The 144,179-nt window shown below is 35.7% G+C and overlaps 8 protein-coding genes and 1 long non-coding RNA gene across 11 annotated transcripts; 5 read left to right on the plus strand and 4 right to left on the minus strand.

Annotated features, from left to right (window-relative positions):
• The first annotated feature begins 24,605 nt into the window (after nucleotides 1-24,605).
• On the plus strand, nucleotides 24,606-30,182 carry LOC137390627 (uncharacterized). The gene is made up of 8 exons (XM_068076956.1): nucleotides 24,606-24,747; nucleotides 25,763-25,903; nucleotides 26,665-26,934; nucleotides 27,428-27,555; nucleotides 27,818-27,916; nucleotides 28,270-28,913; nucleotides 28,978-29,077; nucleotides 30,120-30,182. The coding sequence occupies exons 1-8, from the start codon at nucleotides 24,606-24,608 to the stop codon at nucleotides 30,180-30,182; spliced, it is 1,587 nt and encodes a 528-aa protein (XP_067933057.1).
• On the minus strand, nucleotides 29,720-37,834 carry LOC137410459 (carbohydrate sulfotransferase 9-like). Its single transcript, XM_068095875.1, has 3 exons — nucleotides 37,809-37,834; nucleotides 30,824-31,559; nucleotides 29,720-30,530 (listed from the first exon to the last, which is right to left on the minus strand). The coding sequence occupies exons 2-3, from the start codon at nucleotides 31,524-31,526 to the stop codon at nucleotides 30,307-30,309; spliced, it is 927 nt and encodes a 308-aa protein (XP_067951976.1). The 5' UTR covers nucleotides 31,527-31,559; nucleotides 37,809-37,834; the 3' UTR covers nucleotides 29,720-30,306.
• A 2,682-nt stretch (nucleotides 37,835-40,516) lies between these two features.
• LOC137402667 (regulator of nonsense transcripts 2-like) lies at nucleotides 40,517-65,056 on the minus strand. Of its 3 annotated transcripts, none has more exons than XM_068089189.1 (27): nucleotides 64,947-65,056; nucleotides 63,861-64,042; nucleotides 63,283-63,381; nucleotides 62,965-63,049; nucleotides 62,483-62,559; nucleotides 62,084-62,164; nucleotides 61,818-61,967; nucleotides 60,649-60,866; nucleotides 60,072-60,204; nucleotides 59,238-59,372; nucleotides 58,945-58,984; nucleotides 57,806-58,018; nucleotides 57,313-57,456; nucleotides 56,418-56,604; nucleotides 54,952-55,118; nucleotides 54,224-54,396; nucleotides 52,406-52,591; nucleotides 52,111-52,254; nucleotides 51,361-51,580; nucleotides 51,105-51,223; nucleotides 49,978-50,161; nucleotides 49,578-49,765; nucleotides 49,157-49,339; nucleotides 45,756-45,885; nucleotides 44,585-44,746; nucleotides 41,372-41,480; nucleotides 40,517-41,080 (listed from the first exon to the last, which is right to left on the minus strand). In XM_068089189.1, exons 2-27 carry the CDS (start codon nucleotides 63,978-63,980, stop codon nucleotides 41,065-41,067), a joined length of 3,663 nt encoding a protein of 1,220 aa, XP_067945290.1. In that variant the 5' UTR covers nucleotides 63,981-64,042; nucleotides 64,947-65,056; the 3' UTR covers nucleotides 40,517-41,064. The 3 variants fall into 3 exon arrangements, with proteins under 3 accessions (XP_067945290.1, XP_067945275.1, XP_067945283.1); XM_068089174.1 differs by having other exon boundaries at nucleotides 63,283-63,384; XM_068089182.1 differs by having other exon boundaries at nucleotides 63,283-63,384; nucleotides 63,861-64,039; nucleotides 64,947-64,993.
• A 264-nt stretch (nucleotides 65,057-65,320) lies between these two features.
• Nucleotides 65,321-79,880, plus strand: LOC137402710 (autophagy-related protein 101-like). The gene is made up of 8 exons (XM_068089219.1): nucleotides 65,321-65,576; nucleotides 69,797-69,833; nucleotides 70,093-70,133; nucleotides 70,267-70,350; nucleotides 71,174-71,290; nucleotides 72,281-72,395; nucleotides 75,334-75,503; nucleotides 79,427-79,880. The coding sequence occupies exons 1-8, from the start codon at nucleotides 65,544-65,546 to the stop codon at nucleotides 79,511-79,513; spliced, it is 684 nt and encodes a 227-aa protein (XP_067945320.1). The 5' UTR covers nucleotides 65,321-65,543; the 3' UTR covers nucleotides 79,514-79,880.
• Nucleotides 79,881-80,304: 424 nt separating this feature from the next.
• On the plus strand, nucleotides 80,305-84,258 carry LOC137402699 (radial spoke head 14 homolog). Its single transcript, XM_068089208.1, has 7 exons — nucleotides 80,305-80,374; nucleotides 80,536-80,635; nucleotides 81,002-81,194; nucleotides 81,509-81,869; nucleotides 82,906-83,022; nucleotides 83,699-83,876; nucleotides 84,125-84,258. Exons 2-7 carry the CDS (start codon nucleotides 80,540-80,542, stop codon nucleotides 84,206-84,208), a joined length of 1,029 nt encoding a protein of 342 aa, XP_067945309.1. The 5' UTR covers nucleotides 80,305-80,374; nucleotides 80,536-80,539; the 3' UTR covers nucleotides 84,209-84,258.
• Nucleotides 84,259-84,450: 192 nt separating this feature from the next.
• On the minus strand, nucleotides 84,451-97,130 carry LOC137390637 (katanin p60 ATPase-containing subunit A-like 2). Its single transcript, XM_068076965.1, has 15 exons — nucleotides 97,071-97,130; nucleotides 96,827-96,897; nucleotides 96,310-96,476; nucleotides 95,117-95,313; nucleotides 94,815-94,923; nucleotides 93,238-93,245; nucleotides 93,093-93,143; nucleotides 92,335-92,484; nucleotides 91,848-91,946; nucleotides 89,797-89,979; nucleotides 88,977-89,071; nucleotides 87,632-87,739; nucleotides 87,305-87,473; nucleotides 86,764-86,866; nucleotides 84,451-85,146 (listed from the first exon to the last, which is right to left on the minus strand). Exons 1-15 carry the CDS (start codon nucleotides 97,122-97,124, stop codon nucleotides 85,013-85,015), a joined length of 1,698 nt encoding a protein of 565 aa, XP_067933066.1. The 5' UTR covers nucleotides 97,125-97,130; the 3' UTR covers nucleotides 84,451-85,012.
• Nucleotides 97,131-97,452: 322 nt separating this feature from the next.
• Nucleotides 97,453-114,293, plus strand: LOC137402722 (active regulator of SIRT1-like). The gene is made up of 4 exons (XM_068089229.1): nucleotides 97,453-97,568; nucleotides 109,847-109,990; nucleotides 110,162-110,265; nucleotides 114,153-114,293. Exons 1-4 carry the CDS (start codon nucleotides 97,490-97,492, stop codon nucleotides 114,291-114,293), a joined length of 468 nt encoding a protein of 155 aa, XP_067945330.1. The 5' UTR covers nucleotides 97,453-97,489.
• Nucleotides 114,294-114,322: 29 nt separating this feature from the next.
• LOC137402688 (E3 ubiquitin-protein ligase TM129-like) lies at nucleotides 114,323-118,579 on the minus strand. Its single transcript, XM_068089197.1, has 5 exons — nucleotides 118,262-118,579; nucleotides 117,352-117,641; nucleotides 116,267-116,457; nucleotides 115,715-115,883; nucleotides 114,323-114,821 (listed from the first exon to the last, which is right to left on the minus strand). Exons 1-5 carry the CDS (start codon nucleotides 118,479-118,481, stop codon nucleotides 114,567-114,569), a joined length of 1,125 nt encoding a protein of 374 aa, XP_067945298.1. The 5' UTR covers nucleotides 118,482-118,579; the 3' UTR covers nucleotides 114,323-114,566.
• A 7,556-nt stretch (nucleotides 118,580-126,135) lies between these two features.
• On the plus strand, nucleotides 126,136-138,358 carry LOC137385293 (uncharacterized). Its single transcript, XR_010977754.1, has 3 exons — nucleotides 126,136-126,247; nucleotides 137,816-137,859; nucleotides 138,246-138,358. It is a non-coding gene; the product is annotated as an uncharacterized lncRNA (long non-coding RNA).
• Nucleotides 138,359-144,179: the final 5,821 nt, after the last annotated feature.

Genomic DNA, 144,179 nt, shown 5'->3' on the forward strand with positions numbered 1-144,179 from the left:
GAGAATCTCCTTCGCCGAACATATTGTACTGCCTCACACAGCTCTCTTCTGCCACTAGAACATACCGATCATCCTTGATATGTAAAGACACTATATGTGTGTATGTGGAATCCGTTCCTCCAGTTCCATAGCCTGAGGTACTGCTGCCTCCTATTACTGCAAGACAAAAGTAAGCGGATCACAAAGCAGACTACATGACTCAGACAGCTGCTGTGCTTCTATAGGTCACTACTATGTCAGCATTAAATACATGTGTATCACTTCTGTTAACCTGTAGCAAACCATTGTAAAAATTTTAAATCATAAAAACAATTTATATAATATACAAATATATAATATATATATATATATATCATATAATGTGAAACCAAAAAGTAATTTGATATATTGCAGTATAGTTGAATATATTGAGAACAAATATTAACATGGCTTAATAAAGAGAATCACAGTTTTCTAAAAATAAATCATAAGTTACCCATAGACAATACAATAAAAAGTTATTTTAAATTAACAACATACATGTGAATGCAGAGGCACCACTTGTTTCATTCCTCAATACTGACAGCGTGTAGGAGTAGAAGATGGCCCCATCTGATGTATCAGTAGCGAGGAGACCACTACTATGGCGGGGCACATAGAGTGATGCCGTTGTATATTCCTCTGAAGAGGGGTAATTAAGGTAGAGCTCACTCATGAAGTCCACGTAGAGCAAACCTTCCCTGTGAGATGGAAAAATTGAAAAGTTATGGTGCATGTATAGCAGTTAGAATAATATAGCTAAAATATTCAAATAAAAGATTCTTGAACTTTCAATTAGCTGTGCCTCCCAGAGTTGCCCGGGTGTTAAAAATCATCTTATAAACTAAGTTAGCAAGTAAGTTTACTAATTCTAAGCTAGTAAGCTAGTAATTCTAGTAAGCTAGGCGCTAAGCTTCTAATGGTGGTAGGCCATGATGTTGCGTCAGCATTTTCGTACAGCTACAGCTATTCTAATAATAGCTATAGTCGGAATGACAGACAGACGACAGACATACTTTGAGAAATATATATAGATTGGTTCTAACATTGATTTACTTACAATATCTTAGGTAGTTTTAGAGTTTTTTAATAAATTTTTTATTGTTATTTTATAATTTCACAAATCATACGCCTAATTACATGTATCTATCATTGACTCAGCCGTAAGTCTGAGCAGCTTGTTACTGCGCACTTTGATTTGCACATTTTATTAGTCACATCTTCATCGTATAAAAAGCATTTTCAACACTGCAATATACCTTTAATCGATTTCTGTTTACTCTAAGTTATCTACAGCCTAGATAGGTGGAACAGACTCACAATATGTACAACCGCTTAGAAGTGACTAGACTGTAACAACAAATAACCTTAATTTTATCGCCGCCATATTCCATGACTAGCAGACAAAATATGTAAGACTTATCTGATCTTACAGGTACTCTAAGTGGTATAAGCAACAGGTTACCATCTGCAGTGTACTTACCCCTCAGTATTTGTTGTAGTTGCAAGTTCTGTAGTTCTACTTCTAGAGACAGTAGTTGTTGTGGTAGCAGGTGTAAAGGTGGTTGTTGTGGCAGGAGTAGTTGAAATGGTAGATGAAGAGGTACTTACATACTCTACAACATAGATTTCATAGATGTCATAAATTGCATAGATTACATAGATTACATAGATTAGATAGATTAGATAGATTACATAGATTAGATATAGATTACATAGATTACATAGATTACATAGATTACATAGATTACATAGATTACATAGATTACATAGATTACATAGATTACATAGATTACATAGATTACATAGATTGCGTAGATTGCACAGATTACATAGATTACATATGATTACATAGATTACATAGATTACATAGATTGCATAGATTACATAGATTGCATAGATTGCATAGATTACATAGATTATATAGATTATATAGATTTCATAGATTTCATAGACTACATAGATTTCATAGATTACATAGATAAGATAGATTACGTAGATCACGTAGATCACGTAGATAACGTAGATAACGTAGATAACGTAGATCACGTAGATCACGTTGATCACGTAGATCACGTAGATCACGTAGATCACGTAGATCACGTAGATCACGTAGATCACGTAGATCACGTAGATCACGTAGATCTTGTAGATCACGTAGATCACGTAGATCACGTAGATTACGTAGATTATATAGATTATATAGATTACGTAGATTATATAGATTATATAGATTATATAGATTACGTAGATTATATAGGTAATATAGATTACGTAGATTATATAGATTATATAGATTCCTAAACTAATACTCTACAACATAGATTTTATAGGTTGCATGTTAATACGAAAGATTATCTTATTTATTCAAAACTTCTGTAGAAAGGGTTTCTTGTAGCTAGTGATGGACTCTCTTTTTCTTTCTAGACCGCCTTCTATTTCTCTATATCTACCTTTTTCTACATTTCTCACTCTCTTTTTTGTCTCTTGCCCTCTCTCTCTCTCCCTCTCTTTACCTCTCTCTCCCTCCCTTTCCCTCTCTCTCCCTCTCTCTCCCTCCCTCTCTCCCTCTCTCCCTCTCTCCCTCTCTCTCTCCCTCCCTCTCCCTTTTTCTCTCAGGTATTTATATGGCTCTTAAAGTTAATCCTAGATTACTCTTACTAATAGTTTTTCCTAAACAATGATTTGGAGCTAAAAAAGGAAAATTAACAACTAATGGCTGTAAGGGAGTATTGATGAAGCATTGGTTCTTCTACAGCTAGTCAAGTACTCTGATAATTTCCTACTAACCAGATATGTGATATGTGTAAGAGGAGGCTCCTCCAGAATGTTGAATCATCATCATTAAATTTCCATCATCATCCAAGTCCATCACAGGTCTCTTGTAGTCAGCCTTTACCACGCAATCCTTTGAATCACCTTTGTGAGAGTCATTACCACCACCGCAAAGCGTTGAGTGTGCTGATGGAAGAATTCCGCCTTCTAGTAAATATTACAAGCATTTTACTTACAGGTACCCCCTAATAATCAGGTACCCCCTAATAATCAGGTACCCCCTAATAATCAGGTACCCCCTAATAATCAGGCACCCCCTAATAATCAGGTACCCCCCTAATAATCAGGTACCCTCTAATAGTCAGGTACCCCCTAATCAATAACACCTTGTAAACATGTACAAGCGAAAGTATTTCCTTATCAACATTTGAATTGATTTCATGATTGAATATAAACGTACTTCTAGTCATGGAGGTAGATGTTGGCTGGCTTTCTTCGAAGTGAAAGGCAGTTATAAAATACATGTTCTGTATCAATGAAATATTGAAAGTCAGATTTAACATATAGTTGAGTCATTATCGCTTGATATGACAGCTTATGAATGACATGCTAATAGAAAAGAAATATTGGTTTTTTGAAACTCTTTCATGGCTGCTGAACAAGATAGAGCAGTTGCTATTTGACAACAATAGTTTCATGAACCTCTATCAAAGCTTCTTACAGGAAGGTAAGACTATTTACTACGAACTTAGAATAAGTTCCTGCGTTTGAAAAACCATTTTGCATAATAACCTTACGCTATGATATAGCACAAACCAATAGTAAGGCCTATAAAAAATAGCAAACCTTGTGCTGTGGAATTGCCCTTTGGCATCGCGCAGTGGCATCGCGCCGCGGCTTCGCTCCATGGCATTGCACTATGACTATATATTATATGCAGAGTCAGGGGTGATTTAATTTTAGGCTGATGTTAGCTGCGCTTTGATTGCGACTTTTTTGTAAAAGGTCTGTTGTGCAGTTCAATAACACACAACTTGGAATCCTTTCTTTTCTTCTCCACTCTCCATTTATTATCATTTCCTTGTTTGTTACCATCCCAACAATGATGCTAGTGTATTGACCTTACTGTACATACCGTAGAGGGTAGATGAAACTGATGTTAATATTAATTTTACCATTTTCTTAGATTACCCTGCTATAGCAGATGGTGTTGCTGTTAATACCTTGCTATAACTGATGATACATCTGGTGATACCAAAACACCACGCTATGGCTGATGATATTCAGAGAAACTACTAGTATTTATAGCCTTTTAACAATATGGTTTTGGCAAATATAAATACTATCTTGACAATTTACTCTTTGGCGCAGCAAGTATGTTTAGTATATGTTTAGTACAAGTATGTTTAGTACATGTTTAGAACAAGTATGTTTAGTATATGTTTAGTATAAGTATGTTTTTCTATGTTTAGTACAAGTATGTTTAGTATATGTTTAGTACAAGTATGTTTAGTATATGTTTAGTACAAGTATGTTTAGTATATGTTTAGTACAAGTATGTTTAGTATATGTTTAGTATATGTTTAGTATATGTTTAGTATATGTTTAGTATATGTTTAGTACAAGTATGTTTAGTATATGTTTAGTACAAGTATGTTTAGTATATGTTTAGTATATGTTTAGTATATGTTTAGTATATGTTTAGTATATGTTTAGTATATGTTTAGTATATGTTTAGTACAAGTATGTTTAGTATATGTTTAGTACATGTTTAGTATATGTTTAGTATATGTTTAGTATATGTTTAGTATATGTTTAGTATATGTTTAGTATATGTTTAGTATATGTTTAGTATATGTTTAGTATATGTTTAGTATATGTTTAGTATATGTTTAGTATATGTTTAGTATATGTTTAGTATATGTTTAGTATATGTTTAGTATATGTTTAGTATATGTTTAGTATATGTTTAGTATATGTTTAGTATATGTTTAGTACAAGTATGTTTAGTACATGTTTAGTACAAGTATGTTTAGTACAAGTATGTTTAGTACAAGTATGTTTAGTACAAGTATGTTTAGTACAAGTATGGTTAGCATATGTTTAGTATAAATATGTTTGGTACAAGTATAAAAAGGTCTTCTATGCTGATTTCAAGAAATATTTTTTGTTTCAGTTATTCCATTTTACCTGTTAAGTTTGGCAAGCTGAGGACATCGATAGATATGAGTGTGTTTTGCAGGTCATTGTCGTTGCCATAGTTCTGAACCAGAAGATACTTGTTGTCTGCTGTCAAAATTATTGCAGCATTGTCTTGTATTAGTCGGTTGTGAGTGTAGTTGGCAGCAGGATCTCCATCTACAGAGCTGATGCGATAGAGAGGTGACAACATTCCTGTACTCGGTATATTTTTCATGTTGTATACCACAATTCCTCCTAAAATTTATTTAATATAGTTGTGATTATGAAGTGTTTTATGCACCATTATCTAGAATTACCACTTTTCACAGAGTATTGTTATAAAGCCAAGCTGAAATAGACATGCAAATCGCCTAAAATGTCATTCATATGCAGCTTATAATAAAACATCAAACTCATAACTTGTTAGTGTAATTTAAATTTACTTGTAACTTATAGGTCACTTGTTGCCATGCATGAAATAGAAACTATCACATGCATATAATACAGAATATCCACATGACAAATTAATAGTAATTAAATAGATAATTAAAACCTTTTTAGTGCATACACCAATCATCTTGGTATGTTTCGTCATATGTTAACCTTACCATTATTAACTAGAATATACAGGATATCATCATTGCTGTCTAGGGCCATATCTTTAACATCTGCCACTGCTTGTGAGAATGAAGAGCTCAATGCTATACTATCATGTTGAGCCAGAATCCTTGCTGAATGTCCGTTATCTATCTCCACTTGCATGAGACCTCCCTAGAAATGCACCTGATACAACTAACTGTTGTGACTCCTCTTAATAATTATCATTGTTATTGTTGTATTTATTGCATGGTAAGTTGATGATCAGGTGATCAAAGCATTTAGATGCTGATAACATCAGATTATTTCCACATAAACCTTATAATCGGAATTCTGCCAATATTAGCTTTCCAAAGATTAAGATGACCCAAATTTGTGCTGACTAAATCGTTTCAATTATTGATAAAACCAGCTGTAGACATAGTCCCTAAGAATCTATTTTAACTAATGAACTGGTGGCCTACTTTGTGTACTGATATTTTAATTTTTGCACATTGACCTAATTGATAGTTCATTGGTTGCCTAGCATTGTTTGTTTTTAGTCATAATCAGCTTTCAGCTCCAGTGACTTACTGACTAATGCATCTATTGGGGTACACCGGTTAAGCAAGCAATAGCGATTTGTAAATTTCATTCAAGCGAATTCACATTTACAGATCTTTAATGAATTGTGCTTACAGTAATACTGGTGGTCGAAACAGCTTGTAGAGAAAATGATAAGCATTCAAATTTGCATTTGTTTGTAACTATACAAGCTATGTATGGTACGAAATGTAACATACAGTGGTCATGGAGACAGTATATCTGTAGTCATATAATTCTTATTATTTAAGTCCAAATTCTTATTTTACCGCACTATTTTTGTCTGATTTGCTTACAGAAGGACACGGCCAACTATTAGCTGGCAGAAATATTAGGCATAGCACTAGCGATGACATAAAACAACAACTACAGCAATATCCTTTATTGTAAAGTCAAATTAACCAATAACTTGCAAATATTCATGACTTCAAAAAACCTTCAGTATGAAAAGGCAGGGCATTGAACCAGTTAGTTCCTTTATATAATCTTTCAAAGTAAGATATCTTAGATCGAAAAACTAATTTATGATTCCTATGGCATGTTTGGATTTTTTGAAACTTGGTAATATTAAAAGATAATAAAAATGTTTTTTTTAAATTTTCTCTCAAAGATAAGTAAAGCAAATACTCACGGGACCCGGGCCGCCTTTTCCACAGAGGATATAAAGCACATTCTCAGCTGTCAGTTCTATGCTTTGAATGTCCTGCAGCAGAAGTGGGTTTGTTTGGAATCCTCCTGTCGTACAATTACCTACAGGTATAATTATTGCGTGTTATTTATACAATTGATAGATATCTAGCTAAAAGGAGGTTGCAAGTACCATTTTTTACAGAAAAAGGTTATATTCCTTATTCAGCTGACAGATTTCTGTAACTTTAAACCAGTACACAATAAAGCTTCAAATGCAAATTTTTTTGGCTTTGAGGTGGAAGTTTCTGTGAAAGTGAAATCATTACTTTAATAGATAGAACAAAAAACCAAGCTTATAGAAATATTGTATTTACCAAAATAAATGCTACAATTTATAAAAAGTTTATCATAAAAAAAGAACATGAGGAGTTACAAAAGTTCCCTAGTGATGAGCACGAAAATAAGTTTTAATTCTGCCTATGTGTACATATAACTTATAAATCACTCACCAATTCTAGTAGAGAGAGAATCTCCTGCGCCGAACATATCGTACTGCCTCACACATCTCTCTTCTGCCACTAGAACATACCTATCATCCCTAATACGTAAAGACACTATATGTGTGTATGTGGAATCCGTTCCTCCAGTTCTATAGCCTGAGGTACTGCTGCCTCCCATTACTGCAATACAAAAGTAAGCGGATCACAAAGCAGACTGCATGACTCAGACAGCTGTGATTCTATAAGATACGATTATGTCAGCATCAAATACATGTGTATCACTTTTGTCAATCTGTAGCTAATAATAGTAGTTTTATCATGAACAAGAAATATACATTATAAATATACACTATATTTATATGTAATGTATTTTATAATTGTAAATTAATATATATGTAATATATATTAATATATAATATATTGATATGGTAAAATTAAATATAATACATATAAACAAATAATAATATATAACATAGAACAACATACGTTGCAAATATATGTTGCCATATTTCAGTGAAGTTGAACGGTTTGAACAATCAATTTTTAAGATTGTTCTTTTTAGGAGTATCTCACACATACTTTTTTACTAGTAAATCATGAGTTACTCATAAACAATACAATAAAAATTCATTTTAAATTAGCAACATACATGAGAATGTAGAGGCATCACTTGTTTCATTCCTCAGTACTGACAGCGTGTAGACGTAGAACATGGCCCCATCTGATGTATCAGTAGCGAGGAGACCACTACTATGGCGGGGCACATAGAGTGATGCCGTTGCATATTCCTCTGAAGAGGGATAATTAAGGTAGAGCTCACTCATGGAGTTCACGTGGAGCAAACCTTTGCTATGAGATGGAAAAATTGAAAAGTTATTGTACATGTATAGCAGTTAGAATAATATAGCTAAAATATTTAATTAAAAGATTCTCGCACTTTTAACTATATATACACTAGCTGTGCTTCCGGGCAACGCTCGGGTGTTAAAACCCAGCTTATAAACTAAGTAAGCAAGTAAGTTTACTAATTCTAGGCTAGCAAGCTAGTAATTCCAGTAAGCTAGTTAATAGGCGCTAAGCTTCTAATGGTGGTAGGCCATGACGTTGCGTCAGCATTGTTGTCCAGCTACAGCCGTTCTAATAATAGCTATATTCGGAATGACAGACAGACAACAGATATACTTTGATAAATATATATATAGACTAGCTGTGCCACCCGGCGTTGCCCATGTAATAGAAGAGTCACGGGGAGCAAACCTTCCCTGTGAGATGTTGTGTTTTGATATCTTAACACAGTTGAAAAATAATAAAGGAACTAGGACAATACTTTTAGTAGAAATTTTAAACGACTCTGATAGCCTTGACATTGTTGCAACAGTGAATAAAATTGGAAATACTTCCAGGCTATTATAGAGTAAGACAGCGTCTGACCCTCAATTCAGTAAAGAAACAATGTGGCTATTTAATAACACCTAATGTAATAACCTTTTTCACTTTGGCTTCCTTCTCTAGTCGTTATAAATTGAGTACTCCTCGCAGATGTTCACTAGTTTAACTTGTTATATCAATTAAACAGCGTGCAACAGTACATCAACCTAGTCATCAAACTCACGTATGTAGGCATAGTGAAACTTTTCTACATACGTATTCTTCCCAAAAATTTAAACTAAAGTCAAGCATGAAAGCAGCTATTATCTTTATTGCAAACTCTGTAAAAATAGGTGACATTTGATTTAAATTGTAACACCTCTACAAAGCTGGTTTACAGGAGCCATGCGGCTAAATCTGTTTTCAGGTTAAAAAATATACATGTATGTAGACTACATTATTATGTGTTACTCGATGATGAGTGACGAGGTTTGATAAGATAAACTGATTGCGAAGGTTTACTTACCCTAATTCTGTAGAGGAGATAGTAGAAGTAAGTGGAATAGTAGTAGAAGTGGTTGAAGTAGTAGAAGTTGTAGTAACATACTCTAAAAGTAGAGTTTAGAGAATTATATTTTAAAAAAAATACAATTGTATATATCATCTGAAGAAGTTAGTAGTGATCGCGCCCCGTGGCTTTGTTTCCTGGTTTGTAGGAAATATAAGATCACTATTGTTATAGCCTTAGGGTTTGCTAACCAAAATATATAATTTAGTAATTTTATGATTTAAAGAGGTTTGATTGGACATCATTTTTTGTAGCCAGTCAACTACAATAATTTCCTACTAACCAGAGATATGATATGTGTAAGATGAGGCTCCTCCAGAATGTTGAATCATCATCATTAAATTTCCATCATTATCCAAGTCCATCACAGGTCTCCTGTAGTCAGCCTTCACCACACAATCCTCTGAATCACCTTTCTGAGGATTGGTGCCACCAGCACATAGTATTGAATATGCTCCGTTAGGTATCTCACTATCTGAAAAAGTATGTCAATACAATTTAACTTCATTTAGCTGAACAACTGGTTATTGTAGCAAAGATAACAATACTGGACTGTTGATATAGCTATATTAAATTCGCTCTGAAATATAAGCTTTTTTATTTCAAAAAATGGTAAGTTTACAGACAGGTTTTTTTTCAAATATTCAACATACTTTTGAACTGATCTTTTTGGTTTAAGTAGATTCAACGCACGTGTGTGCTATCAATTTGTTTTAAAAACACTCATTAGAATGTTAGGTAGCTCTTCATAAGTGTAGAAAGCCTTATTATACGCAAAAGACAAAACAAAGTGCATTTTCACTTCTCTTACTACACATATATATTACTTATATTATTACTTATATTATTATAAGTTAATATATTAATATATTTAACAAATTACTTAATATATGAAGTTTATATAACTTTAAATTAATAAATATTATAAATAAACATAAATAAATAATAAAATGAAATGAATAATGAAATATATATGAATAAATAATATTAAATAAATAAATATTACTTTAATATATTACTTTAATATATACTTAATATATTACTTATAGTATTATATAACTATCCTCATCATTGTTATCATCTTGCTATAGCAAGATACTTAGCTTAGAACTCTTGGCTTTGGTAAAGTCATTGACAGCAAAACAATACCAACTTGAGTTTTCTGATGCTCCCAAGTGTATACACTTGGGAGCATCAGAAAACTCAAGTTGGTATTGTTTTGCTGTCAATGACTTTACCAAAGCCAAGAGTTCTAAGCTACGATTGTGGCAGTTCATGCTTAAAGATAGAATAAAATGCTTATCACTTTTTTTCTAGCTTGTCTTTCGCCTCCCATTTTGAATTGCAACTGAGTTCTACTAGACTAGAGGCCAGAAGGATTTTCTTACCCATTAGAGTAGACAAGCTGAAGACATCAATGGCTATGAGTGTATTTTGCAGGTCATTGTCGTTGCCATAGTTCTGCACCAGAAGATACTTGCTGTCTACTGTCAGAATGATTGTAGCATTGTCTTGTATTAGTCGGTTGTGTGTGTAGTCGGCAGCAGGATCTCCATCTACAGAGCTGATGCAATAGAGAGGTGACAGCATTCCTGTACTCGGTATATTTGTCATATTGTATACCACAATTCCTCCTGAAAATATGCTTTAGATTAAGGTTGATAAAAATCTACATGTGTGCGCGCAAGCACGCATTTACGCACGCACACACATTTTACAGCATGTTTTACGCACACACATCTACAGCACGCACACATGCATGCATACATATGTGTGTGCGTGTATGTGCATGCGCGCATACATGCATGTGTGCATTTGTGTCACGAATGCACACACAAGCAAACAGACACTCACTTCTGTGTGTTTGTCTGTGTGTTTGTGGTGCGCTGTGTAAAGTTAAAAAATGACATAATGGTGTGCATGTTCATGTTTTCTGTATGTCTGAAAGCTCATAACCTTATGGTTTTTATAATGATATATGGTGCGATAGGATTACAAGTCTGATTGAAGATGTAAGCATACTGGTGATCCCATTAGGTAACTAATGAGATCATGATTAGTGCATTAGAAAACATAATTTTTGATCACAGATGTAGTTGTAGTTACAAAGCCTATTAAGAGTTCACAATTAGTTGCAGATTCAATAGAGTACTGACGTTGGAAAATGTCTTATTACTTCCATTCTGATCATATTTATGGTGAAAATAATGTATTTGTGTAACGAATGACCCGTGTGAACTATTGATTATGAATTCAACAGTTATTTTTTAGTTTTGCACATATACATCCTCAAGCTGTTTTGCTGTGATTGAAAACTTTATGAGATTTTACTCTGCATGCACTTGACACACAATGGAATTAATCCCTAATTGGCTAGGAGCAGTTAGGTTTTCCTGATTGGCTAGGAGCAGTTAGGAGATATTCCGGATTGGCTAGGAGCAGTTAGGAGTTATTCCTGATTGGCTAGGATCAGTTAGGAGATAGTCCAAATTGGGTAAGAGCAGTTAAGAGGTATTCCTGATAGCTAGATAGAAGCAGTTAGGACGTGTTCCTGATTGAATAAGAGCAGTTAAGAGGTATTCCTGATTGGATAAGAACAGTTAGAAGGTATTCCTGATTGGCTAAGAGCAGTAAGGAGGTATTCCTGATTGGCTAGAAGCAGTAAGGAGGTATTTTTAATTGGTTAGGAACAATTGGGAGGTCAGTTAACTTTGTAGTAAAGGTCAGACAATATCTCTAATACTACTATAACTGGGGATTGAAGTCAGGCATTCTCTCTAAAATATATTAACTACACCTTCTAGACCTGGTTAATCATATATGTAGGCTACATTTGTGTTTTTAGAATAGGCTGTTTTACCAGAATTTGTTTATCAGAAGTTGTTTTTATTACATACCATTATTTACTAGGATATACAGAGTGTTATCAATGCTGTCTAGAGCCATATCTTTAACATCTGGTACTCCTTGTAAAAATGAAGAGCTCAAGGCTATGCTATCATGTTGAGCCAGAATTCTAGCCGAGTTTCCATTATCCAAGTCCACCTGCATGAGCCCTCCCTGAAAGTATAGCCATTAATGTCTAGTGTGTGTAGTAGCCTGGTCTATGATAGCTTTATGTAGAGGGGATAATTCCCAAAGTAATTGGCAGCCTGTATATTTTGTCATAATGTATAAGTGTTTGACTGAAAGCCAAAAGCAGCCTTAAAATCAATAGCTGTTGACTACTCATTCCGGTTGGTCGTTTAAAGATATCTTTTAATGAAAATTTATTTTGTAACACAAAATAAATTTTTATTAAAACAATTTATTTTGTGTTACAAAATAAATTTGGTTACCGTTACTTAGTTACGTTCAATAGAAAAGTACGAGACAGATTTTATTGACAGCTAGTAAGATGTCATGTTGGAACTAGTTTGTGTAACAGTAGTTGCTCTGAGGTGCTAGGCATCAACTTATAATAAATTTGTATTAAAAAATATATTTAAAATATCAACCGAAATGAGTGATCTGCTGTTAGACAAACTCGTAACCGCGTGACATCTTACTAGCGCTCCATAAAATCTGTCTCACATTTTTCTAATGATGGACAAGCCACTATGAGTCTTTACTCTTCTTTTGCTCTCAAGACCCAGGCAAAGATGAAGAAGGAGCTGAGTAGTGCTGCCAGATGTGCTTCTTTCAAACCTTTGCGTTTGTAAAGGAAGCATTGTTTGTTTGTACTAATAGAAAGCTTTGAGCTTCAGTGACTAACTGACTGATGCATCTATTGGGTCAGCCCATTTGAGCAAACAAAAATATTCTACCAATTCTCCTTTGGATTTTGTAAGCTAATTAAATTATAAACATTGGTTGAGCTTCTTCATGCGACGCTGCACCTTCACATGTGTAATACGATGGTGCATTGTTGGAGTGATCGCATGAATTCTCACACAATTTTATCGCTAAATATTTTCAGCGGGCAGCATAACACATGTTCTGCCTGACTATGATGGGCAACAAAGAGAGAGTAACCAAATCTGTAAGTATTTATATATACACATTGGCATCATGTAGCTTAGTAACACTTCCAGTCAAGGTCACTTAATTTTCATAGGTAAGAACGCAGCAAATGCTTAGCGTTTACTGAGTAGTCAACGCTAAACATTTTTGTTATCATAAGTTACAGAAGTGAGAGAAAGTTTTAGCACAGGCTTTTTGTTATAATTCCTGTCACCAGAATGTAAATGGCAACCTTCCATATTCCCAAACCTGATATAATTAAACACAGCGGAGTAATGAAGTTTTTCTAGGCTCTGTTAAATTTTATTCAAACTTCTTTGCCGGTATAGTTATATAAACTTGTACACGCTATTTAAATACAATAATATTTTTAATGAAAAAATTCTTCACTAGTTTTCTTCAGCATTATTAAGCTTCTCACCATCACTTTTAAAAATTCAAACTCAAATTCTTTATGCGCACAACTTATAGTACTCTAGCTGCTGGTGGGCTATGAATTTATTATGATACTTAACTAAATTAGCACTTTAACTAAATGATATTAAAAAATCAGTGCACATGCATGTACAAACAGCAAAATGTAACGCGGACCATGAAAAGGAGTAAGGAGGTCAAAGATATTGACACCTAAATACATAACAAGCCCTAGAACTGTGAACATTCATAAGTTCGGGTTGGAGAGACCATCACATACTATGGGTTTAACTCATTAACTCAGGCTAAGTTATGCCCCCACCCCACCCCCCCCCCCCCCCCCCCCCCCCCCCGTAGCTATCACGCAATTATATCAGACCATTGTTGAAGACAAACACAACTTATAGAGTAAAACTAGGCAAGCAAACATACAGTGCCAGGGCCGTCATATCCACAGAGAATATACAGAACATCGTCAGCTGACATCGCTGTACTCCGTATATCTTGCAGCAGGATCGGGTTGGTTTGGAATCCTCCTGTTGTACAGTTTCCTTAATAAAACAGTCAGTATTTTAGTTTAGTCAAAATTTCTAATATAATGTTGCTTCAAAATAACAAAAAACTATTTTTTATGTATTACAATATTAGCTTTTGAAGATCTGCCGGAAGTTGCCAGATCTGCCAATTGGTCATGAAGAATAAGTAGTACCATTGAAAGATCAGTGCTTTCTATTGCCAAAATTTATAACAGCAGTATGTACTCATCTGACACTGGCGTGAGAAGCAAGCAATTATGATTAGCTATATCTCCATGGAAACGGTCACTAGATAGTAACTACTGCAAAATGCTAGTTCGTATATTTTTCAAGTAAAGCGTCTTTTGGTGAGCCACGATATCAAAACTGTAACCTGGCTGGCTGCTTAAACCTGCTGTCAGCTATTCTCCTTTACTGGAGCAGAGTTTTTAGGCAAATATTTGTCAATCTGAATCCCTGAAAATGCTTCTCAATTTACTTGATACATTATTAACAAGCAGGCCATGAGTAACTTTACAAACAAGAAATATCCAAATTATATTCAATGTATTGGCTAGCAAAAATTACTGCAGCTGAATCTCAGGCTTTTACTACAGCTGGTCCTCCTTTAATGACAATATTTCATACCATAAAAACCATTAATAAACTAATTTGCTGTAAAATATAGCTTAGATCATTTCATCCTCTACTATCTTTGGTATCTTGTAATTTTTTCTTTTTTCATACATTAAAGCCTTATTTGCTCTTATGGTAGTGTGTTAAAGTCTTATGTAGTATTTTAGACATAAATAACAAGATTTTAAAAACCTATGCTAAACTAGAATATTGAAAGTCAATGAGCCATTTCATCATCATTTGAGTACATTATATTACATTACATCATCATTACATACGGTAATGTACAACAGTATGCATGTACAGTATCTTTTACTTCTTATTATTTCTCCGTTTATTATAGTAGATTATAACACCTAGATTTTTTTTATTCTCGGCCAATGATTGTTGAGGAGTAGTATCTTTATTTTTTCTTCAACATTTAGAATGGATATAAAAGTGCTGAACTTGAAATGATATAAAAAGCATATGAATAACGCGGAAAGATACTGACTGAGTGAGAGATGGGAAGAGGGTGCCTGTGTTGCCAGTTGCCTTAGTTTTAATCAAGCTATCATTTGTATGTGGCAGCATACAGCTACACTCACTACTGCGCTGCCTCTGCAACTCCTTGCTCTGAGTTGTCGTTAAATAAATACGCCATTAAGCAAAGACTCCCTGTAATTACCATTGGGTAAACTAAAACTTGTTACTAAATGCTGCCAACAGCTTCTAGCTCCTATATTTGTTTTACCATAGAAAAAAACACTAGCTTTTTAACAGCTCCGTACTCACCAATTCTCGTGGTAATGGATTCTCCATGACCGTGCATATTGTACTGCCTTACGCATCTCTCTTCTGCCACAAAAATATACTGCCCATCCTTGAGTTGTAAAGACACGATATGCGTGTATGTGGAACTTTGGCCTCCATCTCCATAGCCTGAGGTGCTACTGCCTCCTAACCCTATAACATAACCTAAGCCCCAGTTCACATGGGTCAACTCACATCATGACGGTAGGTATATAAATGCATACCATCCGAGAGTGAATTTTAAAATATTTTCATCATAACGATGACCACCCACAGTAATCTTACACCCTTATGTAAGGAAATCTAGTACGGTTAATTCAAAAAGGTTTAAAACATACAGAGTTGACCGCTAACAAAAGTTAAATTGAAACAATGGGTTACTGCAAACAAATAAACTTTGAACAGCTACAGGAACTGCAGCTGGGACAGATCAGCTATTCAAATGTTGACCCAGTCAGATATGTTTCTGCCTTTCAATAACTCCCACCTGCAACCAATTACTATTGAGCAGGTACAATCACATCTGCAATAGCTTTCATTTTTCAACACGCCGTGTGATTACAAAATATTTTAACTCCTAATTGTTCAAATTAATAAATCGAGAAAATGTAATATGCGGTGCTTTGAAGTCCGCAAACAAGAGAAGAACAGTTTTCATTTGGGCTGATCTACTCGGCGATTCTCATTCATTGGTTAACTTGATGCAATCGATAAAGTTCTTTGTGAATTATGAAGCAGATGCTCTGCTACGCCTGAGAGTATGTAGCCAATGGAGTTGGCCATTTTATTCCTACTCTGTAAAAATATATAAGTTGTATCACATGGCGTACTAAAAGTACAGAGTATTTGTATTTTATTTATTGTAGTATCCTAGGTAACAAATTAAAATTACATGAATTACTAAAACTTACCAAAAGCTTAATCCAACACACTAAAAGAGAGACCAGAGCTTCATGGCACATTTTACTTGTTACATGAGATACTATAGTATTCTATAGCATACGCAAGTGTAAATATGGATGCATCACTATAGTATTCTATAGCATGCATAAGTGTAAATATGGAGGCATCACTATAGTATTCTATAGCATACGCAAGTGTAAATATGGATGCATCACTATAGTATTCTATAGCATACGTACATGTAAATATGGATGCATCACTATAGTATTCTATATCATACGTAAGTGTAAATATGGAGGCATCACTATAGTATTCTATAGCATGCGTAAGTGTAAATATGGAGGCATCACTATAGTATTCTATAGCATACATACGTGTAAATATGGAGGCATCACTGGTATCGTCTCTTAAAGCCGTCAGTGAGTAGAAATAAAAGATGGCACCATCTGATGTATCAGTAGCAAAGAGACCCTGTTTAAAGCTGACTACAAAGTGTGATGCTGTCGTATATTCCTCTGAAGATGGATAGTTAACGTACAGTTCAGTCATGGAGTCTACATGGAGTCGTCCTTCCCTGTGAGACATTGTCATATGGTTCAAGTTTCAACTAATAGATGATACTGTCAACACTGGAAACTAAAGAGTTGTATGAAGACTTGGGTAACTCAGGCTGAATATAAACGTTGAGCTGTTCTTTAGCATAGGCAACCGGAACTTTAATGTAAAATAGTAATTATTTAAATGCATTGTTCACAAGGATTCCATATACTATATGTTATTATTTTTCATTCTCATTCGCTTTTTTAAAATGACTTTTAAAAATATTATATTCTGAAAATTTGTTTCAGAAAATGTCTAACATCACAGAGTATGTTATCACTGAGATGTCATACAACATAGCTAAATTTTATTAAAAAAAGAGCAAAATTTGTTCTTGCTTTAATTGATTAATTAATAGAAGCCTAGTTCATAATGATAAATAGAAACCTCTAAAATCTTGTGTAGTATCATGCTAAATCTCATAGATACAACAGAGCTCAAGATATTACAAGAGAGCTCAGCCTATTACCACAAAGCTCAGGCTATTACAACAAAGTTCAGGCTATTACAACCGATCTCATGCTTTTACAACACAGCTCAGGTTATTACATTAGATCCAAGGCTATCACAACATATCTCAGGCTATAACAGCACAGCTCAGGCTATTACAACAGAGCTCAGTCTATTACAACAGAGCTCAGGCTATCACATCAGAACTCGGGCTGTTACAACGAGTTCAGGCTATTACTTCAGATCTCAGGCTATCACAACATGTCTCAGGCTATTACAGTGAAGCTGAGGCTGTTACAGCAGAGCACAGACTATCACAGCAGAGCTCAGTCTATTACAACAAATCTCAGGCTATTACAACAGAGCTCAGGCTATTACAACAAATCTCAGGCTATTACAGCAGGGCTCAGACTATCACAGCAGAGCTCAGGCCATTACAACAGAGCTCAGGCTATCACAACAGAGTTCAGGCTATTACAACAAAGCCCGGCTAGTGCAACAGAGCTCAGGCTATTACAACAGAGCTCAGGCTATTCCAACAGAGCTCAGGCTATTACAAGAGAGCTCAGGCTATTACAACAGAACTCAGGCTATTACAACATAGCCCAGGCTATTACAAAGTTCTTCAGATGAACAAGTTATTACAGTAACACCACTGTGACAGCATTTACGCTGACTCAAGACAGAGGTGGGCTCTTTGGCATGCAAAGTTGTTTAAAGTAATTCCTGTCTTTCATCATGCTCAAGCAATATGAAACATGGCGGCAGGCATTTAGCCGGTTTAACCAGACCACAAAGACAGCAGAGACGCTGTTCAGATTAGTATTAACAGAAGTGCATGCTTTTCTGTCACATATACCTAAAATAACTTGACACAAAAGGAAACAAATTAAAGAGCACTTGTCAAATAAGCAATTACTGATGCATTATCAAGCACCTGCTGATGTGCATAAACAAGTCATTGTCTATGTATATCAGCTGTATTTCAAAAAATACAAACTCATTCCTTCTCGTGCCTTAGCACTTGATGAGCATTTTTAATCACGGATAAAACTGGAACTTGCTGCAAATAAGATCTACGTTAATCCATGGCTATATCGAATCAGCACATTGATCAATACTATAGTGAGTCTCGCTGCATAGTAAATCCTTCTTCTCAGAACTTTCCTATTTATTTGGATAGTGGAAACTTTATTTATGTAATCAAGTCACAAGCTTGCTGAGGTTTATTCAGATAATAGGTAACCCGATAAATTTTTATCCGACTCACCAAGTGCAAATAAATCGATAAATCGACTCTATACTTGGTAAGGGAACAACAAGTGCTACTTGATAAGAAGCAATAAGGCAAAGTATCTACAAAGAATTAGATGCTTATTGGCATATTATTAAGTCGACTTACGTTTTGGTACACATATGACGCCCTGAGAGACCTCATACATCCATGAATACTAGTTTTTCATATAAAGATAGACAACTCCGATTTCATTATTATTTAGATAAAACATTTAATCAACAACTATTTAAAATTGAATTTCTGACTTGGCAATCAGCTTATAGCTCAGCCCAAAAGAACCAGCATAGTAGTAGCTATGTCCACCCATGCTAGCTATACTAGCTAGCTAGCTATACCATGCTAGCTAGCTATGTCCACCTATGCTAGCTTATACATTTATCAACAAAGACTTACGCAGGGAGCATGCAGAGTGCAAAGAGAAAGACGCTGCATAGCATTTTGTCCATTTCACTCCTAAACTCTCCTGAGACTTGCAGTAGGATCCTCTTACAAACCTTAAATGAACTTTTCAAAGAATTCAAGCCAAGCTTGCAACATTTTCATAATATTTTAACTCAGCATTCTTAACATTAACTCTACGCTATTGTTCGAAAGCAAGATATCGTAGCTACTTTATTGCTATATTATTAATATATTTACTGACGTTGCCCGTTTGTTAAACTTGCTATTGTTTCCGCTGGTCTTTATGACCATAATCCTTATATTCTCTAAACTGATGTTTCAGCTTTGCTTTCTTTGAGTTGAGTTAACGAATCAAAGTTTGCGTAATTGTATTACGAGTAAACCTCTCTGATCTTTAGAGACAAGCATCGGTGTCCATCGCATGACTGCCTCCCTTGTTCCGCCTTGCTAGCTTTTTGTATAAATATTTCTAAAAGACTTTGTTTTCAAGTTCTTTACTGTTGCACCTGTGCCCTGAGGCGATACTTTCTTTTTCACTGTTGCTGCCTGTACATCGGGCTTCTCGGCGTGCAGTCCCTCTTAGATGAGGCCGTAGCACAAGAATGCTGCCTGTAGGAGAAGTACAGCAGTTAGGAGTAGCCCTGCGGCTCTCTAACTCTCTGTATAATAGCTATTCAACTCCGTATCTCACAAGGTTGAATGCTGTTATAAGGTTGAATGCTGAATAAGTACTTGCCTATTATTTTGTTACAAAGATTGACAGTGTTTGAGGACGATGAAATATCACTTTAGCATCACGCAACTATTCTATGAATAAAGTAGAACACAATAGCTTTGAAATGTGTGGTCATCTGCCTGTGATTTCTTGCTAATACCTTGAATGTTAATGAACTATTAAATATTGTTTAACTATTGCAAGCTCGTCTTTAGGTGAAGAAAAAATTGTGACAGACAATGGGAGCGTATGACAGCATATCAGAACAGCAATTGCAGTATGATAATCAGATGATGTGATGGCATGATGACGCAACAACATGACAGTGCTGTGGGGTGTCATGACAAAGTGCTGGTGTTAGGGAGATGATTGTGGTGACGTTGCGTCATAACGGCATGATACACTGACGACATTAGGGCGTGAGGATGTGAAAGCATGGAATCATAGCAATGTGATGACATGGCGCCATAGCATGACTAAATAGATATACTCTATGTGACAGAGTGTCATACTGTCATACAGGGTTTGACAATGTAACAGAATGACAGTGTGATATGACTGTTACCTATAAGTTATTTGCTTCTAGAGTATAATATACCTCAAACTGGTGACTGGAGAAATCGCAATACAGTGTACATTATTGTGTTTTTACTAAATAGCCCAGACTAAACACACTCTTGTGTGTTTAATCTTCTTCAGTATAGAATACAAAGAATATTTAAAACATCAGAATGCTAATATACTATCATTGATATCGCAACAGAAAAATCCAGAATATATCTTGTTCCTGATGCTAATACAACTGGGCGTGCTTCTATAGCAGATGTTTATTATGGTAAAATTATGAGGATTAGAATATGTCAATATATGAATAAATAAAGGTAAATATACCGGTATGTCCTTTATTGTTCAGCTCACGGTGTATAAGTTGCTCTTCATTTGTGCATATACATATGCAAAAAGACCTTTATATACCATGTTAATTCATTCGCTGTACAACATGTCTTATGTTAAAAAAATATTTCTGTAATAATATAATGCATTTTATTTAATTTGCTCAAGCCTACTTGTAATGACATATACTTCAGTTCCTTACATGTAGCTTGACATTAAATGCATTAAATAAAACTACATAAAGCATAGATTATTAAAATAATATAGATCAATAAAAGAGGTAATTTGCCTGTGCTTCTGTACTATTGTATTTTCACATTGTGTATAGCTCTCTGCACTATTGTATTTTTGCATTGAGTGTGGTCCTCTGTACTATTGTATTTTTACATTGTGTGTGGTCTTCTGTACTATTGTATTTCCACATTGTGTATGGTCTTCTGTACTATTGTATTTTCACATTGTGTATGGTTCTCTGTACTATTGTATTTTCACATTGTGTATGGTCCTCTGTACTATTGTATTTTCCCATTGTGTATGGTCATCTGTACGATTGTATTTTCACATTGTGTATGGTTCTCTGTACTATTGTATTTTCACATTGTGTATGGTCCTCTGTACTATTGTATTTTCACATTGTGTATGGTCCTTTGTATTATTTTATTTTCACATTGTGTATAGTCCTTTGTATCGTTGTATTTTCACATTGTGTATAGTTCTCTGTACTATTGTATTTTCACATTGTGTATGGTTCTCTGTACTATTATATTTTCACATTGTGTATGGTCCTCTGTACTTCTGTATTTTCACATTGTGTATAGTCCTTTGTATTATTCTATTTTCACATTGTGTATAGTCCTTTGTATTATTGTATTTTCACATTGTGTACGGTCCTTTATATCCTAATATTAAAATACTGAAATCTTAGCTGCAGCTACCACTACTCTCGTCTGCCCCACCATTCACAAGAACGTTCAGATGCTCACCATGGGTAACGTGTGTATTACTCACCGCTCATGAGAGTCAAAAGGAACCTTGACAGTTTTGATCAATTGTTACCTTCCTGTTATTTAGCATCTCCTTAAAATATTGCGAGTGGCTCACACAGTGTCTATTCAGGGTTTAAACTATTCCCGATACAGATAAAATTTTAATCAATACGAGTTGTTGATGCTTATTTCCAGCATGTTACTTTCTTATTTAGTAGTGGTTATCTCATGTAAAAACGTTGTGTAGAAAGTTTATAGCTACACATTTTGGGTAGCATTTTGTCTGAACATTCAAGTTTCTTTTTGTATTTATGTTTTGGTCAGTAATTTTTTATTGGCTAAACCTTTTAAAATGCATTTTTCCACTTTCTTTCTATAGTATTATTTGTCCCTGGTTTCCCGTATATACGCTCCTAGAATTTGGCATTTCTTGCTAGGTAACACTTTCCCTAAATAATCTGTTAAGCCAGTGCACTCAGGAAAACTCACGAATAATATTAGCGTGACACACTGGTCACCAAATAGCCATGAATATTGTATTTGGCTAATGAGACTTATAAAGCCACCTACCCGAGCTACTATTGTACAAATCTCTCTAGCCGCATTAAAGGGTAAGTCTTGCGATGCAGCTGTATTGAAGTACTTTCCTGTTTTTGTTATTTTAAGTCAAACTAGTGTATGGGTAGGCTCGAATCTACGTCAACAACATTTTTTGGCTCTCACTGGCTTTTAGTTTCTCTAATTGAAAATTAAAAAGTTTATAAAGTAAAGCATAACTGTTACAACTCTTTGTAGTTGACTTGGGATGCTGCCAGCAACATCATTCCTCTCTGCTGCCGTGTATGTCTTAGGAGTTAAGCAGTTTTCAACAGAATTTATAGCCCAAGAGCTTAAGTTTATTTGTCATCTGACCGAGTAAAACTTGGGCAGGCGAGAGCTTTGTCTCTCTTGTTATGATAATAATTAAATTTCAACTTTAAAGAGAACATAGAGATTAGATGCCATGTATAAAATATGTATATATTATCAACAATCTGTTACCTTTTACTATATCTGTGACTATCTGTGACTGAATTATTTCCTATAGAGAAGAGTATGTTCATAAAGAGAAGACAACTACTAACAGTTTTGCCCTTGTGCTTGAACTTCTTCTTGGTCAAGCCATATGTCAGGACAACTCTTACAGAGGTATGCTGATTGGTGTATTAGTTGAATATATAAGAAAGAACATGAGTATTAACCCTTGATAAGAGGACCTCTATTTTCATTTGCTTTGTAGAACATTGTAATAGTTACAATATGTACTTATTGGAATTATTCAAGAACAATATGCTTTCCCAATTGTTGCTGCCATGAAACAACTAAAATATTCCTGAAAAAAATAAAATTCCCTAATAAATATTGAGTTTACTCTTACTATAAATTGAGCGGACTGGAAAAAGCTTATTTTATTAGTAAACAATACAGTGGCTCTGCCAGCAAATACTAACAAGCGTGGAAGTTGGCACTTTGAGAAGAGGGCTAATCTTTTTCATGCATTGCTTTGCTTCCTACTGAGCTATACATTTTTAAAAAAAAACTGATTCTTGTTTAAAGTAAAAATTTTACGTAGTTTTTCACAAATTTTTTTTGTAATATTGCAGCTCGTGTAGGTAAGCAATTGTGTAGGTGCTTTTATTCTATGGCCAATGTAAGCTTAAAAACCAATGTGGTTCAAAACATTCATTAGCATAAAAAATGCGAACTGCTTCATTCAGTTTTTCAAGTGGTAGCTTAGAGATTTGCACTTTTATTACATGTGCATACTTTTTGTTGAACAACCTACCGGCACAACTATAAAATAACCTTTATGTGTCTATTTTTTCTCCAAGTCTAAGCTAAGCCATGTAAATTTTGTTAAAGTTTTACTGCAAATAGTTTAGTTAAGTCAGTATTTAGGTGTTAACACTTAACAATTTGTAAACATAAAATAATATGCATTGAACTTAAAGTTTATTAAGTTTGCTGATGTTTTAATCTAAGTTAACTTGTTGGCAGCTTGTTACATCTGACAGCTGTTACCTTTTCTCTCAGTACATGATAATCTTTTTATAGACAAGTGCATATACTAGTCATTGCAATGGCAAGACTAGCTGTAGTTATTGCAGCCTTTACTATAATAAAAGCTGTGTCCATTTGTCCATGTGTCTATCTTTCCCAATCCACGGTTGCAAGTTGCAAAAAAAGATTGTGTCATTCAGGATTTGCACCACGAATTTCTGCTTCATGAATTCTTCTACTTTTCAGCATATTAGAATAGATGTGCGCATTCATACCCTCTTTGCTTTCGTGGTGCATCAGACACTTTCTTACAGCACACTGCACTGCCAGGGTACTAGTGACAATTTTTACTATAATAAAAGCCGCATCTGTCTGTTCGTTCGTCCATCCGTCTGATCGTCTGTCCGTCTGACCGAAGCCGCGCTAAGAGCTTTAGGAAAAAAGGATTGCACTGGCATTGAACCTGGACATTTGATATCCAATCAAAGCCAAGCATGCTACCACTGCACCACTCGAGCACTTTGCAACATCCAAGAATATTTGTACTCATACTTATTACACATGACGATCTCTCTTGGCGCACGGGACTGCCAGCGTACTAGTAACAATAGAAATAGCAATTCTTAATTGGCAAAGATTAAGTGAGTTTTTGTCGGATCTCTAAAATTGCCTTTTCAATAAGATTCTTTATGAATTTAAACTATAGAGATCATGTGAGATCAATTTAAAATGTTGTTGTTATGCAGGAAAACAGAGCAAGAGAAATATGCAAGGGTCTGTTGAGAACGGAAGACTATGCACCAGGATTTATAAGGCTAGCCTTCCATGACTGTATAGGAGGGTGTAATGGCTGCATAGACCTACTTAACCCTTCCAATAAAGGTAACCCTCAACCATAATCTACTTTCTATTCCCTAGCAGCTCAATACTTTCTAAAATCATGGCTAGACAACTCCTATTTCTATATTTGGTGTATCTTTTCTAGCTCGGTAGATAGGTGTTCCAATATCGCTGTTTGTTGAACACTCACATGCTGTAAAACAAGAGCAAACTTCTCTTTACCTATTTTTTATATCTGTCATCTGGTTATCTGAGTTTTTGCTGTTACCAATCCACACATACATCGGTCCACTTGCCGATTCTTTCACTTTTCTATTGCTATCTCTTTTATATCTTTCATCATAGTAATATTTCTACTTGTCTAGAGAGTTCACCATAGCACTAATGCTAGGGTAATGTTAGGGAGCTTTTATTAGTACATCTTGCGTTTGACAGAGTCATAGAGCAATCATTTCGCGTGTGATTGTTAGCTTCACCCTTACTACGAAAATTATAGAATTATCGATTTTGGTAAAAAGAGCTCCAGCCCTGATACACATAAAAATCTTGCAGTATGATGTGAGCTTATTCTATGAACCTGGCTATTTGTGAGCTCTGTTATCATCATATACCTATAAGCCTAGTTTGTTTGTTTGTTTATTTTCATCTATAATATGACCACAAAAAATAATATGAAGAGTGTTTCTCACAGTATAAAAGGACAAGAGAAATAGAAAAAAATGTCACTCCAGGGAAGGTGATGATGAGGTCCCTGTGCGCAATAGCAAGGCTAATCAAGGCGCGGAACCTGAAAGTAGAGTCAGCAGATGTCTGACTAGTTAGTTTCGTCTAGTCTGGTTGTCTGGGGTAGCGCTTCAGTTCATTTTTGAAAGAATTAGCATTTACAATTTTACGCCGTGCAACCGGTAGTAGATTCCATAGCAATGACTCTTGATAATCCAAACAACATTGACCAGCTTTTGATTTAAACAATGGCATAAGAGTTTCCCTTTCTATCTGTTACATTTTTAGCTTCCCTCTTTTCTCTTCGGTAATTTCTCGCTTGTGTACTACTCAGGTCTGGATACTTATATGAAGCCCCTGAACCAGGCATGGAATATGAGAAGGGTTAGAGAATATATGAGCAGAGCAGACTTTTGGATTCTGTGCGCGAGAGAAGCTGTGTTGACTTCCTTTGCAGTCGCTCAGGAAGAGAGTGGTAAGCAAAAATTTGAGAAACTAGCTGTTTCTTACTACCAGTTTTATATCAAAGTAACAATGAGAAGAATGGACTCGTATCAACACATAGAATCAGGGCTATATCTACTGATCACATGTTTTGATAGGGATTATTGATTTATTGGTTTATCATTGACTGAAAGGGTGAGCTACTGACTATTCTGCTCCTATCAACACATATAGAATCAGGGCTATATCTACTGATCACTTGTTTTGATAGGATTATTGATTTATTGGTTAATTATTGACTAGCAGTAAGTCTGGCTATGCTCGGATCTCTTTCATTTTAACCAGATCACCCAGAGTGCGTGTTAAAGAGGCTGGTTCTCAGAAACCCGACAGAATTTTGAAATCAAATATCTTTGGCAATCTGGGGGAAAGCATGGAGTATCCGCCTGTGAGATTTGGATGAAATTAGTCAAAATATGTAGAACCTTTATGCAGACTAACAGACAGACACACATAATGACAAAGTGCAATTTATTAATATACATTATTAATAATTAAAGTAAATGAAGGCATCAAAAAGTTTGATGCATCAAATTCATCAAAAGATGCAAATGAATGCATTAAAAGTCGAAGGTTTTTAAAAAACTTGAGCAATTCTGTGCAGCCATTAGCAAAACGTTTACAAGTTTTTTTATAGTGAGAAGCTCAAATGGAACAAGTAATAACAAGGTTGTCATTGGTTGATATTATTTTTACTTCTATCTCGAGCTCACTTTTGTGTTCTCCTTTCAGAGCGTCTGAGACTTGAGGAAGCAAGGGAACAAGAGAGAAATGCCAGACTAACTCATGGTCTTCAACCACTTGAAGAAGCTGCCTACCCAAATACAAAAAGCCCTGTTCCTACTATACATATGAAGTTTGGGAGGGTTGACTGTCACCCTACTATTTCCAACCAGTCTTCTAGAAACCCCTTTCCTGATGCCAAGCATGGCCTTCAAGAGACTTTAACTTTTTTTCGAGACAACTTCGGTTTCACTACAAGGGAGAGTGTAGCATTGCTCGGTACGATCTTATTATGTACATCTCTGTAGACGTACTCTCGACTTTATCGTGTTTTTGCTTTTAAAACTCAGCATTAAGTCAGAGTTATGGTTGTCATAAACTTTAGAGACAACATTCAACATTACAATGTAACATTGTAATGTTACATACAAAAATAATATAATTTTAGAATAATGCTTATTCTTTACATAGCACGCAGTTATCCCAAAATAAAAAATGTTGTTGTGTACAGCTGCAAGCAAGGTATGTTACTTAAACAGTGCATGACTAAAGTAGAAACTTGCTGAACTTTTTAATTGTATAATTTTAAATAATTATACTGGTAAGCGCTTAGAACAAGTACATGAAATAATTGGAAATCGAATAAAGGCTTAACACTTAAGTAAACATAAAGAACATGTGTAGAATTAGAAATTTGGATCTCTAGAAAACAAGTTAGTAAACAAGTTAGTAAACAAGTTAGTAATATCTGAAAAACCAAAACTATTTACAGGTGCTCACACTCTTGGTGATGCAAAGGCCGAGTCATCAGGATTTGAAGGAACTTTCACTGATCATCAAGAGTGGCTAGACAATGAGTACTACAGAGATCTGATTGTAAAAGCTCAGGATTGGAAGCAGGTAGAGTGTGATCATGTTTAGTAACCAGCTCAATTGCTGCATTTCCCTTTCAGCCAAGCAAGAACTCCTCTATCAAAGATTGCAAGGCCTCCCAAAGCCTGCATTCAATTAGATGGGCAGAGTTTTGTAATACCATGAGAATTACAAAAAATCTTAAGCTCAAAAAAAATCTTAAATCGCGGGTTTTCTCATCTACATGTAGTTAAATATTGGGTTATCTAATATAGTAGATGTAACAAGTAGAAGTCAATTGTTATTGTAGGTTAACGCAAGACAGCTGAGCCCCTGGGAAGAACCAAGATGGCAGTGGACTAGACCAGCCCGAAATGGTAAACTGGACTTTGTGATGTTGAACTCTGATGTATGCCTCGTAAAGAATATGGATGTTGATGGTCAAGGAAGGTAACACTTTAATACCACTATTAATAACACAGCTGTGACGAATTTATGTGTCGGTTGAAGACTAGATTAGACTCCAACTTTTTGATTCATTGCTTTAGAGCACATGGGTGGGAGTTTTAGTGCTTTTGATCATGATGTATAGTGTCCATGGCTAAATCCAGAACCTGCTAAAAGTGAAATCCATTCACAGTATAAATAGTTACCAAATGCAGCTCTAAATATGAACTAGAGATGTATTTAGTCTCAACAACATATCTGTCAATAGTTATGAAGTAGTTCGTCCACAACAAGCTAGAAACTTGTTGTGACTAGTCAGTCGTACTAGCCAACTCTACAGTCGTACTAGCCAACTCTACAGTCATACTAGCCAACTCTACAGTAAAACTAGCCAACTCTACAGAAGAACTAGCCAACTCTACAGTCATACTAGCCAACTCTACAGTCGTACTAGCCAACTCTACAATAGAACTAGCCAACTCTACAGAAGAACTAGCTAACTCTTCAGTAGAATTAGCCAACTCTACAATAGAACTAGCTAACTCTACAGTCGTACTAGTCAACTCTACAGTCATACTAGCCAACTCTACAATAGAACTAGCCAACTCTACAGTAGAACTTGCTAACTATACAGTCGTACTAGCCAACTCTACAGTCGTACTAGGCAACTCTACAGTCATACTAGCCAACTCTACAGTAGAACTAGCCAACTCTGCAGTCATACTAGCCAACTCTACAGTAGAACTAGCCAACTCTACAGAAGAACTAGCCAACTTTACAGTAGAACTAGCCAACTCTACAATAGAACTAGCTAACTCTACAGTCATACTAGGCAACTCTACAGTCGTACTAGCCAACTCTACAGTAGAACTAGCCAACTTTACAGTAGAACTAGCCAACTCTACAGTCAGACTGACCGACTCTACAGTTAGACTGGCCGGCTCTATAATCAAACTAGTGTAGCTAACTCTACAATCTGACTATCCAAATTTAAAGAGCTTGTTATGACATCCATTTTTGTAGGGTCAATGCTACTTATCAGGAGATGAAGCCAGCCTATACTTATCCAATAGTGGAGGAGTTTGCTAGAGACAACTCCTTGTGGATTAGAGAGTTTTCAAGGGTAAAGTATATAGAATGTCTTCTTATTCAAAAGTACTCATGTGCAGTACAAGGATTTCTCTTGCATAAGGGATGTATGGAGTATGCATATAGAGTACAGGATGATATCAAAATTCTAACTGCGCACCCTTGACAATTGTAACAAAACTACAGTCACTGTCACATCTGTAGAGCAAGCCAAAACTGTTAAGTAGGCCTGGCCCATATGTTATGCAGATGAGCCTTTCCATTTCATATAATCAAGAATATACTTGTTTTCATTCAAAATTTTGCCCCGCAATACTTAAAGATTACCTTTGTGTAGGTTGTGTATGTATGGAGGATGCATATATTGTATAGTATGACAGTAAAATCTTAACTACGCACCCTTAATAATCATAATGAAACCGCATTTATTATTGGAATGAATAGAATGCAAGTCACAATTGTAAAATAAAACAAAGTGTTGAACAAGACACACCTGGTATGCAAGTCACATGCATACTATGAGTCACACCTGATATAAAGGTATTATAGCTCTTTTCCATTTCATATAATATAGAATACATTTATTTTTAGGCTATGTTCTAGTTATCAAGCATTTTTCTATCCATTATAGTAGCCTATTTGCTTTTTTTTAATTGCACCAGAATACAATGCTCATTTGACTAAACACGGACATTTTATACATTGTATTTATTTTATTTGTTTATTATTTACATGTACCCAACAATATATCTTATTCAACTTCAAATTTAATAAAATAATTCATAGAGAATAAAACACCTGGCACATATATACATAAACATATAAACAGGAAGTGTAAATCGCAATATGTGAAAATAAATGAATTCATTTTCTGTGAATAGCCGCATGTGATATTAGCATAAGGCTTGTATGATTAGCTACTTAAAGCCTTATCAATCAGTCAGACAAAAGGTTTAGTGATCTAATCAAGTGAAATATTTTATGTCTCTAGAATCTATGCAATAGAACTATGCAAAATGTATGCCATGCTTAAAAAGCTAGTTCTTCAATTATTCTTCCAATCTATAATGTTGTAGGTATTCAACAAAATGATAGACACACTCTGGCAAGGAGTTGTTCTGCATCGACCAAGAAGATGATAACTCCCTCTCATTCATGGTTGTTCCGAGTACAAAATATAACCAAGCCACATTCAAATATATAAAATATCATCAGCTTTAGCACGTTTCACTATTCCACTATTGATAGTAACACCTTTTACCTTTATCTCAAAGCATACCCGAACAGCTTAAAATCAAGAGCATACAATTGCTGTATTCCTAAGATAACTCGTCTGTTTACAGAATTCACATAGGCTTTGGTGAGATCCATTGGAAAACCTTTGGGCATGGCTGTGTTAAAATAGATCTTTAGAAATTGGTCTTTAGCCTCAGATCTCATGCTAGCTATATAATCATAAAGGTCGGCTCCTAGGCTCTCATATTTCACTGAAAATATAACATCATGGTAGGTTTATGATAATGCAGCCGTAAACATATTTATACACATTTGGGAGAACTTATGCTACTGATAGAAGCCAATGAAAATCTTTTGAAAGCAAGTGTAACAAGAAAAGTATAATTGCTATATTTTAATGCATTTCTCATCTAAGGCTAGCAACTCTTTGTGAAATAAGTACAGAATTGGTGCAAGGAAAAGTTACATTTACTTATCTAGTAACTAAGTAGAAATCGTTTGACCTGATGGGTGTGAGCATATCTGATGAATTGTGATGACTTACGTATGACCATATAAGGCACTGTGCACACTGAACATATAGTATTTATTGGAGATAGTTTCACATCCAGCTTGTGTAGACTGTGACTTCCGTTTGCATAGTGAAGGAGGCAACGCAGGAACCCCTCAAACTTTAGTTCCCCTGATAAAGTTTCTCTAAACTTTGCGCACTGAGTTCTGTATCCACGTCGTTGGACTATACTGTCATTATAAGCAGCGATTAGCCTTTGCCAGGGGTCCCGAACTATGATAATAGTGCTCTGAGGAGCGCTTGCAAGACGGTCCGGTCTCATAAGTGCGGAGCGTTTAAGGTTTAAAGCCAGCGCTCCAGAATGGACTGCCTGAAGGGTGGAGATGTTGTACATAGCCTTCAATTTTAGTGGTATTGATTCTATTTGCAACATTGAATGCTTGAACCACGTGCTAAAAACATAAGGTACTGGGCAATAGATTGTCTGTATGGCTTTGGAGTAGAGTAAAGTTTTGGGAGCTGCTATTGACGTCTTGTCCACGGCTCTGCAGTGGTTGCTTTTGAGTTGAAGACGATTCTCGAAGCGGTTTACATTTAGGCCAGAGTATCTCATGTGAGAGATGTCATATTTTTGGTGACTTTCTTGAGAAAAAAATACACTTGACAGTAAAATCATAAAAGTTATCACCACCAAGAACAATGTAATGATGCACTTGCAAAATTTGATGCACCTCATTCTAGAAGTTATTGTCTCGGTCTTGGAACAACCCTACAAGGATAAAAGTAGTATACTATCATCAAGTAGACATCAAGTTTAAAATTATGTAGCAACTCATTAAGCAGTACTTATCGGTGGTTCAACAAATAAGCAAAAGCATTCTCAGCGCTGCCGACCAGCTTTATCAAAAGCAGAGAAAACTGAATTGTAGGCAGCCCTTGAAATGAAACCAGATATTAAACATAAATTGGTTTATATACCAATAACAACAACAATACCAATAAAACCAGAGTTGTTTTTATTACAGTGCTAGTGAGAAACAGTTGGCTGTTATGCTCCTTGTAATGTTCTCATCGATTATTAGCTTGATACTTCTATGAATTTTTTATGATCAGTTAACCCTGTCTGTCGACAACGCCTGATGATGTTTGAAATACCTCTGACTCTTTTATTCGCAATTCTCTTGAGCAATGATAAATCGACTTTTCTTGCTTTCATAAACAAAGGTTAGGGCTCCTAAGCATAAGGTTCATTTAGCTTTTCAGCACTTATTATAAAAAGCAATGTTTAAATATTACAAAACGGTATTGATTGTAAACAATGTTCGCTTTAATTTTAAACTGCAGATTCAGTCACGGTTAATGTTAGTGGCGGGTTGTTATGAAATGTAATGGCTGCTGATTGACAAGCAGTGCTTTATGCATGGGACCATATATGGAGGAGGTGGGGATAGCAGACCACACAAAGCTAACCATCAAAAAGCCATTCTCACTTGCTTTAAATGGTATTTCAACTTTGCTCTCACCCACTCCAATTGAGCAGTTCTCTCAGCCAGTAGTTGCGGGTGATGAAGTGGGCCAGAGCTTGCATATTTTAAAAGTACGCCTCAAAGTGATAGCCGTGTTTACAAACGGCTAATTAATATCAGTTTAGGCAACTACTCCTTCTTTAGCAATTGAATTTTATTAGCAAGTTCAAGGTTAACAGCTTGGTGCTATCCTATTACCTACACTGATTGCTTTTGTAAAACGGTTTTAGTCTGAATCTGAAAATGGCTGCTATTCAATTTTGAGAGGGAGTTGAGAATTCAATTTCGCCAGGTTGTAATGTTATAAGCCATCGGTAAATGTTTACATAAATCGTTTTATGTATGCAGCTATGAGAGGCATCAAGTGGCACTCACTAACTAAATAGAAATTGTTCCATTATACAAGTTGGTTATGCGCCATCATGGGCAGCCTTCTTGAGAACTTTGGCGAGTGAAGTGCCAACTATGTATGAAATACTTTAGATGCACAGATTAATGGGAACACAATTGTGTGAGTTTCTCTGTGTTGGCCATGGCCTTGCTGATAATAGTACAACCTTTTACAAGTGAATACGGTAGTTCTAGTTAAATAATGCATTTCTAAAAACGGCTTACGAGTATATAGAATATTACACGTTGGTCCATTTGGCTTTACCTTTCACATTTGTCAGTGTATTCTTATTCAGATTGTAACTTACAATAAGTTTGCTAAAACTTGACTGTTCATCATTATGTAAATGTTGCTATTTGAAATCCGACCTTCGTTTACCTAAGTAGTCCGTAAATGTATCGAATTACGTTTTCTTTTGTACCATCAACGTTACTCCTAATGACAAACTCTCATTAATAATCCGTCTCCATACTTATTTCTTAGTCTTTCCTAACAATTTAGATATACATGTACACGTATTTTATTTTTTTGGTTATTTGCTACAGTTCTAATTGTATTGTAAAATTTTAATTATCATTTTAAAATTTAAACTACAACAGCTTAGCAGCATTTGATTTGAGTTCCCAATCTTGATGTTCCATGATTGATTATAACTTTGCATTATAAAAGTACATGTACCAGCGTTTCATGATTTTAAGCTTAGCCTAGCATTTGTGGTAATTCCGAAAGAAGCAAAGTTCGTAAACTCTATAAATATACCTTTCACATATACATATCAATGTATTATGTATATAAATCTATTTATATGTACACATGTACATATAAATATATTTTATTTATGTATATATATAAATATAATACGTATATAGTATACTATACATTTACGTCTGTATATATGTATATATAAATTATATGTATCTGGGCTTATACATATAATGTATAAGCTCATATATATTATTATTGTATAATTAAAATCCATAAATTAGCAATTTTTTAGCTAAATAAAGTTTTCTAATATTTGGTGAATACTTTTGAAAGTTTTCCATATATTGTTGTATGGCCTAATTTGAAAAAAAGACATTTCTATTTTTGAAATGAAATTATTGCCAATTATTGCCAATACTATATAGGCCTATATATATATATATACATATATATGTATATATATATACATATATATGTATATATATATATATATATATATATATATATATATATATATATATATATATATATATATATATATATGTATATATATATATGTATATATATATATATACATATATATATATATATATATATATATAGAAACCCTAAATGGCAAAAATATAGTAGCATTATTGTACATGAATAGTTTTGTTGGGTCTATTCACCATTGAACTTCAAGGTTCTGTGAAACTATATAGGCCTATATATATATATATATATATACATATATATGTATATATATATACATATATATGTATATATGTATATATATATATATATATATATATATATATATATGTATATATATATATGTATATATATATATATGTATATATATATACATATATATATATATATATATATATATATATATATATATATATATATATATATATATACATATATATATAGAAACCCTAAATGGCAAAAATATAGTAGCATTATTGTACATGAATAGTTTTGTTGGGTCTATTCACCATTGAACTTCAAGGTTCTGTGAATCATCAATTAATTATAAATTTTTAATTTGTTTAATGTATTGTAACAGGAAAGTAAGATGTTAAAACAATTCTTTCTCTAGTGAACATCACTCAGACATTGTTTCTAAGTGAATATATAAAATAACACTATGATATCTGTATTTTAAAGTGTAGGGAAAGCATTATGAAAGGCGAAGTGGTGCAAGTTGATGTTAGTGACAACTACCAAAAATTTCATCAGGATGAAACACAAGCTGCTCACTGGGCATACAACCAGGTTACATTGTTTACCTGTTGCACACGGACTGTAAATGAAATATATAGCGTTTGTTTTGTCAGTGACTACCTAAATCATGATAAGTATTCAGTTTATGTGTACATTGACAAGCTGATATCAATGATAAAATCTGAAAATGAACGCATAACTTCAATCTGCATGTTTTCAGATGGCTTGGCGGCACAGTTCAAAAACCGTTTTATGTTTGCTGATCTTCACTGGTTTAAAGTGGCCTAATGGCCTTAAGGTAGTATAATGTACAATATAAAGAGTAAATACCTGTTGGTAATTGGTAGTTGGTAACCTGTCTGTTCAAAACAGATCTGTCATGATTACCAACAGCTAATTACTCTCCATATTATACATAATGCTATACACTGTGCTATATATATACATATATATATATATTATACACATATATATATATATATATATATATATATATATATATATAGTAAAATGGTCTTTGGTCAGAAAATTGACTTGTATTTAACATTTAATAACATTTGCCATTCTAACTTTCAAACTACATATCATGAGAAAAGTTTCCAAACTTTGTCAAACAACTTTTAAACTCATATTTCCTCATACCGTATTATGAGGAAAATGTTTTGTGCAGGTCAAATAAATTAAAAAATAAAACGACTTTAAAAAGATTTAGATGTAAATGTGAAATAATTAGCAAGTAACAGCTAAATTAAGTTGGTTTTGCTACGGTAATGATAAAACTAATACGAGCTGAAAAAAACAAAATATAAATCCTGAATATGTAGAATTAATAATAACAATTCTTGCATAGAATTGTGTGTGCATAAAAAAGGTTATTGTTCCAACAGAGCCTATCCATCAAAACTTTGAATATGGAGACACTCCTACTTTACGGAGACTCTTCCCACGGAGGCAATGTAATTTTCCTTTGTAGATGTTCTTCTGTACATAGTAACTAAAGGTCATACAGATGCTCCTCTGTTCATAGTAACTAAAGTTCATACAGATACTCCTCTGTACATAGTAACTAAAGGTCATACAGATACTCCTCAGTACATAGTAACTAAAGGTCATACAGATGCTCCTCTGTACATAGTAACTAAAGGTCATACAGATGCTCCTCTGTACATAGTAACTAGAAGTCATACAGATACTCCTCTGTACATAGTAACTAAAGGTCATACAGATACTCCTCTGTACATAGTAACTAAAGGTCATACAGATGCTCCTCTGTTCATAGTAACTAAAGTTTATACAGATACTCCTCTGTACATAGTAACTAAAGGTCATAAAGATGCTCCTCTGTACATAGTAACTAAAGTTCATACAGATACTCCTCTGTACATAGTAACTAAAGGTCATACAGATGCTCCTCTGTACATAGTAACTAAAGGTCATACAGATACTCCTCTGTACATAGTAACTAAAGGTCATACAGATGCTCCTCTGTTCATAGTAACTAAAGTTCATACAGATACTCCTCTGTACATAGTAACTAAAGGTCATAAAGATGCTCCTCTGTACATAGTAACTAAAGTTCATACAGATACTCCTCTGTACATAGTAACTAAAGGTCATACAGATGCTCCTCTGTACATAGTAACTAAAGGTCATACAGATACTCCTCTGTACATAGTAACTAAAGGTCATACAGATACTCCTCAGTACATAGTAACTAAAGGTCATACATATGCTCCTCTGTACATAGTAACTAAAGGTCATACAGATGCTCCTCTGTACATAGTAACTAAAGTTCATACAGGTACTCCTCTGTACATAGTAACTAAAGGTCATACAGATGCTCCTCTGTACATAGTAACTAAAGGTCATACAGATGCTCCTCTGTACATAGTAACTAAAGGTCATACAGATGCTCCTCTGTACATAGTAACTAAAGTTCATACAGGTACTCCTCTGTACATAGTAACTAAAGGTCATACAGATGCTCCTCTGTACATAGTAACTAAAGGTCATACAGATGCTCCTCTGTACATAGTAACTAAAGTTCATACAGGTACTCCTCTGTACATAGTAACTAAAGGTCATACAGATGCTCCTCTGTACATAGTAACTAAAGGTCATACAGATGCTCCTCTGTACATAGTAACTAAAGTTCATACAGGTACTCCTCTGTACATAGTAACTAAAGGTCATACAGATGCTCCTCTGTACATAGTAACTAAAGGTCATACAGATGCTCCTCTGTACATAGTAACTAAAGGTCATACAGATGCTCCTCTGTACATAGTAACTAAAGTTCATACAGGTACTCCTCTGTACATAGTAACTAAAGGTCATACAGATGCTCCTCTGTACATAGTAACTAAAGTTCATACAGGTACTCCTCTGTACATAGTAACTAAAGGTCATACAGATGATCCATTGTACCTGGTAATGTAACTATTAACCAGATCTTCTGCGCAATCAATAGCTTTACTCTTAATATGAAGAAAAACGATTTAAAATCGCCGTGCACTTGTAGCTGTATTAGTTATCAATCTTTAGTACGAGGGACTTGAAAACACATAATCTGTCTTCTGATTATCCCTATCTTAGAATCATTGTTAGAGCAGTTTGCAATAGTTCAATCCTCGTTTAAATTTTAATGTTATCTTTTACGCAACAGATTATTCAGGTTTAATGCCCTACATTTGTTGTAAGGTTCATGATTGTCATGTCGTAGGTAATTTATTGCAAACTTTATACAGAAATATCAGAAACTTTGGTGCATGCACATATACTATGCATAGTACAATAGATGAGCAAACTATGCAAACATAATTCGGCAATGAGCTAACAGTGAATAATACCATGGCAGCCACTCAACAGTATTGACAGATATTAGCTGACAGAATTGCTACATCAGATTCTAATAAAATTTATTGTATTTCATTGTATCAAGCTTCAAATTTAGGTAAAGCTCTACCTAAATTAATGTATGATAGCCTCTTACCATTCTTCAACTTTTACACAGTTATCTTAGCTTTTAATTTAAGGTATCCAAATCTATGAAACTATGATATTTTGACTCAGTTTCAACTTTTGTGCCTGATCTAGAGAAAGGTACCTGCAGATCAGCTGCTTTGTAGTTGCAATAGTCACGAGATGATGAGTAGCATTTCACAAGAAAGAGACATGATTTACCTACCAGCAGAATAGAGCGAATGCATTCACTTATGCGTTATGTCACCAAATTGCAAAGCAAATCAAGTGGCATACAAATAATGGTCGCGTCTTGCAGCGATAGTAAATAATGAGATCGGAAAACAATATCTGTGCAAATATTGTTTCGTTGCATTTATTCAAATTAAGTGCAGTTCAGCAGCAGCTGAAAGAAAGTTGTAGAAATAGAATCTGATGAGCAAGAAACTAGGGCAAAATATAAAAACTTTTTTTAAAAAAAATTAACTAACATTTAAAAGGTTAAACTAGGCATAAAAATAAAATGTTGCTGAAAATAGGTTTTTTTTAAAAGCAACAATATGCTAATGGTTTTCTTTCAGTAGTAGTCATAATCTCAGGCCAATTGTATTGCTTATGGGTTATTAGTCAGTTTATCTTACTGGTTATTAGTCAGCCTTTGATTGGTCTTACGAGTCATAGTAGAATGAAATCAAATATCCGGTACTCTATAATTAGCATATTTAAGTTTGAGTTAGTCCTATACGCAGTAGTTAGGCTAATATTTCTCTCACAACCTGATAGACATAGTATTCAGTATAAGTATGCCAACATACTCTGTCTTAACCATTGTGTTGCTAAAAGCATGCAACTTGATAAAAAATAAAAAGCTTAAAAATGGAAAAAAATGCTGAGCAAACACTTTATGGTCAAATTTTCACCACTCGCTTGAGTAGCTACCAGAAAGCTCACGTACTACAGCTTCAAACTTCGAATCGCTGTGAGAAAGGAACTTCAACGATACCAACGTAGCACGAGTAATATTATTCTGTAAAGTTATGTGAAGATCAGAATCTGAAAAAATGTCTCAAACATTTTGCCCTAAAACATTACTATTATGTTCAGCAAATCCTTCAGAAACATTTTTGTATTAACTTGTTCTCTGTCTCCTGTCGTTTAAAACAAATCAAGCCCCATATATTTTGCATAATCTTCCAACAGCTTTTGTTGGCTCCATTGAGTGCAAGTTCTGAGTTTTTTAACCTACCCTAGAAAGAATAAAAGAATACAGTACCTGTTCAAGCCATGTCAGTGCTCACTTACTACTTGTGAGAATCAGAGGTACTGTCTGCATCAATATCTTAAACACTGATGTTGTGGGCATTCAGTAATGACAGCCGTGATGGTGCCTATTCATGGAGCCGTTAGAGCTATTAACCTCTATAGAATTATGCAAGATACTCAATGTCAAAGTTTACTTCTAATATAACAATGGTATGCTACACATGTCTTCTTAGCCTTTCAGGTGAGCTGTCAATTTTACCTGCAAGGTTGGGAGTCTGCTATTCTGACTGGCTGCTCTACTTGTGAAGAATAACCATGTTTAATATGGGTGACTTCTTTGAAAATTTACCTCACAAGATTTAAAGATCATACCACTTTTGTTATTTCCTTACAAAACTATGCTTAATTAGTTGTACCTTCATACTACGAGTACACTAAAGGCATGTCTGCCTAGTTTATGGCATACGTTGATCTCCTTGACCCACAGATAAGGTGACACAGCCCTTGCAATACATAGGATTGTCATATGTACATACTCATGAGAGTGACAATGGTGAAATAGTTCGTTGAAATAGAAAAAGATAAAACACACTTATCATTTGCAAGTTAGTCAATTCTAACTCTAACATTTTTTAGAACTCCCAAAACTGTAAATCTATAAAATGATGAGGGAGACAACTTCTTATTTGCCTTGTTAGTGACTCGTAAACCCAATCTAAGATGAGCACTTCAAATTTTTCATGAACCTTAAAGCAAATAAAACACTATTGTTTACGCCACAATCGAAGTGTTTGTTTTTCTACTCTTATTCAAGCAACTGTTAGAGATTATATTCCATCATTTGACTTTGGTTAGCGCCCTTGTCTGTTGATTTACTAGTCCTAGATTTTACCCAACTCCTACTGCTTTTCGGTGGTCAGATGACATACGTAGCTTGAGAAACTAACGAAACAGCTTGACCAACGACAGCAGTTGTATGTAGCATAGCAATGTATCAAGGGATGCGGTTGCATTGTGGCAAGTGGCTAATGATCTTTGCATTTACATCTTTAAACTGAATTATCCAATAATTTAATTACAGTTACATGCATGTAGAATGTCTCTGCTTGGGAAGCTGATTTGATTGTTGCAGATACATTCTTAGAGCCCTCTAAAGTACTGCTGGTACCCTGACAGTCTAGTGAGCTGTGAGAGATGATCGCCAGGTGCACTAACTAACAGCACACCTATTCCTATTTATGGTAAGGCGGTAGCGGAGTGTCAGTTTAGTGAGCTGACTGCTGAGAGTTCGAGTCCCAATGAATAAAATCCTTTTTCTTTACTTCTAAACGTGGCTTCAGACGAACAGACACCATTCCTATTTCAGTGAAGATCAACAAATGTTGACTACTCTATCAATCTTACTGATTGATAGTCTGAAATGCTTACCGAAGTGAAATCTTACTGAAGCAGCCAACAGGCATTCTAAGGCGCAGGTGACCATAGATAAGCAGAGCTTGCCTGCTTATTGCAGGGAATCAGATAAATTCATATTGCAAGCCAAGCTGATGTGAGTTTGGCAATCATTAATTTCTAGAACTAAAGCTAGATAAAGTCGGTGAAGAGGGTGAATGCAATAGTCAAGATATGATGCTAAAGAAGCTTTCGCCTCTTAGACATAAAATGGATGTGTTGAAGCGTATTGCAAATATATTAGTAATAAAATCGGCACAAAATGCATCAACTGTGTATTTGAGTTACCGTGGTGATAGACTGTGCTTTCAAGCCTATAATCCTTGGAATCAACGCAAGACATTTAAACAGATTAGGGAATAATGCTGTTAATGTATAAAAATTACATCCGTGTTACTCTAGCATATTTCAATGACACACGAAGGTGAAAGGTCAAAAATGTGTTTTGGACAGCAATGTTACAATCTAACCAGAAACATGGGGTGAACAAAGTTGAATGTACAATAACTACATTTCATATATGAAACAATAACGTTCATAGTCAATGTATAATACAGAGGCCATGCGTAGCAGCAGTAATGCATACATGGTCAACCGCAAAACATGCAATTAAATCAGCAAGAACGAGACCCCAAGTTAATCATAGAATGCATTGTAGATGAGCTTTGAAGAAATAGAAATGCATGCACTAGGATCAGGAGTTGGCTCCAGGCTATCTTCTGCACTATTATCAGGCAAAGATACAAAGGCTCAGAGGGTGGCACGGGCTACCGTTTGGTAAAACTACAACACAAAAACATGAAAGCAATAAGGATGTGAGTGGAAGAGAGCAAGTTAACCCTATCAATTGGTCAAGAGAATCAGAAGACCAAACTGAAACTAGCAGTTACTTTTTAGCACATCAGTTGTTGGTGGCCAGTAGCTGAACTAGCGAAGGAAGAATAGTTTCCCATAGATCTATCTAAAGGAATGTAAGCTATGTTAGTCAGACACCAAAGACCATCAGGTATGAGGATAAATCTCAAAAGGTTACACTCTGCCTATGGGTATCGGAACACTAAATAGCATATATACTTTTTTGGTCCGCTGCCGAATATAAGGTCGGCATCAGGAGCTCCTTTTTGGTGCTGGTATTTTATCTTTTTTTCCCTGTTAGTGTTGGGCACGAGCGACTTGCCTGCTTCTGCAATGATCAGATAAAGTTGAGTCTATTTGGATTTCAAGTCAGCCATACTTATATAGAAGCTCTTGAGTTATGGGTTAGCAATATATTATCAATATTTTTGTCTGCTGTGAAATGGCATCTACAAAATACAGTAGATGCCCCTATAGCGTAAACCTCCTTTTACGCAAATATCGCTTAACATAAAGAATTTATATAAAGTTTTTGCATCGTATTATGTAAGAAACTTATATAACTTAAAGCATCCATTTGGTGCAAGTTCTCAAATTCTATTCAAATAAAGAGAGTCCCATAGTTAGCCTTAAAAATATCAATTTCTTTCCTTCTGCACTTGGGAAAACAAAGTATGAGGGTAGCTCTATTATATAGGGTAGCTCTATTATATATACTAGTACCCTGGTAGTCTAGTGTGTCATGAGTGATCTCTATTATATATACTAATACCCTGGTAGTCTAGCGTGTCATGAGCGATCTCTATTATATATACTAGTACCCTGGTAGTCTAGTGTGTCATGAGCGATCTCTATTATATATACTAATACCCTGGTAGTCTAGTGTGTCATGAGCGATCTCTATTATATATACTAGTACCCTGGTAGTCTAGTGTGTCATGAGCGATCTCTATAATATATACTAATACCCTGGTAGTCTAGTGTGTCGTGAGAGATCTCTATTATATATACTAATACCCTGGTAGTCTAGTGTGTCATGAGAGAGTAGGGCGCGGGAGATAAAGCGTGGATAACAGGTAACTATACAATTATTCAAGAATACCCAAGGCGATTGATAGGTGTAGGTGTTAGAGCGTTGGTCTACCAATACAAACTGAATGTCACGAGTCGAGTTGGAGTCTCGTTAAAAGCAATCTTTAACCCTAACCTTTAACCTAATCGCCGGACGGACAGATGGACATTACTCTTATTATTCTAAAGATATCATTTTCTTTCATTTTATTTTACATGTTTACAATATTTTTTCGATTTCTTTTTGCAGCATAGACCTTGCCGTGCAGATAAATAAGCTCGAAAAATTGATTTAATGATTCAAATTGACATTAAACCATAACTGCCACGAACAACTTTTATCATATTTACTAGGTAAATCAGACATGCTGATTCCGATTTTGTAATCAAAATAAAGATTAGGCCACTAACTTTCAGAGTAATGAAGAACTTTTTATAGCGTTTTAATATCGGTCTCAAAAACAACACGATCGGCATAACAAGCTCCGCCCATAAATACTTGACGTAACCTAGCTTTTTAGGAACAGAAGTTACGTAGGGATGTTTAGACCGATTTAGAATAATAGAGATGGGTGTTTTAAAATCTATTAATATCTAAATTCAGCCTTAAAAATAATAGTCTTTTCTGAAAGGTAGATAAGCTATTTAGCATTGCATATTTAAAAAGCGCAATAACAACGCTAGCTCGTGATAAAACCGTGCTTTTTGAGCTCATTTTTCTCGGCGTCCAGCCCATTTAAACGTCATGTAACAAGCTGCGAGCAATTTTAAATAGTTTATATCCCTTTCATAAAAAACTGAAACTATTTTACAGGCTGGATTTAGATAATAATGGATTTTAAGACACCCATCTCTGTTATTCTAAATCGGACTAAACATTCCCAACTTCCGTTTCTGAAAAAGCTAGGTTTCGTCACATATTTATGGGCGGAGCTTGTAATGCCGATTGTGTTGTTTTTGAAACGGATATTGAAACGCTTTAAAAAAGCCTAAATGACTTTGACGGTTAGTGGACTAATCTTTATTTTGAGTACAAAATCGGAATCAGCGTGTCTGATTTACCTAGGAAATACGATAAAAGTTGTTCGTGACAGTTATGGTTTAAAGGCATATCATCCCCTTAATTTAATGTGAAATTACCGTAATCACTCGATAACACCTCCAATGTAAGACCTCCAATAAGATAGAAGTGTTACAAAAATTAAAATAGAAAGGTTCTCTTTTCACCAATTTCCTGTTATCACTCTTTTCACCAATTTCCTGTTATCACCTCTAATATTACTATTATTACACAAGTATTATTATATTATTATTATTTCACAAGTGCAGCTATAGGCTATTAATACAGCTGCTGTTACCAAATTGAAACTGGTTGGTAAGATGAATTATTCAAATTAAAAAAGATATAGAACAAATGAAAGCACAGTTAAAGGCGTAACAGCAAAACCGATCACGAGCAGACAACTTCATTTACTGTAATGATATTAGCTCAGTTTGAGCAGAGAATGAGCTCACTAACAGATCTGCTGTTGTTAATACTTGATGGTAAGTAAATTACAAACTACTATCACTGACTCAGCTGATTATAGTGAGTGAAGTGACACACGAGACACTAAATTTAATGACTACTATAAATGACAAGTTAAGGGAGACAACCATACATCTCAGCAGACTGCAGATTTCACTCCTATTCTCAAGCTAGCGTAACCATGGCACTGTGGAGCCACAATGTATCGCAAGATTCTATTAGATACGAGTTCTATGAGATACTATTCTATTAGAAACTATGTGTATTCATGACAAACCAATTTTTAATGCAAACTAGTACCCTGGCAGTCTAGTGAGCCGTGAGAGATCGTAAAGTCTGCTGAAAAACCACAGATAATAAGTAGCTGCCCAATTATTTCTAGATATCTAAAAGTGGTAGATTGGTGCAATTGTAAGAGCAATCGCCTGTTATGCATAGATCGTGAGTTCAAATCCTGCATGCTATAACCTTTTTTACCCGACACCCGTGAATGGCTTTGGACAGATAGACACACGTGTATATTAAAGTAAAAGCATTAAGTACATTATCGTAAAGATTGCGTTGATAACATCCAGCATTCGCTACGGACGGATGGAAAAACGGACAGACACACACACAGAACCTATTATAGTAAAGACTGTGTTGATAACATTCAACAGTCGCTATGGACAGATGGACAAATGGACAAACACACACAGAACCTATTATAGTAAAGACTGTATTGATAACGCCCAACAGTTGCTATGGACAGATGGACGAACCAACAGACACACACAGAACCTATTATAGTAAAGACTGTGTTGATAACATTGTGTATAAAACAGCTAGCATACCGAGCAGCGCGATTTCTTCCTCTTCCTGTCGAACATTCATCTCAAGAACAAGCTCCTTCAGTCTTTGCTTCTCAGCCTTCTCCTCCATTTCTCTTTCTCGATATCGTACAACAAACTGTTGGCTCACATTGAGGTCAAGGGTGGCGAACTGAGGCTTGTTACCTAATTAAAGGGCAGCAGGTGCAATCAAGAGTAACATTACATGTTCTACTGAATGCTGCTCCTTTTGTATTCGGACAGGAAACAAGATATAGTACTAGCTGCTGTCATCTCCCCATACTTTATGTTGAAATGAAAAAGACCACGATATGTCCTGTATCTGGAGTCAGCACAAGTTTACCGTATGTATTTGTGCAGTGCACAGCTGATCTGGTCAGATGTGTGAGGATTCAGTCACTTTGCCAAGCGCCGTGACTAGCTGCAGTGCTACTGCGAATGTGGACCTCATACCTTAATATGCAGGAATTGGGCTTTTATCATTTTTTGTTTAATCTATATTGTAACTATATTTATTTTCGCTTAATGTTATATTTTTACCAACTGATGAAATAAAGCACACACACACTTGTTGCATATCGCATTATTAATTACAGAAAAATTGTAAAACCTTTTGAAAACTCTTTGATAGATGTTCTAGTGAAGATGTCTGGTGAAATGAAAACCATCTTAACTGACTAACAAATAACACTGCTAATTCAGTCACATATTTTTATATATTGGTTTCAGCATTAACCAGCCTCTAAGTTTCTGTAACCTGACAGGTTGGGTTCAAGATGCAGCATTATGGCTCTAAGGCTACTCTGTACTCTACTAAAAACAGAGAGTGGCCAGAAAAATGGATTCAGAACCTCCTTTATGGGTGTTTGTCCACTACTGCCCTAATGTTACCTTTACTGCACTATTTTCGATCACAATTTACCACCTTGGACCATCCTAACTTGAAGCTACCCAGTGTCAGTCTAAACTCCTGTAAATGATAAGGCATCACAAAATCTGGTTAGCTGAAAAGATCCACAAAGAGAGCACACCAAAGGCGCCCTCCAATTATCTCACTGATCCAACAAAAAAACTACCCTACAAACAATTCATAACAACAAAAATTATATCCAAAGTAACTGAAGGTGAGAGAGATAATGGTCAAAGCATTGAAAAAATAACTCCTATTACAAACCTTTTTTGGTCATTAGAGCAAACTTTGGAGGGGGACTGGTGGGTGATTCTTCCTCTACCATAGAACCTTTCGCCGTCACAAATGGTTTCTTGGACTGAAATTTGAAGTTAACAGGAACGGTGATGTCTGCCTGCAATTTATAGGTACTGCTTGTTGTACGTATCATCATGTATGAATACATCTAATTATATGCCTAAGTACGTATGTTGTAGAAATATGTATACATATGTAACTTACAAACATTACCTACATGTAAATACTATGTGCAAACAGTAAGAAAAACAAAACTATGCATCACTAGGTACATTACAAAAGTATTGCATCCTTTATGTAGCACGCACGCACACACACGCGCATATATATATATACACATATGTATACCTAAAACGACAAGTCTATTATATATATCTACTAGCTGTGCTAACCGACGTTGCCCGGGTAATAAAAAAGTCTTTTGTCAGAAAATTGATTTGTATTTAATATACAACAAAATTTGCCATTCTAACTTTCTAACTACATATCATGAGAGAAGTGTGTAGTGTAGTTGAAACAAGTTGAAAAGTGTTTTGTGTAATTGAAATAAATTAAGAGAGAAAATAAAAACAACTGTAAAGGTTTTCAAACTCTGTCAAACAACTTTTAAACTTCATATCATGAGGAAAATGCTTCGTGCTGGTCAAATAGAAAAAAATAAAATGACTAAAAAAAAGGTTCGGATATAAATGTGAAATAATTAGCAAATAATAGCTAAATTAAGACAATTTTGCTACGATTACAATAAAAAAGGATTCAGTAATGATACAATTAATACGAACTGAGAAAACAAAATTAAAATCCAGAATATGTTAAATTAACAACAATTCTTGCATAGAAGTGTGTGTGTATAAAAAGCCTACTGCTCCACTAGAAGCTATCCATCAAAACTTTGAATACGATGATACCTCTCGATACTCTTATAAATGTAAAGCTGAGATATCGTCTTAGTCTGACCGAACGGAGAGAAAATGTTGAGGCTTTTCCCACAGAGACGATATAATTGTCCACATGAGAAGAATTGGCCTTGACCCCAAATATAGTAATTGAACCTCACGAAAAACATTTCTTAATAGGGGCATCGGTTACGCATGGCCGCATTGGTAAAATTATCGGCGTGCGTTATAGCTTTATCTATATCTGGACGCACCTACACACCAACACTGAGAAATATATATATAGATATATATCTCAGTGTTTGTTTGTAGTTCGTCTGTCCAGTTATAACGATATAGTTGTAGCAATGAAAAAACACCTTCATACTGAATTTGAACTAGTGACGTTCAAATCACGAATATACTAACAAACGCGTGTAACTACAAGGCTAAGCAGTTTATTAATACATTGCGCTATCGGGTTACAATACCCTTGTTATAAGACTTTGCTTTGGCTTACTATATGGAATACGTTTTTTGTTTTCGTCTTTGCCATACGAAGACGATTTTCTTTTCGACTTTTTTCGTCATACGATATCAACAAACAATTCAGCCAGAATTAAAATTTGGCAGTCGGTGTACTGATAATGATGAAATAATGAAAATTTCGATATAATAGTCAAAATCCCTCCAACTTCTGAAAGAGACACAATGCTCGCTATCGCGGTTCAGCGTTATTCGTTATAAGTTATTGGAAAAGCAAAACCGAAAATAAAAAAGTAATACAATTTTAGCCTATGACAAAGCTACAGTTTAGTTTAGTAAAATACATGCTAAAACTTAGCTTTAAGTATGTGTTTAGTAAGCTGAATTCAACGTTTATGTTTTTTGTCTGTCTCGAAGATAAGAACTCCCCAGTGTATGTACTGCACATAGTACATTGTAATGTTACTTTTTCTTGCAGATCATAACCACTAAATACACTAAAGCTAAAGTCTTGGGTAACTATAGTTACTAAGGTTAACATATTGTTTTGTTACTAATTTTTTATATGTACAGTAAGTACATGTATATAAAACTTTAATGATGTTTACCAGAGGAGGTTTGCATTAGATAAGTGCTATGGGTTTCTATACCACTCTATGAAGCTTTCGCCTTACGATACCAACACAGAAACGAGTTAAAGTCATATAGTTGTACACCAAATAACTTTTTATTGTAATCATAGCAAAACAGACGTTATTTAGCCATTAGATGCTAATTATTTCACATTTAAATTTAAACACCTTTACAGGTGTTTTATTTTTTCTCTTTATTTATTTAAACTGCACAAAACACTTTTCTCGTCATATGAAGTTTACAAGTTAGAATGTTAACTGTTGTTAAATAAAAACAAATTTTCTATGCAAAGACCTTTTTATTACCTAGGCAACGCCGGGCATTCACTTAATACCTGTATAAAACAGACCTGTCGTGACACCATAGAGAAACATCTGCCTGGAAAAAGGTAAGTAACTTTAACCTATTGCAACACTCTAGTTATTTATAACACTCCGCACTTTCAGATCGTAGAGTGCTGTTAGCAGTAGGCCTGACTACTTATCTATTAAAACATATATTATTATATATATATATTATATATACTTAGTATTTGCCTTAATTAGTAATTTCGCCTTACGATACCAACACAGAAACGAGTTAAAGTTATATAATTGTATACCAAATACCTTTCACTGTAATCATAGCAAAACAGACTATATTTAGCCATTACCTGCTAATTATTTCACATTTACTAAGTATTTGCTCCCTGACTTCGGTTTGGTTGAGCACTCTGTGGGAGGTGCGACACTATTAGCCTTAGTGCAAAGCTCATCATATTTGTGATTTGAGCACTCTTGTGTCAGCACATTGGCGTTCTTAAAGTCTTCGAAGCAACTTAGTTGTCTCATGGCAAGAAGTCAACTCTCATTGGCAATGGGGTTTGTCTCCCTTGCTGGCTTTGAGCTGCACTGATGAGGCTTCAATAGCCGAAACAGTACTGTCTGTAGCATGAGTATATATTATATATATACAGTATACATGTATATATATACATAATGTGTATATATATAATTATATATACATTACATATACATGATATATACATTATTACATTATATACATGTATAATGGACAAGTAGTCAGACCTACTTTTTATAATACTCTCCAATCTGAAAGTACGAGTGTTATAAATAACTAGTGGATAGAAAGTTATAAATATACTGAATACATGTTTTATAAAATATGTTACACCTACTTAATGGTACTAACTATAGTTAAACAAACAATGCTAGATCAGAAAACTTCAAATATATTAGTGATTCACCAGAATATATATATTTTTAATATATTTAACAAGTGATTCTATAGATTATTAATACATTAATGTATATTAATCATTTAGAATTGATAGCCTTCGAACCTACAAAGATATAGGAGTCAGCCTAGGCCCACCTGCATAACTTTAACGGCTTCCTGAGACCTTTGCTGGATATTATCAACAAGCATCTTGTCAAAGGCGGCCAAGAAGTCATCGTCTTCCTGACAGGCGAGTAGCTTTGGTCCCTTCTGCTTCATCTCAAACTCAAGCTCTTGCTCTGGTGATGCTGTCAAATTATCTACATCACTAATAGATGCCTAAAATATAAACTTAACTAGTTACCAGTTACTAGTTACCTTTCCTTCTAAACAGAGATGGACTTACTAGTTTCTGCTGCAGCTGCACACTCTGTCTCACTATCACTCTCTGTTATCTATAGCGTAGGGAGAGGTAGCCCAAGGAACAGTAATGAAAAGCTGAAGTTGGTGAGTGCCGATATAAGACACATCATCAGCAGCTAACAATGTAAAATGTTCTGGCTCGATGCCGACTCACTGTTAGATTATCTGGTTCTTGAGATTGCGATCTGGAATAAGAACGACGTAGTTCAGGTTGAGAAGGACTCGCTTCCTCTTCTTCACTGCACCTAACCTGACTTCCCGACAGGTTTTCATCTACTTCCTGTATCATAGCTAGTTCTCCCTCATCATCCTGCTCTGGGTCAACAAATGGTAGGAACCCAGCTACAACAGAGGCAGCACAGACGCTCAGCTAATTCTAACTGAAAAACAGACATTGAATGCATTACATTACTTCCATCATTAGCAATTCGATAAACAATGAACTAATGAAAAGCAAGATAGAGCTGATTGTTCTCTGCTGCAGCATCTGCCAACTCCTAGAGTCAGCACCCATATTGGATAAACATCCACATCTACTAGACCTCAAATCTTACATAACTTCTCTTTAAACTCCTCATTAAGTTTCTCTACATTCTGATTGGCTTCCAGGTAGGATTGAGCAAAAACTTCTTTTGGTCTGACAGCCTCAAGAGAGTCCTTTACCACCATATCAACATTCATCGGAAACGGACATTCCATGTCCCAGTGAGGTGAGGCCTTTTTGTACCAAAGGTATTTCTATAATGTACAGCCGTACATATACAGATCTAGCAAGTTTTTACTAAAAGCAAAAGATTGCCAGGTGGCACGGCAGAACAAAACTAAAAAAAAAGGAAACTAGCTACAAAATTATTATATTATAGATGAAACTTGTGTCCGTCTGTTTGTATCCTTTACAGGTTTCGGAGAGCCACATCGCTTACAGTAGATACTTTGGAAGTGCTTGTAACAAATTTAGTTCAATAAGTTAAGTTTAAAATTGAATAACTTATTTTTAAAATCAAAGGAGCCAAATCCTATTAGGTGTTATTAGTTGTCATCGTATTTATCACTTTTATAAACATAAATACAAGCATTGTCTAACGTGATACAGTTCTCAAACAACTCTAAGTTAAAAATTGAATGGTTAATCTCAGATGTTCAATTTGGAACAATTGCACATACTATAAACTTCTTATTTAATACTTTGCTATGTATTACAGATAAACAAATGGAAATATTGTTTAGTTTATTAAATAGTATAAAAATGTTTGTATATTAATTGCTTTACTATTTATATTAATAAATATTAAAATGCATATAGTTCGGCACAAAATAAAACTAAAGGTTTAAATTAGAATTTAATTACAAATCGAGAGATGTGAGCTGCAGTGATATGCTAGAATTTTTTATATTCTGTATTGTAATGTATCGGTATATTGTAAATAGAAATGGTAATTTCAATTGATATTAACAGTTATTAGTATGAAAAAACTTTCATCGTGTAGTATATCTAGTGGCAAGAGTTGGAGAGGCATAATGTTAGGCTAAACCGCATCTCGAAATATTAAAGAGCTATAAATAAGATACAATATTGACAAAGCTTTAGCCAAGAAACGCCAAAAGAGGAGATTGCTAGAACAAAAGAATGAGATATAACAAAGGCTATTTGAAAGATCTCTGGCAAAAGACAAACAAATACCTGAAAATAAATAAGGAAGTAGTCCAGCTTTCTCTTAGTTGATCCCCTGTCAAAGTACTGACCACATGTGTCAAGAAGGCAGCATGTCAGTCTCAAACGGAACAGATGTGGTGGTGGATCTGTCAGGAATAACACATCATCAGCAATACTTATGCGTACTTGAAAATGAACCAATTGACACATATGTATATACACAACATAAAACAGAGAGGCGTCAATCTGACAAGTACAGTATGCACACAGATATAAATGGTACCTAAGAGTGAAGGGACTTCTTTGTCGTAGCTGACACCAAATGTTATGAAGCTGTACAGAGTCTTGAAGATGACCGCGGAGTCGACGAGTCGGTAGTTATACAGTTCGCCGAGAAATTTGACTACAGCCAATCTTCTTTGGTTATACTTGGGATGGTTCATTTCCATCCCTAACCGGATGTCTTCTAGAACACCATCTACTACTTGCACGATCACATCCTCCTACAGAACAAGCCAAAAAACCATGAGAAAATAACTACTTACGCTTTCAATAAGATTATGGGTAAATTTTACGAAACTAGAGGTCTTATATCATCATATCGACAATAAAATAAGGCAGGACCAAATAGCTTTCAAATTACTCATAAGATATATACTAGGATAAATAACTCTATGACTTGTTGTAGTACATAAACACATTCAACTAAAAAACCCAGTATCTCAGCAAACATTGCAAATATTAAATTGCAAACAAATTGCAAACATACCTAGCAAGGGAAGCAGAAAGAGTAAATATGAAAACAAGAGCAGACACCTTGACTTCTTAGCCCGGTGTGAGATACTGTGCTGCTTATTAACCTGAACAGCTATGTTGGACATTGAGATGAAACCATCAGGACAGACAACTCTCAATGTGTTGGTAAGAAAAGCAAACTGCTAAGACACTAAGACAAAGTGCGTATTCGTATTAAAATGGAACCGGGTCCATCTTTTAACCTACTAAATTAGACCAAAAGGAATCTCCTACTAACGTGATAGGAGGCGAGACCGGCGAGAAGGTTGGCCACGCAGTGGATATTCCCGTATTTAACATTCCATACAGCCATAATAGCACTGCTGGCATACGATTTCATTTCCTCATCTTTCCATTCTAGCTTTCGCATCTGTCGTAGCACCTAACAAAAATGTATTCAAACGTCTAAACATGACAACAAAATGTGAGTTAACAGATATCTAACAATACTGAGTTTGTAATGTAGTGACTCTATGCATGTTCATTACATAGCGGGGGTAGCACACCATAGCCGCTGTAACAGATTTTCCTACCTTTTCAGTGGAGAGTTTGTTGAGATCTTTATAGAGGAGTTTTCTGATGTATTCGTGCTTGGGTGGTCGACGCTCCCTAATAATGTTTTGATTGCTAGGCGGGTTGCAGAAATAAAAAGCATTGTCTATCATTGTGTTGTAGCGAGTGTCGAGGCTCAGGACTGCCTTCTTTCTCATCATCACCTCCTGCAGAGAAGAACAGCCTTGCTATACATGGCGTATAAGCTGAAAGTGAGCACTGCATTCTGGGTAGCTGACATGTTGAATTCATAACCCTTCAATCGCATTCGCTAGTCTGTCTCCTAAACCTTGACACAAAGCACAACTTGCGTTGATAGGTAAAAGAATATGATTGATGATGAACTATGATTAGTACCTACAAAATATTTTTTTGGATTAATCAACTTACGGTTTTCAAAAAAGTATCACCATGAAACAGCTAGAACCACTCCTAATTAAGCATGAAATTACTCCGTTCTTATATTCACTTTGTGCGTCCAAACTGTCAAACGCTGAAGCCGATATTCTTGCAAGGATACACTATATTTTGGTTATTCTTTCAATAGCCCAAAAACATCTTCAACACTTCAAGTAACTAAATAGAACATGAAAGCAAAGACATTATATAAACCTATTTGAAAACAAAGTGAATCGAAGTGCAGACTTGGCAATGCGCAGGTTCGGTAGTAAAATGGGTGGCACAAAAACCCATCGAGATACTTAGTCTAACTTACACTAGATATAGGCTAAATTAGTTTGTGTTTTTCCTTACACATTTGAATTTCATTGTTAGGATCTACCAGCTTCTTCACTTTTACTTACAAATTCGTAATGCTTTGAAAAAGTGCGGAAGTCCTAAAAATTCCTTATAATATCGACACAAATATTAGCTCAAATTTGATGCTGGTTGTTGAAGAATTTGCACGTAGAGAAGTCGGCCTGTACCAGAATATTTTTACACAAAAACTGACCAATTCTATAAAATATAATCATATCTATCTCTACCTTTGATGATAAAAAATACAAAATATGTGGTGCTTCCAGATGTGAAGTTTAGAATATTTACGCACAGTCTAGATTTTAGCCTGAGTATCAATTTTAACATTCAGTTGCTTGAATTTATCGATGTCAAGGCCTTTTGATGATGTAGCATTCAATTGGATTGGTGAAGCTCTTGTGAACACATATTAAAACAGTGGTAGCTCGCGGCTTACACTAACCAGTAGCTGACAGTAGTTATTGGTGTAGAGGAGCCGCTGATAAACATCAGCTATTCGTTTGAAAGGAGTCTTCGCTGAAGTCTTAGTGCCCATGTCGACGACTGCAAAACCCGGCGGTAATCTCGCGCATCAAGACGCCTGCGGCGTTAGCATTGGCGGCTTATGTCCACATAAAGCTGCGTGGCAGATGAGTGTATAAAAAAGGCCACTCGCCATGCCGTTTCGAAAGCGCTGACCTTCACCTGTACAGTGCATTTCGGGAAGGTTAAGCCTGCAGCTCCTTTGCGAGAGTTGAACAGTGATGAATTCTTGCGTTAACTGCCTGTAACTATGGTGCTCGGCGCGTAGGTTCCCATTTCACCGCCGATAGTCCTACGATCCGGCCACCGGTGCTTGCGATGGGTTAAAAGGCCTAAATGGCAAGTGTCATCTAGTATATGCAGTACTGTTGCTGTGCAGTCAAGGCTAACTTCATACAACCCTATCAAACTCACTCACAGCTCAAAGTGAGCAACAATATTTCACAGATAATCCAGAGATAATCCACAGATTATCCACAGTATCTTATGAACCCAACCACAGAGATGACAGGGGTTACCAGATAGACGCGAGTGCGGTGGTGCGAGTCTGGACTTCTATAGAGGTATCTGCCACAGCTCTCCAACATAGCGCATGCCATATCTATGTTGTGGTGGCTAAACTCAAACATGAGCATCTTGAGGCACTTCAGGACCTCAGTCTTGGGAAATACGCCAAACTTCACAAGCTCTCCTACAAAACAACAGCACATCTCAATGCTCTTCCCTCACACATAATCTGATTCTAAGCTCTACACAATGACAGCTCAATGAAGCCCACCACCATTCTAGTCCAAAACTGTACAGCAATAGGACATGGCCACACAAGCCATTGGAGGCGCTAATCACTGTGTATAGACTATATTTCAGATGGCTTTGACAACTAAATTCCACCCTAACTTTTTGTCGACTCGGCGTACGCATCTCAGCAGTTAGACGGAAGGTTCAGGATTTAAAACTAAATTCATCCAACATAGACAGAATTAAGAACTACCTATGAACATCAATTTTTATAGATGGTGCGGCTGTCCCGCAAACATGTTGAAATGTAAAAAACTATGTAGGCAAACTTTTAGTTACCCAACTAACCATGCTAGACCTCTCTCATCAATGCACTCTCCACTCTGCTACAGTCTAACAAAGCAATATGTGACTGAACCATACTTCAAGTCAAGGAATGTTATAGATAACTACAGAAAAGTGTTTCCAGCACAATATCGCAAGTCCTATAGCTCGCTCTAGAACTTACCCATAAACCGAACGCACTTTATTTTGGATTCAATTTTTATCTGATCTTTCTTCCTGACAAGCCAGCGGAAATCTAGAATGAGAAACTTGCAGAGTTCTGAGGAAACATCCGGCATGCAGGGGTCAAGGGTCGCCACTAAGCGAGAGTAGAAAGGCAGCAAGTCATACCTGCAACGGAGAGAAGGTTGATACTGTAATCACCTAAGATGTAAGTGTGTGGCTCATTGTTATCAAAAGCAAAGAAAGGCTCATAATCTACACTATAACAAACCAAATTCAGGGCCAGTGCGGATTTTTCACTGCTAGATTTTATTTGCTATAACTGGACACAGGGTTTAACAAAAAGACAAACATTTAGATTTATATATATAGATAAGAGCAGTGTCTGTTCGAAGCCACACCAAGAATGTTAGGAACAAAATTGCTTCACGCCGAAATTGAACTCATGTACTGCAACTTCCAGTTTAGCACTTTAACCGCTATTCCATTAAATTACTCTTTCATATTTGTATATAAACAAAAAGAAACAATTTTCTGCATGCGTTCAGCTAATAAAAAATATTGGTGTTGAGCCAATAAAAAATACGCCCATCCTGAGTGTAGTTTCGCTTTGCAAACACCTTTATATTTTATCGCAGTTTATTGTTAGCAATGACCAGCTGTGCTAGACGCATTACAGCTGCTAAGTTTTACTAATTCAAATTTTATCAGTAATAAAAATGTCGTGAACTGTAATAAAATTGATAAATCATCCGACTCGGACATGCTCACGATCTTTTCAAAAATGGCCGAAAAAGTGAGTCCTCATTCTCATTCTACAAAGCATTTGTGGTAATTTTCATGACATCAGCTGATGTAAAAATTTTTGATGATAAACAGGATATTAAAATATTTTGTATAGACTGCATGGTTCAGAAGCCATGACGGTTTATAAGCGCCGCTGTTAAATATTGGGTTTTACCCAAGATGTAATTATGCCCCGGTAAAGAAATTAATAAAATAAATAAATTAATTTGGTAGCGAAAGAGTTAATTATGCAGATACTGATTACTCCTGATGATCTCTCACAATGCAAGGAACTGCCAAGTTCACTAGTACCTATAATAGTGTACGCATGGAAAAAGTCTCCAGGCAACATAATTATGCAAAAAACATAGAAGGTTGTATTTTTTAATAAAGTGTGTATCAGCGATAATAAAACTCGAAGACTTTATTATAACATTTTAAGGCCGAAACTGAATATTAAAACAAAAGTAATTAGAAAAACCTTTTCAAAAACATTATCCTTGCTCATAAGAAAAACCTATACTATTTTTATTAACCGCTGAAAGTGCAGACTTGATAGTGCTGTTAAAAAATGCTCTGAGATATTTATTTGGTTCTCATGAAGTAAATTTTACGCAATAATTCAGCAGGCTCAAACAGACACAATATATAGTACCTCAAAGGTGACAATCACAAGGTTACCTCGTACGGGGAACAGCGAAAAGGTGCTTAGCCAGCCTCTTCCTGTTTCTCTTTGTATTGTGAGTCATACAGAAGTCGTGGGCAGCCCTGTCAATGAGCTCTCGATTCACGCAGTTACTCAAGTCTTGTAGGAACTTGTCAAACATCAACTTAGAGGTTGTCGCTACTTCCACAGTGTCTTCTGATGCTAAAAATGATAAAGACAGCTCAATCATGATTTTCTAGATAGCAACACAGCAACAATTGTACCAAACTATTGCTAATAGTGATTGTTACAAATGTAGAAAAAGAAAACTCAACAATGCCAGGTTCAAGAGTATAAGTTTTATCGCTTTATTACCTGTGAACTAATTCTACTAAACTTTTCATTATTGTGTGATTATTATTGTTATTGAAGATCACTACAATCAGCCAACTATTCTATTGTCGGAGATTTCAAGAGGTTTGTAAATCCAAAACAGTCGTGTCACGGCAAACGATTTTAACAATCAAACTCACATACCCGCTGAAAAATATCCAAGCATATTTCTAAGATGCGCACACACAATTGGTGTTTATTTTCCTATTTGTCTGTAAAAAGAATTCAAAGCTACATAAAAAAATTTAATAGACTTATCAATTTCATTAAACCACAACTTTACTTGAGAGTAGTCTTCTACACATAGATGGGCTCATGAGTAGACAACTGAATACTGGTATATTGTGAAATTAATTCTTTAGAGCAATGGCTGAACGCTGACTACTGATAGGAACAATGACAAAGCTACGGAAAAGGTTTTTGCCAAGGACATCTCATATTTAAACACTTCAATAATTCATCAATAATTGACCATTCATCAACTATTGAAGCAACTAGCCGATCCAGGGTCAGTGATTGACATTGGGATAAACTTACTCTCTGTGTCACCCATCTCTCCCTCCTCTAGATGGAGTTCTTCTTGGAGCTCCTCATCTTGCTGGGAGGTCTTGTCTGCCTCCTCTTTACCTTCCAATAGTTCTTGCTCCACGTCCTCCACCTTTAAATCTTCCTCTTTCTCTTCTACACAAGTTAAAGCTAAGTATGACCATATAAAATCCCACACTATTTTATTTGCATTAACAAATTACTTATGTTTTGCTATCGATGTTACATGATATTGTGCAGGTTCTACATCCCACAGATACTATTCAAACCACCAAGCAGTGCAGTCCCGAGTTATTAAACCAAACTTTGTCTGAGCCATAGATATAATAAACCCTATTTATTTATATCTATGGCTTATTACCGTTTACAGCTTATTATATCTATGATCTGGGCAAAGGAATACCAATACAAAACTGCACAATATAAACCTGCTGGGGAGGTTGGTGTTGCATTACATAGTTCGAAGAGCGCAGAGAGTACTTACTCTTGCTAGGTGATTCTGCCAACTCCTCTTCAGCAGGCGTCCCTTCTGAAGGCTGACTGTCCCTGAGCAGTATCTGCGGAACTGTCGCCTTGAGGTCGGCCAACTTCTCATAGAACTGTTGAGTCTCCTCATCTTCGTACAGGCTCGTATCGCCGTCGTAGTGAAACTCCTGCGCAGCGCTGAACTCTATGTCGCCGTCATCACCCCCAAACTCTGTCAGAGAAAGAGAATCTTGAGCTAATCTCATCATGCAGACGGGAAAAAATATTTACTAGCACAAGAGCCAAATACCCATTAAACAGCTACGATTTCTTTGACACAAATGAATCAAGGAGCTAATGCGTACAATTTGTTACAATGATTAAACTGTCATGCAGTGACATAATATCACAGCTATAATATCAATATAACACACTGCCTAATGGTGTGCTTTGATAGGCATTTCTATGCAACCATACTCTAATTGTGAATAAAGTCAAAAACAGTATCACATATGTGAAATAAGCTGGACCTTTTGTTGGAAAACTAAAATTCTCATTTACAACATTGTTACTCATAGTGAATTTAGTCAATAGTCATAAATTATATATTAAATTAATCCTCATTTTGTCCTAATTTCAAATATGTAAAGTAAACAGCTGTAAAATTGTTATTGAATGATTATGTAGACTGAATTTTGCGCATTTCATTTTTTAATAATAGTTGAATATAACAATCTGTACAGTTATAATCACTCTACATACATTTCATTTTGGTTGTTTCAAGTCACATACATCTATATGATTTAAAATAAGCAAATGAGTGTGTGGTTAATATTTTGTCCCAGCAAATAAAAAAGTATGTGGTGTCATCATTGTTTCACACTCGAAGACTCTTAGCACCATATTTTTAATCCCAATACGAAACAGTTGGTTCCGTTATTGAATTCACAGACTATTCGGTTTCGCTATAGCCTTGTGTTGACACTGATCATTTCAACATCATGGTGACACATACCGAATGACCCAGCAAACCTTTTCAACTATGACAACATCGGGATGTCCATAGAGAATATGAGCACGAGCAAAGTTAGAGTAACAATGCCGCAACATGAAGCAACACTAAATCATATAAACCTATAGTTCAACCTGTAAACTTACTGTGGTTAACCAGCTCACAAATCTCTTCGTCAACTAAATCCTGCAAAAAGAAAGCGACATCTTACAGTAATAGGTTAATGTAGGAGAGAAAATTAAACTCAAAGTACAGCAGTAACAATGCACCTGCCTGAACATGCCTTACATGCCTATAGCAAACTTTCGATTTCCCATATATTTTTAAATTTTTCAAAAGAAAAATATATATAATTATAATAATAATTATAATCTGTTATAATTTACAGCTAAGATGTTTAGCTGCAGAGGCACCAGAGTACTTGATATGCAGGACTCACGCTCAGAGTCTGAACATTGGAAAGAAGTTTGCCATGGCTGCTTTTCAGATGGTCATACTTCTCTTGTCTGTCTGCGTTCAGCTCTCCCTTGGTTAATATAATCCGCCTGTTCTGCCACTCCATGTACTGCAGGTCCTGCAAAAACACAACAAAACCACATGCATGCAGATATGCGTCGTCGAAGGTGAGCTGATTACATGGTGAGTCAATGGAAAAGCTTCTGAGCAGAAGCATGAATATGAGTTATCCCTTGCTTATTTTTGCTTCTGACACAAAGTGTGGACAACTCCCCGCCATGAATATCATTACTGATCATACAATGATCAATAGCACTGTAACAGTGCTATTGATCATTGTATGAAGGTGGTAGTGGAAAAATGCCAGTATAAGTGCATCCGCCACATCCAACCAAATATAAGCCATATGATGAGACACAGTTTGCAATTTTGGATTGGAAATTCTGATTAGTTGACAAACTTTAGGTCTATCGATTTTTACTAGCATAAAACTTGGAAGTAGCCCAAGGCTAATCAATCATTATAATAGTTACAAATACCTCTAGTCGGTACCACGCTGCTCAGAGACACCAGCATTTGAATGAAGAAGCTCAAGAGGCAGAATACAACTAGCAACAATCCTTTATGATGGATACCATTGCTGATGTGACTATAAAAAAAGCTTTCTAACAAGTTTGTCGGTTATTTGCAAAATGCAAAAGCTACTTCCTGTTTATGTGTAACAGTCGTCACTACTGTCAATGCTGAGTGAGCGCATTACTAATAGCTCCAAAGAGCACTGTCAAATAATATGGGTAAAATAATATTTATGGCTGACCTTGTCCTCCTTCTGCAGCTGGTTACACAAACTGTTGTAGTAATCTTTGAGCAGGTTCCTGCAGCCTCTCTGTTTCTCCGCTGGCAGCGTAGGGCAGGAGGGTATAGTCAGATTATATTTCTCTGCCAGCACCCTAGAACATCCATTATAGGTCCGATGAACGATAAGGCAAATGTGCTACATTAGGAAAACAAAGTGATACTGATAGAAGAAAAGTAGTAATGCAATAGTATAATTAGAAGTGGCAGTTCACAGAATCCAGAGCAAGCACTCACGCTTGGTTAATACTACAATATGCCTTGTAACAACACAATCCTCTCCCTACCAGTTATGCACCTTCATTTTAACCCTAATAGTCTTACCCTTGCATCACCACTCAAACCACCCGTGATTTTGCATTAAATTTCTACTAGTTGTCCTAATTGTACTAGTACATGATTGGCAGTATGCCAGTATGACACAGCATATAAAAAATATTTTATGCAAACTGTGTGTGTGCGCAAACCAAACATCAGAATTACTGTTCAGAGGAGCATAGAAAACTGCTTCAATAGGTCAGGCATATGTAAGACCCTACCGATACTTGCGAGGCACAAGACCAGCATAGTCGCTGCCGCAGTGCCGGCAGAAGCTTTGAATTATGGAGACATTGTTATGTTCATCTTTGTCATAGTTTATAAGAATATTGAGCTGGTTGGAGAGGGTGTTGAGAGAGCCTTTCTCAGGTAGGATCCCGACAGAGACGAGTTCTGCAAAGAATCTCAGGTCAACCCTGAACTTGCTCTGATTTGTTACCTGAAAGTGAGGAAAAAAAGGAAACAACTTCCATTAAAACCAAAAATTCACTAGAAATAAATTTACCAAAACCAAAATTATAAAGTTCAAGTTTTGAATGATAGTAATTTAATAAATTGATTAAATTAAAATTTTGACTTTGATCACGACGAAGTACGAGAAACAATAACGAAAAGTCATTAAACGAAATGAAAGACATGAACTGGCAGAGTTGAGTTGGACATCAGTGCAAAATAAACCTAAAATCAATAAAGAAAGCTAACTAGAGTTAACTCTAGTTAAGCTAACTAGTAAACTAGAGATTAACTAGAGGTCAACTAAAGGTTAACTAGAATTATCTACTAAGTCAAGAAGTTAATGCATAGAACAGGATTTTTTCTGTTATTCAGATGGAATGCTAGCATAAGGCCATTTACGAGCTGTACAACAATACCTGTTTCAAGTGGCTTATTCTAGGTCATTGAACACAAAAGAAATTACAAAAACAGACATATTTTACAAAATAAAAAATGCACTGCACACAATTTGTAGTTTAGCATTGGTGAGCTAAGATATGGTCGATTAGATAAAACAGCAAGTAAGACAATGAATTATCTCAATGTCAGCTGTAATGAATAGGAATATTACAGCACATCAGAGCGAGGTCTTGCAGAATCATTCATCAACCAAAATCATGTTTTTAAAACAATTTTAATGAATCACTTCTCACAATAGAATGATTCTAAATTAGTCATTTTACCAATCCAATTACCTCAAACACAAAACTCTCTATTTCGCGACAACAGAATCTGAGCCAATATCAAAAATTCACTGATTACAGCCTCTGCATAGACTACGAGTTCAGTAGATCCTCCAAATCTAGCTCACAACACCACTATCAGCTTTTTAACAAATTTAAATGCTCAATAAGTCCTCTCAGCGATAAAGAGATAGTCGACCTTCAAGGCATACCTTGTCATCCTTCTTCTGAAGAAGAACCTTTTGCCAGTTATCAAGCAGAGCATCCGCAAACTCCGCATACCTCTCATGCAGAAGGCAGCAAACTTCTATAGCTGATGGAATGTCAGACATTTTTAGTTTTGTCTCCACAATTGCAGTGGCCTGTGTAAATGCATTTCAAAACTCAGCCTTGAGATGGAGTACAGAAGTAAAAGGCTTACAATGATAGCATGCTACATAATGCACCAGATGTTAGCCTTTGATCAGTCAATTCTTACCACTTCTGAGATGTACTTGGTTAGATTGAGAGACATGATCTCTTTCATAAGACCGTCCTTCTGACTCTCTGTATATGATTTCTACAGTAAATATGACACAAGTGACAAGAAGGGGAACAAATCAGGCAACACAACAAACATTGTTACAAAAGTGTATGTCTAACATGATAAAATGATGTACTCAATAAAAATAAATATCGAGTTGAATAACTGAATTTCTACTGTTAAGAAACTGACTATCATTACATTTGCGCCACTAGAAAGGCTACTACTAGTATTAATTGTATTAGTACTAATTTCACAGCATTATATTAGTACTAATACAATGCTGTGAAACAGCCAGCAAAAGGCTAAAACCCTTCTTGTCAACAATTAATGGATAGTTTTAAACATGCTTACCAACTTTCTAACAAATGCTGTGTTCTTTTTCAAACTCGAATCAAGTCTCACAAAAGCATCTTCATCCGGCCTGTGTTCTAAAATAAAGCAGACATTCTCTAAATATGGACCTACACAGTATATCATTGTGACAAAGGCGCTTGGTCAATAGTGGACTCGTAACAGAAAGGTGTCTTAACATAAGCAGAAAAAAAATGAACAATACCCCTAGAATAAACAGAACTAGTCTTGCTTTGTCTGGACTGGCAATAAAAATCAGATGGACAAATTCTTAGCACTAACGATTCGACTTGTATTTAAAATTCACAGCAGTCTGTATCATATATCAGCGAATTTAATTATGATATAAAACATTACCATCTTGAGATGTTAAACTTTTAGGGGCACTGGTAACTTTAATGATGACAAGCTTGTTTATTTATAATGTTTATTCAAAAGATGTGTACTTCTGCAATGTAGTTTGCATACAGATGTATGAATACCTTCAATTTGGGCATTTCGCTCCTTATATTTGGCTCTGAGTCCATATTTCTCCTCCATTTCTTTTACATATTCAGTGATGGCTTGCTACAAGAAAACCAGATAGCTGCTTCAACTATGTACCGGTTTCTGAACTTCGAAGCTAAAAACTAAAACAAGGGAGAAATTAATTTGAAGCTCTATTTAAAATTTAGCCTGAGATTTCGAAAAAATGGCAAATTGACCAAGCACAGCATAAATCAAAAAGTACAGCAGTATTTCTTTGTGTCAAAATGAGGCAACCTAAGTTGCAGAGAGAACAATTCACGAGCGTAACATACCCTTTCTTCAACTTCCTTCTCCAAAGACAGATGCACATCTCCACTCTCAACAGCCTCTGTAGAACTAGCAGACCCATTTTCGTTGGCTGACACTGGCACCTGCTACAACATTAAAGTAAGTAGAGCTCAAAAGACATTGAGAGCTGCACAGCCGTGGTTATTGCTGCTAACCTGTGATGTTGGAACTTCAAACTTATGCTTTGTAGTCATTAGAATTCAATGTCTATAATAATAAATTGTTGTGCTAACAAAAAAAACAGGCTACAATAACCAGAAAAGACTGTCACTGAATTGCTAGCTGGGATTTATTAATATCGTTTATGTATAGCCAGCTATTTACCAACATGAGTGTTGTCCTTGATGATATTGGGAACTTTTAGTGAAAAAAAGATAAGGGAAACATAGTAACATCTGCTCTTACTCATATAAATAGTATGCAAAGAGTAAAGGAGTAGTCCTAAAAATTTTATATCGAATACAGTTGCTTAGGACAATGCATGGTAAAATTTCTATAAAAGGTGTACTTGATAACATGTTGTATGTAAGAACACTGGAAATCAATGAAAGAAATGGGATACCTTCTGAGCAAGGTTCTGTTCCGGCTTAGTACTGCTCGATGAGCTGCTCAAATTTTGCACATTTTTCAATCTTTCTTGACGTTCTGTTGAATAGCGCTTTCCACCCTTACTACTATCCATATCTTACCAAACATCACTCATTCCAAGAACAAGACCAGGTCAATTTGCTTGTAAAGGAACTGCTGAAAAATGAGCAAATGAGAGAGGCCATGATCATAAAACTAACTGATCAAAAGGTGGTAGTACTGCATGGTACTGGGTTCACTTAGAAAAAAAATAATCATGACATTTTTAACCAATGTATTTAAAAAAGGCAAAAGCACAAGCAAATTTGCAATATTCCAACATTTCTTTTTGACAAACTAAATCTAAGACTGGTTTTTGCTTTTCAAAGCCAATCTCTAGACAACTTGGATGTATATTTTGCATCAATAAAATTACATAACACACATAAGAACTTCAGATACATTTGAATAATTAATCCAATGGTGCAGGCAAGAATATCTTAAGGTCTGAGCTTCGATCCACACAGCCTTGCGTGCAGGCATTAGACTGAACTTTTTCATTTTACATTTTTTTATCTACAAACCTATTTTCTATTGTTGTTTTTCTATTTTTTACGTTACTAAAAATTTATGCCATTTGTGTTTTTGCTTGCCTCTTATTGCTATTAATAACTATCTTTTATTAATATTCTCTACTGAAAGTTCTTTTTTCTTCCCAGCTTTCTCAATTTTTTGCTCTTTATTCCTCAATCCACATTTTAATCTTTAGTTTCTGATTATTTTACATGCATATTCCAGCAAGCGTGTTTTGTTGATCTTCAAGTAAAACAATATACCATATGCTGGTAAACCTCGATTCACAGCTAATATTTCGCTAACCATCCGAAAACTACATTAATAGAAAAATGTAATTATAATAGTTTCATAGTTAGTTAAATGGTAGGTTTTGAGCACGGGTACTACAGGTACTACCCGTGACTTCACTACTTCAAGCTCAATCTCGGAACTGACTTACTTAAATGCTATTAGTGCAGTGTTAAGGGCAGAGTACAATACTTAAAAACCCCTTTGAGTAACATACTTGTAGTCTATAATGATTGTTGATGTGTGATAACGATACTACGTGACTAGCAACGTGTAAACTGTCAAATAAACATTGTAAATGCGTAAAAGAGATTTGGTCACAAAATCTACAAATAAATAAAGCAAGTGGAATCAAAGTATTTGCGCTACGTTCTAACGACGGAAGGTTTCTTCCCTCCCCGAGGTGCTATGCAGAAGTAAAGTAGTTAACTCGAATACAAGGTTTTGTAGACATCATTAATACGGTCAGAAAATGCCTCGCGCTTTTTATATGCAAAACATAGGCAAGTTCATGAAGTTATTAGTCTCTCATCGATGCGTTATAACGTCAGACCGAACGAGTAAAAGATTTAGCCAATGGTATTCGGGAATAGCTCTGTCAGAATCTTTGCATGTTGAATCCGTACTAATAAACTACAACTGATCCCTCAAAACAACAAAGAGTTTAAGACTGGTGGTTGGTTACAAAACACAAGTACAAGCTATCACTGCGCCGCTCTTGTGAACTTCTAATACGTTTGAAAGTTGTAGCAAGACTGCTAAGAAAACTGAGTGGTCTTTTACACACAAACTTCCTGTCGTAGAAAAAGTCATCATGAACCATATACGCCACCCTTTGAAAACGTTGGTTAGTGAATAAACATTGTCGCTGTTTATTACTGACAGTGTTTGTACGGTCAGTTACACTTAGTACTGTATTTATTTTTTTGTTTTGTTATACTGTAGATATAATTTAAATTGTTTACGCAGGATTATATTAATCCAATAGAAATCACACCTTTTTTGTTACAATTCTTAAAACCGCTAACCATCAAGAGACAATTTATAAGTAATAGTTTTTCTCAGTGCAAATATATTTTCATAATTAGTTTTATTGTATTAAAAACTTGTACTGTAAACAAGGAATAAGTGTTGTATAAATCGATGTACTCACATGTACTGATGTGAAGATGAAGAAGAGCCTCTGTCTTTCGTTACACTTCCTTATATCCTCCCCTATACTGCCTTACACTAGCTTATCTACTAGCTTTACCCACTAGCATTATCCAGCTTTATGCACTCACCGTAATTACCAAGACCACCTGTACTGTCTTGAGCTCAGACACCAATATAGCCTGAGCCTAACAAATCCCATAATACAACATGCCCTTTTTTTTTTCCTTTTTGTTTTTGGCCACTCCATCACTTCCAACAAGCAGACTTAGTAGCTTACCTTACTTGTGTTGCTCGTTACCTGACTCCGTTAGGGCAGTCTCCATAGGCTATGCCTCTGGCTTGTCTGACCCTGTGCCACCGTCTAAAGTACTCTTCTCGCTACTGCCAGCTCCATTGTCAGTCTGCACTGGCTTTTCCATTACCCTGACCTCCGCCACTACCAATACTTTTACCGTGACCACTGTCACTACCAACACTACTTCCACCAACATCTCCAACACTACTTCCACCAACCCTGACTAGCCCGGAGTCTTCTGGTTGGGTCAGTAATGACTCCTCAACCTCATCTCCATCTTTTCCGTCTTTACCTCGCTCTCCCCAGTAAGAGGCAGGCTCGACAGGTTTCCTGTGGGAGGTCTTCACTTGGGCTGTAACCAGCTGCACAGAGGATGGCACCACAGAGCTGGGAGTTGGCATAGGCCCAGACCTATCTAGCTCGACCTCACCTGCAACGAGTGCAGGTCTGCTACCAGCAATTCTCCTCTGAACCTCGGCTAACTTCTGCACCACAACCCTGAATGCCTTGACATTTTCCCACTCCATGACTGCTGTCTCCCGTTTGGCTTTCAGCTTAGCCAATTTCTCCTTCTACTTTCTCCGCACCTCCCTTTCCTCTCTTTCAATCTCTACTACCTTTTTCTCATGACCTTCTCTGTCTAACATTCCATTGCTGGGTACCTCGGCTAAAAAAGAGCAAACCTTTTCCATTACAGACACTGGTTCAGCTACTTTCTCAGCACCTTCCCTTACCTCATCGTGACTGTGTTCTCTATCATACTCCATAGACACTTGCACATCTCTGATGCCTTGGACTGTCCCCTGTTGACTACCAACTTCTACGTATTCGCTACTTTTCACTCCCTTGGTTTTACAAGTCCACCAATCTTGACCTGTGTGACCTTTCTTAACTTCGCTCTCTCTGTTAGACTTATTTGTCAGGTTTTGCAACTCGACATCATCTGAAACATAACTTGACCCAGCAATAATGGTTCTCGACGAAACCGGCTTAACTGGCTTAATACTTCTACACTCCTTAACAGCCTCAAACTTACTTTCGCATAATGCATTTACAACAGCAAATAATTTAAGCTGCCTCAACTCAGCTATGCCCAAGTTCTCAATCCTTTCACCACATGAACTTCAGCATCCATATGCCTGTCTTTACTTTCCAAATGAACTATTACACTTCCAACCACTTTTAACTCACTACCATCAGCAGTTTCTAAAACTGTCGACGGTTTCTTTAACCGTAGGTTCAAGTTATTGGCTGTTGCCTCGGTTACCATAGACACCTCAGCCTCAGTATCAAACGTAAACTCCACATTTACTCCATTAACTTTTAAATACTGCACAATTTTCTGGCCGAGTCATTGATCTTCACCATATTTATCTCTATAGCCAGCAAATCTTGCACTTTTACCCCTTCTTCTGTCACTGCACCTTTCATCATACCTATCTGTTTCTCGCTTCTCAAACCAACTGTCTCTCTCATACCTTTTCATGCTGTAATCTCTAGGTCTATTCCACTTATCCCTTACGTCATGAAGACTTTCTCTGCCCCAATACCTCTCCCTACTGCTATCTCGACTGCCATACCTTACTTTTCTACCCTTATCCCTGCAATATCGGGATATGTGTCCTCGTTTCCCACAACAAAAACATTTAATGGAGGGCCAACTCCGCATCTCATGGCCACTACGCTTGCAATTGTAGCACACTCTATCTTCACTACCTTCTCTACTGTTTGCTCTATGTCCAGAGACATGCCTATCCCTGCTATTGTCTCTATACTTCCTACTGTCACTGTCCTTGTTATACTCCCGGCCTCTTGTCCCATATTTACTAGTATCATTCTCCTCACTACCATAATACCTTCTACTACTTCTAGGGCTACCCCTAGGGGGAGATCTACCCGCTGAATCATAGCTTCTATTTCTATCATTACTCCTGTACTGCGCTCAGCTATCAAACTCTGATACCTTTGCTACTTCTCTCTTAACCTCACATTTTAAATCGGTACTTCTATTCTCAGTTCTCAAAAATCTATTCGAGTTGTTGGCCATTTCACGAGCCCTCAATGCCTCATGCAATAACGCCCAAGTAAGATTGGCATTCTTCATTAAATCTCTGCTTACTTCTCTATCTCTCAACCCGTTAACCGCCACTATAAGGGCAAACCTTACCCTATCATTATTGTTAGCCACCTCTGCATATCTGCTCAAACTCTCTACCCGTTGTAAATATTCTCTACCACTTTCTCCAAGTGCCTGCTTAGCCGTCAGAAACATATGCCCCTTTACGAACATACTCTCTTGTCTACCATAATAACCCTGCAAAACCTTCACTGCCTCTTCATAAGTGGAATTTACACTATCTACGTTAAACCCTTCGCCGCTCAATACTTCTCTACCACTGTGCCCAATAGCTCTCAATAGTGGCACTAACCTAGCTCTACCTCTCATAATAGGTACTCTATTGCCAACCTCATCAGCTACATAACCTCTCTTCTCGACACTCTCTCAATACACAAATTCATCTCCTCTATAAATCTCTCTCACGAACTATCACCGTGCTCACCGAACACCAGCTTCGGGAAACCACTCTCCATCCCAACAACACGTTATATTTCTCGCCACAAATTTACTCTACCCCACTCGTATAAAGTTAATGTAATTCTCACCTCCAAACACTTAATAAATATCTACACCTCTCCAAAACCGATGCTTCACCGCTACAACACCTCACGACACCACCCTACCTCACGTCACCTCACCTGCACGCCCATGAAAGAGTCTAAGCAACCGTTAAACTTAACCCGTAACCAGAAAAATGTTCGCTAATGATAACACAAAAAGAAAAAAAAATCAGAGCTTCGTCAACTGCGCCATGTTGTATAAATCGATGTACTCACTGATGTGACTGATGTGAAGATGAAGAAGAGCCTCAGTCTTTCATTACACTTCCTTATATCCTCCCCTATACTGCCTTACACTAGCTTATCTACTAGCTTTACCCACTACCATTATCCAGCTTTATGCACTCACCGTAATTACCAAGACCACCTGTACTGCCTTGAGCTCAGACACCAATATAGCCTGAGCCTAACAAATCCCATAATACAACAATAAGGACAGTCTCAACAAAAGTTTATAGAATAGTGATATGGACATTCTCAACAAGAGTTAAGGGTCGTGGTTAGCCAGAAGCCAATAAATCACAAAAAATATTTCTATATGTGACAAAACTACTGAATTCTGTTTTTGTTTTATAAAAAAATCTGAGTCAGCTTTGGTAGAACCAGTCTTACATTGATCCTGCTGCGTAACCTGAATCAAATCATGGGATTTTATTCAGGCCTACTATATCCTTATATTTTTTGATAAGCTTTTCAAAGACAGCTGTTTTAAGTTTTACACTTTTCAATACTGCTTCATTTTAGTTATCTTTAAGTTTATAATGTTTTTTCGGTTTAATAGTTCTGCGTGAGTGGAACATCCAATGCAGGTATCTGTAGTAGGTGTGCGATTTTGCTAGACTAATGCTCAGTTACATTGTGCTCGCAGCTTTATGGCATTTCAGTTAGTCAACTAGCATTGATCGAATGACGATCAACTTCTGTCATTGCTGTTGTAGGAGGTGGAAGGACATCAGATTGAAGAAGCAGTGAGAGGTACCACTAACAGTTTAGCTTGAGCGAAGCATTATTGTATAGGCCTACTGTGTCAGACAATTTGGTGCTTCTGCGTTAAGTTTTTCATAAATAATCTTATCTACTTAATAGCAAGAAGGAGAACTTGATGTCATGATAGCTTCAAACTTTGTGAGAGTGTGGAACATTCTGTAGCAGTCAACTCCCTTACAGTAACTAGCAACAATTACAATAATTTTCTTATATTTCTTTTCAATGTGCTTGTATTTATATTTTGCAGCGATAATGCACACAATTCTGTTCCTGCGCGCGAAACCCAAGGTATGTTTCCGATATTGCTACGAAGTTGTGATATCTTAACATTTTCTTAACACTACAGAGAAATAATGTTATCTACATACTTTATCTGTACAACTGTTATCTAGTTTATCGGTATGCTGGCTCTTTGTTACAGTATACATACAAAGGTCCAGGGTCGTACTCAATAGGAACAGTTGGCTATGAAGACGTAGATTGTGACTGCATAGACTTGACCTATGTAAGTCTCTAGTTGTTCTTTTACGCTGTATGGAAGTAAATAATATACACGTGTTCTCTATTTATGACATTGACCCGTTCTTAAGACACGGTCTAACTCAAATTTTATTGTAAGTCGGAATGTTTTAAATAAATTACTCCGTACTCTTATTAATATGTAGTTTCATCCCTATGATGGTGGTCTTTGCTTTTTGTTGATGCATTGCTGTTAGAAAAAATCTGTTTTGTGCTTTGGAGTCATAATGAAGGTTAAAAAGGTTAAAAAACTCACACAGGCGACAGATTCTTGCAGCAGGCACAACCCAAATGGCGTATCATTGCAACCGGGTGACGCACTCCTCCTCCATCGCAAGAACACTAAAGCATAAATGCTTAGTGTTCATGCTTAGTGTATCTAGCGCACAGGGTGTCTTCGACACCCTGTGCGCTAGATACTAGTTCACAATAGGTTGTCACATGTTTTAAGCAATGCTAAGATGGCACTGCTTTAAATATTATTTTAGATATTTTTACATAACCGTACATAACCTTGAAACGGCGTATGTCGAAATTGTTGCAACCGGAGGATTTTCATAACCTTGAAAGGATTTTCTAGACTGTAAACAGAACACGTTATTTTGAATAGGTGTTTTTAATGAGAACATATATCTTCTCTTCTTGTTCAGAGTATTTGTCATGCATCTCATTACTACTAGCTTGGTATTATCAGAGGAAAATAGAAGTTCACCATCCTGTCCTGTATATTAGTTTTCAGTTGAGAACAAGTTTTGCAAGTTGTATATAAGTAGCTAAACGCTAACATTAAATATTACTTTCATATGCAGACTAGAATGCCATCCAGGAAACTGCAAGACAAAGTTCATGCAAATATTAGCAAGTTTTGTGATGCAATGAGAGGGAGGCAGGAAATCTGCAATATGGGAGAGACAGTCACAGGGACGGTGAGCATACCCATTTATACAGAAACTACCAGCTCTTTATTTAATCATCCTGGGACTCAACTCAATTGTAACACAAATGCCAGATTGCCTTTGATGCCAGTATTTCAACAAAAAGGGTTTTAGATAGGCCCGCTGCTACCTGAAGATACATGTTATAGTAATGAATAGGATTTGCACGCCATCGCCATACTCACCTGACAGGAATTGTGGAAAAGGAAAACAAGAGTGAAGTGTTCATACCATATAAAATAGTGGTCACGTTTTTGTTTTCAGTCGAGTTCATGCACCAGTATTTGTGAAATCATTTGCTAATGTTTCAATTGCCAAGCATCCATTAAATATCTTCTGCTTGTACTTAAATTTCTATGTACAGTTAGTTTCATTAACAAACAAAAAACTGCTAACATGGTGTTTGTGAAACTAAACGCATTATTAACTTTAGCGAGCAGAGTTTTACAATTTTCATATATACTGTCAAACCTCTATTTGAATGCCATCTCTATTTGAATGTCACCTCTATTTGAACGCCACTTTGATATCGCTCGACCGAAAAAAGGAGGGCAAAATATAGGTGACATTTGCTTCACCCATAAAAGGGTTAAATTTATCTTCCCAAAATTCTGACGAGCCATTTGAAAAATACAACGCCAGCCTTTATTTGAACGTTGCCTCCAATTGACCGCCACTATAGAGGAAGGGTTGAAAAATAGAGCGTCATGGTGTTCAGTTATTAAAGGTTTTATGGTACATATATAGCTAGTGTTTTTGTAACTAGAATTATTTTACCAGTAGGCTTGCAGTGGCACATTCTAAGGCATACAGGTCTACTTCAATTTGTTTTTGCTATCTTCAAATATTGGTTTCAGTAGAGAACGATTAGTTCTATACTAAGTATAGTGGTTGTCTTTAGATTGCAGTACAGTTTTATCAGTAGAACAAAGTACAGCAGAGTACAATTAGTTATGCGTCTAGTATAATGGTTGTTTGTAGATTACGCTCCAGTTTTACCAGAGGAACAAAGCTACCTGGACTCTCGGTGATGACACAGTGCCTTGGGAAGACTGGTTGGTCAGTGTCAACCTTGTAACTAGGAATACTGAGAGAGGTGAAAGCATATCTAGTCTTATTTGATGTAACTCGGCATATGCTGACATGTCAGAAAGGAATGTAGCTGTAATTTTGCCGAGATTGTTGGAGTTTGGTTTTATTACTAGTTAAACTCAGCGATAAACTGTTTTGTGTATCGGTTCTTGACGATTAACTATCAAAATGTAAACATTAGGATAGGAAGGTTCCTCACTGAGGTTTCAGCTTCCATCACACTCTGATTCAGCAATATGAACTCAGTTTTGCATCAAACTAATGTTTCTTGCTTTAAACCTTAAACTATATTTTCTCATCTCATACAATTTTTGTTTTGTCTGTTTATTCACACAACTAAAGTGTTTCAATTCATTGCGCATGAAGCATTTTTGTTTTGCATTTTAATTTCATGTAGAAGAAACGGTCTAGTCGTGAAGTGAATCCATTCCGATATTTGCTTCATATGTCAAAATTGTCGAATGCTGAAGAAGATATTCTTATGAGAAACTTAGTTGTGTTTATCTTGTTTAAGAACCAAAAATCACCAATAAATATTTCAAGTAGTTAGATATAGCATTAAAGCAAGTGGATTCTATAAATTATGTAAAACTAAATTTATACTTAATTTATATGTAAAAATTAAATTAATAAAGTAAAAGACAATAACAAGAATTTTTATTATTAGGTTAGCCGAATGCCCGCGTTGCACGGGTGTTAAAAACAATTTATAAACAGTGGTGGGTATTGTAGTCGTCGGCCATAAGCCTGGCATATTGTCAATTACTAATTTGAGTACACTACTATCTGTATTGCTAAACTTACTAATAAAAGCCGTGAGAGCAAGCTTTAGAGCGTTGCGTAATCCAGAGTGCTATGCATATTTTAGCCGACATAAAGACTCATATCGCCTAATTAATTCATCGCATCTTGCTTAGCTCAATTGGTAAGGTATTCGCCTGGTGAATGGGAGGTTCTGAGATCAAACCCAGCACGAAGTGGATCGTTCATTCCTAGATTTTAATAGCTATTGCTGCACACACTGAACGACGGCCATTGAAATTTATATACATAGATAATTTTGGAGACATGTGAACAGAACTGTTGTTCGACAATGCATATGTAAGGTTGGTGGTAGATTGAGTGGTAAAAATAGATGGTATAATTTGCTCCAACTTGCACTAGCTCAAGACAGATATAATGTTAAATTAACTTAGTTTATATATTTGTTTCAAATTTTTTGTTTCATTTCTATTTCTTCTGGTGTCTTTTACATTTGCTTATATAGCTTATAAAACAAACATGTATTGAAAAAAATTTCATTTTGTATGCAAATTATATCCCAATACCTCAAAACAAATATTTGACCAAATTTAATGTCACTTGTCAACCAGTTCGCATGTGCAGATGATCGTATGTCGAGTTTCATATATTTTTTGTAAATGCGTGATCTGATGTTTGTCACTTAGTGACATTAACATTGGCATGCTTATATGGGTTCGGTATCACTAGTGGTTCCCTCATGCTGATTATACTTATTCCAACTCATTTAGCTTCCTAACATTAAAATCATTTTCAAGTAAGGATGGTTTATATTTCAACTAGGGATGGTTTATATTTCAACTAGGGATGGTTTATATTTCAACTAGGGATGGTTTATATTTCAACTAGGGATGGTTTATATTTCAACAAGAGATGGTTTATATTTCAACTAGGGATGGTTTATATTTCAACTAGGGATGGTTTATATTTCAACTACGGATGGTTTATATTTCAACAAGAGATGGTTTATATTTCAACTAGGAATGGGTTATATTTCAACTAGGGATGGGTTATATTTCAACTAAGGATGGGTTATATTTCAACAAGGATGGTATATATTTCAATTTAAGGGCGGTTTATATTTCAACTAGGGATGGTTTATATTTCAACTAACTATAATTTATATTTCAATTAGGGATATGGTTTATATTTCAGCTAAGGATGGTTTATATTTCAACTAAGGATGGTTCATATTTCAACAAGGATGGTTTATATTTCAACTAGGGATGGTTTATATTTCAACTAGGGATGGTTTATATTTCAACAAGAGATGGTTTATATTTCAACAAGGGATGGTTTATATTTCAACTAGGGATGGTTTATATTTCAACTACGGATGTTTATATTTCAACTAAGGATGATTTATAGTTCAACTAATGATGGGTTATATTTCAACTAAGGATGGTATATATTTCAATTTAAGGGCGGTTTATATTTCAACTAGGGATGGTTTATATTTCAACTAGGGATGGTTTATAGTTCAACTAGGGATGGTTTATATTTCAACTAGGGATGGTTTATATTTCAACAAGAGATGGTTTATATTTCAACTAGGGATGGTTTATATTTCAACAAGGGATGGTTTATATTTCAACTACGGATGGTTTATATTTCAACAAGGGATGGTTTATATTTCAACTCGGGATGGTTTATATTTCAACAAGGGATGGTTTATATTTCAGCTAAGGATGGTTTATATTTCAGCTAAGGATGGTTTATATTTCAACTAAGGATGGTTTATATTTCAACTAGGGATGGTTTATATTTCAACTAAGGATGGTTTATATTTCAACTAGGGATGGTTTATATTTCAACTAGGGATGGTTTATATTTCAACAAGAGATGGTTTATATTTCAGCTAGGGATGGTTTATATTTCAACTAAGGATAGTTTATATTTCAACTCGGGATGGTTTATATTTCAACAAGGGATGGTTTATATTTCAACTAAGGATGGTTTATATTTCAACTAAGGATGGTTTATATTTCAACTAGGAATGGTTTATATTTCAACTAGGGATGGTTTATATTTCAACTTGGGTTGGTTTATATTTCAACTATGGATGGTTTATATTTCCTACTGAGAAACAAGTTTTTCATGATTGCGTTTCATCATCTGGATGAAGTTAACTGTATTTGTAGGTCGACAGACAATGCTTGAAAGACTTAGCGATGATATGAGAGAGATCATTTTCACCATTATACAAATAACCAACAATGATGATTTTTACACGCCTAAGGATCCAAAACAGGAAGATATGGATAGTGTTTTTGATACATCATTTGAAGAGTTCCAGTCATATTTGTTTAAGGTAAACAATGGTCCACAGGCTAATATCTTCTGCCTGGTTTCTGTCGTTTATGTTATACATCTGTCTCGAAGTTAAGTACTGCCCACAGTACGTACTGCATACAGTATATAGTAATATTACATCTTGCAGATCATAACCACTAAATACACTAAAGTTGCTGAAGGTAACTATAGTTACTAAGGTTAACATATTGTTTTGTTCCTAATTTTTAATATGTACAGTGGGTATGGAAAATTTTGATGATTTTTACCAGGGGGTGTTTGCATTAGATAATTACTATGGGTTTCTATACCACTCTATACGACATTTTCACCTTGCGATGCCAACACTGAAACAAATTAAAATCGTAATTACATACCAAATAATTTTTTATTGTAATTGTAGCAAAACAGACTATTTAGCCATTACTTGCTAATTATTTCACATTTACATTTAAACACCTTTACAGTTGTTTTTTTTCTCTTAATTTATTTCAACAAAACACTTTTTCATGATATGAAGTTTAAAAGTTATAGTTGTTTGAAAACCTTTGCAGTTGCTCTTTCTCTAAATTTTTTTGAACTGCACAAGACACTTTTCTCATGATATTTAGTCTGAAAGTTAGTATGGTAACTGTTGTTACATATTTCATAAAAATAAATTTTCTGTATCTAAAGACTTTTTTATTACCCGGGCAACATCGGGCATTCAACTAGTAATATTTTAAATACTGTGTATATATTTCATCTGCGCAATTCTCTCCAAGGTGCTAGAACAATATTGTCTGTGTTACATTCTGAGACGCGATTGTTTGCTTTTATACATTGTAGGTATATATACATGCATAAAACTAAAAGGATCTGAAGCTCATATGACTGTATGCAAAAACACATTGAGTAGCTTAAAGATAAAAGCCAGCTATATATAATACAACAATTTAATGGGTTTATATCACAGTATTGCAAATCAAGTGCTTGTTTGAATGCCTGCACTTTGACACAAGCTCGTTTCGTGAGTTTAAACTTGCAAGCTCAGGTTTGTATAGAATGAAGTACTTCTCCCAAATGCACAAATTACAGCATTTACTGGTCTTATTGTAGCTACTTGCTTTCTTCAATACTCTCCACTTGATGTCATACTGGATGGACCGATCTTTAAAGGTTGACTTGCAATAAAATTTACATTACAGTTATTTGGTATCAAAAGATTCACCATGTCTTACTCTGTTGTGTTGTAGATGCCAAATATGTGAAAATGTGATTACAAGCTCTTAAAAGCTTAAAAACGAAAAGCCGCTGTAGATTGGAATCTCTTTATTTCGATGACGTAGCCATGAAATTTGGTTCCTGTCTTGTCACGTGATGTTCTCACGTGAATTGAAAGGCCAATAAAAAGCTCAATATAAAACTTATCGTAGCGCTAGTTTATGACAAACACTTTGGGTTTACCGAAGGCCCCGTATCAAATATAGATGCTCACTACTTTACAGTTTTGTTTCGGTTTGGTCTAATCGGCAAGTCGTAATCTAATCATGTGACCCAATACTTCGCAAATAATTTCTGCAGCACTTTTCGATTATCACAAGTGACCAACAGGCTCGTCATGATTATCAGACAATGATATGTACTACTTCAAGCTAAGGCTAAAAAATTAAACGAATTTTTACGGTAAGTTATAAGATATCAGTGCTAAAAGTGACAGCATTACGATGACGATAAAACAGACGCGTAAGAACAATAGACATAGTTTTATTGAATGCGTGAAGTATATTTGTGAAAATATTTCGACGAATAAGGTTGCATGAAAGTCTAAACAGAAACCATCTCTCACAACTACATCGCATTTGAGCCATTTTGGAAAGGGAATCCAAACTACGGCGGTCTCGTGTGGCTGCGATTTTCTGTTCGTTTTTTAGCTTTTAAGAGCTTGTAATCACCTTTCCACATATTTGGCCCCTACAACACAACAGAGTAAGACATGGTGAATCTTTTGATACCAAATAACTGTAATGTGAATTTTGTTGCAAGTCAACCTTTAAGCTGCCATATATAACTACTTAGCTCTGTTCTAGTGAACTGCAACCTCCTTCTTAATCAGTATATATGTAGTTATATATTCAGCAGACGCTCCTAAAACATAAATCTCCATCACGTAAATTTTACATGATCTAAAGAATTCATGTAAAATCTTTGCTTCACATTACGTAGGAAACACCGTATAACGTAGCGTGTCGAGTCAGTGCAAGTTCTCAAGTTCGATTTGAATAGCTATAGTCTCATAGTTAGCTTTAAAAATATCAGCGTCGTATTGGTGTTGCAAAAATATAACTATGAAGCAAGTTTGTAACTAACTTTGGAATTGTCTACTCAACAAAAACTTGACTAATGATACTAACAAGTAAGCTCTGTAGTTTCCAGCTTTTTATAGCGTTAGTGTTAGCAGAAAGACGCAGAACAGTGTAATTTACCAACAATATTTATGTACTAGAGTTATGAGAGTCGGATCAATATTATATTTCTACCCTTCTATGGATATTTTTACAATCTGTTAGTTTCTCTCACTTGCCTTAGCTTTGTATTTTAGATAGCAAAAATAGAAATCAATTAAAAAGGGTAAAACCACTGGGTAACCACATTATATGAATGATAATGCATAGGCTTATCTGATGCATAGGCATTATCTAAGCTGATGTGTTCTAATCTTTTACATTCTCCTAAAGCGTAACAAATATTTTGGTAATTATCTCCACTACAATTCTATTAATCTATACATGTACATTCTTTATTCCGCCTGGTATCTTTGGCTCTTGAGACACTTGGGAGAGAAAGCTACTTATATATACTAGTATATTTATTATATATACTGTTACCCTGGCAGGCTGGTGGGTCGTGAGAGAATATCAGGTGTGCTGGTAAAGCACAGAAGATAGCTGTACAATTATTCACAAATACCTAAAGACAGTCATTTGGTGCAGGTGTTACAGGGTCAGTCTGCCAATGCTTCGTTCAAAGCAAAGTTTTATCTTAACCTCTAATCCTGGCTATGGACAGACAAACGCTCTTATTACAGACATATTTTTGTTTTACTTCATTTTAGACATATACCATTTTTTGTATCGTAAACCTTGCAATCTGAAAAAAGGAAAACATTGATTTAACTTCATGTTGAAGGTGTGCGTTCCTCTTACTTTAAGGTAAGGTTACCGTAATCTTGGACCCTGAACCAAGTAAAAGGGACACGGGAAAACAAAGGTGTCGATACAAATTAATAGTAGCTCAGTTGCTGTAGAGTGATTGAATTAAACATCAAGTTGAGTTTTTTTTCTTGGATGGCCAAAGGGACGAGTTTGGGAAGATTTTGTAATGGTTTAGACAATTTAGGTGTGTATTACAGTTTGTGTCACATAAAATCCCTATAATGTACACATTTCATGAACGGATTATTTACGTTGTTCGGGTGTTTACTGTATATATGTTTACATATTTTATTAGCAAAACTAGTTTCATAAGGAGTAATAAAGAAAGAGCACTCAATACACTAAGTGTAGAGTGAATTATAGTACAATGTATACGGGAGTATAAGGAGTATTTAGCTGGTAGTTAATCGCTACAAATTTTGTTTTTAACAGATATACATGTAGAACTATTTTCATCAGGTGATAACTAGATGAGAGCAGAGTTAACCATATTTGTACATATGTATATATATGAGCATATATACTGTATATGTAAATACGTAGATACGTAGATATGTAGACATATACATAGATATATATATATATACATTGTATACATGTGTACCATGGCAGCGCCTCAAAAATCCTAAATACTTGCTGGCTGACCACTCTGGTTTTAACTTTTTCACATTCTTTTATTACAACATTTTCTATTCATGATACTGAGTACACGTGTTGATTCGTTTAAATATATACCTATTGTTTCCAGATGCAAGCCAGTGTAAATGATGTACCTCTGGAAGAAACCGGGATAGTTGGTGCAACTGTGCGTAAGATTTCTCAAGCACTCAGTTGAAGAAGATCGATAGTAACTTCTTAGTTTTGCTGTTGAGTGACTACAAGTCTTCTGTCTCAGGAATAACTGGAGGTGGTTCTTCCAGACTTTTTTGCGAATACATATTTTGTTCTTCGTGATGGTAAAGAATACGGAGTTATATTGATATGCCTATTTGTTTACCGGTGCTTTCATTTTGTAAGTTTATGCATTTTGTCTGTTGCATGCATCACTGTCCGCACTTGACGACTTGGCAGATAAGTGATGCCAAAGTTGTAATTTATTATTAATCAAGCATTTTCACTTGCTATCACATACCTGACATGATTGTTCTTTTTTCACATTGCATCATGCTGCAATTTTTAAATTAATAATAATAAAGTTATTGTATTTATTATGTTGTTATATCTTTCTCATACGATAAAAATTTATCATTTTGCATTGTTGTTAGCAACCACCACAAAACCACAGCCTGATTTGTTACCATTAGTGGTGGATGCCATAAACAAATTAGATAAAGAAATTATAGGAGCCTATGTATATAATTATAGTGAAGGAAAAAACGGCTTGAACTTTGGTTGCTTCGTTACATAAGTTGACTTCCAAATGAAGAAATGTCAATTAGTTGACTTTTCATTTTTTATGCGTATCACCAGACGGATACCAGGTTGAATTTGGAGTTATCTTTACTTACACTTGTCGGCTCCGCCCATGTTCAATTAACGATGCCCAATTACATATCGCGATTTGCAAATTTGGCCAATCTGAATATTTGTTTCGAAGCCATCTTTGTTTCTTATAGCAACGTGAAGTTCAGTACGGTTGCCAATTAAGATTAATTTTCGTTAAATTCATCAACTTGTGTAGCTATAGGAAATACATGTGAGTTAGTAAAATTTTGGCTATCAAAAACATTATTATTTTATTTGTACAGTGTTGCTGTTACCTATAACAATGTTGCTAGCCTATTGTCAGGAAGCTATTTTGATTGTTACACTGTCATTCATCTGACATGCTCTGGACGGTTTTTTCTATTAATATAGCGCAATGACAGCTCAAACTGTGATATCCCCTCAATACCCTCCACACATTGATGTAACAAAAACACCGCTTGCATATGGAGATAGAGCAGTTCCACGCCTGGTGAGTACGTAGATTTAACCTGTTCTGATGATATTTCACTTGATTTAGTCTTCCGTTTTGCTCAAAACTTTTTATGCTGTTTAAATAGTCAAGTTTTGAACAACAAAAATACTTTTGTTTAAAATTGTAGCATAAGAGTTTTTGGTGGCATAAGAATTTTATACAGCAATGATGCTCATCGAATCCTAATTGGGAAACGTTGCAAACGTTTATTTCAAATGTCTTGCAAACGTTTTTATAGTTACAGTGCTTATAAGCAAAACTTAACCAAATATGTTTTATTAGTATTTGTTCACAGAACACTTTTGGCATCATTCGGTATAAAATGTTATAATGTTATATAGGATATGTTTACATTTCATATAGAATAAGGAACTAAATGATGCCAACTTGGTAATGAGGCAGCGAGCTGTGCGTTCATTGAGTGATTATCTGCATGACCCAGAACACATTGCTACAGCTCTTAGAGAAGGCATTGCAGAAAGTCTGAAAAACTTACTGTCGGATGCTGATGTCACAATCAGAGAAAAGTCGTTAGAATGTCTCAACATCATAGCACGTAAGTGTAGTAGAACTAGGTGTTGTCTTTCCTTGCTTATGTTGTGCGCGTAAGGGTTTTAGCTGTACACTACACATAAATTTACCAAGATGTTGCACATTACCAAGAGTTTAACGAGCCTACTAAATAATTTTATAATTTGTTTATCACAAAAGCTGTATACTTTACTGGAAGTTGATTTTGGCTTTTTGTCTGTTTGTATCAGTTTAATAAAAGATTTTACTTAACATAAATTGTTAGAGATCATAAGCTTTTTGTGTAAACTGGTCCAGGCATTGTATTATAAAATAATTTACATATCCATTTTTTTGTAGAGCATGCAATTGGGAGAGACGTATTTTTGGATCAAGGCATTCTCATTCCTGTGTCTAACTTATGGGATGACAAAGAAGATATCGTAAGGAGAAATGCTCACAGAACCCTCAAGATGGTCAGTGAAACCCCTCTTGGAGCCGAGGGTCTCGTTCAAAGCAAACTTGTGCCTAAACTTGTGACAAAGCTTCCAGACGAGCTCGATGAAATAAAAATACTCATTCTTGACGAGCTACATTTCTGCATGGCTATAGATACAACAGATGCTCTAGCTACTGAAGGCATGGAGACACTGACTGCTCTTCTTGTGCACACTAATGTTGACATCAAAGGACGAGCTGCCAGAAATATTATGGATCTGAGGCAAGTTATTCAATATCAGGGACTCGTTTCTATTTAAGAAAAAGAACTAGAGTTTTTTTTTAAATGGTATTTAAAAATATCTTGTAAAGCTAAAGAACACTTTGAATCAGTCTAACGTAATAAATAGAAGCTACTCTAGAATATATTACATCAGGCTTGTAGCCACAATAGTTTTCCTATTCAGTAGAGATCTGATGAATACAGTGCAGTAATACTGATTAAAATAAACTGCCTGTAGTACAAGTGTACACTTGTTGAGTGTGCCTCTCCCCTCTGTCATTCCAGGAATGAATAAGAGATTCAATATATATAAATTTGAAGCAGTAGAAGGATGATTTAGTTTTATCCATATATTACAGCCAATTGAAATTAATTTGTTATCCATTAACTTGTTGCTGGCATTTACTGCTTTCCCTACAATTCTTTAAAAACTTGGTGTAAAAAAATGTATCATAGTAATACAAGTATAAGGGTTTTAAGCATATTCATGAATCCTACGCAAGTGTTTGTAACCTGACAAGACTGCACAGGTGAGTGCTCTGGTATTTATAAACCAAGCTATTGAATAAATAGTTGAACAAAATCTCGTGTTATTGCAGGTAGATGCGCGTAGTCTACCTTTGATTTGTATGGCTAGTCTGTGACTCTTTATAGAGCAATGGCATTTATAGCAAACGATTTATGATATGTAATATGGTAATAATATGAGATCTGATGTGCTTTATGTTCATTCTTGTGATGGCCATATAAATCGATATACAATACAATTTTAATAGAATCATATAGACAGCTGAAAATACATTACTGAAAGTTGCATAAAGCTTGGGTTACAAAAGAGCTTTTATGATGTACAAGGTGATAAAGATTCTTATTAAAAATATGTAGCCTTTGCTGCATAATGTATCAAACATGAATTGGTATTTGTATTTCCAAATTTTATAGATGATATGCAAGTAAAGGCTGTTAGAATATCGAATAGAGAGATGATTGTAAACTTGCTCTAACTGGCATTGAAACATATTCAAATATATTACAGTGTACCACTAGCTGGAAAAAATAAAGCCGTTGAAGTTGGCACAGTGCCTCACTTGGTAAAACTGCTTGAAGATGAGGATGTAACAGTTAGAGCTAACGCTGCCGGAGCACTTATGATGTAAGCGTACGACATCATGTCTCTTCCAGTTTGTCAGTCTGACGGTTAGGAAAAGGGGTCTTGGATATGTGAAACTTGTACTACACCAATTTAAAGGCATACTTGTAAGATTAGATCAGTAGACTTGCAACTGGTGTTGCAAAAATATAACTATGAAGCAAGTTTGTAACTAACTTTGGAATTGTCTACTCAACAAAAACTTGACTACTGATACGAACAAGTAAGCTCTGTAGTTTCCAGCTTTTTATAGCGTTAGTGTTAGCAGAAAGACGCAGAACAGTGTAATTTACCAACAATATTTATGTACTAGAGTTATGAGAGTCGGATCAATATTATGTTTCTACCCTTCTATGGATATTTTTACAATCTGTTAGTTTCTCTCACTTGCCTTAGCTTTGTATTTTAGATAGCAAAAATAGAAATCAATTAAAAAGGGTAAAACCACTGGGTAACCACATTATATGAATGATAATGCATAGGCATATCTGATGCATAGGCATTATCTAAGCTGATGTGTTCTAATCTTTTACATTCTCCTAAAGCGTAACAAATATTTTGGTAATTATCTCCACTACAATTCTATTAATCTATACATGTACATTCTTTATTCCGCCTGGTATTTTGGAAGGCTGAGCAAAGCATTAGGTATCATCTTGTTCTAATCTCATGGCTGTAGGATAACTATAACAACTAAAGGAAAATACACAGCTATAAACAGCGGAGCTCTGGAGCCACTCGTAAATCTGCTCAGCGATGAGAGGTCAACAGAAATAAAGGTTAACGCCTTGAAAGCCATCACATGCTTGTCAGAAGCACCGGAGGGCAGAGAATGGCTTGGACAGCATGTGGAAAAGGTTACATATGTTTATAAGATAAATAAAAACTTTCAATTTCGTACACAAAAAACAAGAATTTTTGAGACTTCATGAAATAAACTTGAGAATCTTCTTGCGTGTCAGAGGTAACTATAGCCGTGATCACCTTTTGACAAATTGTTAAAATGTGTTCATAGGTTGATGAATATTGTTTTGGAAACTGCTTGAAGCAAACTATATTTAAGAAAGAATTATTTCATGTTGTGCACACCACTCTTTCCTTGCAGATATCAGAGTTGATGACAGACAAGAATCCTGCAGTTGTGAAGCACGCTACTATAGCTGTGAACATCATCACTTGGAGACCGTAAGGTTTCTGAATAGTTTAACTGTTTTATCAATCGAGCTTTATTTATACTGGAATAAAATATATTTAGTATTTTATAATGAAAACTCTGTGCTACAAAAAAGAGCAATAATATAACCATAAGGCAGCCAGAAGGAGCTATTAATAATAAGCTGGGTGATAAGTGCAATGGACGGTATAGAAATTATGCTTTGAGAAACTATCTACAGAAAGCTTTAAAAGCAAACAACTAAAAACGTGCTCTTAGAAGAAATTCTACCAACAAATCCAAATCAAATGGTAACACCATGCAACAGAGAGCAATGAAAACAGCCCAAAAACAATAACAAAATCATAATTTGCATATTAGAAAAAATGATGCCTCAGAGATAAGGCAGCAGCTGAACACATAAAGTCGTATGCAAGAGACAGCAGTTGATTCAAAATATTAAACGCTTTGCATACACCAACCATAGGAGATAACACACCAACCAATAATTTCACACACTCAATTATTTAACATCAGCAGGAATCGTCTGCTTAAAGTGTTGCTGACACGAGATGAAGTCAATATGCATCATTCTTATTCTCAGAGAAAATACTGTGTAGATTTGCTTATGAATGGAAGGCAAATATGTTTTACCTCTATGTTGATGACAAATCATAGACTCCTTAGGTCTGCATTGAAGGAAGAGATCTAATCCATCTAAATATCTCTATACGAGTAACCAATCAGCTGGAATGGCATATTGCACTTGTGATACTAGAAATCATGAAAAATTAATTGGCTATGTACATAGGGAGGTTTAAGAGAGAGATCAAGGGCATCTCACACAGACTCATATTCCTGCTGCCATCTTTTGTATTTTTCGGTGAGAAGTCGAGCAGAAGGCTTGGTATGAGCTATCGCTGTCTTCACATCGCTTGTTGTCACAGGGTCCAATTTTATGTGTGGATCTTCCGCTGCAGACATACAAATAGCACATTAATTGTTGTTAGTATGTATATAACAGTTGCCTATCACCTCTCTGTTGTTAGTGTATAACAGTAGTCTATCACAAATACTCTGGAGAAAATTGTCTAGGTGGCTTCGACAGAGAGTGTCACGAAATGCAATACCACTTGGCTTTGTTGCGCACCTGAATATAACAGACTGATTGAGCAACTTTCTATGCAGGTTTAGAAGAACCTATGACTAATTAAGTGTAGATAAAAAATGTCAGAGCTGGAGCTGTTAAAATAAAGGAATGAAAGCAAACTCATTTTCATTAAACAAAGCAGTCTGAATTTGGTTCATCCCGGAGTTGTCTACACTTGTGGTTGCATAACTCCCAGAACTGCTGACATTGGTGAATGTTAATAGGAGTTTTTGCAGGTAATGCAGACAATATACAGAAGAACGGTATCGATTCAAATGATTGTGCTATAATTCACAAAAGGTCCACATAGACATTGTTTATGTGTATTTGTAGTGAGCCCAATTTATTGCCTCTAACGTGGGTCATCATGACTCACCTTGTAAAAATGAAATCAGTTGCTGTTGCATTGACCACAGTATTCTAGCAGCATATTTCTAGTATAGTGTAGCGCAATTAACCAGTAAACAAGGAAAAACACCTTGTGAAACTTAGCAGCATTGATTCATTCTGTGTATTTATCTAAAGACAGTACTTTTTTATAGATCTCAGGTGTAAACCAGAGATCTATACCTATCGTATCAACATTTCAACATACAAACATTTTTTTGTTAGTTTTGTATAAAATCAAGCATAAGAACCAGAAAATTCATTTATTGTCCAGTAACCCTGCCAGACACCTTACCGAACCATGCAGTCAATTTTGATTACACTATTGACTATTTGCGTACATCGTGACTTCAATCATTTTATGCGTACGCAACACGTCATCATATTACAATATATAATCTTCTGCAATCATATCAAGATTACTGGTTCAATTGGGAATAGGCCTAAGAGGTATGTTTTTATAATATATTATATCATTCATATTTCATTTTATTGTTTGCCTGATAGATTTTTCACGAATTTATAAATGTGTTTGATGTTTTAATTGTACTGCGGCTTACCATCATTTTAATCAATTCTATATACACACGCGTATTAATAGTTTTTCTTGCTGAATACTTTCATGTTTATTGTGTTATTAATCTCCATGTGTTTGTTTACACTTTTTACGGCTCAATGGTTTATGATTTGATAAACTATTATTAACCAGACAATCAGTTGGACTCCATCCTAAACTTCCTATGAGCCACTACAGTATTATTATTATTTCTTATATTTCACTGCATCTTTTGTTTACATCTTTTCGTTTGCAGTTTTGAGCCAGTTTTTAAAGATATATAGTAAAACATTAAAACACCAAGTCAGTTTGCTCCAAATCCACCTGGTTTTGCTCTTGAACAATCCGGCTATTTTAATAGTTTTCTAGTCACAGAGTGTTCCACCAACTTATACTTTATATAAAATATTTCACAAACAGTAACGCTTTCTTGACAGTCTGTGAATTGAACATATAAAGATCCCTCGAGTAGAATGATAGAGCTGTGACTCCACCAACCTTCAGTTAGATGTTCCAATACTTCAAATACTTTTCTGACTGGTCTCATGGCAGCCTCCTTTGCCACCAACCTTATGTCTGAACCAGAATATCCGTTTGTCTCCTAGAATATGAACAGAAATCCTAATAAATCAGTTGGCTTTTTATATCATAAATAAATTGGGTCGAGATATATTCCTTTGGATGACAGGCTATCAAGCATTTGCTATAATATATTCTCTCTACTTCCTGATGCTAAAGTCCAGATTGTTGCGCTAATCTTTTTTGGTATTGGTTTATTTCATTTCTGTCATTGTTAGCGTTAGTCTGTAAGATTTTCTAAACTTTTCATATTTTTTCTACCTCTACCTTTAACTTTCCTAACAGGTTCCTTTGTACGATCCAACATTCTACGATGCATTTAGTTAATTTTTAACGCAGCTGTTAGCATCAAATAAATGTGCTGAAATCTTTTTATAATAAATTAAAACAAAAAATATGCAAAAGAGTTAGCATAAGGAGAACTAAAACAAATATATAACACATAAAGAAATAAACCAACCGCAGCTAGGGATGAATAGTCAACATCAGCGGTTAACTCGAGACCATGTGACTCAGGAGTTATCAACTCTGGCAAGTGATGCTTGAACATAGCCTCACGAGCTTCTACTGTAGGCAAGTCTACTAATATACGTTTCTCCAATCTACGCAGCATAGCGTGATCCAGCTCCCTATGCAAACATATAAGGGGTATAGCGGCCAGAAGACAACAAAAGGCTGCCAGCTGGTACCACATAGAACTTACGCTAATGAGGGTTTGCATGCAATGTACAAACATAAAGATGATGCTCCATCGGCAAGAACTTAGTATCCATATGCCAGCACTTACCAAGGTAAGTTGGAAGCAGCCAATAAAAACACAAGGTCATCAGTTTTAGCGAGCCCGTCCATCTGCACGAGCAATTCTGTCTTCATGCGTCGACTGCCTTCGTGCTCACTAAAATATTTGAAATTGCAACAACTACAGTTAAACCTCAATTTATGATCACTTCTACAAACAAATTTATCAGCAAAAGAATTAATTTTTTGAGCAGATAATTGTCTTGACGTACAAAACAATTCTAATATATGCTGTGCTGATTAAAATTTCTTGCTAATTCTACAATAGCAATTCGATAATCTATAATTTTATAAGTGTAAGTAAAAAGGCCAGCAACAATGAAAACAAAACATCAAAATTATAACAAATATCTAAACAAACATCATTTAAATAATACACTTATAATTAACTACAATATAATATTAATTACACAATATCTCGTGTAAGTTAGAGTAAGTTATTTTCATGTCACACTTTATAGAACCTACGCATTGTCAAGCCTACCTTTCTATTTCTGTTACTCTAAGATAAAGTAACACTAAACATTTTTTTTTACAGTTTAGTGCTTTATTTATTTAGTCATTTAAGTTAGGTTTTTAGGTTTCATTTTTTAAATGTTTTTACACAATGCATTTGTTTTATTACTATATGTAACTTAATTGCATATTTATCAATTTTTTTGTACCCTAGAACAAATTGAACAAAACTCAATAAATTCTGCTACTAAAATATGCTCAAACACACAGCACATTTGACAAATGAAGCAAATATTGAATTAGTTTAACTTTGCTTGTAAGATTTGATTGTATATCTCTGAAAATTAACCCTTAACAAAAGATGCAGTGAGATATGAAGTACTAACCTATGTGCGCCCTCTACATGTGAGCATATGAGAGTAACAGCATCTAAACTTCGGGTTTTTTATCAAAAAACTTATTGGACAATTATTTCTGGATTTATTCGTATTTAAAATGAGTGATATTTCAGCTAAGCATCTAATTCACAACTAAAATCACAAACACGGGTTAGCAACTTGAAAACCAAATGCTGATGTAATCATTCTCACGGTAGCGATACTATTAATGTTTGCCGGCAGCTTTAGCAGCAATAGAATAAAAGACACAAATTTTAAACTTTGACCTTTACTACCCAGAAAAACAAGTAATGTAAAACATGGTTTATTCAGGTATTCTTTATCAAAGAAATATGAGATGGAATCATTATGTAGTGTACACAATAATCCACCAGTTGATGTGGGTAGCTGTGACAACACATACAAGGTTGATTGACAAGATTAGAAGGGACAAAACCTCAACTCAAAAAACTGAAATAAAAACACATGAGATAAACTTACGTTCCTCCTCCGGAGCCTCTCTGACTCATAAGGGACTCGAGCTCATCCAGAAAAATGGTTGAAGGTGCGTGAAACCGGGCCAGTTCAAATAAAACCTATCAGAGTAAAACATGGACTAAGGCCTCCTCAGTTTTAAGCATTCAATACTGTATATATCGACCAACAAAAGAGCATAAAAACTAATGGTATAGTATGGCTGTGTGATTTTACTCTTGAAAACTATAAAGGAAAACTATTACTAGCTGCCAATAACAATGATAGCGGTACTAATAATACACAATAATACCAATAACAATGGTAAACTAAAAAAATGGTCTCCTATGTATTGATTCACTGCACTATAGATGCAGAATTATTCAGTCACATAATGCGTAGAACATATGCACCTGTTAAACCTTTTTCAGTTAAAATTTAGAAAAGTACAATTAAATCCAATTATAATATAGTGAAAACAATTTTTGTTGGGTTGAGAGTTTTAACCGAACATCACAAATTTAGCTTTTTAATACACAACATTTCTATAAGAAGCTGCCATAGTGAGGTGATTAGCCCCTTCGTGTATTAAACTACATGACCATCACCCCTCAGTCAAGGTGGTGCTAAGAAAGCAGTCACTCTACAACCCTCTGGCGCCAAAACCCTTAGCACTATAAGACAGCACCCAATGTTGGTCACCATGCCAACCAACTCTAAGCACTGTAGACTCTACATTAAAAAATATTTGCAAAAATAAAGTGGTAAAAGATTTTCATGTAATTTTCCCAATGATACCAGTGTTCTTGAGGCAAGTGTTAAATCGAGCAGGACATATCACACACACCCGCACTAGCTTTTCCGAGTCTCCTCTCCACTTGCTCACTATGGACGAAGCAGATATGTTGAAAAATGTTGTATTGCACTCGGTGGCAACTGCCTTAGCCAACAGAGTTTTTCCGGTGCCTGGTGGGCCGTAAAGTAAAAGACCCTTCCAAGGGGAAAGAATTCCAGTGAAGAGCTGTGGATACTGCAACACACAGTAGACTTGACCTGTTAGAGTGAGTCAGAGCTTGAAACAAAATACAAACCATTCTCCAACTTGACACACCTGACAGGTGCTTTCGTCTATTGACAGGTGCTTTATTAAACTTCTTGGAATAAACTATACATGATATTGAGCTTCTTAGTAAAACTTAGCAATAAAACTGAATATCAGAAACATATTTTTTACAATATTACAATGGTGCAGGTTTCATATCTTTGAAACGCACAATATCTATTGTTTTAACTGCAAAAGTAAATACAAGGTAGCAAGGGAGCTATGAATTACGCAGCTGCTCGGAGGATATAAAAAGTGTGGTGTTGTTATTAAGAAATATTTAAATTGCAAAAATCGATCAGCCATATCTGCTCTTGCACAGTTTACAGAAAGCATCATCGTAATACACATAAAAGTCCTAACTCCTGATTTATTAAAGTAACCATAACAGCCTGTGATTACATATTAACTATATTTATACTGAATGATGAGTGTTTTGACTAGTGTACAATTACACTTGACTCAAGCACTTCATAGAAGCAGTCTTGCCTCTTGAGCCCTCACAATACCGCTAGTATTAACCTCGAGCACTTGGGCTTACAGATACACGCTCTGTTATTTATTCACTAGAGCGATGCTTAGAATAAAACCATATAAACATGTTTTCGGACTTAAATGTTGTGCGAGTGACTCGGTTGCATAAAACATAAGATGCCCAAAAGAACACAACACTGTAGTGAGTAAGAGTAAAGTACACATATAGTTGGATAGAATTAAATTCTTACTGTAAAAGGTAAATCAGTCTTTAAAAGAACTGTTGTGCAGGAGCATCAACAAAAAGAACATGCATGTACAACCTTAAAATCCGTACAACCTCACTCTAAATCTATGTATATATATATATAAATCTCAAAGTTTGTGTGTGATTCTGTGTGTACAGATATAGCTATCAAAATCTTGGAATGAAGAATCTATATCTCAGAAGATTTGATCTCGGAACCTCCAACTTCTCAGACGATATGCTAACCGTTGAGCTATGCAAGATCAATGGTTTCATTGGGCAATATATGTCGTTTTGTGGGTAAAAATACGCATACCACCGCTCTCAGTTATGGCGCAACGCCATTTGATGCTTGCTCTTATGGCTTTTATTAGTAAGTTAAGCTTACTAATAAACCATAAGTTAAGCTTACTAATAAGTCTAGCTTACTCAAATTAGCCATTGGCAATGTGCCAAGCTAATGACAAGTGGCAGGCAACTACATTACCTGACCCTGTTTATAAGCTGATTTTTAATACCCGTGCAACGCCGAACATTCCGCTAGTTTATACTAAGACTTGTGTACTACCGATCACATATTCCAGCTCACCAAATTTCCATTAATCACATCACAAAATCTTTGAAAATTTGCCTTATCCCAAACTTGCTCATATCTGCATTTGTGTTACAAGTTTTAAAATCTTGTATAAACTGTACCCAGAATACTTGTATTTATCCTTTCAAACATCGTTTGTAATTCTGTGGCACCAACATACTACATCCATCATCATTGTTTTGGTTTATAAACTTTCTGTTACATAAACCTACAACCACTATCCCGACTCCTTCACAATATTATTGGATAACCAACATTAAACAATCTTTTGTTCAGCTCACTCAATAATTCCTGATTTCTGTCTTTTTATTTATCTTTTTTTATATAACAAAAATTAACATTTTGTTGCTGATTACTAATGTCGATAAAAGGTTATACATACATACTATGAAACACGCTCAAGTTGATGTGTAATAAAAGGCCTCTTATCTTGCTGTTAGAGAACCGCAGCCTTAGATATGAGACAAGGGAAAATCTTACCTTGATTGGATAGACTACAGCTTCTTTCATTATTCTCTTAGCATTGTCTAGACCAATAATGTCATCCCACCTCACATTTGGGTCACTGGAGAATATATCCTGTAATACATCACAATAAATATATGTCAATTGTTGTCTTTACTAGAAGAGTCATATAAAGCCTGCGTGTCAACTTAATCCAAATGCTAGAGGCTGCAACAATACACAAGATAGGGTGCAAGACAAGTAATTAATTAATGACAATGATAATGATGTTTTGTCTATAATTTTTAGTATCTATAAATAGTTACATGATTCCATATATATCAGCTACCATATTAAAAAATATATAGTTCTACATTAAGATAATAACTCATGAACTTTGATAGAAAAATGAGTGTAGTGCAATGAGACGAGGAAAACGATGTGGTGTTGAGAAAGTTGTGAGCCACAACTGAACATCGAATCAACCACGAGATCGAGATTTGTATGTTAATATCTTACTCACCCTTGAAATGACTTGAGCAAGCTCTCTCCATTCATTGCTATAGCCTAAATAACCTCCCAGAGGTTTGAGCAGTCGATCATCTTGCCCCTCTTCTACATTTAGTCGTGTGCTCTCATTAATCATAGAACGAAAGTCTATGATTTGACCAGCCTATCAGAAACAACATGCAAATAATACTAATAGGCGTAATAAAATATAGCATTACCACTGCTGTTAGTCAGGTAGTATGATGACTGCACGAAAACAACACTGATAAAAATGATATCATAGCCAGTATTCACAATATTGACCTGTTTCCCGTGTTAGTCTAAGCAAAGCAATGTGACACAGTGTCAAGTTTTTCCATCATAAACTTATATTAATAACTAGCTGTGCTACCCGGTGTTGCCCAGGTATTAAAAATCAGCTTATAAACAATGAGAGTTGCTTGCCACTTGCTATTAGCCTGGCACAATGCCAATGGATAATTTGAGTAAGATTACTAAAAAGAGCTACCCTTATGACATTAAGCCATCACTTTGCTTCGTGACCGAAGCAGTAGCCTATTTGCCCCAATATAGCGACATACATTGCGCCTAACGAATCTATCAAGCTGGCGAGGTTTAGTTAGTAAGGTGTCTGACTGGTCATCGCGAGGACCGATATTAAATCTGCTCCTTTACAGATTCTTTATTCAAAGATTTTAATTGCTATAGCTGCAACGACATATATACGACCAACTTTGAGAAATATATACACTATGTAGATAGAGTGAGAACCTTCCTATCAGAGTTAAGGAATTTCTCCCGCAGACTCCTGCAAGCCCCAACCTAACAACATTATTTCGCAGAGTTTCATGAGACTCAGCCTCATGAGCATCACATCAAGTTGAGAGTTTAAAAGGACAGAGGATTATGTGAATACCTTAATACCTAAAAGGAATTGTGATATAAAAGATTCAGTTCCTGAATGCTCTATACCAACTACTATACCTCAATATACATCAATGAGTGAGGTTATCAACCACTATACCTCAATATATATATTAATAAGTGGAGTTACCAACCACTACACCTCAATATACATCAATAAGTGAGGTTACCAACCACTATACCTCAATATACATCAATAGGTGAAGTTATCAACCACTATACCTCAATATACATCAATAAGTGATGTTACCAACCACTATATCTCAATATACATCAATAAGTGAGGTTACCAACCACTACACCTCAATATATATCAATAAGTGATGTTACCAACCACTATACCTCAATATACATCAATAAGTGAAGTTACCAACCACTATACCTCAATATACATCAATAAGTGAAGTTACCAACCACTATACCTCAATATACATCAATAAGTGATGTTACCAACTACTATACCTCAATATACATAAATGAGTGAAGTTACCAACTACTATACCTTAATATACATCAATAAGTGAAGTTACCAACCACTATACCTCAATATACATCAATAAGTGATGTTACCAACTACTATACCTCAATATACATCAATAAGTGATGTTACCAACCACTATACCTCAATATACATAAATGAGTGAAGTTACCAACTACTATACCTCAATATACATCAATAAGTGAAGTTACCAACCACTATACCTCAATATACATCAATAAGTGATGTTACCAACTACTATACCTCAATATACATAAATGAGTGAAGTTACCAACTACTATACCTCAATATACATCAATAAGTGAAGTTACCAACCACTATACCTCAATATACATAAATAAGTGAAGTTACCAACCACTATACCTCAATATACATCAATAAGTGAAGTTATCAACCACTATACCTCAATATACATCGATAAGTGATGTTACCAACTACTATACCTCAATATACATAAATGAGTGAAGTTACCAACTACTATACCTCAATATACATCAATAAGTGAAGTTACCAACCACTATACCTCAATATACATCAATAAGTGAAGTTACCAACCACTATACCTCAAGATACATCAATAAGTGAGGTTACTAACCACTATACCTCAATATACATCAATAAGTGATGTTACCAACCACTATACCTCAATATACATCAATGAGTGAGGTTACCAACCACTATACCTCAATATACATCAATAAGTGATGCTACCAACCACTATACCTCAATATACATCAATAAGTGATGTTACCAACTACTATACCTCAATATATATCAATAAGTGATGTTACCAACCACTATGCCTCAATATACATCAATGAGTGAGGTTACCAACCACTATACCTCAATATACATCAATGAGTGAGGTTACCAACCACTATACCTCAATATACATAAATAAGTGAAGTTACCAACCACTATACTTCATTATATATCAATAAGTGACATCAGCAGCCACGATACCTCAATATATATTACTAAGTGATGTTACCAACTACTATACCTCAATATATATCAATAAGTGATGTTATCAACTACTATACCTAAATATATCAATGTATCACCTCAACTGATGGTAAAGTATAAGAATACCTTAGGCTTTACAGCTTTCTTGGCATCAGTCACCTGATTACTTCCTTGAATCATCAGTCCATTTAACAGGTCATCTTCATTTGACTGCTAAAATACAAGCAGTAAGATCCGGATTGTTTTGTACTCTCACATGTCATCACTGTTTTGATGTTTGGATATGACAATATCAAATAAACCTACATTAGCATTCAAATTTTCATATGGACATGACCTACCATGCCAGCGTAACATAAAAAATGAAAAATCTATAGAAAAAAACTATTTCACCAGCTCCCTTTACCTGTCTTCCTTCTTTTTTGCCAGATGATGAGGCTCCTTGTCTAGACCGAGGTCGACCGCTGCTGGGACTGGTTGGCCTCTGAGCGGGAATTCTGGGAAGTGTTGGAGTGCTGTGGCTTCGTCCTACCGCAGTTGTTAATGGTTTGGCTTTAATACTAGTTGCATTAGCACCCTTTCTCTGACCGCTGGTGTTGCGACCTGCAAATAACAAGCACAAATCTAATAATAGTCTGCATGCTCATGGTAAGCAGTCCAACACTTCAATTGAAGAGCCCAGCACTGAAAGTGTTGATGTCAAAGCTTTTTTAATACGCTACATTACACATGTAAACACAATTTTAAACATTGTTCCAATGGAATCTCAGCAAAACTAAATTATTCTTTTACATTATTATGTAAAAGAACATTTTAGTTCTTTCACATAATAATGTAAAAAAACATTATTATTACATAGAGTAGACTCGGTGACACTACCGAACTGTTCAACTGTTAAAAATACTATTACCCCGTCGAAAAAAGTCTATTAGGAATAAAAGCTTCCGCAGTTTCATTGGAGTAATATAGAGACCATCAATAACCAGAATCCTCGACTATTTATGAGTGTAACGTTGATAATTTAAAACCTGACTCATCAAATTGGCATCTAAAACTAAAAGTGAAGGCTCGTAAAAATTTATTCAAAACACAAATAAAACACCATATTACATCTTTTTAAATTTTACAAAGATACTATACTAATTATTGATAATAAAATGGGGCATCTTACTGAAGATACAGTTTCTAAAATAACAATTATTTAGCTCTGAATGAAAAAAACAATACAGAGTGACCCAGCGATGGTTGCATGCTGTAGCACATACTCCCTGTACGGCTCAGAGTAAAAGCCCAGGCTACAAACTCATATAGCAACATAAAAAATCAACTTCACTAAACTGTTTGAAAACAAATAACTTGATGATGAATTAGATATACTCTTTCACACTAGTTACATAACCTATCATCAACAAAAAAGCTTTTGGCATGCCCTTGGTGTTTCCTTTTCACAACAGTGAAAATGATTGTGTAACTCCAACATTACTTTTTTCTTATTTCATATTTAGGCTATTACAAAAATAGAAATGTATAAATCACCATTTTCTATAGCTAAAAGTATATAAAATTACAAAATTAATTGTGCTAAATAAAGCAACTTACCACTTTCTGTAAGTTTCTTTATTATTTTTGGATATTTTTGGTATCTAACATAATAATATGATTCATATTCCATAATGACAGTTTCCAAATCGATGTTGTCACACACATCATACTTGGCCATATCCAAGTTAGTTTCTTTACTAAGAATGTTGGCTGACTCCACATATCTGCAACAAATAATTCTTCATAGCATTTGATTCTCTTATGGTTCTGCTAGGTGCACCCTTAACAAGTGCACTTTAAAATTCAAAGTGCACCTGCAAAGAGTACACCTTGAATGTTATTAAAATCACGATATCAGTTTTAATCATTTTTGTTTTGTTTTAAAGAAATTTGCCAGTTTGAACATTATTCTAACTACAGTTGGTCATTAAAATTAAAAGAGATTACAAAATTGGCAAGTTAGCCTAAATTGTATATAAGCAATCATGCATGTTGAACTTATATCTATCAACAACTTTTTATAAAGTAATTCAAAGGCAAGATAAACAAAAACTTATGCTTGTATGGTACACACCCTTGTTCACTAAGATAGTGCATGACTAGTACCAAGAGGCTCCTTCGTCTCTGCTCGTTTCTCTGTTCATCCTGAAACATAACTTGCTCATATAATATAACTATAAAATCATATTGGCAATAAAAAATGATAAAATGCACTTTGCTTACTGGAAGTATGCCTGGAGAAGTTATTAGATTCGCTAGTCGTTCACACGACCGCTTCCTCTCCTCCAGACCTACCACAATAGTTCTTGGCTACTTACTGCCTCTCGAGCCTGATTGGCAGACCTGATCATCTGGTAACTCATATCTGACATTTTCACGTTTATATATTTTCTCAATCAAAAATACAATTGCATTTTAGTAGTTACTCCATGTAACATAATGTGTGTAGTGTAATGTGTTGCATTCCGCTTCTAGTAGCACTTTTTGTCGTTGGGAGGCAACAAAGACACAAAATTTGTCGCTTAAATTGCCTCTGATCCTGCAATCAGTAACGGCTGGCATCTAATACGCAACCTTACGCTTATTGATACATCCGTAAAGCTGCTCACATGTAACCAATAAAACGCTGAAACCGATTAGCGTCGACCCTCCAATGAAAAGCACTGTCAAGGACTTTATAAAAATATCGCCCGAGAGGAAAGCGTGTGACAATTCCGTTACGATTGCGACCAGAATCATGTCTAATTCGCTTGTTCGACGAGGGTTAGACTTGCTGAAAGAAGATATTGCTAGAAATACTGGTTCTATAACAATTGGTAAACTGACTGTATATTTTAGGAACGTGTAAGGTCATTTTTCCCTATTGAATTGACACCAAACAAACATTAATATTATATTAACTACTCAGAAAACTGAATTAAAATAAGCAAAACCTAATTTATCATATGAGGCATACCCCTTACACCCCTAGTTGATCCAGTATGATGTATTCTACGAGGTAACGAGGTAATTTGTTTGTACTCATCGTGTGTTCTAGGTGTGGTTTAGACTTTGTTGTTTTGTGTGTATATTATTTCTCCTAGTTTAATTAAAGATGCAGTATATCCATTCGATGAGCTGTTGGACTTGATTTTTTTAAATTATTCGAAATCAACTATTATAGTTACCGGGATTTCAATTTTCCGGATAGCCTATGTTTAATTTGTCAGATGTGAGTATTAAAGCCATTAATATTTAGGATTATACCAAGATTATTTTTCAGACAAATTATTACTGTCAGATTCTGATGCAAGTTCAACTGGAAGGGAACTTTATTAAACCCTCAAGAAACCAGGTTATATCATAATGCTGAGAACTTAGGTTATGCATGAGCAGACAACTAACACAATAAAATATGTATGCAGGAGAAAACAACTAACACAAAATACAACATCCCTTTTCTAGATTACAAAGCATGTAATGATGTTGGTTAATAAAACTAATTTTCACAAAATATTAGAAACGTGATTATACTGAATTATATTGTCCATGAGTATAATACTAATTAACAGGCAACCTTACAATGTACGTTGGGATTCACAACTCGTAGTCAGTAAGGTACGAAGGGGGCTTAACGGTTCGCCCTGAGCGAGTGGTGAGTGTATTTGGAGCTGGAGTAGCTGGCTGAGTAGGTACAACTGCGGACCGATTACGTGTCACGATTCTGCCATTATCACAAGTGATTTGTACAGCTCGATTGTTTACATTCGGTCGATTTTCTATAACACCGTCACGATGGTTATCTCGTATATAGACTGCACTGTTTTTCTCTAGCGGTCGTAAATCTTTTACGCGAGTATTACTGTCATGATTGATTTTCATTTGATCTTTGTACGAGTCATTTTTCTTTTTAAATTGCTCGTGATCTGGTAGTTTGGGTATCAGTGCATCAGGATGACATGTTACAGTGGTTCTTAGTACTCTGCCCATCAGTAACTCAGCGGGAGAGTATAATCCCAGTTGAGGGGATGTCCGGAATGCCAGAAGGGCCAGATAAGGATCCTTTTCTTTTGTTAGCATTTTCTTAATAGTCTGCACTGCCCTTTCGGCAGCGCCATTCCCTCTCGGGTAATGAGGGCTGCTTGTGACCTGAGTGAATCCATATGTCTCTGCAAATTCCACAAAGTCCTGTGCAGAGTATTGGGGACCGTTGTCGGAAATGACGCATTCTGGTATCCCATGTCGCGAGAAAATGCTTCTCATGTGATTTATCACATTCTTAGATGTGCTATCCTTACCCAGCAATGCGATCTCAGGAAATCGGGAATAATAGTCCACAACTAATAAGTATGTCTGACCCTGAAAATGGAATAAGTCCGAACCAACGACTTGCCAGGGGCGATCCGGGGTGGCTGTAGGTCTCAGAGTTTCAAATGAAGTATTAGAGTCTTTTTGGCAGATCTGGCATTGGCCAACCATTGTCTCGATAGCTTTGGACATGCACGGCCACCACAAACTATTTCTCGCACGAGTCTGACATTTGGTTACTCCCAGGTGACCCCTGTGTATATCCTCTAATACTTTACTTCTTTGATTTAGCGGTATCACCAGTCGATTTCCCATCATCAGAAACCCTTTGTTGATGCAGAGAAAAGCTTTTCGTTCGAAATAAGGCTGCATGAGAGTGTCCGTGGATGATAAATATGCTGGCCAACCTTCACTGACAAACTGAAGCACTTTGCTTAGGGTTTCATCGTTTCTTTGGTCTATTTTCATTTGTTCCAACCTGGTATCTAAGCCATTTAACCTCACACCACCATTTACTACTGTCTCAACTTCTTCCACCCGTTGAGCATCTGCCTCGTCAGGTTTGGTAGATGTATTCCGCGATAGGGCATCAGCCGCGATATTGTCTTTCCCACTGATGTGTGTAATTCTATAATCGAATCTCTGTAGCCTGAGCTTAAAACCTTGAATTCTTGCGGGTAGCCGGTCTAGGAATAGATTTCCGAACAGTGTGATTAACGGCTTGTGATCTGTTTCAATCAAAACTTTCTTCATCCCTAGAATGTACTGGGAGAATTTTTCTAGAGCCCAGCAGACTCCTAAAGCCTCTTTTTCAATAGCCGCATACCGTTGTTCTGTATCGCTTAGAGAGCGGCTCGCTGCAGCGACTAGTCTTCGAGTGCCATCTGGTTGCACCTGACTTAAGGTGGCTCCCAATCCTTGATTACTAGCATCTGTTGTGATTATAGTCTCTCTGGTAGGATCATATGTCGCCAGTACCGGTGGATTGGCAAATATCTCTTTCACCTTCTGGAAGGCTTCCTGCTGACCGTAACCCCAAATCCAGTCCACATCTTTGCGAAGTAAATCTCTCAAAGGTTTGGTAACATCAGCCAGCTGAGGAGAAAACCGCGCGTATTGATTAGCTAATCCGAGAAAACTCCTTACTCCGGTTACATTAGCAGGAGTAGGAAACTCCAAGATGCCTTGCACTCTTGGTCCTGTGTGGATTCCAAACTGATCAATGACATATCCTAGAAACTGCACTTTAGATACCCCAAACTGGCATTTGGACTTGTTCAAAGTCATTCCAGCTTGTTCGAGTCGCCTTAATACTACGCTGAGTCTTGAATCGTGTTGTTCTGTAGATTGTCCAACCACTAGTATATCGTCCATGTGTACTATAAGACCCTCAAGATCCCCCAAAATCCTGTTCATTTCAGCTTGAAAGATCTCTGGGGCACTGTTTAGTCCTTGTGGGAGTCTTAAATATCGATATCGGCCACGATGCGTAAGGAAAGTAGTCAACTTACTGGATTCATCTGACAACGGAATCTGCCAGAAACCGCTATTGGCATCGATTTTTGAGAACACTTTGCCACCTCTTATGGATGCCAGGCTTTCCTCTACTGTGGCCATAGGGTGAACTTCTCTGAGTACATATTTATTGAGTTCTGTGAAATCAGTACAAATCCTGACCTTGTCTTGCCCAGGTTTCGGCACTACCACCATTGGTGCCACCCACTGCGTTGGTTCTTCTATGGCTACAATTACCCCGTCTTCAACCATTTTCTCAAGTGCAATATTAGCTTTCTGTCGAAGCGGGAATGGAATCGGGCGTGGAACATGCAATGCAAACGGCTTTGCGTTTTCATCCAAGGTAATGGAATATTCTGTATCAAGCTTACCTAGTCCTTTGAACAAACTATCACTGACGCGTATAGACCCGATTTCGCACCTGCTTTTGTCAACGGTGACAAACTTGAGGCTTTCACATGCTTTTCTACTCAATAACGGGGTGTTTTGGTTTTCTATGACATATATGTCTTCTGTTATTTTCTCCCGACCCGCAGTAAGTTTACCAGAAATGACGCCAATGCAATTGAGAAGTGTACGACCTGGTCCATACAGCTTCTTTGTAGATGGGTATTGAGTTCCTACGCAATGTTGAGGACCACAAACGCTCAGGGCCGCACCAGTGTCCAATTTGAATCTCATCAATTGATTCTTTTTAATGTCAGTGTCAACCCTCACGTTGGAATACCATGAACCGGCCTCTAGACCTACGCTGTCTATGTCAAATATTTCGCCAAGAAACACTTCGTCAGAATTAGCTTCATTATTATCAGCAACCTGTAACTCGCTTACGGCTTGAGTAACCTCATTGGTACATACTGACTCCCAGTGATTTTTCCGTTTACATTTTCGACAAGTTGTTCCGAAAGCAGGACATCGATTTCGAACATGCCGTCGACCACATTTGTTACATGAAATCTTTGGTTTATCATTTTCTAATTTGGAACCATTCTTGTGGGATGTGACAAAACTCACCTCTGTGGGCTTTTCACTGGAGTTCTGTGCATTCTTAGAAACCTCGGCAATTCGTAGAGCCTTTATAACATAATCAAGAGTTAAACGTTCATCTGGTTCACGCATCATTTTATCCCTGAGTTTATGATCATCTAGTCCAAAAAGTAGTTTATCTCTGATTAGAGAATCTCGTTGATTGCCAAACTCACAGCTCTCAGCTGCGCGCCTGAGTTTCATTAAGTACACATCCACGGGTTCTCCACTTTGTGAGCAGTTATGAAAAGTATACCGGCTTACTATAACACCAGATCTTGGGTTACAATATTCTCGAAACCGCTTCAGGACATCATCTATTTTCCTGCCTGTTGCACCTTCAGCAATCTCTTCTGGATTTCCTTCATTGTCAGTGCCTACGAACTCCATTTGGCTATACAGCTCTCTCACATCTTCACCACCAACATGTCTAAATAGAGCTAATTTTCTCCTTTCATTAGCTCCACTTGTTCCTACTAGATCGATAGCAAGTAAATAGTCACTGAAAGAACGTACCCAGCGACGCCATTCTCCTGCAAGGTCATTTGCCCTTAAATCCAGCTGTTGTGGTGGTGATATGCCCTCCATCTTACACAAATGTTCATTCACACCGCTGCCACCATGTTTAATTTGTCAGATGTGAGTATTAAAGCCATTAATATTTAGGATTATACCAAGATTATTTTTCAGACAAATTATTACTGTCAGATTCTGATGCAAGTTCAACTGGAAGGGAACTTTATTAAACCCTCAAGAAACCAGGTTATATCATAATGCTGAGAACTTAGGTTATGCATGAGCAGACAACTAACACAATAAAATATGTATGCAGGAGAAAACAACTAACACAAAATACAACAGCCTACAATTGGTCTGAGTACAGGGTTAAAATATCTTCTAACCAAAGATAGACTCCCATATCATTTATAAACTGCATACTGTCTCATAACTTAAGTCAAATAGTAACTGAGCCTACTAATTACCTTGGTAATACCTTGGACATAATTTTAACTGATAGGCCTAGTTTCATCTATAACCTAAACGTTGTAAATCCTGGTCTCAGTGACCATTACATGGTAGAACTTAACTGGAATCACAGTTCAGTTATCCGGGGAATGGAACTACCTCTTCTAGGATGTATGGTAAAGCTAACTTTCCTGCAATCAGTGAGGCCCTGAATCGCACCCTGATAACAACAAAACAAGCGATGGAGGAAAAGCAAAACATTAATTTAGTCTGGAATTTGTTTGAGAGTGATATTAATTCTGCTGTTAATCAGTTTGTACCTAGATATGTAGCAAAGAGTAAAAACTTGAATCAGTCTCCCTGGTTTAACTATCAAACCAGAAAAGCAATGAGGAAACAGAGAAATCTGTACGACAAGTTTAAAAAATCGAAACTTGAAACCGATTTGGTTATATATAAAACTGCAAGACGGAACAATAAGAAGCTATTTCACAAATTAGAACAAGATTGTTTTTTATAAAGCTTTATATGAACCATTAAGCAGTGGGAATAGTAAACCCTTCTACAGATTTTATAAAAGAAAGAGCGGTAAAAGCATTCAAAATTCAGTCACTTAAAAATATGTCTGCTATACAATCATCAAGGGTTTTCAACTCATACTTTCGAAGTGTTTTTTCAGAGGGCGTTTCAGATCCAGTGGAATGTAGGGAGGTTGCTAGTCAAACAATACAAATTACAAGTAAAGGAGTTGAAAAATTGCTCATTGGCCTCAAGCCTGGTAAAGCTCCGGGCTCAGATCAACTGAGACGGGAGGATTTTAATATTGATGTTATAGTCACTGGTCAGTTACTAGCTCTAATTTTTTAGTCTTCACTAGACATCGGTGAATTGCCGGATATTTGAAAACCGGCTAATGTTGTCCCTATTTTTAAGAAGGGAGAAAGATAAAATCCAAGTAACTATAGGCCGGTCTCGCTGACATGTATTTTTTGCAGGCTACTCGAGCACATACTGCTTAGTAACATTAACTAACATCTAGATGGTGACTTGAGTTCAAACCAAGCATGGCTGTAGGAAAGGTCTCTCCTGCACTACACAATTAACAGCAACCACTGATGGCATTATGAAAATGGTTGACAATAACATTGTGGTACATGCTGTGGTCTTTGACTTCTCCAAGGCTTTTGACAAAGTGCCTCACAATTTGCTAATAAAAAAATTATTTGAATCGAATATCGGCTCTCACATCGTCAAATGGATAGCAAACTTTTTATCAAAAAGGAGTCAGCGAGTGGTGGTGGAGGGGCTACGTCTACCTCTTTAAATGTTACATCGGGACATCCTGGGGCCTTCTTTTTTTGGTGGACAGTAATACTTCAACTTACGAGTGCTCCAACGTACGAGAAACTTGAGATACGAGCCAGCTTTTAAGCAAGCGTTAGCAGTAACATATGAGCCATGTTTGAGATACAAGCACGTGAGTCAGTTGCCAAGTATGCCGGAGGTGTTTTATGAGAACAGCATCACTCTGTATTTTCCACCTGCTCAGGTTATACTTTTGTACCGTGTTTTTGTGCGCAATTTTCAGTGCAGAATTATGTACTGAAAATTAAAAGTACTGTGCGTTGACCGAAAGTTTGCCAGTAAAATGAAAGATAATGCAAAAAAAATCGAATGATAACAGTTGATATTAAATAAAAAATTATTGCGAAAAATATGTGAAATGCGTATGCGTGATTGAGCTAGCTCAGCAATTTGACAGAAATACATCCACAATTATCAAACAGAAGGGTTATATTCAGGGCATTTAGTTCGCAAAAGGACTAACCTTAGTTTATAAATTGCACAGCGATCTTCACAACCGCTGATGGAGGGACTGCTCAGGCATTGAATAAAAGATAAACAATTGGCCGGTGACAGCGTACTGAAACGATGCTATGTGAAAAGGCCGGTTCTATCTATCAAAACTATAAAAATAAACATTCGGACATGTTGGTTAGTTGTCGTGCATTAACCCTTTGTGACGACACCTGTGTTCGCCCTAATCGCAACACGTTGAAAGGACAAAGGCAAGCGTCCTTAGATAGGTTTATCTTAAAACGGCCGGCTGGTCGTGAAAGCGAAATAAAAGAAAAATTAGCTAACCAACGAGAAACTTCAAACTATGAACGCCGAGGAAATTTTAACTACGTTAAGTTGAAAATGAAAGTTTGCTTTTAGGTTTGCTTCTAAGTTTGTCTTTTAAGACATTGATAAAATCCAGATTTATCAAAGTCAACTGTCGTAATGAAGGATAATTTATATCTCCCTCCCTGGCAAATGCTAGCGTTAGCTGCTATTGTATGTATTTAATTTTACATTTTAATTAATCACATTTCCTTGCATTATTTTTTATTTGTTACTTTTTGAAAGCATGTGGTAAGTTAGGACAATAACCAACATGTTCTTTCTGTTACAATATCTTGTTTTGAGTGTTCTATTTGCATTTTTTAGAGTATGGAAACCAATCAATATATATCTAATTGTTCTACATGTAAATAAATTGCACGAACATGCGAGCAAATTAACATACGAGCTCAGTCTCGGAACGCATTAAGCTCGTAAGTCGAAGTATGACTGTATATTGATAATATTTCGGAAATCCTAAAAACATCATCTAGAAGACTTTTTTGCTGACGATGCATTGGTGTATCTCCTGTAGAAACTCAGACTGATAAACAAGTTTTTCAGCAAGACTTTGTTTTACTGGAGCAGTGGGCTGACAGAGAACAATTGTTTTTAATACGGATAAATGTCAGGTGGTTCGCTTTACCAAGCGATGTAGTAACAGTGATTTTACATATTACTTTAACGGTAAGCAACTAGATACTGTGACACATTTTAAGTATTTGGGAGTAAATATTGCCAATGATTTTAACTGGGACTTGCACATAGACTCAATAACTGCCAGGGCGTCCCAATGACTTGGTATGATTAAGCATGTTTTGTATGGCGCCCCCAGAGAAGTGAAAAGGATCGCATACCTCACATTGGTTAGGCCAGTAATGGAATATGCCAGTGAGGTATGGGACCCATATTTAATGAGACAGATAACACTTTTGTAAAATGTGCAGAGGAAGACAATTCGTTTCATTTCAGAGATTAAGGGTACATTGAGTGTGTCGGAGGCATGTAACATTCTTAATGTCGAACTCTTAGCACATAGACGAAAGATTGCTCGCATGTCTTTAATGTTATGGTTTTTATCCGAAAGTGGGCACAGTTCGGTTATCAACAGTTTTGAACATATACAAGATTTTATTCACAACCATGAAACCAGACAGGCAACATGCCGGGCACCCCTGCCATTATCCACAAACCAAACATTTTATCACCAAAGCTTTGCACCTCGAACTTTACGTAACTTGCGTGGCTCTGATTAAAGGGCATTAAGTTTTTTTTTTGTGTCTATGTGCAAGCGCTTTTTATGGAGCGCCATCGAATTGATGGCCTTCTTTTACCCAGCCCCGGGGTATTAAGGCTCTATTTTAACCTAGACCTAGAGGTTTAACGAGGCTGGTGGCTCTGTGGTGGAAGGTAAACCATCGCAGTAAAGCAAAACTAAAGATTACATGAAAGTTTTTTGGCAACGTTATAAACAGGAAGTTTATTTGCTTTGGCAATTTCAATAGTAGACAGGTAAAATGGAAACAGAATGTACTATTAAATAGTCAGCTTAAAGTTGTGTTAGGCAGCAGGAAAGTCGTGTATTTTTAAATGAGTAAATCAGTCACCATGGATGCGTTACACAGCGCTGAAAAACATGAGGAGAATCTGAATCGCGGTGAAATCAAATTCAGATTTAGGCTTATAGCATATATTAAGGTGATGGGTCGATCTGTTTTCGTTTAAAAACCGACTGATCGAAGTTGGTAACTCTTTAAATTGTTTAATGTACAGTATAGTTATTTTATAAAACAGTCAATAAGGCCACCTGGTTTAAAATTAACAGTATATCCTTAAATAATATTTTTATTAATAGTTCTGGTATCAGTGAATCAATTATGAATTGTGATCAATTTATTTCCTTTAGAAAGGTACAACGTCCATGGTTGTTGCGTGTTAGTAAAGCTGAACGAATAGACCTAGAATTGTTTAATTAAAGGCACTAGTGGATTGTTTGTCGTTCATCTAGTATCTGTCAAACACACGACAATACTTGCATATGGCCTCATTTACATGTGTGTTCAGCTTTAACATATTTCATGTACATGGGCACCACAGGTCTTACATGGGCCCCACAGGTCTTACATGGGCCCCACAGGTCTTACATGGGCCCCACAGGTTTTACATGGGCCCCACAGGTCTCACATGGGCCCCACAGGTTTTATATGGGCCCCATAGGTCTTACATGGGCACCGCAGGTCTTACATGGGCACCACAGGTCTTACATGGGCCCCACAGGTCTTACATGGGCACCACAGGTCTTACATGGGCCCCACAGGTCTTACATGGGCACCACAGGTCTTACATGGGCCCCACAGGTCTTACATGGGCCCCACCGGTCTTACATAGGCCCCACAGGTCTTACATGGGCCCCACAGGTCTTACATGGCCCCACAGGTCTTACATAGGCCCCACAGGTCTTACATGGGCACCACAGGTCTTACATGGGCTCCACAGGTCTTACATTGGCTCCACAGGTCTTACATGGGCTCCACATCTCATCTTAATTTACATTATTTGCATATGCATGTCCATAAAATGGATCAGAAAATTACTTGTTAATTTGCAGCTCATTGTTATTGCCAAATGGCTGCTGCCAAAAGAACGGAGTTACCAAACAATCCCAACATCACTAAACACTTGTGATTTTCTTTTTAACTGAACAGCAAGCAGTAATAAATGATAAAAACAGATTCAATTGTCAAGCACTAGGGCTTCTTCAAATATCACATGATAGCAACTCCCTTGTTTGAGACTACTGTTTTTATTTCTTAGCTAATTTTTCAATTATGGTTAGTGAATATGCTACACATAAGTGTAAAGTCAAAGCGTAGAAATTCAAATATTGTAAGTAAATCTACAACTCACATAGTAGCTGTAAGCTTGAAAAGGTAGAGATTCGATCATGAGTCAAAGCATTCAGTTTCTCTGACATTTTTGCAGCTAAAAATATTTGCACAAAAGAGATAATTCAGTGTAAGACTAGAATTATCTGAGTTTCAGTTATCCAGCTCTAAGCAAATTTTGAATTTGCACTTCTGAGTAAAAAGCCCACAAGATACATTTTAACAGAGTTGAACAATTCAGATAATAAAATACCTCCTACCCTGCCGGTTATGGTTCAAAATGGCGTTGGACTAAATGTGAACAGACTGAATGTCGATAACCAAAATGTTGATAGTCGCAATGTCGACACATTAGACGAAATACAGTCAAATATGGATAACTCGCCCACGGATAACTCGAACACATGGTTAACTCAAACGGTTTCTTTGGTCCGTTCCCACGTAATGATAAATTGCTATAGATAACTCGAACTCAACACTGTTAACTCGAACTGTTTTTTGCCCAACGGCTACCGAAACGGTTGTTATCGCTTTAGAAAATCATTTTATTCCAAGCCATAGAGGTAAACTTCAACTTTTCGCAATTCATAAGCGTCGTTATTACCACCATCAGCAAAATATTTTTGTCAACGACTTTTCTAAAGATTTGGTGAAATTTGATTTATACCAAACATTCGCTTAGCGATCGCCATTCGGAAGTGAGGTAAAGTGAGGTAATCTTTGCATAAACTTCAAGAAAAATCGGCAAAATTGATCGTGGGTAAAACGCTCAAAAGAAAAAGATGTCTTTTCTTCTGAGCATTTCAACAAGGATCAAGTTTTGCCAATGTCAATCTAAAAAACATCCTGGCAATAACATCACCTCAAACAACGAACCAATCTCAAGTGATAGAAAAATCTCTATACTTTTTGATAAAAACGTTTTAAACTTTACATTAGAAGCATTTATGTAAAAATTTGTGAAACAAGCCATTTCTGCTTTTGATTTATATTATTGTTTGTATATGTACATGTATCTACTATAAATAAGTAAATACATGGACTTGTGACAGTGCTCTGATAACTTGGATAATTCGATAACTCTGATAATTCGAACACTTTTGCTCGGTCCCGTGAAGTTCGAGTTATCCATGTTTGACTGTATATATATCTCATCAAACATTTTAGAAATGAAGCAGTTATTGGAAGTCTAATTACTCAATAATTTTGGAAATCTGTTTTGTAACAACATCGCAACTTACTGGCTGTGTACGTTCAATTTTCCAACTTGCCTGTTCAGGAGGCATCTTCAAGCTAGAAACAAGTTTAACTAGATTGTAAATTAAAGTGGTTGCACTTACTCAAAAAAGCAGCTATCTGACTTTGCTACGAATGTTAGATCTCTAGTCTGCCAAACATTTTTACAAGTAAAACACATTCTGGAGAGAGATACTGTTTTACCCAAATGCATGCACAAATACTCAAGCTATACTGCTAATGTCTTCTCTTTAAGAGATAGCTTGGTTTTCAAAGCCAGTCAAAGATGTGAGAAAAGCTCGCTGTGAAATAATTTTTTGTTGCCGCCATAAATAAACTATCCCAAATATCTATTGTCGTAACTCTTACAGGTTCGACAGCTAGAGTTGTTCTGTACACTAATATCTGAATAAGTTTTGAGCCAAACAACCCTCTCTCAATATTTATTTTAACTTTTATTATTTTACTTTGTACAGACATTTTAGCTCTTGCATCATAACAACATGGCTATTAGCATTACACTGAGATTTTACCTGTTTCCAAGCATATAGTCTACTCACTACGATCATCAATGGTTTGTGTATGACTATAAAACAGTTTCTTGCTGTATATCCATGAGGTGTTGTTATCTCTTTGGTTGCATACATATGCTTTAGTTCAAATAAAAAGGGAGACAGTTATATGTCACTGCTTGTCTCTCTGTAGGAAAGTTGTTCTGAAAAGTTTGGGAGCATTGTTGCTATTTTAATGCATTGGTTAATAATTTTTTCACATAATGATTTGAACACATATTGTTCATGTTTTTTTGCTGTACACATCTAAATTAACATTAAACATTTTGGCTTTTAAAAATTTCCATCTGGAATATTCCAAAAGCCGATATTCCAATTGGCTATCTCTGTTTCACTATATACCAGCACTGATTATGAGACATCTTTATCATATTTTTGACTCGTTGCTATTAGTCAATGTTTGATGTCGATATTACCACATCCTTATATGGTTTCTTTTAGACAAGTCTAGCAAGAAGTTGACTGAAAAGGAGATTGTGCAGCTGGTTGGTACAAATAAAAAAGGATACAAGCGAAAGCTGAAACGATTGCACACTAAACGCAATGATAGCACCCTGAAAGGCAAAAAAGTGAAACCTACTCAAGGTAATGTCAAGTGGTTAAAAGCTGTTGCCACTCGTGCTTCATGGAGATATGTCGACAAAGTATTGTTATTGCACAGCGTTTTGGTATATAGTTTACATGACTTTCAGTACATTAAACTTTAAATCTAATATAAGCTGATGTTTCCATAGAACACCTACATGTCTATTGTAGATCTGGTTAACAATCACTTATATCAAGACAAAACAGATGTAAACATAAATGCTCTAAACTTCTTGAGGTTGCTCAACAAGGATGAGAAGCAGGTAGTGCAAAAAGTGAGTAACATTTTCTCCTTTAGGATATATTTGGGTTATTGATGTTATAAAATGTAGTAAATTCAAGCTTATTTAAATTACCTTAAAGGTTTAACAGCAGGAAATTGTACACATTTTTTGAAAAATAGTTACAGGACAGAAAACTTCATCTGAATCAAGAGTAATTTCCTTGTGAAACAACGTACATGTACACCCTTATACCCTTGTGTATAAGCTGATTCTAGAACGCAAGATTGTTTACAAAACTTAGTGGTCTGGCTTATACACATGTACCTCTGATTGAAACTAAACAAATAACATTACGCTAACTTAATTTAACAACTGCACTTGAACCTTTATTAGCTCCACTATTAATACAGTCATACCTCGAGATACGAGAAAATCGAGATATAAGCAGAATTTCGAGCGAGTTTCTTTAGATACGAGTAATCTTTGAGATAGAAGTTTATGAGCCGGTTCTTGATGGTCACTTTATGGCCAAATATGCGAGAGGCTGCTTCCGAGAACAGCATCGCACTTGGTCTTTCGCACCGAATCAGTTTAAACAAAGTTTTCAAAAGGCTGGCTAAAAGTTGTAGTGTACGCAAGGCAAAAACCCCCACATTGGAAACAGATAATAAAACATCAAGACAATTACAGTAAGATTAGTAAGAGTGTGTGTTTAGTAAGCTTGTAGTAAGTGTAGCTAGTAGTTGTTTAGTAATTCATAGTTTATGTTATGTTACGTAGCGTCACAAAAGTTTAGTGTGCCGAATGAGTTGCTGTCAAGTCTCTCAGACCGTCGATAGCCACTACGTCTGTCTTGAAGGTAAAAACCTACAGTAGTGTACATAGTAATGTTACATTTGATTGCAGATTTTAACAAGTAAATAAGTATTTGTTACTTTATTAGTGTAGGTACTGAATTACAACAATTAAAAAACTGTTTTTCCACCGTAATATCTTGTTTTATGTGTTTTTTCATAATATAGTAATGAATTAACTTGTATTTAGTTATTTTATGTAGGAAATATTGCCTTGATTCCCGAGTAAATTGACATGCGAGCTCAGTCCCAGAATACATTAGGCTTGTGTGTTAAGGTATGACTGAAAAAGTAAAACACACCAATAGTGGTTACCTCTATAATCTCCTTTGCTACTAAATAAAGTTTTATGAAGACAAATATTCCGTAAATCAAATATTTGACATTGGCACATATAACATTATATATATTTGACATTGGCGCATATAACATTATATATATTTGACTTTGGCTCGTATATGTTGTCATAACATTTAACCAAATTAATTAGCATATAAGTTTACATCATCTGATGCCATAAAATAATTAGAAATATGTTGCAAAATCAGTTCAGACACTTTTTTGTCCTCACACTATCATGGTGGACAAGTTAAGCATGTTTCGAGTCAGGCGAGTTACCACTATTACTATAGCTTACAGCATCATTTTTACTGTTCAAAATAAATACTCACTGTCACTACTACTATTGCTCAATAGATAATCATCGAAAGTGGATTGATCTACCATTTGTGAAATCTAAGTGGCTAATGCTTCTGATCATGGCGAAGAACAAATACCTACAAAAATGTGCTTTTGTAAAGCAAAACTTAGGTCAATGTTAGATGCAAACATGTTTTTAATTGGCTTAACACAAACAAATGATTGTTTCCTTTTGATTAACACGATAGGCTACTTATACAACTACTTGCCAATTAGAAATGTTATGTACTAAGCCTGCAAAAGCCACTCTATATTTGCAACATTTTGCTCTGATAGATACGTATAGCCCGTTATGATTTATAGGATCGGCTTATAAGCGAGTTCTTATAAATTCCTTGATTTCACGACTGCTTTTCTAGGGCCAGCTTGTATGCGAGATAGGCTTATATGCGAGATAGGCTTATATGCGGGTATACACGGTAATTGTCCAGCAGACTTGAATGCTAGCCATAATTCGTGTCAATAATAGTCGTAATGTCTTGTTGGCTATAGTTTTGTAGCAGACTTTCCATTCAATAAACTAAAAAAATTTGAATGCTTTGGACAACATATTGCTACCGCATCATTTTCTGTTGTTCAAGGTTTTTGAAGAAAGTTATTTACAATAGCCTAATATTCATCACAAAAACAAGTTTTATCGATAAATGTGTGCATCGTCATTGCACCTCAATGTTCACATATGCATTGTTGATGAGTTTGTCTACAGCCGTGCTGCTCTTTAGCAAAATGAGCCATATAATTGCCCAAAAGTCAAAGTTAAATATCAATTGTATTTTGGTTTATCAATCATAATTAAATATTACAAAACCAACCGTGACACACTTTCTTATTTTCAGCTGTTTTAAAAACTTAAAGATAACCTAATCTGTTCATTTTTGTTGCATATTCTTATATTAAGTGTCGGGTAATCAGCAAATAAAATGCGTAGTCGTCAACATCTCAACAGCGGATTTTGAAAAGGGCAGACGCAAAAGGCAGACCCAATCTGTAATGGGTTATTGCGTAGTCCCAGCATGAGGATATTATTACTGTATGAAGATGTTAAACTCTTGTGCCACTCCTTTAACATATGAGTTTCCCATATATGATGTGAAGTTCTAGCTAATAACGGACTCTACAGCTAAAATAATTTCCTACATTTGAATTCTAAGTTCTTGCAGCGCCACTGATGTGAAAGAGAGGAGGCTGATGAAAATTTTAAAAGTATAAAAAAATGTATAAGCTAATAAAATTCAGACCTGATCTAGTTTCATTTAGAGTAAGTTACAACTGTTTTTTTTCCTTTACTTGCAAACTTAGGCTAACATTTCTATTTGTGCCCTATCTCTCCACGTAAAGTAACATTAACTTTTTTGATTATTATTTTGTTGCTGTAGTTTTCTCTTACCAGTAGCATATTTATACTTACCTGCAGTGCTTATGGAAGGGTTATCACAAGTTTTGGGGTTGAGTAATTACATTGTATTCTTATAAGAATATTTGCTATATATTTCAGCATATGAAGTAGATCTCGCACTGAACTAACTTCATGTATAGTTGTGTGACTGTATGCGTACGGCCATGGCAGCATGGCAGGTGTTACATAAGAGTTCTGCAGACACTTTACAATAACAATCTTTTTATATTAAACTTGTCAAAACCAAATTTTAGATGCGTCTCTATTGATCTGCGTTTTACATGATGGTTTGTTCACAGTTGTGTTCATGCAATTTTAATTTTACCTATGCAATAAGTCCGCCATATAAGTGTATCTAGAAAAAATAAAAAAATGAACCGTTTTCTATTGCAAGTAAAATGAGAAATTTTGCATATGCCATTTCTGTATTCTTTCAACAAGTCTGATTTAATAAAATTTAATATTGAGTAGTAGTAAACTTGACAGACTTAAGAAATACGACAAATAAAATAACTTTGCTGATGGTGATGCAATATAGATATCACGTATGAATAATTAGGTTCAGTAATGATACAGCAATAGTTTTTTGTAGCAGAATTTGCTTCTATTGCAAACATTTGAGCTGCCTTACACAAAATCCTGCATAAGCCTCGGCCTCAGGTACAGTGTATTATGAAACAATATGGCCTATCGTTAGTTTTTAGTGAGCTAAATGTATAGTTGTCTATACGACCACAATGACAAGAATTAATTCCCATATTAACCTGTTCTACTGCTTGTCGTCAAACTCGCCAAACAATTTATTCATTTCAATGAGGAAAATAATCCTGATTAAAATAGAGTTATTTGCCTTGCAACCATGTTCACCCTACATAATTTATGTAGATGCTACCAATGTCACAGCTCCTGTAACATCAGCATCTTCAACTCTATTAATATATTATTGGAAAAGCATGATATTCTTTAATCGCTTAGATTTTGTTTCACAGGCAGCAGAGAGGCATGAGGCAAAACATTCATCACAAAGATACAAAAAAGCCAAGAAGGAAGTTGAGAGTAAGACAGACAGCGATTCTATGTTCACTGAAGCCGACTTTGAAAAGTTCTTTAAAGAGTACAACTTTACATGAGCAAGTACACTGTACTATAGCAAAAAGAGCCTTGTATATTATGTTTTTATTTCTGATAATCAATTAGGAAAATTAGAAAAATAACATGAAGCGTCAACAAAATACCAATTTGAAAATTTACAGGTCATTAACCATAAGTAGTACAATTCACTTGAGTAAGCGATGTAGAGACGGAATTGCAATAAATGAATGCCAAGTCAGATGTAATTGTTAAAAAAGGTAAGCAGCACACCGCAATTAACCAGTTTGAAGTAATGAGGACGGATAACCTGTTTATATCTGCCGCACCTTACAAACATCGGCAACGCAAAACACAGCCCTGCACATAGGACAACCGGCTGTTCCCGACAGCCACCTGCTTGTGTCCGACTGGTCCTGACGCGCTGAGAACCACTTTGAGAGGCAGGCCAGACACCATAGCGGTCGACAATAGCACTGTCTACATTCACCCTCCTGCTCTTCTGCACAGAGCTTTACCAGCTTCACATCAGCTGTTGCTTGCATACAGGCCAAACAAGACTCTAACTGCTGCAATAATACATTGGGAATTGTATGGACTACACCCGAAATTCGTCCAATTGTGCTAATCTATGCATTTTAATTGTTACAGCTAATACAAATAAAACAATAGTACCACAAATATTTATAAATTGTATTTAGTATTCTTCTCGAGTGCCTTGGTACAGTCAAGCATTAAATTATCACATCAACCTCTCCCCTTACCACTCATTTTAAGTTTCTCACTTTTTTCCTCATGATAAGAACTACTTAAGAACTACCAACTTCATAGTGTTTTTTTATAATCTCTCGCTAGAATCTAGAATTCTAAGGAAAGCATTGTTTTCTTCCTTTTTCACTACTTTCACCACTCGCACTAACCTTCTTGGGATCAATGATTTTGAAATTATAAAAATGTATAAAAGCAGTTTAATATTATTTTGTTTAAGCATTATAGAACATAACTATGTGAAGGACAACTGAGTATATTTGTACAGATTTACAAAACTTCAATGTTTCAAGAAACCTGCCATACGTTGGAAAATAGTTAAGGCGCTGCCTAAATTTTACATCCTATGATGACGACTTCTCATATTAAGGAATCGAAATTATAGGGTTTTGACTATACATAGAAAATATAAGTATTTCTCCCCTCGGGTGATAATAAAAATCATAAATGATATTTTTATTGAGTTTGACGCAAGACTAGCACTATCAAATCTAGTAAAATATTCTGATTGTCCCCCTAATTCTTACAAGGAAAGCAGCTAGCCATGTTGAATAGCTGGCCATTCTAACCACTAATCAGCAGCGGGAACACCGACCTCTTGAGAGACACCACAATACTAAATAGATGTACATACATAGAACAATATCAGTACTCATTGGGATCATGAACTGTATTAGAACATCAGTGAACTTACAAAGCCCGATTCAGCAGCACTGAAGTTGTATACTATATTATGACCGACTACATCAGCAAACGCAGCAGTGAACTGCTCCGTTACCGTCTGTCGAACAACTACATTTCGTGCATTGACTAGAGGCGCCTGCAGCTTCGCCCGTAGCTCGCCATAATCGACAGAGTTCAGCCTGCAAGAGATGAGCAGATATTGACACATGTAAATATGTTATTACTTCATACAGTACTTATTGAAAACGTCTTATGTAGGGTTTGATTGGCGAGTGGTGAAATGACTGGCTGACAAGGTTTATTGATTTATCTCCATAAAGAGTTTTGTCACCAAGTTCCACATCTAGCAGCATGCAGACAATCGCCATTATTGTGATGAATTTATTTTAATATGCAGTGATAATAATAACTTCACTCAATGGTGATGTTAACTGAATATTTTTAAAAATATGTGAAATATAAGAACTTTTACAGATTAAATCAGTGACTTTTTTGTAGCACTTTTAGGACATCAATTAAAATATTCTGCCAACTGTAGCATCACCATCTACATTAGGCCCACCTAATAGAGAAGGGTCGCTGAGAGTTGTCAACAGGTCTGACATCAATCTGGAGTATCTGCACACCATAAGGTGACTCCTCTGAGAGTGTATGCTCTTCACTAGAGTGTAGACTAAGTACACAGTTGGCCTGGTGTACTATGTCTACTGTGTATGTGCCCACCTTTACTATCCAGTTATCAGTTACACGCACCTACAATCATATACACACTCGTATTTGCATTCATATAGTGTTACCACTAAATATTTCAACAAGATTTGTGAGAATATCGGTTACCTACAACATTAAACACTAAATGCCAGGCACTTTTAACTTGGAAGTATATGGCATATTTTACTCATCACCTAGATTAAATATTCGCTAAAATAATCGACTGAATTATTTAAACTGGCACATCACCCAGTTTAAATAATCTAGTTGATTCACCGAAATAAATAAAATTTTAACGATGAAGAAACAAGCGTACAGGACATACTGTCATATGGTCCAAAAGGATAACCATAAAGTAATTAATAATTATGGTCATAGCAGTTCACAGGCTGCAAGACTTTAAGGAAATCAATTGGAAAGACTTATCTAAAATTAATCTATTTCGGTTTTCTCAAAATGTTTATATTTTGCCCAATTTTATTTTGAAAACAATCTTTATTATGAGTGAAAATCCCGAGTCTGTCACAAAGTACTCTATATATATTGCACGGTAAGTATGACAAAAGGAGTTGTACATAGCGGGGTTCTAGATGTTCTGATATAATAAGTAAGTGTGAAGACATTGTTAGCACCAAATTATAGCTATAGATGTAATACGTAATCTGGAGACGTTACAAGCACTAAATTAAAGATATAAAATGTTGATTTTGGCACTACCTGAAATGTTTTAATTTTGGAGATCAATTTGATAGTTTTTGAAAAACAATCCTCTACAAATATAGACGAGAGCATTACTAAATTAACTTTGCTAAAAAATCAATCAAAATTAATCGAATGATTTATTTACAAAAATTGATTCATTCACGAACTCGATAAAGAATAGCAGCAATATTAATCAGCAGGAAAAGCTCAGTCATTACAACTGGCATGTAAAACCTTTTGAGAATAATGACCAGAGTTGAAGAGGTTCGGTCTTCGTAGTTCAGCATTAATGGTACCAGCAACTATGTCGACACTATGGTTTCTTTCAGTCGGCATCAAGTGCTTCAGTTTTTGGGTCAGCGGATGATGCATCCAATTATCTCGTGACCAGAAGAATATACACACCGAAGAGGAGAATGGTAAGGAGATGGCAGCAGCATAGCCAAGTTGTTTGAGCAATGATAGCTCAAAGAAGCCGAAGAGATACAATTTCGGGTTTATATACATAAGCATTAGCCCATAACCTGCAACAAATTGAAACACGTGGCTGAATAACAAAACAAAAATTTTCTGACACAAGCAGTGAATATGTTGAGATCAAGTTATTAAAAAGGAGTCAAAAGACGCAATTCTCCCTCCTAGACTTGTTCTTCCATACAAGCACCAGAGTTGGTATAGATATATGCGGAATGGAAACTGAAATAATTATATCATTCTGAAATTCTGTAACTTTACAGTGAGACCCTATGGATCAGAAAGAAAGAAATAGACATGAGTGTTCAGCTTTTTCAATGGTATGCAAAGAGAAAATTATTTGTTTTTCTTGTTTTAAAAAAATAGTAGAAAAATCTAAAAACAATATATTTTGATACTATAAATATTAGATGTTGACACGTTTCGACTATACTGCAGGTACAGTATATATATATATATATATATATATATATATATATATATTGTCATCGTATATAAGTTATTATAAGATCATGAATAGGGCCTAAAGCTTTTTGGTGAGTAGCCACCAACCGCTTGAAGCTTGCTCCTTGTCGAAAATCGCCTGCATAAGATACCCATCAAATCACACATTTAAAATGTGACTGCGTTCAAATAATCAGATCAAATACTAAAGATTTAAAATACTTACCCAGTGGTAATAAGGAATGTATGAATAGTGTCAAAGACGTCCGCTTGATATGATACTTCATAAAATTTATCGTCTCGTCTCCTAACCATGCTGCGAATAAATTTTGTATAGTGATTCCTGCAGCAGCAACCTCTTTGGGAGGGACGACAAAACAAAGGCTTAAGAAACAATAGATGAGGGTGTATATTCCCACTTGATCGAGTCCGACTTGCTGATACATTACTTTTGTGTCCACCGATTTGGTCGGGCTTCTTTTGAATTCGGGCTACAAATAGTGTACCCTAGCTTAGAATCTATACATGGGAATTTTGCAAGAGGAACTACACTCTTCCCTATACGTGGATGTGTATACGACAATTGGATGTATTGGATGCGTGACATGTATAGACTATATCCAGTGTATGTATTGGACATTTATGCGTAGCGCTAACTACCGTATACTTTATCTAAAATTATTCTTGCGTGCACAGGCTATGTTTTTAGATTCCGTAGCTTTTCGGCTGTGATTGAAACAAACATCAATAACGATTTCATCTACAAACATACATATTTAGTGCGTGTACCTAGCAGAGTTTTCGTCACACCGTCCTTCATTTCTTACGTTCTAAGGCTTTCTTTATTTTTGTTTTACAGTAGGTTTCAGTTTCCCAATTTGCAAAAACAAGTTCTTTATTGTCAACCGTTCTGTAAAGTTAATTGAGCTTTTCAGGTTATTTTAAAGAACGTATACGTTAGAATTGTATTTTTCTTTTATTGTTATAACTTGCTATGATGTTCCCGGAGTGTTAAATCAAAAGGACGGAGTTGCTACAAAGGATTATTACTAGTTATTTTTATGGATATGTTAACATTCGTTTTAATGATTATTTCACTGCATCAAAAAAGGTTGATATGTTTGTTGTCTTTTACATTAAGGAGAGTGGACTTCGTGAGTCATATGGAAATGTTTGCAATAATGGAATGATCAAGGGTTTGATTTGTTTCCTTGTTGCAAAACATCTGGTAATGGTGGCTATGTCAAATGAGAAACAGTCGACAATTTTTGTGCTAGATGTGCTTAAACAATTTTGCGTTTGTTGAAATTGTTTACATTAATTATAATAAACAAAACAGATAACAATTATTATGTTGAATGTTGGCATTGCAAGTTCTTTCCCCGAAGGAATCCATCAAGTTTGGGATGACGCGAAGCGCACTTTCTAAAGTTTTAGGATTCTAAAGTAACTGTAGAAGTACATGGATTATATACATGTATATATGTTATTTTAGAATATTTTTTTATTTTGCGCTGAACATTAAGGCTATAATTCAAACATATTCAAGCATAAACAGTTGATCAGAAATGAGTAATATATTTTTTGTAAATAGGCTATGCAAAAAAACAATACAAATAAATGTGGTTATTAACAATAAAAGGCATCAAAGCATTACAAGTTTGACAGATAAAATGCTATTAATGCATGCATAGAAATGAAAATGTTAAAGTAGCAATATTGGCTGTTACTATGTAGATTTATCCCCAGAAAAATAGTTGTTATTTGAGTTCAAATAGTCATTAGCAGGACCTGCCAGCATGATTAATAACCCCCATTTTAGGCTATTGATTTTACATTTGTTAATGATTTTACATTTGTTATTGATTTTACAGCAGATACTACAGCGTATTTGTTTGTATGCAAGTCTTCGCATCTCCATCAGATCACCTTTTTCATCTTCTGGATGCAACAACATCTCGCGTGGTACTAGACCACAACTTTATACTTGACTATTTGCAAAATCAGTAAACTGTTCTTGTCCTGTAAAATGTTCCAGACTCAGCTTGTGGAGGTATTTTGGCATTTTATTAGCAAACTATATTTTTTACCAGAAAACAACCTTATACTTGATTATCAGCAAATTCTTGTCTTGTAAAATGTTTCAGACCTGAAGTATAAATTACTGCAATTGACAGATACTTTCTTAACAAGTTTGTGGTATATATTTCCAAGATCGTAATACCTACCAACGCCAGAGGCCATTGTTGTAAAGACATTAATTTAATAAGCATAAACTTCTCCAGAAGTTTTTAACCTGTGAGTCATATGCAAACAACTTATGGCTATAAACATAACAGAAGTTCTAATTGGCTCATTTTGAAGTAGCTAGTCTATTTTTTTAGACTCGCACAAGCAGGCTTGTGCCAGCTCTATGGTTGGAAAAAAATTTAGTTCAAATATGCAATTAATTTTCAAAGACCTAAAATCACCTCCAACAGTTTGATCATTGGCACTGAGACAAGCTTTGTTTAGACTGATTAGCTCATGTAATGAACTCAAAGCAACTACCAAACACGAGTTTCAAACTGGATTTTTTAAAGATTTGCTAATAGGTTTCAGACAAGTTTTAAGCAAGTCATGCTCAAACTGAACCAGTTTTTAAGAACTCAATTTTGGGTTTCACTGCTGACTTCACCCTTTCTCCTTTGGTTGGCCTAGTTATATTAAAGAGGAATGCAGAAGTAAACATCTGTGTATGTACTGTATACATATGTTTCCTCATCTGAGTACTAGATTATAAAATTTGTATAATTACATGTTATGAATGCTGATGGGTAAATACATTAGTTTTACACGAGATGCTTTAAACTCAAAGTATAGTCAACATGCAGATTTTTCCTATAGCTTATGCAAGCTCATTCCTCACATACTGTAGATTGTTACTATAAGCATGATTTTAAAAAAATAATGGTTTGTAAGTCCTTAGCACTACATAGACCTATACTAGCATTAATATCTGTTTAGCCCAGATATAGTAACCATGAATCATATGTAAAACAAAGTCAAAGTACAAACTAAAAGTCCTAACTACATATATTATCAATAGCTTTGGGTGATGTTTTAGTAGCCATTCTTAATGACAGCTACATACTTTCTATTCATGAAAAATACTAAAAGAATCTCAATACTCTAATACATGTATATAGCCAGAGAATATCTTTGGTGAATTTGTGGTTTATTCAAAGTATTTTTTTTCCTTTACACAAAGACGCTGAAAAGCTACTTATTAAAAACTGCAATGTTTATTCGTAAAGCTTCCATTACATATCCTATCATTTATGAAAATTTTGTCATTATGTAGTGCTTGTTTAGACATCGCTGTTGACAAAACTCTGTTGGAGATGAACATTTTTTCTAGGCAGGCTTGCAGCTAGCAATATTATGAGTCTGTAATACATACATAATTTAGTCATAAAATTTTGCTTTCTGCTCAAGCATTCACACAAAAATAGGAAGGCTTTTGTTCTTTCGAAATTGTACAACATTTGCTGACAAACTGGAAGGATGAGGCTGACATGAATCATTGTTTATGGCAGGTTTAAATTTGTGTTAATTCATGTTTCATATTACATATTCTTATGGCTGGGAGTGAGTTACTATGATTAGCTAACGCTTACATGCATGTATTTGCTGTTATTTTATAAGCAAATATATACTATCAACACACAAAATTACAAGTGGAGATTGTGAAAGTATATAACTTTATGCACAATCGACATGGTCAAGTATTTTGAACATAAACATGAGAAAGATAAAAATTAGGCGAATCTAATATCTGCTTTTCTTCTAAGTTGGAACTTAACTCTGAGAAGCCATCATTTATATAGACCATTCCTGTTTTATAAGTGTAAATGCACTACAAGAGCATTAACAATACCATGTATTAGACATGCATATAGTAATAGTTGCTAAGGCATAAATAAATGAGATTGGAATACAACTGCATGAGATAAACTAACTAAATGCATACTTCGTTATTCCCTAAAAGATGAAAAAAAGTTACCAATGAACTTTATTCCTAAATTGTCTGTAATGTTATAATTTGAAATAAAGCTAATAGCTAAATTGTGTTCTTATTAAATGGAAAGCAAGTATATATACTTTACCTCTAGTCAATTAAGTTTCCTAAAGATTTGATCTGACATAAAGATAAAAATTGGCAATTATTTTGTATTTGTCTTGTACTATAAAACGACACGACTTGCAAAGCATCAGTTGTATCGTTGTGTGTAGTTACCAAATGGTACTAAATTGATGATCCTACATTAAAATAATGTTGAGCTAATAAAGCTATGATATGGATTGATATTGTGCCTTCACCTCACATGTAGAACATTACAATGCAGCTACACCAAAGAACTACCGGTACATACAAGTACTTGTGTAATCATTGTTGAAGTTGTGTTTCCCTTCTTAATGAGAATATAACACCTCACTTTCAAAGTTCTTACTTTTTTCCATATTTGATAGCTAGAAAATACAGTAAGGGCTCCTACAAGGTAAATAATTCATTCCAGGAAAGTTTACGTTATATGGATTTTATGTTATAGTGAACAGTAAGATACATGTAAATTTCCTAAACCATTCCAAGATCTTTTTAGACTAAACCTTTTAGCCATACCAAAAAGAAAAATTAGACTAAAATTTTTAGCTTTTTAATTTGTTGGCTGTACCGTAGATGCAGTATTATTGGTTTGCATTGACAACTTGTCTTATTTTTTTATCACTTCCACTAGTTTTAAGGTTCGCGACGTTGCAATAAGTTAAGAACATTTTCAGCGTCCATGTACAATGATTTGTTTATTTTCTCTAGACAACAAGGTCAAATTGACAAATTCTGCAAAGTAAAACTAATAACAAATATTTTATATGTCTACAATAAAGTAAAACAAAAATATATTTTCGCTATAATAAGAATGGTGTGTAACTGTCTGTTGTCTATTTGTCTCTAGGGTGTCAAGGTTAGGCTAAAAGATATCTTTCGACGATACTCCAACTCATGACATTCAGATTGGCAGACCGCAGTTTTAACACCTGTACCAATCCACCGCTTTTAAGTGTTATTGAGCAATTGAGAAGCTGCGTACTTATTTTCTGTTTTGTCGGCACATCTGACAGTCGATCACGGCGAACTAGAATATTATGCAACTTGTATACAAATGCATGTATATTTTAATAGAGGTTGCACTATACATATGTTGTGTTGTCTCACACTGCGGCAAAAAAGACGAAGCGACGCTTTAAAACTAATTACAAAATTATCGATATTCAAATAGAATTTGAGAACTTGCACCGATTTGACGTTTTACATTATACAGAATTTTTTACGTTGTACGAAGCAAAAGTTTTACATAAATTCTTTACATTATGTGGAGGGGATCATCTACGGTATGTGTTTTCTTTTTAATAGTTCAAAAAGTAGATTGTGGGTGTTTTATAGCAATACCAACCTGCTCATCACTCCATCATTACACATAACTATTTATTCACGACGTAAATTCTAGGCACCCTTTGCATTATGACAAGTTGTTACACTAGATAGTATTGATCTACAGGACTTCATTTTGTCCAGTTTATTTTTAAATTATTAAACAACAACCTCTTACCCTATAGCAATTTGCTCTTTCTACTGATTTCAATCAGCCACTCAAATTTGTGTTTAATTGTTCATAATTGTCATGGTTTAATTTTCGTACACTTATTTGCACTTGTATGTTTAGGCGTCTCTTAAATACTTCTAAAAGAGCAGTAAACCCGTGTTGACAAATTTTTGTTTCAAATTCCCAAAACTATAAATGCGTTTTTAAAGTTATATTAATCTAGTTTTTATATTTTATTGATTTCTATATTTAGTAATTTGCCAGCTTGTATTACCATTTTTGACCGAAGGAAACAATCTGAATAGCTTTTTATCATAATACATCTCTAGTCCTTTTACTTGCACTTTAGTAGCATTAGTGAGCAGCTGTAAATACTTGGAGTAATTAAATACTTATTATTATTTTTTATTATCAATCATGCTATTAATCAAATGATAAATTAACAGGTATTCTATTAGGGTCGTGTGAAGCCGACATCTGCTGCTGAAACGAAACAGCAAGGTTGGCTGGGTAGAACTAAACCTGAGAATCTGGAGAAGAGGCTATGTGAAGTTTGAAAGGATTCTAAGGTAAAGCTATTGAAAAAATGTGCTTTTGTGTGAGAATAGTATCATGCTTGTCTGGATCTATTAAAAAGTAAATTTCAGCTTTTGTTGGAAGAAGGCAACTTCCTGCTACATCTTCAATGTGATTTCAGTCAATTTTAGTTGCCTCAAGAGCTCTAGTTGTGAATCATTTTCTTTATAGCGCAATTCACCCATGCGCTACCTTAGCTGATTCAACAGCGAAACATCTTAAGTATTTATAGAGTTGTTTTACCTTTGACAAGTATTGGAGAAGACAAGTCTTTGCTGTGCTTATTCTGAGTTCAATGATGCTGTTTACATGTACTTGGCTCATCAAATATAGTGAAAGCTTTTTTGTCTATTGAACAATCTCCAAAAGCTCGACGTGAAGAAGCTGTCAAGTCTTAAGGAAGGTATCATTCATTCAATGGCCTGCAAATAACCTTCTTGTTAGCAGTTTTTTAACCAATGGTTTGGTTTTTGTAGAGCTTTCAACTTTCCCTCTGATTTTATTTAATGTAGCCTCTCTCTTTTTTCCCTATTATGAGCACTTTTTCTGCATTTGTCCCCCTTGTATCATAAGCTTCACTTGGCTCATTTTTTAAACAAATTGGTTATTGACTTGGTACAATTTACATTTTCTGCAAAAGATCAGTCTTTTAATAAAAATGGAGGTATGCATGACACAGCAGACACTATATCTTTTAATCTATTTCAAATAACATATCTTTTAATCAGAATGAGTAAAAAAAATTTTGGCAACGAATAATCTAATATATTTGTGTGTCCTAGCGAATGTAAGCATGATAGCTTTGGACATTTTTGAAATTATTGGATTTGTCCTCACTTGGTAATAATACGTTATCACGAAAGTTAACAAAATGACAAAAGTACCATTTTTAAATGAGAAAACAGAAAGTCTCACAGAACCATAGTTCAATGAAAAGATATGATATGGAACCAGCTTGATATATAAGTACTTATTCTGAAATCATTTTATTAATTCACAGGCGACCATTTGCTGGTGAATCTATTTACGACACAGTCGCTGGCACCACTACAAGTTTGACAATATTTGAAGCAATTAAATTGCAGACCTAGATCACACTGTGTCTTTTTTGTTTTATTTCATCTGCTTTCATTCCTGCTTTTGTCAAACAAGTCATCAGTTGAGAAATGTGCAGGTACATGTAGAATGTAGCTAAATGGATTTTCCATTGTCTAATAGTTTCCGAAAGAGAATCGCCTTATTCACTATCATTGAGCTCTAAAACGTGATGATTTTTAGACTTCAGCTTTGCAAGCTTGCTTTACAGTTTAATTTGAACAGCACTTCCGTGTGTATAATACTTTGTGTACTACAATTTCTATATGTATATAATTACATAATACAATACGTATTTTGTTACCGCGTAGTTATTTCACTAACATTTTTGTTTAAACCATTTTATTTAAAAAAGAGATAAAATGGAATAGACATGAGCAGTAGCGAGCAGAGTCAGCATGTGGTCAACAGTGCTGGTTATGGCAGCGATTCGATTGGTTCCAAAAATTCTGTTGCTTCTTACTGACATACTCCTTGCGAATAGAAACTATAGCAAGAGTTTATTTCGCTCGTGTAGGCGGAAGAAATTGTGAGGCAATGCTGCCGTATCGAGTCATTCACCCTATTTACAAATAGTCATGATCCCAACTTTTCTTCTTTACTTAAGACAAATGTTTTCTCTCATCATTGGCCGTTTTTAATTTCAAATTCTATCTCAAAACTTCTTCATAAAATGTTGAGCTTTTAATAAAAACTGTCCGTTTGCTCACAGTTTAAAATATCCACTGACACTATCATAGCCAAAAATGAGTCCTATATTATTGACACCTATACTGTTTAAGATCGATTGACAGCCCGGAAGCAGATGTTGGAAAAATGCAGTCTCGTGAACATCATATATTATAAAAACCTACCCATTAACCCTGACGTCACGCGATGGTCAGCGCGCGTGGCATCTGGTAAGGAGACAACTCCAATTTGTAGCATACGCACTAATTACACTACTAATTATAGTAGCTGTTAATTGTTTAATTACTGCATTCCGTTGTGAGGATTGGTAGAGTCTAGCGTTTCCTCTTATCTTACACCGGTTAGCTATTGTTTCTCCCAATCAATAGATGCTACACACACAAAGCAAATATTTTATTCTTGTGTCGGCAGCACTCAGCATCAGCAGCACGCGGTATCAGCAGCGCTTCGCACGCATTGTGTCAGCTAGTAGTTCCATTTCATCCCGCTCATTTGGACTAATTCTTCCTCACTTTTCCAGAATTTATTGGATTATCTTTCCTACTCAGCGGATTACCAGACGGATTATTGGATTATTATAGGGAATTTTCATTTTTTAAGTGGATTACTGATGATTTATTTACATTTATTAGTTCATCATTCTGTTGTAAATTTTACCAAAAACCTAAATATTGTTACCCATTAAAGTTGAGATCGCTGGTCGCAATGACTTCTTCCTTGTATGTACCGCAGAGTGCTTCATGATAGTTTCTTATTTTTACTAATACTCGCTACCTGCTGTATTATAGTCTGAGTAAAGCTGGATGGATTTGACTGTTATAATAAACATTATTAATAAAGATTTTCTTACTTCGAATGTTTACTCAGGTTTAGCAAGTTATATTTTCTACCCTTTTGCCAGTCCTCTTTCCTTAGCGAGTCTCTTTTACGGTTGGAGTTCTCATTGAGTAAGATATATTGTTGGTCATCTGTACCCTTGTTCATTTTTATAGGACCAAAAACGCTGTGTTATTCATGTGTTTGCTAATCCTTTTCGCTGAAGGATCTCAGGCTATATGACTAATCATACTTTGGTTTTCCAATTGTTTAATGGATTTTCTCAGTTTCCTTTGGTGTTAGACCACTACATTATCAATGAGTATTCTCACATATTATTATCAACAATAATTTCAGGATGCTAGAGAATGATTAGATTATGCAATGTTTAAGGTGTAAGTTGGGCCTGCAGATGTTGTTTACCGACGAACACAGAATCTTCCATAAACATTCTACTTGAGCTCATACTGTTTTTAAACTGAGAGATTGAGTCTTCTTAAAATATTGATCAAAATGTCCAGTGATTTTCCTAGCCTGTTATTTGTCATTATTCCTGAGGGCACTCGGAGAGGCGTTGCAAGCAGCTCATTAGGTAATGGGCGCCCCACGTAACATCTGTCGTTAATACGCGTCTCATGCTCTCTAGTGTGTGCGCACTAACTCTTCATTGAGCTCCGTTCCGACCAGCTGCTCTGAATAAGCCACGCTATTAGCTGGCTCTCAGTGACAGATGTTTTATATAAGGTATTATTATGGTATATCGAGATTGAATATAGCCTAGCTGCCTCCAGAATGTCTACAGAGCAGTTGATCATTATGTTTGTTAGTAAAGATATGCGATAGACTTTTTGATGTACGTGGCAATGGGACCCGCTGAGAACGATAATATGAATGACAGGTGTTCTTAGGCTGGCACGTGCCATCGCTCGCCTGCAAATGGCTTTGACAATACTTTGATAAACATCGCTAATGGTCAAATTCTGCTGTGATATTCAGTTGTCAGGGTAATTCGAGAAAACTCTGGCTATTTGATGTCTCTGAGTGAAACATAACATTAGTCAATGCCTGTTTCTGCTATGGCCAATCATAGTCGATGACATTTGCTGCAAATGTCACGAGCTTGATTCCAGTAGCTAGCAGTGAGATGGGCCAGTTTAATGTTCTCAACTAATGGAAAATTAAGTGATTCACTCATTGATGTTTGTAATCAGTGTTTCTTATATGTTTATAATGCAGCAGTTGTGCTGGCGCCAGCACTCGTCCTTAACACGTTAATAATGGCAGGAACTGTCATTGTAGCATGTAGCTTCACTTACGTTGACTCAAATTCTGTCTGTTGTGAAATTGCTTTTTGCTTTGGCTGGCCAGTTCTGGATTTTAAAAGAAGGCTACAATTAAAAAGGAATCAACTCAGAAATACAACATTTTAAATTTTGTAAATTGCCAGTGGGCTGACCTTTCTTCTTAAACCAACTTATCAAACTATCGCTTAGCAACATTTACATGTATTTTTAAAGTTTTTTTCATAAGAGCAAATGATAAAGCGCAAGACAGAACCTATTTGCTGTTATTTGGGTTTAGAGCTCTCCGTTTGTTTAAAAATTCAATAATCACACACTTACGGTTAAGTAATTAAAAATGTAGACAACTATATAGTATAATTGAGTAAGTGAGCCTATGAATGCACACAAAGACGATCAAAGACCTTACCAACAGCGCCTAACAGGAAGGATTGATTAGGTCAGCGTGCCACCAGGGGTTTAATATTAAACAAGAAGCAGCGTGACATAAATTTATTCCATTCAGTTTGATCATGCACATAAACAGTTGCAGGTAGGCATGTGCGAGATGGCCCGAGAATGGTGATTAGCTGTTGTATATGCAATAAACTCGCCTGTATATCTGTTATCACTGATTTACCTATTGGCCTAATACAATCAAACGTATGATTCATTCATTCATTATCTCATTTCAAAGTCTGTTCCAAATTACGGACCTTTTAACTCTTGCAATTAATGAGGGCTTCCTGTCTGGTGTTTATGCTTGACTGGTGTTTTTAGGGTCGTACGTTATTGAAATACACAGACATATCTGCACAGGCTTTTGATGATTGCGTGACATGTAAATATATATATTCTAAATGTGATCGCTGTATAGCATAACCCGCTGAGCCCATTGTGCTGGTGTCTTTATGACTAGAATTGGCAGCTACCCAGTCCTCCATCCGGTTTGGATAATAATAAGTCCAAGATTGTATACATGCAGGTTCTGCGGCATAAAGAATGTGATAAGCTGATTATATCACGGATAGTTTTCCTGGACTATTGTGATGAAATGGTGTTGGATTACGACCAATTCCTAGATAAGGTTGCTGAAAATAGATTTTGGTACAGACAGACCTACTCAACTAATTTTCAAATAAGTTCTGAACTTCCATGGAATTTTCGTATTTGAATCTTTACTCTTTCTTGGCAAATTAAGTGTTTAGCAAGATATGACTTCAGATTGAGGTAATCGCGCTTCTTTCTTGCTGCAATATCTTGATATCACTACCTTGGAGAGGAAGCGATTGATGGCTATATAAGATGGCGGTGTTGACATGTAGTCTTTAGATGTTAGATTGTCATTGACGTTCTGTTTTCCTTAGATGTTAAGATAAATCGTGCCTTATCTTTGCATGCCATGTTTGGTTTGTCGCTGCTGATGATTTCAAGTACTTGCTGTCATCTCTATTAGGTTTATATTCAACACAGCATGGCTCGATGGTTCACCTTCAGATTTTTATTTGTTTATATTCGGAGTTTTCTCCCTCCACCATGTGCTTTGCTATAAGTTTTAAGATGCCCTCTAAATTCTAGTTACGTTATGTCATTTTTTATGCTATCAGGATGTTTTTTTATGGTTAGCTATCTATAATAGTAACTCAGATTTAGACTTGGCATATTACAACAATTCAAGTACCGTAGAGGGGCCTCTAACGTATACTTCCTACAACGTAAATTCCAGAAAACTTAAAAAATTTATGCAGTTTTTGCTTCATACAACGTAAAGATTTCCATATAACGTAAAGTCTCAAGTAAGGGCAACTTCTCAAATTCGATTTGAATGGTAACATGTCTCGCCGCATTTGTGAGGGAAAATAAAATGACGTGCGTATAACGTTATATCTATTATATATACAACCTCTACAACATTTTAGTTTGTCAGACGTAGATCGTCAGACGTAGATCGTCAGACGTAGATCGTCAGACGTAGATCGTCAGACGTAGATCGTCAGACGTAGATCGTCAGACGTAGATCGTCAGATGTGTCGACAAAACAGAGAATAGGTAGCTGCACAATTATTAATAAATACTTTGAGGCGATAGTCTTGTGCAGGTGTTACAGCATCAGTCTACCAATCTGAATGTCACAAGTTGAGAGTATCACTGAAAGTGATCTTTTACCCTTACCTTGACCCCTAGACACAGGTGACAATGGACAGGTAGACAACACTCTTTTTATAGTAAATAATATTTTTGTTTTGCTTTATTGTAGACGTATAAAATATTTACTATTAGCTTTACTTTCCAGAATAGACTTTACTGTCTAGAAAAAATGAACAGATTGTTGTAGATGGACATCGAATATGTGCGTTCCCCATCAACTTATTGTAAAACTACCGCAATAATAGTCTGTGAAACCAGTGAAATTGATAAGAAAAAGTGACAAGCCGTCGATGCATGCTAATAATATTACGATTACGATACAGCCAACAAATTAAAAAGTTAAGTCTAGCTTTTCATGGCCAGGATGGTGAGTTTGGACAGATCTTGGAACAGATTAGGCAATTTACATGTATTTTACTGTTCTTATGATGTAAAATCTCTATAACGTAAACATTCATGTAACGGATTATTTACGTTGCAGGAGTGGGTACTGTACATATATTTTGCTGTTTGTATAACGCAAATTAGGCCTTAACCAGAGAGACATTTTTATACATATATTTATTAAATTAACATAAATAAGAATTTTAATCAGCTGATTCACTCCTTTGCTTGTAAAATGTTGTTTTTAAACTTTTTGCATAATTTTTTATTTTGATTAGAATAAGGTTAAGAAAAATCAAGTTACCAACATATTCTAATCTTTTTACAAATGTTGGTAATGTTTGAAATATGTCAAATTCATTTTCAAGTCGGTCAATTCTTAGTAAATCAGTCTACAAAGATACTGTTAGGTTTCATATTGTCAAGAGAAGCAGACAAGTTTGAGCGAATCAAACATTTCCGTTTGTATCATGACACAGTTGCTTGTTTATTACGTCACTGGTAATAGTCGAGTCCTGTCAGCTACCAAATTTGAACAAAATTCACTATGAAACACTCTAAACAGAAACATGTGCTGTATTTATGTGTTGACCTTCCTGTTAGATTATGTTTTTGTGGGAAGTTTGTCAGATAACAAGGCAGCTCATGAAGGTCTTGTAAATATAACAGTTTAAGTCCATCCTTCTACAGAAATTAGGTGTACCTGTAAAAGTATGACTGACCTGATTGTTTCTTAAATTCTTAAATATTTTCTTGTTGTTAATCTTCTTGTGCAACTATAAAATACCAAGTTCTTACAATAATAAGACACCGTAGCAAAACCGTAAGTGTAATAAAACTTTACAAATAATTTAAAAACTCAAACTTTATGAAGACAATACAAGCTTACTCTTGCTGCCTTTCTGGTACAGTAGTTATATTTGCTGCCGAACATAATTCCATCAATCTAATGTCTTATTTTTTATTCTATGACTCAGACTCTCGTAAGATAAACCGATTTATTAAGCTTAATGGTAAAATGTTCTTGCATCACTCCATTCAGTTACTGTCAGGTCATTATAGAACTACCGCAAGTTCCGTACACCTTCAACATCTGCTGAAATAAATAGCCTGTGGTCACCATTAGTCTGAGAGAGCGGTTGTTCTCACTCTAGCTGACCATCAGCCACATTCTCTTCTTTGAATAATCCTTCATTTGAACTAGAGGTGGCTCGCCATAATGAGTCACACTTTACCACCAATGACACATCCTATGGTCTTGAGTAATGCAGTTCGTATCATTCATGCCTTGTCTATGTCCATGACTAACTAATGTTTTCAGATCACCGTTAGCTACAGTTCAATGGGCGGACAATTTCTCAATCCAGTTCTGATGCTTCAAAGAGTTTGTAATACAAAGATGAGACCCATCTTTTGGGATGTCTTGACTGTTTATGAAGGCTTAAGTTATAAAGTTGAAGAAGCTAGTTCTCTTCTAGATAACTTGTATTATAGAGAATTTATTACAATGAGTCGTGCGCTCTTTACTAATTGGATGTTAATTCTGTCAGTATGAAGCATGAACTTTGTTCCTGAGTTTGCTAGACTGCAGTTGTCTCGTACTCCCACGCTATGGTGTCTGCACCTTGATTCCATTTGTAAACATTTTTAGTGAGCTTGTGAACAAAGGATGCAGTAGATAAAACAAAGATTTAATTTTTATGACACACTTTTCCTCTGCCCTCAATTGCCATCATCTATCAGCAAATAAACTAAAATGTCAATGACTGTCCTGCCTGTTCATTAGTAAAGTAAATGCCATGTCTAAAGAGCTAAACATGATCACCCCAAAAAATGAAATAAGAGTTCTATATTTTGTTGGAGAGATTCGGGAGATAGTTTTATACAGGTGATGGTACTTACTATAGTTACACAACAGGCATGGTACGAAACAAAAAATAATACTCATCTCAGAAAGACATGATATTAGCTCTAGCAAAGAAGGTAGCTTCAGAGTACATATGGCGATACATAGCTTGACAATTGGTAAGGCCTATTACCCAGCAATGGCCGATGTAACCGTCTATGCTTTACACAACTTGACAACTGGCCAAGCTGGTAAAATAGTAAACATAGTTTTCATTGCCAACTTTTTAAAAACAAAATATGACTGTTAGTGAGTGCGGCTGGATTATTAAACTTTGCTGTAACTAAGAGCATTGGCTATGATGGCCTCACCTGACTACTATCACTGCTAGCTACTACCCCAGTGTATCGCTCCTTGAGCAGGCTTCACAGATTCCTACACATTATTATAATTGCCGATGATATCATCATCAAATGAGCTGCCTTTCACTGATGCTATTTTTGGTTTAGTTTTATTACTGACCTTAAAATTGGTCAACAGTGTTTTGAAAATTTGAAACATGTTGTTTATCTTAGTTTTCACCGTGAAAGGGTTGTCAACGTGTCCCTGGGACACGTAGTTTGCTGTTACACGACACTTGTGCGCTATTTCTCCTGAGGTAAAGCTCTTGACAGACTGAAGTAGTTTAACCTGACCCAGTCTCTTGCAGCCTCTTTTCAGTCTCAGGTCATCGGCTCTTCGTTGGGTCAACAAACATTTCATCAGCGATGTTCATTTCATCTTTCCTATTATACCAGATGTGTAATATTATGTGGTATTACACATCTAGTATCTATCATGGTGTAGTTACCGTTGATTCGTTGTTATAAACTATCATGTATTCGTAACAGTTCCATTTGATGTTTCCATCTGTTTTGCAAAGCAAACTTCATACAACAAAATGTTCGTGCTTTCATAAATGATTTTTTCTTACTTTCTACCTATTTCCTACTTTGCTATCATTTTTCATAAACAACCAAAAGACCATTTGCATACTTTCATACGCTACAAATGCTGTTTCATGGAGGTTAGATGAGAGAATTTAATATAAAAACAAATTACTTATAGAAAAAGCACTAGAAAGCAATAGAATTAAAGTGTGAGGGTAAATATTTATTGCAAGCATGTTTGACCTAAAACATAGAAACCTTGTATTGAATTCAACATGCATACATTACAGTACGGTGTATAGGTTTGCATCAAATAGTAAAAAAATTGTAACATTTTGGGTAGTATGTTATATGTCTGGTTGTTACATGTTTCATAAGGTCTCACATGCTCTGTCTGACATCACACTTTGATGAAGACTAGTTCACACTATATCTCCGTATGTCGCCGTTTTCCTTTCAGCGTTCATCATCAATTATGTGAACCGAAAGCTGGCCGATAGCATCAACGAAGCAACGTCGATACGTTGGGAAGGTTTGAAGCTGTCAAACTTTCCCAATATTTTGCCGAGCATCGACCACAGCCTGTACAATGTGAACCATTTCGGTGATAGTAATTCGCGGTCGTGGATAGCGTGATTTATTTATTTCTGTTTATGATAGTCGCTGCAGGGCTAGTATTTGATTCGAATCAAACACTAGAAATCGGCTAAAACAAAGAGTTTTTTTCATGAAAAATTAAAGTAAAATGAGAACATTACATTACGGAGTATTTGCTGATGCAAATGTGAAAGGGTTTGTGATAGTGTGAACTTTGTTATCATCGACGATCACCGAAGTATTGTGGCATCAACGTTGAGATTCGGTGATCTAGTGTGAACCAGCCTTTAGCAGTTGCATGCGACATGTAGTTTCACGCATCTCGAAAACTGTCATGGTGGTCACGTATGGCAGAACGCATCTCGTTAGAATTCTCATGCGTACCATATCACATATCTAGAAAGACATCCTTGTGTATAAATGTCACATATCTCGAAAACGGCTGCTTGCGTATGACATCACAAATTTTATAAGGCGTCACCTGCATATGATGTCACACAAACAAAATAAATTGTGAAATCGAGCACATTCGCAAGAGCAGCTTATCGTGTGATGTCGAGAAATCAGTTGCGTCAAGTCATTTTTTACGACCCGTGATATGCATCGTGTGACTAATAGGAATTGTGATAATTTTCTTTTTTCTACCTCATGTGTGTCAGCTAAGACTCTGCGGTCAATTCGACTTTCCCTTGGTAACAATAATCATTGACAATGCAATTAAACATGGAGTAGAACACAAGTGAAATCGGCATACGAGTTGATTTTTTTTGCTTCTGTAGACAAAGGCTTTGTGCTCGCAATCAAAAGATATGGTTATGTCTTAACTTCTCTTGCTATCATCATAACACACCTGGAAGCCAGGCAATGGAATAAGAGATGTTTGTTGGAGTTGTCTGTCCAGGCAACACATTCTTAGTTATTTTTAACAACTGTTATGCTCATGTTCATATAATACACTTTGTTGAGCACATTCCTTTTCATTTTATCAAATATATTCATGGCATCATCAAAGTATATTCTTGCCAAAAGTTGAGAAATGCCTATCAGAAGTTGACCAATGTAATGACCTTGAGGATGGAAGCAGCTGCTTCATCTTGCGAAAAATTCAGATAGTCTGAGAATTTTCAACTTGTTGGTCAAAGAAATACAAGGTCCCATCTAGAGAGTTCTAGCAAGATGTGGCGATATAATGTCACACCAGAGTTTATTTGACGTGAGAGTGATGCAGTATTTTGGAGCAGTCCAGGGCAGTTGAATTAATTTATAAATGACGTCAATAGTAAAAAATAAAATAATAGACAAAAGTTGCTGCCAGTATACGCAGTCAGTTACTCTCAAAAAATTTTTTTAGAGTGATTCGCGCGTCATAGCATTCATATTTGCCCTGAATGAGCTGAAAGCCATAGAGTTATCTCAGTGTCTAATTTCTATGAATCATGGGCATAGCGTGTAGTGTCAGCTATTCATGGCAGGTAGTCGTGTAAAGGAGAACCCATGAACGGATGTTGTAAAGGTGTAAGGGATGAAAGGCAATACGCGTGGCATGTGCTGCTCATTAGCAAAGGTTGTGCTATCAGCTCACACTTGCGTCTCTCACCCGTAGTATGGCTGTCAACAGTCTCGGCACCTGATCTGTTTTTTCTGCTCAAATTGCAGTTAGTCATAAGTTTCTGAACTAGTAATGCTGCTAAAAGGGACGAGATCTCATAGCCCGATATTTATGTAGCCTTAAAATTATGTCACCCGCATTGCTTTCCTGTGACACTAATCCTTGAATGCATCTAGTACAATTTTTACCAAAGTTAATGACCTGGTATAAACAGGTAAGTTCGTGCGTACAACTACAAATCATACAAATCGAACCTAACGATTTGCCTTTCCATCACCTTAAAGATAATTTTTTAAATGCGATGCAATCACTGTCCATGTCAAACTAATGATAGTGTCAATCTATTGTAGCATTTCATGACTACATGTGGCATGTTTGCTCTTAATAAGGTGCAAGCTTGGTCTATTGGCTAGTTTGGTAGAGGTTGATTCTCAGCCCTTCATCCTGGACGCCATGTTCCCCTACTGTGACATGTTCTGAACTGTGCCAATATGTTAATTGCTTTAGCATTTTCTTGGCTCTCACACTAGTTTCGTGCTATTACATAACATTCTGTATTATGTAATATTTAAATGACTTATTTTATTATCGGTTGTCAATCTGGCATATATTGGCATTGTTTTGAAGATATTTGAAAATTCTTGATTGTCTTGTACCCGATGTTATGCTGGGAACAACAATGTAGGTTTTGTCCTTTCAAGGGTGCAGTTAAGCAAGAAGACAGCCCGAGACTACTAGGGATACTGCTCCTGGTCTTGGTTTCCAAATCAAAATTTTATTCCCGTTTTATCAATGAATACCAAAGTTGTTTCCTTATTGAAAGCTGAGTGTTTTACAACATTCTCATGATTTTCTAGCAACATTGATGAATCTTGAAAACATTGTTTTTTTTCTTTTTAATTATGTAACGTGGCAAACATTACAAACACCAATAAGGAAATTGTTATTTTTTGTAAATTTTTGTGGCCAGTCCAAGTTGGCCACTGATTGCGGACATGAAGATGCTGTGTTAGGATTCTAATCCCTTCTTGTGACTTACATTGCTTCGCTCTCGCGGAACCTTGAAATGGGATTATTGTAGTTTCTTCTGAGCTCGTTGTCATGAGTGACAGGGCACCTGGTGCCCTTTGTCGCAGCCAAGGCGTGGAGAAGTGCTTGTCTCAGTCAGCACTTGTTCTGTCATCTCATCTTTTACCTGTCATGTCTACTAATTGATGTAAAATGTCAAGCAGAATACCGTGATCCCTCGTGGCTCCAGCTGTTGATACGCCCATGGCCAATGAAATTGGTCACATCAGCAGCTGGACAACGACAAAAGTAAAGGTTAAAGGTTAGTTGTGATGACAGAACAAACTGATTATTGTTATCAACAACTTGAGCCTAATTCAAAAAAATATCTGGTTCTTGACTGCCTCCAAAAAAGCGCAAAAACTAAGAAAGTTCCAAATTTATTTTTTAAACACTGTTTTGTATAATTCTCAAATATTTATCAAATTGGATTATTAAAGAAATAAATTTTTGCTGACCCGATTGTTTCGTAGGCAGCGTGTCATTGGGTACAACCTTTGCTCTCTTAAAAAATGTTTGTAAATGCATGTAGATATATCAGCTGTGTTTATCATATTTCTTACACCATATGAAAAAATATCTTACAGCTATTCAGTTTTATAAGGAACCGGTGTACTTTCGCATAAGCTAATAAAATCACTAAAATTGTAGCCAACCATCCTGTCAAAGCCTCGTGTCACTTCGATCTACGAGACAGGTCATCTATAGCGACTAGTATTGGTGCTAGGTGATATTGTCAGCTCATCCAGATGCGTACTTATTTAAAGTGGATAAATAAGGAAGGCGCTGAGCTTGCATAATAAAAGTACATCTAGTCCAGTTGTATAATTTTCTCGACAACGAGTTATAGTGAGAAAATACAAAAAATAAAAGTTATAAAAAATAAATAGTGGCATGTGTTTCATAGTTAATTTAGTTGAATTAATACAAAATTAATACATTCTAGAAGATTAGCACGCGCTGTATCTTTTGTGACTGTCATATGATGCTTGTTTTGTAATTATATTTTGTTTGTTCGTTTTAACTTTAAATATTTCTGTTGATTTTTTTGTTTTAACTTTATAGATGGATAAAATGAGTTGTTTGGTTGTGTTATTTAGGTGAGAGGACGTGAGAAGAGCATTCTTGTAAAGCTTATCGTGAGGTCAGTACATTCATAAAGACATGTATATCTGTTTAAATGATAAATTATATTCACTGCATTACCTTATTTTAAGGGAAATATAAGTCGTGTTGAGTAAACAACCTCTCATTGGCTCCTCGCTCTTCATGTCAAGCGAGTAGCTCAGGAATTAAAATGAACTACTAAATCATTAGCAAATTTTTATGATTTTATTGACGCTTGGGACTATGAATGATTATAATAAAAATAATTTAACTTGAATTATACATTTAAAATATATAATAATGTATTAGTAAAAATAAAATCAGTGCGAAAATTGGCAAGTAATAGTCAGTAGCTGAATTTCAACCACCAACCTTCTGAATAATACCGAAGGTCATTTTTGCTGTTTATTGATTGATTAACAGCACACTGATTAGACAACTCATCACGGGTGTCTGGATGGATTTTTGTCAATCAGCGACAAGTCTGTGACAAACATTTTACACAAACAGAATGTCAACCAAGCTGATTATCGCCACATGACAATATCACTGATCAGTACCACTTCTAAGCATTTCTCCCTGAAGGTACCCCTTTTAAAATTATTTGTTTTATTGATTAAATATAAACTTTAAATTTAGTTTAGTCTTTTTTACAAATACACTTGACCTTTAAGGCTGTGTTGTTACCTAAAGAAATGCTTGGTACTGGGCACATACCAGTACATTTTATGATTTTTTTAATGGCATTACCACTATGTCTAACACATCTCATTAGCTAGTTCTTTTAGCTATAAGCGCCAGACTAGAGAAATAGAGAGGTTTGTTAAAATCCGACTTGCATCTTTAATCTTATTTGCCAATATGTCATCAGATGAGTAATCTTAAAAATGAGGACTAATCATGAAGTTTCATAAGCAAGTTATGGACTTCACGGTCATTCTTAAAGACCCTAAAGTAAGAAGATTATAGCCCTCGTATAACGTGGCTGCCTTTGTGGAACACTGGTTCCCCTTGTGCAACATTGCTGCCCCTTGTGGAACATTGCTGCCTCTTGTGTAACGTTGTTGCTTCTTGTGGAACATTGCTGCCTTTTGTGTAATGTTGCTGCCCTTAAACACGAGGCTGTGTACTCATCTCTTTGGCTCCCTTCACACACTGACACAGCATCTCAAGTAGTCAGAATAAATATTTATCTCTCAACTAGGTTCCTACTTAATACAATAACTCAAAATTAATTGTGCATACAAATCTATCTTGACTTGTGCCAACACTTGACTGATGCAAGTCATTGGACGTAACCAGTTGAATATGCTAATGTCTTATTTTTTGTTTTTCCGTCGTGTACTCGCTTTTTTTTACTCACGTTTTACACGATATGTCACGTTAGTCAAGTATATGTAGTGTAAAAGATATCAGTAGCTTGTTTTATCCAAGTTGCGAATGTTTTTTGTGTCTATCAGTCTTAGTAAGGAACTTAGTCCTAGATATGGAACTAGTTCAACCCATAATATGGCTACAGTTGGTTTCACCATTTTGTTGACTATTGAATGGTTCAGAAGGTTTAGCCTGTTTTCTATTGAACTGCAGTATTAGGATTGATTTTAAAAATTCATTTTTTGTAAAATTCTAAAGCGTTATTAATGTTTTGTTACTCGCTGCATCGGAGCCAGTGAAGCAGTTTCATTCTGATCGGTGTTTAACAATTATTTCTGGTTCAACTCCCATTTCAGGCCTCAAACGATGGCTTCCTTAAGACCTGACTTGAGCAGCACCGAGGAATGCCTCCCTTAGCAAATGCCAGCAAAGCTGAAAGCTTGTGTCAGAGTCGCTGAGCTGCAACCGCAGCTCGGAGCGCATAGTTGCTATGGTGAGTTATTCACCGAGTACCTGGGCACCGCTCGTCATGCAAAACATTGATTCACTGTTGAAGAATGTCGTTTGTATTTGCTGTGCAAACAATCATAAGCAGCTGTCGCGTGCCTATCCGCTCAGGTTGGGGGCAGCCAGGTCCAGTCAGATTCGCACAAATACAAAACGGCCATACATCAGCGTGCATTGAATGTTTGGAGACACCGCTAGCCATTACTGAGACAAAAGTGGGTGACACACAAAATAAACTAGTTCAAATAGCGAGAATGTGCCTTATTTGACAGAGGTAATGAGCAATGAGCTCGGCTACCTCCCCTCAATTAAGCTAATAAAGAAAAAATAAAGAATGATTTATCTCACCCGTGGTTGTGCAAATATTTCATTCATCACTCAATGCCACACTGTTATTGTTTTTGAGTTTGTGTGATTTACAAAAATAATGTGTATAGAAATCTTCGCTAGTTGATTTGCATAGCCCTTCGTGAAGGGTATCTTGGATGTCAGTGGTGTAGTCAGCTTTCCCGGACTGGCTGACTCTCATATTGCATCATCGGCAGCATAGATTTGAATAAGCAAAATTTACTTTATCGTGATAAAGAAAAGCGCCAAGCCAAGCTGTATGGCTTTGTATGTATAGAGTCACTGTATTCCCTTAAGGGTCAACAAGGCTTGGTGATACTCAGTTTTTGGATCCACCACTTTTTAGCAGTAACGAACTGAATAATTGAAGGTTAACATTAGCAGCTATTCTGTTCTTGTTCGGTGTGAATCAACACACTAGTACAGTCTCTTGTTTATTTTGCATCTCCTACAACATCAAATAGTGAAGGCTAATATTTTACTATGTTATCTTAGCCAGTAGTTGAATAGTGAAATTGTACATTCACAACATAGAGAGGTGGTATGCCAAGAGCATTCTTCGACCACATTAGCCTAATTCATGGAGAGACTGCATGTCTGGCATATAGTCATACCTTCTATTCAACTTTTCACTTATCTCAAAATGTTAAGGATTTACTGGCTTTTTAGGTCAGCTGGTATGCGTTTAGATTTCATTGAATAGACTGATCAATAAATTGTAAATTTATAAAATATCTGGTTTACTCGAGTAGAGGATAAAGAGTGAACAATGTTATCCAACCTCTTGCACAGCTGTAATATCGGATTAGTCTCCCTTGGTTTCATAAACTAATTTTGCTACTCCTTTAAGTGATGTACCATCATATAGAAGAATTTGGAAGGAAACAAAATAACACAGCAATCGCTGGTCATTGAGGTTATCACGAGGTTAAAGCCCTTGATCTTGCGATAGACTGAGGAGTGAGTTGTGTAGAAATCGGAGAGAGCATCCATCACTATGTTTCTATTGCGCGGATGATACAGATTTACAATTATGCAGACGTTGAGTTACAGTGTGATGTGTGTTTTAATGGGCTCTCAAATGTTGCGGACTAGTGCGGGCACTTTGTTAAAAATGACATGAAGGTTTATGTCAGCGGTCATAGCAGCGCACTCATTTCTCGCTAAGCAACCTACTTTAGAAATAGAAAAGCTTGCGCTGCATTTTTTTGCGCATCATTCGCGAGTGTCGTTTCCATCTTAGAAAAACATGAAACATTGGGTAAAAATTCACGAATTTCAAAACTCGCTTGAGCTGTAGGTTTTTGCTGTTTTTATCTTGTGGATGATGGAAACAGCGAAAGCCAACTTCGTTACAATGTATTTGCGGCTCGTCCTGTTGACGGCAGTGAGAACACCTTCTCTCCTCGCAGGCATTAACAGTAGGAAGTTATATGCCCGTTTAAAACAGGCGATGTGCTGGTACATCGCTCATTTCATGGTGTCTACCGCTCTGGAAGTCGTCTACTCTTCAAAGTCACTTGTTGCGGCGTTGAGATGCCGCGTATTGCATCTTAGTTCCCATGAACTCTTACAAAGCAACTATAACTTGGGGCCTTTTTAGAGCTTGATTAACCATACCCTTGTGAATTCTGGAATTTTTCCCATAAAAGCATGCGTGAAGGTCTGCAACCTGTTTGTGTAACGACTGCTGGCACTATGGGGATTGAGCTGGCAAGCATCAGCAATTACACTCCTGTACAGCATATGCCTCTTAGTTTTATTTGAATTATCTAATAAGATTTAAGCATGGAATGAATAAAGATAAAAAAACAAGCCATGATTTGTGATTATATTGAATTATCATGCGGCAGATGTAACTTGCAGGTGGTCTCACTATAATGCTCTAAAGCTTTGATGTCGCTCACCGGTTAACAGGGGAGGCTAATTCTCAACTCATCTGTATTGCGCAATATGTTTGGCTACATCCTGGTCTTTCTGTGGTTTATAGATGTGTTGAAATATACCCTACAGTCTACACGCTCTAGAAAAAACAGTTTTAAAACCGAAAGGGCAATACAAAAATAAAAAAAACAATTGTGCAAGCTAATCAAAATTTTATTATCTTCCTATCAAATTGCTGTTATATTCTATGTGTGGCAGTTTTTTTTCTGATAGTATAATCGTGCACGCCCATGTTGCATAAATGCTTTAAAATCTTTTTCCAATCCGTAGGAAAGTAATTTAGCACCTGCTTCTCACATATGGTGTTTTTTGTAGGTAGAACTCTGGGAAGTAAACAGATGTTATGTAAGAGACTGCAACACACACAAACATCCTTGCAATTGTCAGCCCACCCTTGGCTAATACCATCTTAGCCGTAAGAGTCTGTGGAGACCTACTTCTTCTCTGAGTCAGCTGATAGGTTTAAACTGATTTTGTCAGAGGTAGGCCGTTTTACATAAGCTGTTTATGGCTGGCTCCTCATTACCCCAACGCTTCAGGTCATGCGTAGCGGTTGAATTTCACAGACATTTGAGAAGGTTTATAATTTTTTGGCCATTCTCATGAAGCCAATTAACTGCTGGAATCGTTACCCTTAAGCAGATTCGGCTAAGACTAATTAGGAAGCTGACAAAACAGGTCTGGTTATAGAAGTTAGTGTTTTAGGGTATTCATGTTCAGGGTCAGGTAATGAAACGAGGCGTTTATAGCTGTACAGATCGATCATGCTTGCCATTGCTTTCTGCTGTCTCGTATACATCAGGTAGTTTCAATAAAAGCCAAAGGCCAAGGAAGTTCCACATTTAGTATTATTTTTAATTATCCTTCTTATTTTTGTTATTTGCAGAAAAAATTATCATAATGACAGCTTTATCATTTTTGGCTATCGAATGCAAAACTATACTTGAGGAGTACGAGAGCATTCTTGAGCAACAGCGCCAGACGTTGACCTACAGAACCACTTAAGGATGGTGAGCTGATTCAAAGGAAAATGGTAACCTAGTCTTCACGGCCCTCAGTGGTAGACCCTTCACGGTTCTCACAGCCCTCAGCCCCCACAAAGACGGTGGCTTCAATCTCGCAATTGCGACTCTTGCTGGATGATAATTTTTTTAATGACTTTAAGTTTGTCAACACATGCCATAAAGGATCTGGAGGTCAACCAGATTCTTCTATAGCTCACCATAGTTTCCTGTACAGTAATCAAAATGTATGTTCTGTTTGATATATTTAAAGATGATCTGGCACAAAGTTGTAGTAGATTTTATCAGAAAGTATTGATATTTTTCTATCATTCGCGATTGATTTTGATGTTTGAGATGACCTGACTGCCAGGATGTTTCAAGATTAAAATTAACAAAACTTAGTCGCGGTTAAAACGCTCAGAAGAAAAATACGTTCTCAGAAGAAAAATACGTGCAAAATGAAATCACTAGTTGCTGTTGTTATAGTTGATGTCAGCTATTGTGTTCAAGTTAAAGCTTTATGCGTCGCTATTCTGTCGGCCTTTTTCCAACTATAGACGCCATAATCGCACTTTCGCTTGATCTGAGCGTTTTAACCGTGATTAAGTTATGTCGATTTTATTCTTGGAACACCCTGTCAGTCAGATCACCTCAAATATAAAAAAAATCGTGTATGATAGAAAAATACCGATACTTTCTGATAAAACCTACTAGAATTTTGTTCATGTTTATCTTTGAGGTTCAATACAACAGTGGAATCATGCTACTACACATTGAAGTGTCATCATGACATGACAAGCCAGTAGATATTGTCAGATCTAGGAAGACCAGCAGGATGAAAGTCATCAATTTTTAGGTTAGAAGAACCCAGGTCTTTGCAGACGAATTTTTCAAATATTCAACTCGGTATCTTAATTTACACATGCGAAACCTAAAATGCTACAGAAAATAAAAAAGGTTTTGTAATATACGGTGTATCACGTATGAATGGGTGGACATCTATTTATGTCTTTACTCTGTCTCATTGGTCATTCTTTTGGTCTGAAGATTACAGCTTTTCTCTAGGATATCTTATCTCACCACATGTCTTCTTCCACGGGTAATCTACCCAAAAGATTTGAGCGCTCAAGAGATGTGTAATGTTGACACAGTGATTTGAGCTGCCGGCACCGCGTGTTGC

This window comes from Watersipora subatra, chromosome 1 (genome assembly GCF_963576615.1).
Source record: "Watersipora subatra chromosome 1, tzWatSuba1.1, whole genome shotgun sequence".
NCBI lineage: Eukaryota > Metazoa > Bryozoa > Gymnolaemata > Cheilostomatida > Watersiporidae > Watersipora > Watersipora subatra.

Excerpts from the sequence above, each read along its gene's own strand:
- LOC137402667 (XM_068089174.1), bottom strand. The coding sequence starts at position 63,980 with ATGGATAGTAGTAAGGGTGGAAAGCGCTATTCAACAGAACGTCAAGAA. Across the intron at positions 61,968-62,083 it reads CCAAGTACATCTCAGAAGTG|GCCACTGCAATTGTGGAGAC; the intron begins GTAAGAATTGAC and ends GCATTTACACAG. Across the intron at positions 60,205-60,648 it reads CTTGTGCCTCGCAAGTATCG|GGTGCTGGCAGAGAAATATA; the intron begins GTAGGGTCTTAC and ends TGGATGTTCTAG.
- LOC137402710 (XM_068089219.1), top strand. The coding sequence starts at position 65,544 with ATGAACCATATACGCCACCCTTTGAAAACGTTG. Across the intron at positions 65,577-69,796 it reads GCCACCCTTTGAAAACGTTG|GAGGTGGAAGGACATCAGAT; the intron begins GTTAGTGAATAA and ends TTGCTGTTGTAG. Across the intron at positions 70,351-71,173 it reads ACTGCATAGACTTGACCTAT|ACTAGAATGCCATCCAGGAA; the intron begins GTAAGTCTCTAG and ends TTTCATATGCAG.
- LOC137402722 (XM_068089229.1), top strand. The coding sequence starts at position 97,490 with ATGTCTAATTCGCTTGTTCGACGAGGGTTAGACTTGCTGAAAGAAGAT. Across the intron at positions 97,569-109,846 it reads TACTGGTTCTATAACAATTG|ACAAGTCTAGCAAGAAGTTG; the intron begins GTAAACTGACTG and ends GGTTTCTTTTAG. Across the intron at positions 110,266-114,152 it reads AGAAGCAGGTAGTGCAAAAA|GCAGCAGAGAGGCATGAGGC; the intron begins GTGAGTAACATT and ends TTTGTTTCACAG.
- LOC137390627 (XM_068076956.1), top strand. The coding sequence starts at position 24,606 with ATGCAGGAAAACAGAGCAAGAGAAATATGCAAGGGTCTGTTGAGAACG. Across the intron at positions 26,935-27,427 it reads GGAGAGTGTAGCATTGCTCG|GTGCTCACACTCTTGGTGAT; the intron begins GTACGATCTTAT and ends AACTATTTACAG. Across the intron at positions 27,917-28,269 it reads TTGTGATGTTGAACTCTGAT|TCAGTCGTACTAGCCAACTC; the intron begins GTATGCCTCGTA and ends TGTTGTGACTAG.
- LOC137410459 (XM_068095875.1), bottom strand. The coding sequence starts at position 31,526 with ATGAGGTGCATCAAATTTTGCAAGTGCATCATTACATTGTTCTTGGTG. Across the intron at positions 30,531-30,823 it reads AGTGCCTTATATGGTCATAC|TGAAATATGAGAGCCTAGGA; the intron begins GTAAGTCATCAC and ends TTATATTTTCAG.
- LOC137390637 (XM_068076965.1), bottom strand. The coding sequence starts at position 97,124 with ATGTCAGATATGAGTTACCAGATGATCAGGTCTGCCAATCAGGCTCGA. Across the intron at positions 94,924-95,116 it reads GCAAAAAAGAAGGAAGACAG|CAGTCAAATGAAGATGACCT; the intron begins GTAAAGGGAGCT and ends CTTGTATTTTAG. Across the intron at positions 91,947-92,334 it reads TTGCTCAAGTCATTTCAAGG|GATATATTCTCCAGTGACCC; the intron begins GTGAGTAAGATA and ends GATGTATTACAG.
- LOC137402688 (XM_068089197.1), bottom strand. The coding sequence starts at position 118,481 with ATGTATCAGCAAGTCGGACTCGATCAAGTGGGAATATACACCCTCATC. Across the intron at positions 116,458-117,351 it reads CTGGTCATTATTCTCAAAAG|GTGCGTGTAACTGATAACTG; the intron begins GTTTTACATGCC and ends ATATGATTGTAG. Across the intron at positions 114,822-115,714 it reads GTGCTGCTGAATCGGGCTTT|CAGTTAGAGTCTTGTTTGGC; the intron begins GTAAGTTCACTG and ends GTATTATTGCAG.
- LOC137402699 (XM_068089208.1), top strand. The coding sequence starts at position 80,540 with ATGACAGCTCAAACTGTGATATCCCCTCAATACCCTCCACACATTGAT. Across the intron at positions 80,636-81,001 it reads ATAGAGCAGTTCCACGCCTG|AATAAGGAACTAAATGATGC; the intron begins GTGAGTACGTAG and ends CATTTCATATAG. Across the intron at positions 81,870-82,905 it reads AGAAATATTATGGATCTGAG|TGTACCACTAGCTGGAAAAA; the intron begins GCAAGTTATTCA and ends AATATATTACAG.